At 42.9% G+C, this 144,179-nt stretch overlaps 10 protein-coding genes across 11 annotated transcripts; 2 read left to right on the top strand and 8 right to left on the bottom strand.

Annotated features, from left to right (window-relative positions):
* Positions 1 to 16,820: 16,820 nt before the first annotated feature.
* Positions 16,821 to 20,485, bottom strand: LOC308285472 (uncharacterized protein; the record flags this gene model as incomplete). The annotated part of the gene is made up of 2 exons (XM_080726241.1): positions 20,042 to 20,485; positions 16,821 to 17,800 (listed from the first exon to the last, which is right to left on the bottom strand). The coding sequence occupies exons 1-2, from the start codon at positions 20,388 to 20,390 to the stop codon at positions 16,821 to 16,823; spliced, it is 1,329 nt and encodes a 442-aa protein (XP_080582367.1). The 5' UTR covers positions 20,391 to 20,485.
* A 10,690-nt stretch (positions 20,486 to 31,175) lies between these two features.
* LOC308284942 (uncharacterized protein) lies at positions 31,176 to 41,120 on the bottom strand (the record flags this gene model as incomplete). The annotated part of the gene is made up of 12 exons (XM_080725666.1): positions 41,016 to 41,120; positions 40,806 to 40,908; positions 39,486 to 39,630; positions 38,094 to 38,176; positions 37,207 to 37,314; positions 35,675 to 35,793; positions 34,971 to 35,154; positions 34,452 to 34,549; positions 33,547 to 33,621; positions 32,312 to 33,142; positions 31,957 to 32,168; positions 31,176 to 31,823 (listed from the first exon to the last, which is right to left on the bottom strand). Exons 1-12 carry the CDS (start codon positions 41,101 to 41,103, stop codon positions 31,176 to 31,178), a joined length of 2,694 nt encoding a protein of 897 aa, XP_080581792.1. The 5' UTR covers positions 41,104 to 41,120.
* Positions 41,121 to 43,773: 2,653 nt separating this feature from the next.
* LOC308285473 (uncharacterized protein) lies at positions 43,774 to 46,775 on the top strand (the record flags this gene model as incomplete). The annotated part of the gene is made up of 4 exons (XM_080726242.1): positions 43,774 to 43,987; positions 44,130 to 44,266; positions 45,284 to 45,383; positions 45,743 to 46,775. 4 exons carry the CDS (start codon positions 43,774 to 43,776, stop codon positions 46,723 to 46,725), a joined length of 1,434 nt encoding a protein of 477 aa, XP_080582368.1. The 3' UTR covers positions 46,726 to 46,775.
* A 1,850-nt stretch (positions 46,776 to 48,625) lies between these two features.
* Positions 48,626 to 51,039, top strand: LOC308284941 (uncharacterized protein; the record flags this gene model as incomplete). Its single annotated transcript, XM_080725665.1, has 2 exons — positions 48,626 to 49,003; positions 49,892 to 51,039. The coding sequence occupies exons 1-2, from the start codon at positions 48,691 to 48,693 to the stop codon at positions 51,037 to 51,039; spliced, it is 1,461 nt and encodes a 486-aa protein (XP_080581791.1). The 5' UTR covers positions 48,626 to 48,690.
* Positions 51,040 to 52,139: 1,100 nt separating this feature from the next.
* nectin4b (nectin cell adhesion molecule 4b) lies at positions 52,140 to 71,499 on the bottom strand. Of its 2 annotated transcripts, XM_080726742.1 has the most exons (12): positions 70,916 to 71,499; positions 68,703 to 68,918; positions 67,074 to 67,241; positions 65,131 to 65,409; positions 62,423 to 62,540; positions 60,652 to 60,803; positions 60,481 to 60,522; positions 59,129 to 59,294; positions 58,040 to 58,115; positions 57,223 to 57,282; positions 54,725 to 54,931; positions 52,140 to 53,555 (listed from the first exon to the last, which is right to left on the bottom strand). In XM_080726742.1, the coding sequence occupies exons 1-12, from the start codon at positions 70,977 to 70,979 to the stop codon at positions 53,259 to 53,261; spliced, it is 1,845 nt and encodes a 614-aa protein (XP_080582868.1). In that variant the 5' UTR covers positions 70,980 to 71,499; the 3' UTR covers positions 52,140 to 53,258. The 2 variants fall into 2 exon arrangements, with proteins under 2 accessions (XP_080582868.1, XP_080582869.1); XM_080726743.1 differs by lacking the exon at positions 60,481 to 60,522.
* Positions 71,500 to 73,351: 1,852 nt separating this feature from the next.
* On the bottom strand, positions 73,352 to 75,839 carry fcer1gl (Fc receptor, IgE, high affinity I, gamma polypeptide like). The gene is made up of 5 exons (XM_080726316.1): positions 75,703 to 75,839; positions 75,251 to 75,360; positions 74,924 to 74,965; positions 74,101 to 74,130; positions 73,352 to 73,717 (listed from the first exon to the last, which is right to left on the bottom strand). The coding sequence occupies exons 1-5, from the start codon at positions 75,755 to 75,757 to the stop codon at positions 73,664 to 73,666; spliced, it is 291 nt and encodes a 96-aa protein (XP_080582442.1). The 5' UTR covers positions 75,758 to 75,839; the 3' UTR covers positions 73,352 to 73,663.
* Positions 75,840 to 78,112: 2,273 nt separating this feature from the next.
* LOC308285813 (vang-like protein 2) lies at positions 78,113 to 86,313 on the bottom strand (the record flags this gene model as incomplete). Its single annotated transcript, XM_080726695.1, has 7 exons — positions 78,113 to 78,485; positions 79,270 to 79,513; positions 79,968 to 80,103; positions 80,697 to 80,830; positions 83,075 to 83,682; positions 84,913 to 85,036; positions 86,228 to 86,313. The coding sequence occupies 7 exons, from the start codon at positions 86,311 to 86,313 to the stop codon at positions 78,225 to 78,227; spliced, it is 1,593 nt and encodes a 530-aa protein (XP_080582821.1). The 3' UTR covers positions 78,113 to 78,224.
* An 8,558-nt stretch (positions 86,314 to 94,871) lies between these two features.
* On the bottom strand, positions 94,872 to 112,248 carry ncstn (nicastrin). The gene is made up of 17 exons (XM_080725453.1): positions 112,172 to 112,248; positions 109,451 to 109,552; positions 108,499 to 108,622; positions 108,022 to 108,143; positions 107,461 to 107,606; positions 105,223 to 105,373; positions 104,192 to 104,304; positions 103,447 to 103,599; positions 102,462 to 102,566; positions 101,961 to 102,038; positions 100,078 to 100,253; positions 99,843 to 99,945; positions 99,434 to 99,532; positions 98,855 to 98,942; positions 97,760 to 97,917; positions 97,010 to 97,225; positions 94,872 to 96,141 (listed from the first exon to the last, which is right to left on the bottom strand). The coding sequence occupies exons 1-17, from the start codon at positions 112,227 to 112,229 to the stop codon at positions 96,019 to 96,021; spliced, it is 2,115 nt and encodes a 704-aa protein (XP_080581579.1). The 5' UTR covers positions 112,230 to 112,248; the 3' UTR covers positions 94,872 to 96,018.
* Positions 112,249 to 112,895: 647 nt separating this feature from the next.
* copa (COPI coat complex subunit alpha) lies at positions 112,896 to 133,954 on the bottom strand. The gene is made up of 30 exons (XM_080725369.1): positions 133,762 to 133,954; positions 133,095 to 133,208; positions 132,890 to 132,963; positions 131,427 to 131,507; positions 131,261 to 131,337; positions 130,449 to 130,558; positions 128,279 to 128,388; positions 127,754 to 127,853; positions 126,542 to 126,760; positions 126,006 to 126,156; positions 125,747 to 125,813; positions 125,553 to 125,628; positions 125,175 to 125,257; positions 124,629 to 124,854; positions 124,121 to 124,259; positions 123,838 to 124,000; positions 123,373 to 123,519; positions 120,538 to 120,727; positions 120,338 to 120,433; positions 119,990 to 120,078; positions 119,502 to 119,625; positions 119,236 to 119,325; positions 118,959 to 119,062; positions 118,363 to 118,509; positions 118,099 to 118,239; positions 117,229 to 117,411; positions 115,590 to 115,700; positions 115,004 to 115,165; positions 114,084 to 114,278; positions 112,896 to 113,259 (listed from the first exon to the last, which is right to left on the bottom strand). Exons 1-30 carry the CDS (start codon positions 133,799 to 133,801, stop codon positions 113,200 to 113,202), a joined length of 3,669 nt encoding a protein of 1,222 aa, XP_080581495.1. The 5' UTR covers positions 133,802 to 133,954; the 3' UTR covers positions 112,896 to 113,199.
* A 683-nt stretch (positions 133,955 to 134,637) lies between these two features.
* On the bottom strand, positions 134,638 to 142,901 carry pex19 (peroxisomal biogenesis factor 19). Its single transcript, XM_080726101.1, has 8 exons — positions 142,828 to 142,901; positions 141,604 to 141,692; positions 140,264 to 140,426; positions 140,022 to 140,107; positions 139,754 to 139,927; positions 139,472 to 139,639; positions 139,097 to 139,141; positions 134,638 to 138,841 (listed from the first exon to the last, which is right to left on the bottom strand). Exons 1-8 carry the CDS (start codon positions 142,889 to 142,891, stop codon positions 138,755 to 138,757), a joined length of 876 nt encoding a protein of 291 aa, XP_080582227.1. The 5' UTR covers positions 142,892 to 142,901; the 3' UTR covers positions 134,638 to 138,754.
* Between the last annotated feature and the right edge of the window lie 1,278 nt (positions 142,902 to 144,179).

Raw genomic sequence — 144,179 nt, 5'->3', positions numbered from 1 at the left:
TACATAATAATCGTCTAATCGTCTAATTAAAAAGTAGTGGGAATAGCAGATTGGCTATTCCAACTAATGTTATTTATTTTGATGTATAAAGTTATTAAATATGCCAGTAAGTATATTTAGGTTATTTTGCCATATTTACCATGTGTAACTCAAAGCCAAAATAATAATAATAATAATAATAATAATTTGTATATGTTCCAGACAGTGCTTGATGACAAAAACTCAATTAAGTCATTAATCAACAACAAACAATCGTCAAGTACAATGTCATAATTGTGACAGCCTTATTAATACATTTTCAATTGTATTGCACTAGAGTTCCGATGCCAGTATCAGAAAATCTGCCGATACTGCCTGTAATACTGGTCTCGGTATCGACTAGTTTCGACCGTCAGGTCGCAAGTTACTATGAAAAGCTCCACCGGCTGTCTGTCCGTCTGTCTGTCTGTCCATCTGTCTGTCCATCACGTCCCACTTTTGCCCTACTCTTATCTCCGCCACCGTTGGCCCTATTGATGCCAAACTTTGCACACACTCCTTGGATGGCAAATCACAACCTCCGCCCCTGATTTCTCACATGGCTCTCCTCTAGCGCCAGCATCAGGCCGATTTTAGCAAAACACATTTTTGGACACTGCTCCTAGAGATGTTGGCCTAAAATCACGCGAAGTTGTACACAATATCTCTAAAGTCATGTCATCAACATGGATCTGTCCCATTTCCCATATTCTCTCCTGACTGGCTATGATTGCCATCTAAAGTTTGTGTATGCGACGTGACGGTTGCTTATCTCCCGATTAGGGAGTCTTACTGGTTTATTTCATCAGTTTATTTACAGTAATCAATTATTTTGTTATTTGAATGGTGTTTTATATTACTCTTACTGTACCATTTACATTATTATTTTACTAACTTGTAGCTGCACTAACCTAACCTTTTAATTTCAAGGACCTCCATAACTCTTGAGTGTACAAATCTGTACACTCGCAGAGTTACAGACCTGTAAGGGTCCATGTGGAACCCCCTCAAGGAAGAGTCCCTGGACCCCACTTTGAGAACCACTGTCTTAGGCTTTATTTACACATTGGCATCGGATAGGTACTCGGCAATTGGACCAATACTCAGGTTATGGTATCGGAATCGGTGTAGCAGAGTGACTCACAGTCTCGGCCTGATGACCTAAAAGTCTGACATCTCTCCCGGATTAAATGGATATCGGGTTCGAATCCCGGGCATTGCACTGGTGCCGTGACCCGGATCAGGTTTCCCCGTGCGGGAGGAGGTCAAAAGGGGGGTGAGTGTGGTAGAGTGGCTCACAGCCTCAGCCTGATGATGACCTAACAGTCTAATAACTCTCCAGGATTATAGGGATATCCCTTTAGTCTGGTGGTTACGATGTTGGCTTTACACACAGGAGACCCGCGTTAGAATCCTGGGCGTTACATTGGGTAGGAAGACATGGTATCGGAACGTCTCTCTATTTAGCACCAATCATCTCCTCATCCTTCAGCCTCAACACCTCGTGGATGATCTCAAAAGTCTCTCAGGGTCAACAATACCCTCACCTACTCACCTACTGGTTCTACAGGACTACTGGTCCAAAGTGCCTCATCGGGACTCTCCTCCTTGATTGTGAATGACGCGGTGGGATCTTCAATGTCACTTAACTACACAGACAAAGGAACGAGTTCAAGGTTATAACAGCATTTCTATGCTCCATGATCATGGAAAATGTAAGGGGTCCACCCTATGTTCCCCAGGTTCTATGTTCCCCACTTACCCACCAAAAAGGTTCTATGTTCCCCAGGTTCTATGTTCCCCACTTACCCACCAAAAAGGTTCTATGTTCCCCACCCACCCTCCCCACAAAAAGGTTCTGTATTCCCCTCTCAACCAAAAACAGGATCTACTGTATGTTCCCCACAAAAAAAATGTATGTTCCCCACTCAAATGCAGTTAATGGTGGGACATCTTGCCCAGGTGCCCAGATGTCTCCACCCCTATTAAAGTGCCCACTCGTCCAAATGCCCACATGTCCCTATTGCCCAGATGTCCAGGTGCCCACTCATCCTGATGCCCAGACATAACAAAAGTATGATGTCCAGATGTCCCTAGTGCCCCCTGTCCCACTAGTATTCGTAATCTCTCCCCATTATTGGGTGTTTCGAGTTGTTATTAATAATTAGAAAGGAATGTTTCCTGCATTTTTGGATAAGTGGGGAACTTATTGTAAGTTGAGTGGGGAACATAGAACCTTTTTTGTGGGGGTAAGTGGGGAACATAGAACCTGGGGAACATAGGACCTTGTTTGGATAAGCGGGGAACACAGAACCTTTTTGGGGGGATAATTGGGGAACATAGAACCTGGGGAACATAGGTACGGTCCCAAATTTGAAGTGCCCCTTTCAGAAATAAATACCTTTAAGTCTCCAACAGGCTCTTGACAACTGCTCCCCACATCAGCATCTCTGTCTATGTAGTCCTCTGGGAGGAAAACAAAGTATTGATTCAAAGGATATTCAGGAGTCAAACTAAACTATAAGTTTGTGTGTGTGTGTGTGTGTGTGTGTGTGTGTGTGTGTGTGTGTGTGTGTGTGTGTGTGTGTGTGTGTGTGTGTGTTATATGTATTATGCAAGTTAGTTAATTGCAGGCTAGTTACATGGCAAACAACCCAAATAATCTACCAATTCTCACATCAATAAACATCATCATGCACACCTCGTGTTTTTATCATGTCATTTTTTTGTATGTAAATGATTGGTATATAATTCAAAAATACCATTTACACCCAAATGTAAGGGCTGTATTAGCAAAACAATCCTGGGTTGGTGGTGTCACTGAAGCACTGTCCACTTACCCAATCCACGATGGATCTGTGCGTTTGCCTTCTGCACCATCAATAGTTTCTTTCTCAGCATCTCGTTCTCGTTCTGTTTTCGGGATATTTCCAGATGTAAATATGCGCATTTGTCATCGACTAGTTTGGATATTTCAGCCACAGCTGTTTTGACCATAACCTCCATAATGGAGCTTAATTGCGTCTGAAAGGGAATGCACGTGGCCATTTCTTTTACTGTGAGATTTCCTATTCTGGGGGGAGAACTAAGCTATTTTAGTCATAATTTCGCACAGTGCTGTAATAAATTGCAGGGAGCATAAAAACGACAACAATAATGCATCCGTGTTTGTTTCATAGGGTTTGTTTCCTGCCGGAACCTTTCTTCCGCGTGGCGGAGTGATCTACCGTAATTACTACAATATAGACCCCAGGTCGATCCATATTGGCAGCTTTTCAAATGGAATGGATGGATGCAAGAAGTGAACTCACCATTACTGTTACTAGGTCGTCTTCTCTTCCAAAAAAAAGGCGACAGCAGAGAAGAAGTATATTTAGCAAATTGTGTCAGTGTTTCTCAAAACCGTTTCATTAAGCACCCCCAAATTGACACTTATTAGTCCGTGGAAGTGGAACCCCATTTGAAAAGATGCCAGGGACCCCCACTCATAGAGTTATCTTCTCTGGGCCCCCAGAGAAGATTTCTCAACCATTTTAATTTCAAGGACCCCCAGGTTGACGTGCATTTAGGCTAAAGACCCCCATTTAATGGCATTTCTATCTCTGGAGACTGGGATACCAATTTATATTGTAAAATCAATGTTAATTTAACTTTGAGTGAGTACAAATGGTTTCATTTGTACACTCTCTGAGTTACATATACCCATAAAGGTCCATTTGGTTCCTAACTATCAATAATTTAACTGGGATCCCTATGGTTTTTTTGTCATTAATTATTAGAGCTTCAACTTTGCTCTGATAACATTTGTTATCTCTGAGCTAACATATATTACCTTGTAAATGCCAACACCTATAAATAGTTGGCTAGTATACAACCTGTTCACAATAAATGTATGTTTTTCTGTAAAACTCGTACCAGAAAACATAATGAGCATCGTTCTTATTAATGTACCTATACTGCCACCTTCTGGCTGGACCTTAAACTGGCTTTACTACAGTATGTTTACCCATGCAGGAGGAGTCAGGAGGAGAGGATGGTGATGAAGTGATGTGGAGTTGACTCGTTTACAATCAGCATTTAGCAGAATGCCACTCAGAAGAAGCCACCTTTAATATCTTTGGCAGGTACGTGTAGGCCTATAGCAAGACATCTTTGAACAGTCCAAGTTTTGTATACTATGTTTGACATAGTAAGCTACTATGTAATGACAGCATTTTTTGTCTTTTACTCCAAGACAACATTCTCTACTTCATGAATCATGATCAACAAGACATTAATAATGCACTTATCTTTTCCTAGAGAAAGGAGCTCATCTGGTGAAAGCACAGAGATGTACAGAAAGGATGTGGATATTACGGGAGGTTTCACATCACTGTCCTCCACTTTTAAATTGTAATAGGCCTGCACTTAAAACTGTATGATTTTAGGGAATATCAAACAAACATTTGATGCAGACCCTGTGTACAAGATCAAGTCATTAAATCAAATTAAATGTAATTAATCACATGTTGTTCTTTAAGATTATTGATGAAAAATGCAACCTGGCTGGTTATCGTTTTCTATCAAGCAAGAGTTGTGGCATAACATGGCTTGATGAGCCCAATTACACAATTACAACAAATTCTACACAAGAGGGAGGCATTGGTGTGAAATGACACGAATACATCATATTTTAATTCCCAGCATATTGGTTCAAGCTACTAAATCATAACCATAATCTCTGTAAATATGCAATATAAGCCTAGTTCCTTTTAGACTCCAAGTCTACAAATCTTATTTCATTGGTTGGCCTAACCTTGACCAGATCAATATGGTTACTTCCCTGAATTAAAAAAAAAAAGAAAAAGAAAACAAGTGGAAGTTCCACTCATATTTGAGGCTGAAAGAGCATACAGCCTACTTTATGCACTCTGAAAAACATTTTAAAGAGTGATGGGAAATAATGTGTAATTATTCTGTAATGAATCTGTAATTATTCACAACATATTAATTGAAAATATCATTATATAATTAGTTTAGTTCAGCATCTAATGCAGCAAAGTAAAAAAGAAAGTTGGCGAAAGTGTGCATTAAGAAAGTAATCGGGAGGAGAGTTTAAATCCGTGGTTGTTAAAGTGGGGCCAGGGATCCTCAGGGTTCCTCAAGGGGGTTCCAAATGGACCCTTACAGGTCTGTATGGTCGATATGGTCGTTCTTAAAATTAAAACGTTTGAGAAACACAGGAATGATGTTCACTCAGAATGTGTCAGTTAATTCAGATGACGGTGGTCACTCACATGATGAGACATCTTTATCCTAATTAGGCCATTATTCACATTTACATTAAAATAATGATTAAAGGGCAAGGCCACATGTAAACACTGTTAAAAAGATGTCTGCCATAGTCTGTTCAGTTTGTAGGGAGTTTTTACACAATAGTAATAACTGTAGTCCCAGGTTTCCAGAGGGTGGCATACCCATTTCCTGCTCACTTTCCCATATATTTGTTCTTTTGGCTCAGCAGCAGAATGAGCGCTATCACACATCTCGCGGTGTTTGGATTGGAATAACGCCGATAGTAGCTGCATTTCCTGCCATTCATTTGAACTTTGAGCAGCTGATGGGAGTGTCAAAGTGCCAGTCTTCCGGGCATTTCGGTCTGTCCCAATGGTTGGTGCCTATCATTGCCGGGTGACAAGAGTAGTGCTGAACCACGTGTTGAATTCAATGCTTGTGCAAGCGCATCAGCTACGGCCCACTGATGCGTCGGTAGAGCCTTTGCTGTTTTTTCCGTTAACATGGGAGTGGATGGGAGTTCTGTTGCTTGACGCTCACTGTCTGCCCGTGCCCATTTGAACTGGAAACACATGACACACTTCATGTGTGTTTCTGGTTCATGGCAGCACTGTGATGCCAAGAACTGTCAAACATCTTGGACTTTGATTATACTGTACACAAAGAGAGTTGATTGCCACCTTCTGGAAACCTGGGACTACTACACTTATTCACAGAGCCTTTTCCCACATTGGTAGGGGCTGTGTAATAGCACAGTGGGACATTTAAAAAAAAAAACGTATGTACTTTTATTGTTGGATAGTTGATTTGAAAGAGTTTCTGATTCTTTCAAACAAACTATTCAACAGAATCCCCAGAGACTGGATTAGTAACCACACTGAGACTCTTTACATTAAGAAATGTATTATTTGGATCACAATGCACCATATGTTAACATGAACATATTTCCAATTTCAGAATGAGAAAATAAAAAGAAGAATTAGAAGGGGAAAAAAAGGAAAACTTTCCTAATTCTTCATGTACCTCTGTAAAGATTAAATTCTGGATCCCCGAATGATTTACACAGTATTACATCTTGTCTCAGCAGAAATACTACCAGATGGTTGGTTTCAAAGAACAAAGTAGCAATTGGATGTAATGGCATCAATTCCATCTTCATGTTTCATGAAATATTGTATTACAGGGTTAGAGACCAAAGTGATAATGTTTCAATCCTTGTTGGTCTTTCCTCAATGCTAAAATGAGACATGGCTGTATGATCGTCTACAGGTGCACACAGTCAATGACCTCTAGAGCTTCTTTGAACACCAATGAAGCCAACTGCCAGTAGATCAGCACATTAAACACACATTAGAATAATACAGCATTATATTAACACATTCGCATACTGCATGTATATACTTTATGTCAGTATGTATGTGAATTTGTTATGTGGTATGGAATTATATTATTCTAATGTCTAGATCTGCTAGCAATTGGTAGTAACTGAGTAACTCATCATACATGTCTCACTTTGCACTGAAGAAAGTCTCACATGGTCTGAATGCTCTGTAAAAGGTCTCAAATGGAAACATTTAAAATCCAGAATCTAGTTTACTCATTTTTGTTCCCTGTACGAGTCCTCCTCTGCTGCATGTAACCATTTCCATCTTGCCATTTTGGTTTGTGGGCGGGAACATGTTATTTGTGAACTTACGAGCTGCACCAAAATTACAGAATCAGGAGGTCAGTCATCATCCCAAATCTCACTTAACAGTTTTATACGCAAAAAGGATAACAGTCAGGAGTACTACAGTTTGTTTCCTGTAGGAACATAATGCTGATCTAGATTGAGGTCAAAGATGGGCTAACATCCATGATGAGTGTTGTTGGGACGAGGAACTAAATATGACTGCTCAGTGACCTACATATTTTTAGAAAATAACACATGACGAAACCTAATTGCTATACAAAGCACCTTAATTAGTGTACCGTCAAAGTAATGCTGTGATGACGCACTGTCTTTAAAAGGTATAAATAGCCACACAAAGATATACATTTCATCTGTATAATACAATTGAATACATTATTGTAGTCTCTTATAAAGATCCACTGTCATGAAATTTGGTAATGTTTCTTACAGGGGAAAAAAAGAAGAAAAGAAAAGCTCTTGACATTTACTACCTATTTACAAATATCTTTCTTCATCATCGGGTAAAGAATACAGTTGGCATTCCTTCACTGTATGGTGTATGCATACATACATACACTGTATATAGTCAGGCATGTTGTCTTTACTGCACCGACAGTGATGAGAGACAGTAAAATGAGGGCACAGGAGGAGGAATGACATGTACTGTAGGTCCTGAGCTGGGAATTAAAGTTCATTCTCAGGATGCCATGCCATGTGACTGGCATGAATACAGTAGTAGTAGCAGGTGGCCACTGGCCACTTAGTTCTCATTCAAAGGTGACGTCACTTTGAAATAGACTTAAAGTAGCAGTATGCCATACCATCACTGTATCGATCTGTCTATCACTGTCCATCCTCCAACACCCATGTGAAGAACCCACATCTGCCTAGCCGGTGTGCAGTTTCAGGTGCAGTTTCAGGATGCTCAACTGGGGGAAAGTCTTACCGCATATCTCACAGGTGAAGGAGGTGTCACCAGCATGTGTGCACTGGTGTCTCTCAAAATAGCTGAAATTCTCAAAGCTCTTCCCACAAGTTGAGCATATGAAACTATTCTGTTTAGTGTTTTCTATCGTGCTGCCTTCCACAAGCGTTCCTTGGAATTCAAATACACTACCCTCTTGAGTACTGTTAGTGAGGGCACCATAGTCATTCACCGACATCTCCTCTGAAATTGGCTGGTTTTGTAGGTCCAGCGACATTGTCAAATCCACATGTCTAGGCTGCATGCTCATGGCCGCATACTGACCATTATGAATCATCTCGAGCTTCTCTTTATCATCTACAAAGGACATTTCCTTATTAGGTGACCCATATCCCCGATGGTTGTTCAATGTCCCATCGACGGGAGAACCGAGATGATATTTCATGTCGCGTGAAAGCGCACTGGCAGATTGTGCGGTGGAATTAGAACAGCCAGGAAGCGGAGAAGGAGTATCGCTGCGCTTCTCTAGCCTAGAGCTCCACATCTGGCCTTGGGTGGCTATTTCCATTGCATGTTGTTCATTCCCTGTGTGGTTAAGAATCTGAAATGCCTCTTCTGACTCAACCTTGATGATTAAATCTTGCTCACCGCCCCCGTCGTCATACTTGGCGGTGGACTGCTGCTCCTCCCCAGGTGACAGCCCGGTCTTCAGTTCTGCTGGGTTGTCAGGCAGCTGGATGCCAAGTGTGTTCCTGTACACCAGGTGATTTGCTTCTAGCACATCTAGGCTTTCCCCTTCAAACAAATAAAATAAATAGCATTTTTAAATAGCAATGGCCATGAGTAATTATTAGGTTAAAAGAATCTTTGTCAAATAATAATATCAAAATCTTATTTTCTTTTAAAAAGGACCGTACCAGCGTCATTGTCTATTCAGACAGAGCTTCAGTCATACAGTATTATCTTACATAAAAATAAACAGTTTTCCCACGAATGGATTATTTTTAGATTTCACGTTTTACATTTTCTCCATAGCCACTAAAATGTTACCGAATTTACATGAATAAAGTCAGTAAATGTTGGCTAAATATCACTCTATGATTAGGGAGCTAGGCCAATATAATAAAAGGGGTAGCCGGGAACAGCATGATCCTTTTCAATAGAGGGTATGCACGTGACTGTGACATCGTCATCATACCCTAAAGTTATGCGGGAACACCTACTAACTGAGTGGCAAAAAACTACTTTCTGGCCTTGACAGCCCTTACATCCAAACAGAAAAGTCCTATCTGATTGCATTAAACGACGTGACGACGTTAAACTCACTTGCCACTCGATTTACCATTCACTTTATGCATACCCTCTGTTAGGAGATGAGTTGGCCAGTGTCATGATGAGCTGACTGGCAAAAATATAATCTTCCTCGAACACACACCGGACACAGAGGCGACGCAGAAGCGGCGCGTAAGAAAATACGGCCCCATTATTTTCAATGAACTAACCCACACTGGCGGCGTCAGACGCGCGCAGCCGCTGGTCTGCCGCCTCGCCTGCCACCTCGCCTGCCGCGCCGATACTTCGCTGTTCTATTTTTCCAGCGTTGCCGCGCGGTGGACATGTTCTCCCATGGTTCTCCCCACCGGGAGAAATGGATGTGCTGTGTGGCAGCGCGCCACATCCAGTTGGGGTTACCGCGGGGCACTTCACGTGCGTCGATACCGCAACGCGACGCTGCACAGCCGCCCGCGTCCAGTGTGTGCTCCCCTTTAGTCTTAGGCCATTAGTTTAAGAAGGTGACGTTGTGATAGTTTAATGCAGGGGTGCTTAAAAAGACCAGCTCAAAGAGATCTACACACCAAAACAAATTATGATCCCGGCCATTGCTGAAAATACAAAAAGAATTACCTGAGGGGGCTTTGGAATAGCGGAGCTGGCGTTGCTTGCAAATAAGACAAACACACTTGGAATGGGAAAGGGTGGTGAGAAAAAAATAATCTTCCACCCATTCTGTATGGAAGTGGTAGGTTTTCGGAATCTTTGCCTTGCACATTTTTATGACTATATAATGCTACTGACGTTTGCATGCAACACTTGAAAACAAAGCATTGCAGTGTGGGTTTGCCTGCTGTGAAGGGCCGTGAAGGGAGCCAACAGGCCCTTCTTGATGTCAATCAATCATGTCACATTAATTCAAGTGAAAGATGCCAAAAAGAGGAGGAGTTTTGTGATTGTTTTTATATTTTAATTGTTATTTTTAGGGGCATGTCATGTGGTCTAACAGTAGAGCCTTTGTGATCAACCGGTAAATCGCAATCTACCTTTTGGGCACCCCTGGTTTAATGGGTGTTGATGTCACTTTGTGAAAGTTTAATGGGTGTTGATGTCACACTATCTCCCAAAAAGGTGTTTTGTCACTATCTCCTAAACCAGGGGTATTTAACATTTTCAGAGAGGATGAAGAAGGGACCCCCGCAACCTTTTCATAGATTCCATATAGTTTCATTGTTTTTTTATTTAACCACTTGAACCGTCAATACCTAATAAACTTCACTATGTACTTAGTGTGCTCTTTTTCCCCTCGAAACCTCTTTGCCAAAAATAGCCGATCTACAAGCTCACAAGCTTGAAGCTCTGCTATTTTTGGCTACAGTTATAAGAATATGGACACTAAGGTTAAAGTTGTTAATATAAAAAGGATTGGAACATTTGGAGGACCTTCCTATAGTAACTCTGAGGACCCCCGGCCTAGGGATCCCGGACCCCCTGTTGAAGACCCCCGTCCTAAACAAAATAGCATCTAAACCACAACATTCCTTACCATTTCTGTGCGTCTTCATGTGGCCCTTGAGGCTGCTTTTCTGATTGAAACACCTGCCGCAGATCTGACAGCCGTACGGTTTCTCCCCGGTGTGAATGCGTAGGTGCCTCTCGAGGTGGCCGACGCGCTCGAAGATCTTGCCGCAGTACGTGCAGGGGAAGCACTTCTTTGGCTTGACCACCTGAAACGACCGGATCCTCCGCTCGTGGTGGTTGTTCAGCGAGGAGGGGCCAGCAGCCATGCCGTGCAGGCTGGAGTGCACCGTGCCATCGCTGGATATCATGACCGTGTTGGACGACCCGTACTGTGGCGAGAGGATGTCTTCTTGGAGGTCCCCGTATGGCTTCCCCGCGAAGGAAAACGCGGGTCTACCGCACGAAGGCTCAACCGGCGCAGGGGGAAGTAAGGGAGCCATTCCCGGGAAGGCCGGTGGGTTCTGAGGCCCCGAGGCACTGTGGTATTCCGTGGCGCTCATGTCTTGCCTGTTTGGAACGTGCAGCCTGGACATCCATTGGTGATTGTTTCTCTCGTATCCTGTGAAGTCCTCGCTCGCCTGATTTGCTAGCGCATCGGCAGCTTGCTCGTTTCCTCCGTGGTAGGGCGTCGTTGGGGCCTCGTCCACTTCATCTGGCTCAACCTTCACCTGAACAGGCGTCTGCGGTACTTTCTCCTCCTGTGGTGGGCCGTCATCGGCTTCTTTCTCATCTTCTTCAGTGTTGTGTTGTTGGCTATCGGCACAATTTGTCTCTTCGGTAACTTGTTCTGCAGCAACTTGCATGACAATAGGAGCTGCCTGAATACCTGTGAATGTAATAAACAGGTACCATTATGTTACCAAACACATCAGAAACACACACACACACACATATTATTGGGGGGGGCATTAAGGCCCTGCTTACAAACTGCTCTGAAGACGCCAGCTGTCGATGGTGCTCTTACAAGATCTAACACCCCATCCCCCACTCCCAAGCCAAGTTTCACACAAACCACAGTCTTTCCCTGCTTCCCACTGCAACCTCAAGGAATGTCACAGTCAGACGTTTTCAACTGTGAAATTAAGCAAAACCCCAAAGTAGCACAACTAGGTCCCATGGGCGTTTGAGTGGAGTGGGTGTCTAAGGTTATTGGAGATCATTTACTGGTTCAATTTATGTTGATAAATGGTTGATATGTAGTCACAAAACAAAAAGCCCCTCGAAAGCATGTATATTACTTACATTTTGTGTATGAGGTGCATTCATGCTTTTCTGTGCCTAGCCCTGGGCTAAACATAATGAGGATAGACCAGGGCTGGCTTAGCCCATTCTCACATATTGTGTTGGCCCAAGAGCTTATTTCCAGACGGTTCAGCTTAAGCCCCCATTCACACTAGCCATCTAGTAGTACTAGCCCTATAACGCCAGGGGTTAAATATTTTGAATTTTAATCTTTGAAATAACCTACAGTGGCGCATGTGGTTACGGAGATGAAATACAATCATCACTTGGTGTATGGTTCAAATTATACATATCGTAGTTAGGTCCCATGGATCAATAGAATAGCATCATGGTGAAGTGTCCTTGAGAAATTCACAGGATCCCTACTGTCTCCGGGGGAGGGGGGGCATTTGGTAGGTGACCTTTTAGTTTAGGTGACCTCTGAGGGAGGAGGGGCAGGCAAAACATGAATAACTCCCTAAGGACTCAATGGGACAGAAACAAGTATATCGTGGAGGCCTCCATGCGGCCGATTTATATTTTGGGTTGGGCATCGTGTCGTGCATCGAAAACAACTTGATCTTCAAACTCACGTCACAGCGTGAAGCGCCAAGCTCGGTGCGTGACGCGGACACGCAACAAAGTATAAATCAGACTGAGACATCAATGATGCAAGGGACAGATTCTCTGCAAGTTCATAGAATGTATCCGACACAAAAAACATGTAATAAGGTGGGGGCTTAGTGTCTGCCTCGTGGATACATACATACATGGAAGAGACAGGTTTGCAGTGATGAACAGGATTCAAACCTGTGACTTTTGATATTGTGTGCTTACTGCTAAGCCCTGGCGCCCTGGCCTAATTTCAAGCACCCCCATAAGAGAAATACAACCAAATGGACACATAAGGCCCCCTTTGGTTCCATTTGTACACTCTCTAGAGTTACAGGCCTGTTCAGGGTCCATTTGGAACCCCCTCAAGGAACCAAGAGGGTCCCTGGACCCCACTTTGAGAACCAATATTCTAAGCCTGTGTGTTTAGTTTGCGGGGAGCACATCTTGCGGGGAGCACTGCCTTTTGGCCTGGCCCTCCACAATATTTTCTGTTGTTCAAGTGGCCCCATGGAAAAATGTATTGCCCACCCCTGATTTAGATCAATGTTAAGTGTTTACTTGTCATGTAGAAAGATGATAGGTACGTGTGTTATTACATTGGATGCCAGGTATGTTATTTGTGAGGGGATTTCACATGACACAAACATAACTGTTACAGAGATCTCTGTCTAAGCCACTTACATTTCCTGTGAGTCTTCATGTGCTCTTTGAGGCTGCATTTCTGGTTGAAGCGCCTGCCACATATCTCACAGCGATATGGCTTCTCGCCCGTATGAATTAATTTGTGTCTTTCAAGGTGGCCGGCACGCTCGAAACACTTTCCACAATAGGGGCAGACGATGCTCTTCTTCAAGATCAATCTATTCGCATTTCTCCTGCGCACCATGTTGTACGCGCTACGAAATGGACTGTAACTGAATTGACTTCGATTGAATTGGATTTGCCGGAGTGCAGTGGAGCTGCTGCCAGGCGAAGCGAGGCTGGAACTTAGTGCAGACTCTGGCAGGCATGACAGGGAGCTCTGTCCCAAGCTTTTGAAATACTCTGGATCGCTAGGTCCCGGCTCACTGTGCGTTCTGGATCTCCACTGCTCAGTGTCCCTCTCGTACATGGTCAGCCCATCTCCCAGGCGGTCAGACTCCCCTCCTGGGGGTTCACTCGCCTTCTCACTTCCTTCCACCCCTGGTTCAGACTTCACCTGTACCTCAGGAGTAGGCAGGCTGTGTTGATCCACATCTATGGGGGTTTTATCAAGCAAGGAGGACCTCTCCTGACAGACGCCACCCTGATCATCTGCAGAGAATAGCACATTTTTACAATTAACCTCCAACACATTCATATAATGCCATTCTACATCTTTAATAGCTTTTTTTTAGCCATCGGTCATCATGGCATGCAGAATTTGATGAGCAAACAAAATGGCTCCAGCTCAACGCTATAACTTATAATTAAGGCAATGCCTTGGATGGATCAAGAGTCATAGATGTATTTGTATTTCTCTGACTTTTGCTTTTATAACTAAGCAAAAGTCAGCCTGTCACTCTATACAATAGACTTGATACAAGGCTAGGTATAAATGCTATGTGTGAGGACGATAGACTATCACATAACCTTTATAGCAATACAGTAGATCTACAAATTATGGTTTCTGTTGGCAATCAATGAATATACGTCGTCCACCCACCGTCTCTGCCGTTGCTGTGGTTTTCAGAGCGCATGGACCCCCGGTCCTGAGCCCCCTGGGCTGCCCGCAACTCATTGTGAAGTACCTCGATGTTGCTCTTCAGGTTTTTGATCTCGTTTTCCCGTTGGCACATTTCCAGTCGCAGCACCACCATGCCATCGTCAACAACTTTGCCGATTTCGGCCGCGGCGGCTTTGGAGAGCGCATCGATGATGGAGGCAATCTGAGCCCGAACAGCAACGCTACTCAACATGATGCTGGGAACCCTCATGGAAACCCTGGAACTTCAAACATGCGAGGAAAAACCTCTCCCACGCGCGTCTGAAAAGAAAAACTTTGTTGACCTATCAATCTAGTCCACCGATTCAAAAGTGTTTTAGTTCGATCACGCACAGCGCTACAGTTAGTGCCATTTGTCTGGCCGTGGGGCTGCCTGCCTGCCGCTTACAAAGAATAATAAACAGCCGTTCTCGTTTTACGGACGTGATGACATAAATACCGTAACTACACGCAGAGCGCGCAGTCGGATCCTACTGCAGTTCATTTTTGTTCCGCTAGCATTCAGAGTAGAGGGGGTGGGCAATCTTTCAGCTCGATTTGACATGATTGATTGATTGATTGACATTGTATTAGAATACAACTTACAAGCCCAATAAATCAATAATTAAATAATAAAACCCAACAAATAATGGGTAAATAATTTAATATGAATGATAAAGATAATATAAATTCTGACTATCTGTGGGGAAAAGCTTTCTGCTCAATCATATCAAACAATAATGGTTATTAATATGGTTGTATTTTCCCAATCTGATAACCTTGTACCGGTAGATCAGGAGGTGGTGCACTGGCACTGCCCCCTGCAAGGCAACACATTGCCACCTAAAATAAGTTACATTAAAGGAATAGATCACACACAATTTTTTTCTTATTTTTTCTATCGATTACTCACCCCATGGAGACTTTAATTCATGGGTATTTTCAAGTTTTTGTCACATTCCTCAGCCAATAATTAATTGACCAGCAGTGGACTGCTTTGTTCCCTATGGAGACACAAAGAGTCCCCTCATGGGGTGAGGAATCGATAGGGGGGTGAACTATCCCTTTAATACACACTGCAGTGTATGTCCAGTCCAGAAGTGGTTACTAGTGCCAGTGGTTTTGATATTGAAGGACTGGGTTTTCCAGTGGAAATTGACAATCACCTGCAGTAAAAAAAAAAAAAGGCTAAAGTCCCCCTTCTTCCAGGCCAGTTACTTTAAAATTCATAGAAGGATAAAAAAAAAAAAAAAAAAAATTTTAGTAAAAAAAAAAAGTAAATTATTTGGAAAGTGAGTATTGTGCCAATTTGTGTGTAACCTACTGTATACGATAATACTGAAATGAAACTTAAGGAGGTAGGTTTTTGTTTTGTTTTTGCATACCCGGCCTAATAGTTAAAGGACAACTCCTCCCTAAATAACATCTAGGCTCATTTTCCTACTTATATTGATCCAAAATGACTGTCCATGGGGTCTATTAGGCAGAAATGTCCAGTTTATTCCCCAGCAGCTTAAGAGTGTAGTGGAGCCTAATAAGCCTATCGCTTTTACACAGTCAGAAGTGATTTATTTTTTCATGAATTTGTTACTAATTGTCATTACAGGGTTAGAGTTAACACATCCATGCCTTGGTAGACACACACAAGCAACCAGTCAACCACAATCTCATAAATCATGTTTTGAGGTGAGCATTCGGCACAACTGCCAATCAAAGTGACTATACTGGCCAATCACAGCGTGTCTTGGCGGCTTGTGTGGGACACCCAAGGCATGGATGTGTTGGTAATGACAACTAGTAAGACATTCATGAAAGAAAAATCACTTTTTTGACCGCAACAAATAGTGTAAAAGCGATAGGCTTATAGGCTCCAGCTCTAGGCTATGAAAGCTGCTGGGGAGACTGGACAACAGGGGAATTTGTGCCTAATAAACCCAATGGACAGTAATTTTGGATCAGTATAAGGAGGAAAATTAGCCTAGATGTTATTTAGGGCGGGGTTGTCCTTTAAGGTTACATTAATTCCACAGGACATCTTGTGTTGTGTTATAAGCAAACTAAAGACAGTCGTTTCCCCAACGTCGGGCAACCTGAAAGCAAACTCCACCTACCCGAACGTTTTATTTACTTGCCACAGGCAGTTTGGCAACCGTTAGTGTCAAGCCCTGCCATTTTGATTGATGATTTTCAGCTTTTTTTGTACACCACAGAGTGTTTGTTCAGTAACAGGGATTCCCGGTCTCTCCAGCAGCTGAAACACTATAAACTTAGAGCTGATGAATGGGTTTTTATCAGTATATAGAGATTTAACTTAATAACCTATTTGTTAACCAAATATCATTTACAGCACCTTTAAGCGCAAGATATGAATAAAAGACGGATCATTGTTTTTCTGATCTCAATACTGCAGTGCAGCCATTGCTTTATTTGAGACAGAAGTGTCATCTAAAAAGGTTTCATTTCATTAAACAACACACAATGCAACAGAAGGCAATACAAAAGTACTGACTTGTACAGTAAAAAATAACTCTCACAGTATATATATATCAAAAACCATTGTATAATTCAACAACACAGTGCTATCTTCCTCTCCGGTGGATTTCTTGATGGATTTTGAGGTTCCCTAAAACTGTGAAGCTTTTCCCGCACTGTCCACAACTGTACGGTCTAAGTCCACTGTGGAAGCGCTCGTGTCTCAAGCAGTTGTCCTGTCTGGAGAACATCTTCCCGCAGATCTGGCAACTAAATGGCCTCTCTCCCGTGTGAACGCTCTGGTGCGTCTTCAGGCGAGTCTTCTGCGTGAAAGACTTCCCGCACTCCAGGCACCGAAAGGGCTTGACGGTTCCGTGGGTGAACTGGTGCGCCTCGAGCTGACACAGGCGGGGGAACCCCCTTCCGCACACAGAGCAGGTGAACAGCCTTGAGAGGAGACTCGTCCCCGCTCTCCAGACGTGCACCGGACGCTTTGCTTTCAACGCGCTTCTGTTGAAATGATGATCTTCTGTTCCGTGCGAGGGCCCCGCCTGTTGCGGTCCAGACTGTAGACGGCGCCCCTCCCCGTTGACTGGTTGATGTTGTGACACATGTCTGCTCATGTACGGCTCCGTTTGGATGGAGTCTACCATTGCGGGCATGTTATCTCCCAAACTCACCGGTTGCACCTCTGTCTCTTCCTTTACCAACGCACTTAAGTTATCAACCGTGTTGTTGACCTTCCCTGCCACAGCTAATATAGAGTTACAGGAGTTCTGGTTATTACTCTGAGTGGAATATTGATCTGTGTGAGCCTCAAAGAGTTGCGGTTCGATCGAGTCTCCCTCACATAGGTCATGCAAGGAAGGCCATTGTGGTCCACACTGGTCCTCGGTGACAAACTCATCATTGTTAGTCATCTCTGCATTTTCTATCGTTTCTTGATCGTCCATTTTGTCGTCGGGTTCAAATTTGACCTGTAACGCCAAGCCCCCGCTCTCTTCGGGTTGATGGCCAGTTTCAAAGAGTGAATTCACACCCTTCGATTCCGAATACGTGGCATCCGTTTCCAGATCCGCTTGACAGGCTGTGACAAAAAGAAAGATGAGGTCAGCTCTGTGTGCCCTGAATGAGTACGTGTCTTCTGATTATGAGCCCTATTTTTTAGCTTTTATTTATTCATTCTACAAAATATTTAATGAAAACATGTTCATGAAGAATGGTCCCTTCATTCATAAATAGGCCTACACTCCAAAAGAAATACAGTGAAAAACTAAATATTATATTATGAAAGTCATAATGAATAACAAAAATGTTATGTTCTATTAAGATTTACCAGTAAGATGCCTAAGGGCGATCACAGGGATCACATGGTCGAGGTCGATCACAGGGATCTCCATATATGGCAATAAAAGGGATTTGGTTCCCCTGACATCACAGTGATTATATAATGGCATTCACACACATGGGATTAATATTGATGACATCAGGGATCTCCATATATGGGCATAAGAAGGATTTGGTTCCCCTGGCATCACAGGGATCTCCATATATGGCAATAAAAGGGATTTGGTCCCCATGACCACAGTGATGTCAGAGCGTGAGTGTCAATCAACAAAAAAGACAAGTGTACCGTCCGGATATATACGGTCTGATAGTAAACAACAACAAAAACACCCCCACATAATGTTTTTGGACCTTAACTACTTAACTATTTAATGTTGGCATAACTGGACATAACCTTTGCCAGTGAGATAAGAATCTAAGTGGTTGTTAGGGTATTGCTTGATGGTTCCTAGGTTATTACCGTATTGCAATATGGTTGATTGGTGCAGTTAGTGGCTGCTATGCATGTGCTTACAAGGTCTTTGAAAGTTATTCTTATAGGATATACTAACTAGATAGTAGATGACAAGTGTATAGGGGTCGGTCGTGTGCATTGATTGATTGAAGAGTTTATTAGCAGTTTGCAATAGAAAGACTAAACGTAGTTTCATGACAACACAAATCACTGATCAGTGATCACATGACATGATATCAGACTAATCACTGCTTCATCATCATGCATGACTATTGCCTAGGGTGACCATATTTTCAGCCACTCAAACCGGGACGCAAAACACTGTTGCCTAAAACTGGGACCCTAAAAGCAATGTGCACGTTACCGCGCACGCGCGTGCCCATTCTCTAACGTTCGTGCACGCGCACACACGCACCGCAGGGTTGCAAACAGGCAGTGAGTGATTGACAAACAGCCTCAGTGTTGAATTCAGACACGCAATGAATTTGTTCTAGCCATAAATTATAACTACCAGGAGAGGATGCTAATATGCGGAGGTTATGTCTCTCCTGGAGTTATAAGCCAGAGTCATATGGCTCTCGCTGGTTGAGCCCCAACGTCCATACTACGCTCAAAACATGTACATATCAATAAGTTGCTCACCGATCCGTCGAAACAGCTTTATATCTACCGGACGGCACACTCGTTGGCATGTGTTAGTCCATATGTTTCTAATAAATTAATGTTTACTAAAACTTCTGAGACTCACGTTTCCTCGTCGCCTTCAGAACGCTTCAGAACTACAGAACGTTGGAATACTTCCGCATACAAAAACGTCATGTCCTAGTTTGAGCGAATCGCAACGCGATCAACGTCACGTGATATGTTCGGCCATTTTTACCCAAGCAGTTCAAAAACAAGGAAAGCGATGAGACTCGGTGAAGTTTTAGTAAACATTAATTTATTAGCAACATATGGACTAACACATGCCAACGAGTGTGCCGTCCGGTAGATATAAAGCTGTTTCGACGGATCGGTGAGCAACTTATTGGTACATGTTTTGAGCGTAGTATGGACGTTGGGGCTCAACCAGCGAGAGCCATATGACTCTGGCTTATAACTCCAGGAGAGACATAACCTCCGCATATTAGCATCCTCTCCTGGTAGTTATAATTTATGGCTAAATTTGTTCCTATTTTCTGATTGGTTAGGTGAGCATGTTTTTCAAGAAAAGAACATGATAAATGTCTATGCAAACACTGAAAACAGCTACTATTATTTTAATTCTGCCGAAAACCGGGACAATTTTGCAGTGAATGTTGAAAACCGGGACATATTAGTGTTTTAGAGATATTTGTCGGGACACCGGTTATGGGACACGCAGCTTGAAAACGGGACTGTCCCGGGTAAAACGGGACGTCTGGTCACCCTACTATTGCCTTAACCTAGCCTATACATCGAACGGTAACCTATCTCTGGCCTTGTGGACCAGAGCTATCTCTGGCCCATAGCGTTTATAGCTAACAGAAACCTCTCTCTCTCACACACCTTCTTCCAGGGAGACCTGGCTCCCAAGAAGCACACAGCGTTGTTGTTTCTGGTGGTCGTCTGCGATCCTCGTCGCTGCTGCCTCGGCTTCCCTCGCCTTGCACAGCTCTCTCTCCATCAGCTGCAGGCTCCTCTTCAACTCCTCGATCTCACCGTCTTTCCTGCACATCAGCTGCAGGCTCCTCTTCAGCTCCTCTATCTCGCTGTCCTTCCTGCACATCTCCAGACGCAGCACCACCGTCCCGTCGTCCACCAGCTTGCTGATCTCCGCCACGGCCGCCTTGGCCAGCACGTCCATGATGGCTGCGATCTGACTCTGAGAGCCGAAGGAGGAGGGGAACGAAGACATCTTCTCGCGCCTACGACCCGGGGTGGGCTGCGGATTTTAAGCACTGCAGGTGAGGTGAGTTGTGTTTATCACTGCCTCGTTAATGTTGAAGGCTGCTCCAGATCAAGGAGACACGGACCACCACTTCCAGCCAGGTTCTTGTTTTAACTTGTTTGTCCGGGAAAATGGAGTGGAGGAAGTGACGCAGTGGAGAGAACCGTAATTCTTCTAATAAACGTGAACGCAGTAGACAGACCTACTTTTTTACCCTCTTGAATCCAGACAGCATCCTTGGGGAAAAGATAAGCCGCTACTATCTATAATTATATTATATTATATTATATCATATTATATTATATTATATTTTATATTAGGCCTATATTATATTATATTATATTATATTATATTATATTTTGTGTAGAGGGGTGGGAGCGGAGGAGGGGGGAGCCTGTCTCAAAAAGGGGTCAACAAACTATATAGGGCTTAAATTAAGTAAGTGATTATTATTTTTACATTTTTGTTAAAATGTTAAAGCACTATATTCTGATAGTAGCCTACCCTAATCCATAATCCAGTCTACAGTTCTCAAAGTGGGGTCCGGGGACCCCCAGGGGTCCTTGGGAGTCCCCAGCTAAATGAACCAAATTGATACAATATCTATCTATAAATGCGAGAAGTCTCTGCGTGTGTGTTTGTAATCTGCGTATCTCGAGAACCGTTCGTCCCACCGGCTTCAGATTCGGCACGCGCGTTCCCCGCCGCGGCATGGAGTGCAGTGCCGGGCCTCGACCCGACCCGACGCGCGGTTTTCCCTAACCGGCGCGAAACGTTCGGAATCTCCTTATGCGGAAATCGGCGCAAAATCGGCGCAAGCGCTGACTCATTGTGACATCACTGCAGTGCCGGGCGCAAGCACTGAGTCATTGTGACATCACTGCAGGCAGATACAGGGGCCTAGCCTCGACCCGACAGACTGAGATCTCCATATATGGGCATATGGGCAGATACAGAGATCTCCATATATGGGCAATACAGGGGCCTTGCCTCGACCCGACAGATATCTCCGTATATGGGCATAAAAGGGACACAGACAGATATATCTCCGTATATGGGCATAAAAGGGACACAGACAGATATATGGGCATAAAAGGGACACAGACTGAGATCTCCATGACAGATATCTCCGTATATGGGCATAAAAGGGACACAGACTGATACAGAGAATGGGCATATGGGCAGATACAGAGATCTCCATATATGGGCATATGGGCATAAAATGGACGCAGATATATGGGCATAAAAGGGACACAGACTGAGATCTCCATATATGGGCATATGGGCAGATACAGAGATCTCCATATATGGGCATATGGGCATAAAATATGGACACAGATAGAGTATATGGGCATAAAAGGGACACAGACAGATACAGAGATCTCCATATAATGGGGTTTGCATTAAAGGGTGGGGCATTCATTCCCTATTTACATCGTTCCCGAGTTGGCCAGGTCGCAAACTCCATATATGGGCATAAATGGGCACAGGCAAACAGATGGTCAAACCAGGTCCTACAGAGATCTCCATATATGTCAGAAAATGGACGTAGACAGACATATCTCTCCATATATGGGCATAAATGGACACACGCAAACAGATGGTCAAAACGGATCCTATGACAACAGGTATAATGGGGTTTGCATTAAAGGGCGGGGCATTCATTCCCTATTTACATTGTTCCCGAGTTGGCCAGGTCGCCGACTAGACGCTCGGCCGCCCGAAGGGCGGCCGAGCTTCTAGTATATATAAATTGGGGTAAATAGTGTATTTATATAGCACCTTTATCCAAGGTAGTTTACAGAGATTGTGCATTCCATTCACCCTTTCACACACACATTGATGGCGGAGGCACCAACCTGCTCACCGGAAGCAACTAGGGGCTCAGAGTCTTGCTCAAGGACTCAACGCTAACTCTGGGGGAGTCCGGGATCAAACTAGGAACCCTCCGTGTTTTAAGACAGCAACTCTACCCCTGAGCCATGCCACCCCTCAGGGTACTACCAGAGCTAGAAATGCCACTGAATGGGGGCCCGTAGCCTAATGCATGTCAAACTGGGGGTCCTTGACATTAAAATGGTTGAGAATCATTGCCAGAGCTGTAAAAAATGTTTCTTCTGGGGGTTCCTGGCTTATCTTTTCAAATGGGGGTCCACTGGCTAATAAGTTTCCATTTGGTTGTCCTTGACATGAAAAAGTTTGAGAACCATTGGCCTAATCCTAGCTTGTTTGTTAACACGGGTCTCTCCAGCTCTTTGATGAACAGAAAATAGTATACACTTTCAGGTAAGTGACAACAGGAGAGAGTATCCTACCCATTTATCAATGTAATTTTGACATTGTTCCACTTCCAATTTGTTTGATCATTTCTTTCTGTCATCACTTCCAATTCCACTTGTTTAATCTGTATCCTGTCTGAGTTCTCTATCCTGATTGGATAAAATTGGTGCAATATATATTTTTCGTTTAATAGAATATGGTCCCGCGCCTTCGGGACGTTTTTTGTCGCGTACATTTGCACATACGTGAGATTTATCTCTGCATTTTACCCATCCTATAACGACTAGGAGCAGTGAGCAGCCATATTCGGCGCTCGGGGAGCAATTTTGGGTTAAGGTCTTGCTCAGGGACACATTGACACATTGCTGCCTGACCGGGAATCGAACCAGGGACAACCAGGGGACAACCAGGGGAACTGGTTCCCCAGGCAGGCTCCCTAACCACTCAGCTATGGTCACCCTAATAAAGAGCTGGAGAAACACTGTTACTGAACAAACACTCTATAGCAATGAGTACTATCAAAATATGAGCTATTTGTTCATTTAAACCAAAGAGAATCACTTACTTTACCGTTAAGTGTTTAAGTTCAAATTCAACACATTCACATGACACACATTCTAATTAGCATTTATTGTTTTATTACAAATTAACAAGTAAAACGCCATAATGTCGAGTGGCGACCGTTAACAAAGGCAGAGTGCAGTAACTACGTTTTGGGACACACCGACTTATTTGTGTCGCCCAACGGTCAAATTAGCCTTCTTGATATTGGGGGATGAACAATTACATCAAGAACAGATGTACAATCAGTGTAATATCACTTTTATATCTTTATCTCATTTGGCTGATAAGCTGTAACACTTTTGTTTTAAACCCATTTTTTGGTGAAATTCGAAAACGTAGTTACTGCACTATGCCTTTGTAGGGCAGCGTAGGGGCACGATGAAAAGTAATCAAATAATGTTTTTCTTTAATAAAGTGATATGAGGTCAATGAGGAGGCATTTATAAACAAAATTATTCAATTCAATTTATTTGAGTACATAACTGTGCTGTGTGACTGTCTACAGCTCTTGCATCTGTTGCCTCAAAATTGTATGGATCCCCAATAAAATGTTTTTGAGCGTCGTGACTACTTGTAAGCTTGTAGATCGGCACACAGAGAGACACACAGACACACACTGACAGTCAGAGACAGACACACAGGTCGGTTAAAATGCGTGGCCTACAGCACTTCGGGGTGTTTTTTCACCGAGACGCAATTTGGCAGCGCACACAGACTCACACAGAGTGAGTGTTATCCAACTGCGAGAGGAGACACACACACACACACACACACACACACACACACACACACACACACACACACACACACACACACACACACACACACACACACACACACACACACACACACACACACACACACACACACACACAGGGTTTGTTAGAATGAGGGGTAAAAAAGTGTGTTCACCAGCAAGTGGGGGTGTTTTTTGTTTTTTCACAGACTGCAAGAATATCGGCAGAGCTGACTATGCTTCGGTGCGTTAAACAGCGTACACAATTCCCCCAAAATAATAAGAGGCGTTGGTGACAGGAGAGAAACAGCTGGTAGTGATGTGTCGGTCATGAACGAACGGCCGGCTGTAATGAACCTTTTATTTATTTTTTAACGAAACGAACAAGGAAGTAGCATTCATTTTCTGAACGAAGTGAACGACTTGTGAACGTAAATGTAGTGGCTGTCTCTCACTCCTTGACTGTGACACTCTCTACAGAAAATACAGTACTTAACAGGTGACACAATGAAGCATAGATATGCACCCAGACAGCATGATTAATATGTTACATTTCGCTGCTTCACAGTAACACAGTGCTATCTTCCTCTCCGGTGGATTTCTTGATGGATTTTGAGGTTCCCTAAAACTGTGAAGCTTTTCCCGCACTGTCCACAACTGTACGGTCTAAGTCCACTGTGGAAGCGCTCGTGTCTCAAGCAGTTGTCCTGTCTGGAGAACATCTTCCCGCAGATCGTGCAACTAAATGGCCTCTCTCCCGTGTGAACGCTTCTCTGGTGCGTTTTCAGGTGAGAGTTCTGTGTGAAAGACTTCCCGCACTCCAGGCACCGGAAGGGCTTAACAGTTCCGTGGGTGAACTGGTGCGCCTCGAGCTGACACAGGCGGGGGAATCCCCTTCCGCACACGGAGCAGGTGAACAGTCTCGGAAGGAGACTCGTCCCCGCTCTCCAGACGTGCACCGGACGCTTTGCTTTCAACGCGCTTCTGTTGAAATGATGATCTTCTGTTCCGTGCGAGGGTCCCGCCTGTTGCGGTCCAGACTGTAGACGGCGCGCCTCCCCGTTGACTGGTTGATGTTGTGACACATGTCTGCTCAAGTACGGCTCCGTTTGGATGGAGTCTACCATTGCGGGCATGTTATCTCCCAAACTCACCGGTTGCACCTCTGTCTCTTCCTTTATCAACGCACTTAAGTTATCAACCGTGTTGTTGACCTTCCCTGCCACAGCTAATATAGAGTTACAGGAGTTCTGGTTATTACTCTGAGTGGAATATTGATCTGTGTGAGCCTCAAAGAGTTGCGGTTCGATCGAGTCTCCCTCACATAGGTCATGCAAGGAAGGCCATTGTGGTCCACACTGGTCCTCGGTGACAAACGCATCATTGTTAGTCATCTCTGCATTTTCTATCGTTTCTTGATCGTCCATTTTGTCGTCAGGTTCAAATTTGACCTGTAACCCTAAGCCCCCGCTCTCTTCGGGTTGATGGCCGGTTTCAAAGAGTGAATTCACACCCTTCGATTCCGAATACGTGGCATCCGTTTCCAGATCCGCTCGACAGGCTGTGACAAAAAGAAAGAAGAGGTCGTCAGCTCTGTGTTCCCTGAAAGAGTACATGCCTTCTGATTTATTATCTATTTATTCATTCTACAAAATATTTAATTTAAAAATGTTCATGAAGAATGGTCCATTCATTCATAAATAGTTCTACACTCCAAAAGAAATACAGTTAAAAACAAATATATTATTTTATTACATACTAACTAGATAGAAGTGTATAGGGGTCGGCGGTGTGCATGATGTCAGACTATGCTTCATCATCATGCATGACTATTGCCATAACCTATATATCGAACGGTAACCTATCTCTAGTCCATTAGCATTAGCTAACGGTAACCTCTCTCTCTGGGACCGTACCTATGTTCCCCAGGTTCTATGTTGCCCGAACCCCCACTTAGCCAAAAAAGGTCCTATGTCCCCAGGTTCTGTGTTCCCCACTTACCCTCACAAAAAAGGTTCTATGTTCCCCGCTCATCCAAAAATGCAGGAAACATTCATTTCTAATTATTAACGGAACATAATGGGGAGAAATTACAAATACTAGTGGGACAGGGGGGCACTAGGGACATCTGGGCACCATATTTTTGTTATGACTGGGCATCTGGACGAGAGGGCACCGCACCTGGACATCTGGGCACTAGTGACATGTGGGCATTTGGGCGATTAGGCACTAAGTTAGGGATGGAGACATCTGGGCACTAGGGACATGTAGACAACTGGACGAGTGGGCACTTAAATTAGGATTTCCCACATGTTGCACAGATGTCCCACCATTTTCTGCATTTGAGTTGGGAACTTATATCTTTTTTTGGGAACATAGATCTTGTTTCGGTTGAGCGGGGAACATAGAACCTTTTTTGGGGGGGGGTACAATAACATGGGGAGGACCCCCTCTCTCTCTCTCACCTTCTTCCAGGGAGACCTGGCTCCCAAGAAGCACACAGCGTTGTTGTTTCTGGTGGTCGTCTGCGATCCTCGTCGCTGCTGCCTCGGCTTCCCTCGCCTTGCACAGCTCTCTCTCCATCAGCTGCAGGCTCCTCTTCAGCTCCTCGATCTCGCTGTCTTTCCTGCACATCAGCTGCAGGCTCCTCTTCAGCTCCTCTATCTCGCTGTCCTTCCTGCACATCTCCAGACGCAGCACCACCGTCCCGTCGTCCACCAGCTTGCTGATCTCCGCCACGGCCGCCTTGGCCAGCACGTCCATGATGGCTGCGATCTGACTCTGAGAGCCGAAGGAGGGGAACGAAGACATCTTCTCGCGCCTACGACCCGGGGTGGGCTGCGGATTTTAAGCACTGCAGGTGAGGTGAGTTGTGTTTATCACTGCCTCGTTAATGTTGAAGGCTGCTCCAGATCAAGGAGACACGGACCACCACTTACAGCTAGGTTCTTTTTTAACTTGTTTATCCGGGAAAATGGAGTGGTGGAAGTGACGCAGTGGAGAGAACCGTAATTCTTCTAATAAACGTGAACGCAGTGGGGGTTTTAACCTCTTGAATCGAGACAGCGTCCTTGGGGGAGACGCGGGGAGAACTATTTATATTGGTGTGTAGAGGGGGTGGGGGGAGAGGGAGAGCCTGTCTCAAAAAAGGGCCAACAAACTATAGCCGGGGCACAGGGTCGAACTGGGAACCCTTCAGGAACCCTCCGTGTTCTAAGACAGCAACTCTACCCCTGAGCCATGCCACCCCTCGGGGTACCACCAGAGATAGAAATGCCATTAAATGGGGGCCGTAGCCTAATGCGTGTCAAACTGGGGGTCCTTGACATTAAAATGGTTGAGAATCACTGCCAGAGCTGTACAAATCTTCTCTTCTGGGGGCCCCTGGCATATCTTTTCAAATGTGGTTCCGCAGGCTAATAAGTTTCAATTTGGGTGTCCTTGAAGTGAAAAAGTTTGAGAACCACTGGTCTAATCCTAGCTTGTTTGTTAACTGTGGTTTCTGTCTCTCCAGCTCTTTGATGAGCAGAAAATACACTTTCAAGTAGGTGACAGCCAATCAGGAGAGTATCCTACACATTGATCAACTTAATTTTATTATTGTTCCAGTTCCAATTCAAATTGTCTTCTCATTCTTTGTGTCATCACAATTCCACTTGTTTAATCTGTTTCCTGTCTGAGTTCTCTATCCTAATTGGATAAAATTGGTGTCCTGAAAATTGAGAGACATGCACCTCCTGTTACTGAGCAAACAGAAATGAGTAGCTACTATCAGAATATAGAGCTGTTCATTTAAACCAAAGAGAATTACCTACTTTACCAAATTCAACACATTCACATGACACACATTCTATTTAGCATTTATTTTGTATTACAAATTCATTATTCATTCATTCATTCATTTGCACACATTTCCATATTTCATGTTTTGTAACGGTTTGATATTCCACATCCAGTTCCTGAGTTTTTTGTTGTTGTTGTTTGTTTGTTTGTTAAGGCTCTTGCATTTTTAGATGAGCTGGCAGCAGGTGTAGCTAGACTACACAATGCTAGTTACCTGAACTGTTATTGAAGTTGTCATTCAAGCGTAGGCTACAAAACAGAACATAGTTATACAAAAATAATTATGTAAAAAAAAAAAAAAAAAAAGACCCCCCCCCCAGAAAAGTAACTCATACTAAAAATATATTTTTTGAGTTTGTACAGCGGCTCTCTCCAGCTGTTTAGAACACATTCTTAATTATACTCTTAAAATCACACCATGGTATTAAACACAACACGCAATCTCCTTGTATGGGCCATTCTGTCCATGACATCAGCTGTGGTGAAGTTGGTCTCTTGAGGTTTTTTTTTTTAAGATTATTATTATTTATTTTTTTGTGGCTTTTATGCCTTTATTGATAGGACAGTAGACTGACAGGAAATGGGGGGAAAGATGGGAAGTGACACGCGGCAAAGGTCGTCCGGATCGGGAATCGAACCGGGGACGCCGCCAGGCATCCATACCTATGTGGCAATGCCTAAGTAGTACGCGCCTGGACCAGTAGGACAGCATGCGCCCCCTGAGTACTTTCTATGAGGTTAGTCTCGTGTGAGCTGTTGGTACCGCATACATAGGGACATACCGTATATATAGGGACATATAGGGACATAGGGACCTACACAGTACACACAAAGTCAAAATAGGAGCAGTTAGCAGTAGCACCGCTCAAAAAATGAAGCATTGCTCTCAATTAATCGTTGATATAAGACATATGACTGGAAAAGGCATTTTCTTTCCCCTGTCTTCATTGAACTTCGTGTCCACTGTATCTCTTCCTCTCTCTCTCTCGCCTCATGGTGGCCATGGCAACGGCTTCGTCAAAACACATGCTGGGGCCGTGTCTGGGCGTCGGCCCATCATCCCCATCCCTCCTCTTTTCACTCTCCTTCCCTCCTGCCTTAAGAGCCGGCCTCTCCTTTCTCCCTCTCATGCTCTCCTCGTGCCCCTCTCCGTACACTCCTTGTTCTCCCGTGCACACTTTGTCTTGTCCGCCTGTTCCCGCCTCGTCTGCGTCCCTCGCCTTGTGCTCCGCCACTGCAGCTCTCGACGAGGACTCCCTCTCTCTGTTTGCGTCCCACCTGTCCTGCTGCTGTCGAAGGCTCAGCGCCGTCAGCCTGCAGTGCTGTGGCTTGGGCGGCACGACGGGGACCGTTCTCGAATGGTAAACTTTACACGTTTGTTTGGAGATCATCAGTGTTCCGCCGACCCCTGCCTCAGAACGTGGCCTGCTCTCCATCTCTTCATCCTCGCTTTTACCCTCCCCCGGGACACCAGTGCCCTCGGTGTTGACCTCGCTCTGTGTTTTCTCTTTTTCACCCACGACCATCAGTGCTTGAGGTTGCTCCTCGTTCGTCGCCTTCTGTTCACTCTGTATTTCTTGTTCGCTTGAATTCCCGTCATCCTCGTCTTGCTCGTGCTTCTGCGGCATTTCCTCTTCCTGTGTGGCGTACGTCTCTGGTGGCAAGTCAATCCCTCTCTCTACCAGTGGTGAGTCGATCTCTTTACTCTGTACATCTGGCACCGTCTCTTGGTCCTCCGAGGGCAGCCCTTCCACCAAAGACAGATCCGTACCTTCCTCCATGACCATGTCTGTGGTGACTTCGGCTTTGAAGGGTTCTACGTCATCCTTTTCTTTCCTCTCTTCTTCTGAAACTGTTGTCCCTTTGCCGGCCTCCTGGACCACCTCTTCATGTTCTTGTCCTGTCTGCTCATCTCCCTCTTTGACATTGCACACGTCTTCTCCTGTATCCTTTTCCTCACCATGCTTACTTTTGTCATATTCTTCACATATAATGTCCTCACTCTCGCTCCAGATGTCATGATTTCCAAGAGCATCATCTCCCTCCAGCTTCTCCTCATCACTTTCTGTTATTTTCAAATCTGAACTTTGGCTGCCTTTTCTTAAAACCAAACTAATCTCCTGTTCTTCTTGTGCCTGATTTTGTACCATATTCATCCCTTCTACTGTATTGATCCCCTCTTCTACCGTATTCCCCTCTCGCTCCCTCACTTCTTCCCTGTCTGTAGTAACATCAATTTTGTGAAGCTCTGGCACGCTTTCAGAGGAATCTTCCAAAATCTCTGCGGACAAATCTACAGTTTCCTCCTGCATAGAATAAGAAACCGTCTCAGAGATTGGATGTGAGTTCAGTGCCATGTTTTGGGCCTCATCTATAATTTGCATGCATGCCAAATTGTTTGTTTCATCATTGTCCTCAGTCCTTGGTGTGGGAAACCCCTCATGGCAGGCAGCTAAAGACTCTGAAGTGAAGGGTTTGTCACATGGAGCTCCAGACTCTTCTGTGACGCCTGTGTCAACTAAATGATGGATTTCTTCTGTTGCAGTACTGTAGGTGAAAGATAGAAAATGACAGTTCATATGTCTGTCTGTATTATACTCATCATTAGAGTTTAAAGTATATTATGAATGAAGTACATTAGAGTCTAATGTACTTCATTCATATAACATTTTGTGTTTTAGTTTGGTTTTCAAATAGACTTTTATATTTAAACCAAAATGATACTTTGTTTAGGACTATATTGCTTACCGAAAGTAATACATTTGAAAGCATTTTACGTTTGAAAGGAAAAATAAAAATCTGATCCAAAACAAAACTATATGATATTTCTTAATCATTTCACCCAAAACGTTTTATGACTATTAACACTGTCTGTTAGCTATGTAACATAAGAGGATTAAATAGGATTAAACCTGATGTAGACAACAAAAAAGTCAGTAAGTAACATAGGCCAAGACATGCTCTATTTCGATCTAAATCACAGGCCATTATACTAAAAGGGGTGGGAACAGCATGGTCCTTTTCAATTAGGAGATATAAGAGGATATTTTACCAGAGGTGGCCAGTGTCATGAGGAGCTGACTTAGGCAAAAATAAATTATCCTAAAAGAATTACTTAGGCCATAAGTTTAAAGAAGGTGGCAAAATGAGTTATACTCAAGTATGAATTAGACCGGTACATGCCATTTACCGAAACATGTGGATTGGCTGATTCCTTTGTTCTCATAAACAATCTCTTGAATTTAAATGCATTGATCTGGTGCTGGTCAAGACTTTTTGTCTTAAGCAGACAAAAACGATATGTGAAAAACGATTAACTTATATAGTTCTTACTTTTGTATCAGCATTTCTGATTCTGGATCTTCCTCCTCCTCCTCCAAATCATCACCCCCCTTCAGTTGGCTCCTCTGCTCTGGTTCCTCCTGGTCGTTTAGCTCCCCCTGCTCCATCCTCTCAACGTTCAGTTCATTATGTGTGGCACATTCACTGTCCAGTGGTGTGGGCTCAGAGCTTTGAGACTCACCAACATGAATGGTGTTCACAATAACACTCTGTGGTTCCAGAGCTGTCTGTGGGGGTGAGGAGGGGTCTTCTCCATTGGCACCTGGCGCAGACCATGTCAGATTAGAGAGCAGAGAGTAATTAGCAGGGAGAGATTTATAGAACATGTCATCCTCATCGTCATCGTCATCATCATCCTCCTCTTCCTCATCGTCGTCTTCAGAGGACATTGCGACTGGGAAGAAGGGCGGAGACATGAAAGGCAGGCTGAGGGACTTCGTATGACGGTGGCAGGCGTCGGCGGACAGTGGCCTGTGCGAGCGCACCGGGGTCGGTATCTGTGCCTCTATTTGCGGGGCTGTTTCAGCCCTCGGCCGCTGGGCTGTCTCTGTGGATGGAGGCGGCGGGGGTCTGGGAACCTCCATGAACTCATACTCATTTTCATAAAATGGAGCTTCAACAGAGAACTCATTTATCTGTGTAAAGAGGAGATGGACAGAGACAAGTTTATAGTTTATACTTTTTTTGGTTGCGTGTTCTGTGAAGTTACACGATACAGACTGCAATCTGCAATCTCACACACTCATACACCCACACTCTAACACGTACCTGGTTGGAGACGCTGCAGTCCATATCATCCAGGAAGTTAAAGTTGTCCTGAACGTATCCTGACAGCTCCTGCACATCATCCTCGACCTCAGTAGAGTTGAGGATATGAGACAAATCGGACCCGCTGTCGTCGTCTCCACACACTCCGGCCTCCGAGACAGGGGATTCTGGACTCTCTGGAGCAGTTGCTATATGCTGGCAGGCTTTCATTTCTGAAAATGTTAGCCAGTCTAAGATTAGCAACACTTATATTACATGACATTATACTGCAAGCAAGAAGTGGATCACTGTCGTAGTGATGTAGCATTTATGATAAATGTGTTCATGGTTATGAAGAACGTGATGATCTAATTACCCATGTATTCATCGTCTTCTTCATCTTCAGTGTCTTCATCGTTGTCATCGTCATCATCGCCATTCTCTTCCATGCTGGAGTTGTGGTCCTCAGAACCTTGCTCTTTCTCTCTGCTGTCGGCTCCTTCTTCCTGCGGAGGCTCCGATAAACATTCTTCCCTTTCCACCTCCTCATCTCTCTTCTCTTTCACTCCTACCTCTGTCTCCTCAACACCCTTCACCTCCTCGTCTGCACTGCATTTCTCCTCCCTCCCCCTTTCCGTCTCCGCCTCCTCCTCCTCCTGTCTCACAGTTTGTCCATTCTGCTCGTCCCCTTTCATGTCCTCCACCTTGACATCGGCCCTTCCATCCTCCTTCCCCTGCTCCATTTCTCCCCCTGCGGCTTTCAGCTGTACCTTCACCCCTCCCTCCTTCCCGTCTGCCCTGTCCCCTCCTCTGTCCTTCTCCCTGCCATAGTGGATGACTGTCCCCCCACCCCCTTGCAGCATCATGGCCAGGTTGGAGGTGATGTGGAGCGGCACGGTAACGTACTGAGGTCCTGTGATGTGCATGGCCGCCCGCCGGCCCGTTTTAGACGACATTCCCGGGGACCTGGACTGGTGGGGCTGGCCCTCGGTCGCTCCCGTGGTCCCTGCTCCTTTGGGGTCGAGGAGGTTATACGTGCCCTGGGTACCAGAACCCCCACTCACCACGCCGGTGCCCCGGCGGTATGTCACAGCATACCCGCTGCCACCGAGACCCCCAGGAGTGACCTCCGAGCCCAGCTGGGGAGAGGGCACAGCCAGGGGTGACAGGTGGGTTGAGGGAGGACGCTGGGCAGGGTGTCTGGAACCTGGAATATATGATATGTGGGTTAGAACTGGATACTTCTACTGCTACTGTAACATCATCAACAACAAATAATAATAATAATAAAAGCTGGTTCTGACCATAATGGGAAACTATTTTATATTCTATTAAACCCAACTCATCTGGTAGCCTAATCTAAGTTCAAGTCAAACCTAAGTTAAACGTAGTCTAATTGTTAGAGACAAATCAAAAACCCATTTATATTGTTAAGTGGGTAGTTTGATACTTAATTCATATTCTAAAATGTAACTATCGGGAACAAAAACAGATTTAATTCCATAACAGTCAGCTACTATATTGTAACATTACTAATAGAATACATATACTCTAAAAGCCAAGTCAATTCTAAAGCTCTTTAGAGATAGTTTATTGAACAACCACCAGTACCGTCATCATTGGTACAGGACGGGGAGATCAGGCAGTCCATGCTCCTGGCTGGTCTCAAAGAAGTACTGCTTTTCTCTGAAATTAAGCCATAATATCCTATTAAAATCCTCAAGTAATTGTGGGCTCGCCTGAAAGGCGAGAACACTATGCTATCCTTATTATTTATATAGTGAGCATATTTCCGCCGCAGACAGTACAAAGGCAGGGCCCTTAGCCAATGAGGCGCAGTTGGTGGAAAGAATCTGGGAGTGGTGTTAGCTGGAGTATTGGTTGAGCTTCACATGACAGTTAGCACGCTACAGAATATAGTCACAAGCGAGCCCACACTGTTTCGTAGGAACAGTATTTCTAGTTATATCATATTTTTCCTCACTTTACTTTGTCATACTACAGTGTCACACAAAAGTAACAAATGTGCTCTACAAGCTCACAGTGTGTTGCATTGGCAATTTCTTCTATTTTCTCATTATTATGTGAAATTGAATAAGTGTATCTGTGGGTTTCATAAATATTGAACCAATACAATAATTACTTTGGAACACAGGTTATTTTGTCCATTTCCCGAAAAGCAGCGCTTTTGGACATAGACATATAAAGGTACATGCCTCCTCAGCTCTGGGGCGTTGGTAAAAGAGGACTGGCAAGAAGTGCGGAACTGTGGAACTGTGAAAGGCACTCTGCCCCCTGCAGTTGGAAAGAGGGAGTCCCGCATGGCCTACCGAGCATCCGTCCTTCAGAATTCCGGAAGCTTGCCAGTCCTCTTTTACCAGTCGCGCCAATGAACTGCAGCGGCGGAGGAGGTATCTAGCTTTTTATATCTGTGCTTTTGGATGGCAACGATTGATGCTTTATGGGCAGGTACAATTCCATTAGAACCACTAATTGATTAAGTTGAGGAGATGTACCTTTGGTTGAGTGCTTGTTCCTCCGTCGTTGGTCATGGAACCGTCCTCCGATGTTGAAGATGGACATCCACTTCCTCCCTTTGAGGGACCCTTTCCTCCTGGAGAACATAATACACGTCATGCAATGCATTGACGTCATGCAATGCATTCATGTACCTAAACAGTATAGTGTCTCGCTTCCTGGTGCTATTAAACCGTTAAGACCTGACGCCGATTCTACAAATGTCTTCTAACTCAGTAATTCTCAAATGGAGCAGCCAAATTAAAATATATTTGGCCGCGGGCCCCCATCTGAAAATGTTTTGTGCCAGGGTACTACCAGAAGAGAAGATTTGTGTTAGAAAATGCAATATATTCAAAAAAGGTTTCAAACACTTTTAAGTGACGCACAGTGAGCTTGTAGATCTGCTATGTTCTAAAATCTAAATTCTTAGAGTTCTCTGAAAAAACATATGTTGCTATGAATCTAAAATAAACCAGGATGAGTACTGGCTTGTAAATCTCACTCCCATCACTTACTTCTCAGTGTTTTCAATGATAGAATGGTAGGATCTCATAGCCAGGGGACCGTCACCAGGGCTGATGTTACCATAACTGTTGGTACACTGAACGGAAGCATGATGCCGGAGTAACGGCTCCTCCAGACTGGACACCGCTGTAGGGGATGGAGGGAGGGACTTCCGCCTTGCAGCTTGCACACCTGCTGCGCGAGGCAGGAGGAAGTTAGTTAGCTGCCTGTGTGTGTGTGTGTGTGTGTGTGTGCGTGCGTGCGTGCGTGCGTGCGTGCGTGCGTGTGCGCGCGTGTGTGTGCAGGGCTGTCACGATATGACATTTTACATGACGATTAATTGTCATTCAAATAATTGGCGATTAACGATTTAATTGTGTTTTTGTCCTTGATAATTACATTTCTGTTTGGCTTTTAGGCTTTGAAGTTGCATATGGTAGATATGATACATAACCTAAATACACAAATACATTACTGACATATTTGACAACTTACTACTTAAAAAGTAACATTGATAGTGGAAATAGCCGCTATTTCCACTATTTCTGAAATGTTTCAACATTCACGATTATGACGATTATAACAAAATAATTGCGATAATGTCAAATAATCACGATTAGACTATTATGTAATAATTGTGACAGCCCTATGTGTGTGTGTGTGTGTGTGTGTGTGTGTGCGGGTGTGTGTGACCGAGAATGTGGGGATTAATTACCTTGTTCAGGGAACAGCTGTGGCCCGTGGGTGAGGATAAACTCGACCACAATAGACTGGACCCTCACCTCCATGAAGGCTGCTGTACCGTTGAACCCCGAGGTCTCAATGTCCTTGGACCTTCATGTATGGGAAGGAAGGGGGGAAGGAAGGAACGGGGGAAGGAGGGAAGGAGGGAGGGAAGAATGGAAAGGAGGGAGGGGTAAAAAATTGGGTTTATGTCTGTTTATTTCATACATACATGATGACTAGGGCTGTCACGATATGCCATTTTACATGATGATTAATTGTCACTCAAATAATTGGCGATTAACGATTTAATTGTGTTTTTGTCGTTGATAATTACATTTCTGTTTGGCTTTTAGGCTTTGAAGTTGTACATGGTAGATAAGACACATAACCTAAATATACAAAGAAATTACTGACATATTTGACAACATACTACTTAAAAAATAACTTTGATATAGCCGATCTACAAGCTCACAACGTGTCGCGATGCGACGCGTTGTGAGCTTGTAGATCTGCTATTTCCACTATTTCGGACATTTTTCAACATTCACGATTATGACGATTATGACAAAATAATTGCGATAATGTCAAATAATCACGATTAGACGATTATGTAATAATTGTGACAGCCCTATACATGACTTTAACACAGCATCAGTATCATCTTGTATACAGGTAGCTTAGTCGGTAGAGCACTCTTCTTCCGACCTCAAGGTCATGCGTTCGATCCCGGGCGCTTCAACTCAGCCTATGCATGGGTAGCAAGGCTTGGGTGCAGCAAGTCAATGTTTGGTAAGTACTGGGAGCTGATGGTTTGGTAGGTGTTGCGCACCACCTCAGCGATCCATCTCCCACTGGTATAGTGCATTGCGAAACCGGGATAGACTCCCTCACTTTGGCTGATACCGACAATAAGCCTCTCCGATCTACTATTTAAGGCAGGTTCTCATCAGCATCCTTGCTATGCCTCAAACCTATAGGTTTCTCTAATTAAACGTAATTTAAGTTGGAATGTAGACATGAAAATCCAACAGTTATATGACAGAGTACATAGTGTAGCCTACTCATTTCATGGGAGGTGTCAGAGTGAAGAGAACAAGCCATTTTCATCATCTTGCTCAAGGATGCTTCAAGGTACACTGCAAGATTCTGACTGTCTATTTAAATTATACTTCATAAACTGTCCTGACAAAGAGAAGTAATTGCAATGATCTCCAGCCTACAATAAAGATGGCTGTCCATTTAGTGTCCAATCTGCCATCTGCTTCAAATAACCTTATCGACATATTGTCAATGGCCTGTGTTCTACCCATATCCCCCAGGATTGAAAGTGGAAGAGTAGCGAGACCACATCCAACCACTGCTATTTATATGAACAAACTACTATACAGATTGGTTAAAATAATGTTTAATTCAATCCCGCAATTTAAGCACTCCGAGTTAAATGAACTCTCTGGGTTTTACTTTAAGTAGGCATAAAACACGTGCCCCACCTATCCATGTATTTAACAGACATGAACCCACCTGAGTAGATTGGGGGCCCAGACAATGGCTAGGTTCCTGGCATGCATGTTGGTCTCTGAGGAATAGGAAGCCATCTTGACGAGGTGACACATCAGAAACTCCAGTGTCCTGAAAGAAACCAGGTATAGTGTTGCTTTAAAAATAAGAAATACAAATGCAAAGAGTTCAAATGACTGACCTAATATACCGGTAGTTGCTCAGAGGAGGGCAGGGAAACCAAACAAATAGGCCTCAGAACAAATACTGTGAAAATGTAGTCAGTTTCATCCAGGTGCACCCGTATGACTTAACAACGTGAAAGTGTCGATATGCTGGGGCAAACATATTGCCAAAATAGCAGATCTACAAGCTCACTCACTACACATTGCTGTCATTGTCATTGTAGCTTGTAGATTGGATATGTTCGATAGATATTAGTGTAGTCCTGGGTGACTCCGGTCAATTACATAGGGTTTAAGAGTGATTAATAAGACATAGCACTATTTAGGGAGTCTGGTGCAACGCACAGGTTCTGGACCTGGTGAGAGCAGGAGAGGACCTGGTGAGACGTAGGAGGAGCCCGGCCAGGAGTCAACCCATAGAGCCTAGTTCTTCCACGCGCCAGAGTGGCCGCTGCCCCCAATCCCGGCAGAGTAGTTCCGGTGCAGCGCATTGAGTGACCCTGGTCTTTCCCTAATAGGACTGATCGTAGATAGCTACTGGGACGTAAGTCGGGACTTGATCAACCCTGGCTGGGTCACCTGGGCGAGGGTGTATGATGTTGCGAGACCCGAAACACCCGTCGACCTTAGGCTACAGGGTTAGGGTTTTTTTTTTTCATTAGGGATTCAATTCTCACCAGTTAAATTGACTCTCAAGATTTGGAAGTGTCGTGTTAGTTGTATTACCTGTAATGGGGTAGTGGGAGCTCTTTAAGCACATCTTTGATTTTTACTAGACGTTCTTCCTCCAGCTGAATGGCCACAGCCTCCTGTAGTAACAAAACCATGCATGTGGGGTTTAGGTAAACAAGGCTAAAGGCCTGTAGTAACAACATGCATGTGGGGTTTAGGTAAACAAGGCTAAAGGCCTGTAGTAACAACATGCATGTGGGGTTTAGGTAAACAAGGCTAAAGGCCTGTAGTAACAACATGCATGTGGACAGCCTAAAAGGCCCTTGCCCCTTGCACACAGAGTCTGGTGGTGTGATTCTTTATTGGTCAATGAGTTTTTCTTACGAAAAGTTATTTGGGCAAGTTGCTTGTAAAAGCCCTGCCCCTAGGCCCTAGAGGCTTTAATTAGGAAAGGCCACTGGGTCACCAAATCCGCATTGTTCATCCTGCAATCTGCCTTTTAGATTATGAGATATCTTAATATTATGAGTGTGCAAAGTTGACATTTTGGCCTGAGGGTGGTACAAGAAGAAAGGTCATGCACATAGTCAAGAGCTGTTCCTCCAGGGGGCATGAATGTACTTTGCAAGTTCATCTACCCATTATAATTTGAGATGTCTTGGGGCCACCAAAATCTGTAGGGCAGGGGTGGGCAACTTTGATGATGGCGAGGGCCACTATATTTCCACCTTCACTCTAGAGGGCCACATTGCATATTGCTGTGTCCTACGTCATTCTAGAATCTCATACAAAAGAAGCAAAAATAGCCGATCTACAAGCTCAAAACGCATTTGAATTGGATCCTGATTTGTTTTTGTTCTTTTTTAATTGGAATCCTGAAATGTAACATTTATTTGATTTTCAATTTTGATTTCAAACGCATTTAGTTATATACTCATGTTAACTTTATGAACTTAAATACAAATACATTGGACATAAAAAATAATAATAATAATACTAGTCATTAAGCTGACAGGTCATGTTTGGAATTGTAACAGCTGAAATCAGTAATATATCAGTATTCCGGTATTAATCTACGGGCCGCATTAAGTGAAGGTGAGGGCCGCATGTGGCCCCCGGGCCGCCAGTTGCCCATGTGTGCTGTAGGGTCATTGTTGGGCACATTATGTTTCATGGAAATCTGCCCATATTGCGCCTGCGCGTGTTAAATATATTCGTTTTTGCAATGCAGAGCAGATTGTTAAAACTGTTATGATAAAACAACAAATAGCTAAATACACTATCTACAAGCTCACAACACAAGTTGTGATGCGACTGTGAGCTTTTGCTGTTTTTGAACATCTTGAAAGTAGCCTATTATCTTCCCCTAATGAAATGTCCATAATAGGGGTGCCATGTTGGTGTGACTTTGATTACATATTAGAAAAGATTGAAAGAGTTACTCACAGCAAACTTGTCATAGAGCTGATATGTAAGCAAAGGGTTGGGCAGCTCTCTGAAGTAGGCCTTGCACAGAGAACTAACACAGTGGATGTCCTGCAGGTACAAGTCCTTGTGGAGATCTGGGCTTGAGTCACTGTCAAACTCACTCCTAGATAGGCAGACAAGCTCATGGTTAAAAACACACGCACACGCACACCCACACAATGCATGCAAGACTAGAATTTCTTTTTTTAAATAGAGGATACCCAAAAAATATCCGTCTGTGAACCAGGCTCAACAGATTCCAAGGAACGATTTGCTAACAAAACATAAAAAAGGTGTGAAGCCTCCATGTGTTTTGTGTCACATTTCAAATCAAACAAATAATACTAAAACATTGACCTATGTTACAGATGGAAACTGTGCTCCATAACATAACGACTGAGAGACAAATTGGTTCACTCAACATTTAGTCCTGACTGTTTCACCTGGCTGTCCCTCAAGGGCAGCTATAGATTTGGACGTTGTGCACGATGCCACAATAGCACCAATTACAAATTGTTCTCCTGTCATTTGACAGGATCCGTTATCCTACATCGGCCAAACAAAAACATGCCTAAAATTGAGGATCTCTGAACAAAAACATTGGAAACATTGAATATGAATATGCCATGGCTAAACACTACTTTGAGGCAAATTATGGTTCACCCCCATCTCTGCGCTTTGTTTTGTAGGGGTCGAACAAGTTACTATACGCCTAGAGGGGGTAACCTCACCAAATTGTTATCTCAGAGAGAAATGTTTTAGATCTATCAACTCCATGCAACCACAGAGCTTGAATGATGACTTTTCCTACAAACCTTTCTTATAAACAAGGAATTTGCACTGTTAATCCTACTGGAGTTTCTGAGGTCTACTTTTAGTTGTTTCAGCTGTGTTTTGAGTCCCTGATGTGGTCATTCTGTGCCATTTAGATTTCAACCATGATTGTATAATGTGATTATAAGAAAGACAATTAATGTATGGGATTTCTTCATGATCTGTGAATTGTTGCAAGAACCTCCACCCCCACACAGTTGGGGGTGATTACATGTAGGTTTAAAAGAGGGCCCTACACCCCCATTATCACTTTTTAATCTGCTCTGAGGAAAGGTTGAGTGCCGAAACAAGTTCTCTTCAATGAGAAATTGCATCTGAGCCAATCTTGCATCATTTGTTTTGGAGTGCCGCCTTTTCCACTCGGTAGTATCTTATTTAAATAAATATTTGTAATGTAGTGGAATAGAACAATATAAAACAATGTAATAATAAATAGCATACTACTGTTGCATACACACATCATACCTTAATTTCTGTATGTTGGATGACACCCCAGACAACCTATATATTCCATCCACAACTCCATGCTCTTCAATAAACTCACTACAGCTCCGCAGAACCGGTGGAACTGAGGAAGAAGCAAAATGTATTTAGTCAGGGACAGACTGGACCAGGTGAGACCAGCATCAGAAAATAATGTACAGCATCATTATGGAATGCAAGCCCTTGACTTACTCTCTTGACTGCAAGCAGTCAGATGCTCCAGCAGATCACAACCAAACACCTTCTCCTTGTTCGCCCCTTTCTTACGGCCTCTCCGCATCTTGTTCCCTTCGACAGAGCACAGCTCACATCCAGACTGGGCCTGTTCTGTTCAGAAGTGGTGCTAGTATGTTTGTTGGCCGTATTGTGGTAGTGCAGTGTCAGGGCATACTGCCACTGGTGTCTTGCAGACAACCCTGCGAAAGAAAGCAGTTAAGTTCACGTGTACACCAACTTCACAACAGTCTCAGCAGTTAATCCAAAATGAAGTGCTGTGCTCAGAATCCACTGCATACTGTATGTGTCACTCTACACTTCCCCCCATGCCCTCGTTTTATTTTCAATAATCAGGCCACACCCTTACCCTTGTAGTTCTCCTATTTTACTGGTGTAATTATTGAATCTTATCAACTCAGTCATTGCCGTGTTTGCTTCTGAACTGGTGGTACCTTACACCTCAGCTCAGGCCTTGTGCCTGTAGTGTAGACCCTATAAGCTACTGTTGCTCACCTCTCTTGCTTGCCTGCCTGTCACGGCCATTGTAGGTTTTCTCACAGTTTAGCGGAAGTCAAGTATTCTCTCTACGCCTGTGACTCCAAGCCTTGAAGATACATAGTCTCATCTGTGGAGGTACAGCCTACCCCACCTATCCATTTCTTTGACACCTGCATCTACATCCTTCAGTCAGCCATCCCTCATTCTCTACCTCGTGGTAGTGATGGTTCGACATGGAAATATAAGAACAATTAGCTTTTAAAAAAAGAGAATGCGAATGTTCCTACCTTCACTCTGTGCACCGGGACACAAGCAGCAGCAGAAAATGGTGACGCAAGAAACCACTAAACTTCCCCTGTTGACTTCCTGAGTGTCTCTCTTGCTGTGTTTTCTCTTTTTCTGTGTGGCTCATATTGCTGCATATATTGAACTGCAGAATCAGTTATATTAATCCATGTCTGCCTGTGTGAGACTGGGTATATATATATATATATATATATATATATATATATATATATATATATATATATATATATATATATATATATATATATAGGCTATCTTTTTAAGGTTTTCTGGATTGTTCATAAACTTAAAGGTTATTTTAAGTGAGCCTATTTCCCATTCATCTTTCAGGTGCTATATAAATGAGTTATTATTACTTAGCTATAGGTTGGGGTCCTGTGGGTTGAAGTGGGGTAGCCTGATGCTGTGTAAATAATTATGAACAAATATGTGCTGTGTGTGCGTGCGTTCGTATTAACATGTGTATTAACAGTTTACTATGGGGTGTGTTTCCATTGTGGTCCTGTGTATTCAATTCATCAAGACATTTAAAGTCATACGATAATATACAAGACATATACAGGACAAGGTTCCGTTCACCTCCACCACCTGTTCTCTCCCCTCCAGATAGGATTTCATTCAGTTCACATGTGCTTTTGAACAGTTTGACAGGGAAAGGAGACGGTGCATATTCAGTGTTTGCAGATGTAGTAGGCCTAGTAGTAGTGAAACTCAATGCTGGGAAGCCAGGATATCAAGAGAGGGGCCACTGACCCCAATAATATCTGAGCATGTGCCTATAGTATATAGACCCTCAATGGGGGATAATGTCTTCTTGGTCCAGTGAGGGGCAGCAACGCACCACTGTAGCGCCTAGCCAGAAATACACATTGGTTCTCAAAGTGGGGTCCGGGGACCCACAGGGGTCCTTGAGGGAGTTCCAGGGGGTCCTCAGCTAAATGATAGTTAGGAACCAAATTGATACACTCTCCGAGTTAAATTAACATTGATTGTAATAGATTCCCAGAGATAGAAATGCCATTAAATAGGGGCTTATAATAATGTAATAATTGAAATGAATGGTTGGGAATCACTGCTAGAGCCGTAAACATATTTTTTCAAATAGAGCGTCAATCTCGGGATCCTTGACATGAAAAAGTGTTTTTAGTGTTTAATAATATGTATATATTTATATATTCGTTCACTCTCTTGTTGTACCTTGCTCTTAACTGTACTAGCTCTGTTCTTGTTTCTTTTATTTTTTTCTTCTTACTTCTCTGTAACTTTGTAAATACTGCTGTGCTGCCTCTGGGCAACTGATTTCCCCCCTTGGGATAATAAAGGTAGACCTATCTATCTATCTATCTAGCCCCCCCCCCCCTTTTATTATTCTTTTTTCTGCCTTTGTATTTGATGTTATGCTTTTGAAACTGATATTATCCTAGATAAAGTACTATGTTCTATCCGTCTGTCTTTCAATGTTATATGAGATACTTAAAGTGTGGTTCCTGTGGAAATAAGCCTCGGCTTTCTAGGATCTCCTTTTAGTTGACCTTGTACCAGTGATTTGTACTGTCATGAAACTGTACTTTTTTCTATTGCAAACTTCTAATAAATTCTTCAATCAATCAATCAAGAATACGAAGTAGCTCTGGACTTTGGTCATCGTGATCGTTTTGTGCTGCGGGTATTGTCCAACATTTACGGCATGCAACGTCACGTGTGCGTCGGAACTCGGAAGGAGAATTTCGTAGCGCCATACAAATTCAGTGGAAAAAACATCAGAGGCACTCACTCATCAACAACAGCTAATACGAAGCGCTATCTCCATCTTGACATAAGATATTTTTATTTCTGAGAGTTTGTTGTTGCGGTTATTATTATTATTATTATTATTAATCCAGCGAGTTTGAACAGACGCAACGATCAGATCACTGTATCAACTGTCAAGATGGAGAACGGCGGCTTCCAGACGCAGTTGGTGTCCATCATGGAGAGCCTGGCCAAGGCAGCCCTGGCGGAGATCAACAGACGCGTCGACGACAGTTGTGCCGTTCTGCGTCTGGAGATCACCGCGTCTCAACGAGACATCGATCTGCTAAAGAACAAGTGCGCGTCAATGGAGGGAGAGCTGAAGAGAACACGGATGAGGGCCAGGAGAAAGTGTAAGTTGAGCTATGAGCATGTTATTACTATTAGCATCCAGATGTTATGCATAACACCAGGAACGTTAGTTGTGTGTGTGTCGTGGTGGTATTAAGCTATGCAGTCACTTGGAACATTTTGTAATGTTGTTTTTTCCTGCAGGTTTTTATCCCCCAACAACAGTGGTACGATGTCCTCCGCTGGTCAAGGTAATGTTGAACCAGGAAGAGAGAGACCCCACGCCCCCGGCCTGGGACAGACCAATGGTGACTGCAGTAGAGATTATGCAACCCCCTCAGGTAATGCACGACCACCACCCTCCCCACAGCTAAAATATACATGACCTGTCACCTGAGTGACCATCTCCCACAGGTTCACAGATAGTCAAATTCTTAGTCTGTGGAGTGTAATTTGATTTCATTTGTACAGTGAAGTTTTTAGATTTAGATTAACACTGGGTATTTTGTGAAAATGTTTATTGCTATAAATTGGACTACCACCAACTTAAGCAACAGATTTATCATTTCAGCATAAATCGTAACCCTGTCGTTAACCTGCGGCTTGATGTACACCCCTGGACATGACACTAGTGTGTCGCAGGAACTGCCCCCCCAATCCAACCCTTGATGCTGAGTGCCAAGCAGGGAGGCCCTGTGTCTCATTTTTGAGCGGTACTAACAGCTCCTATACGTGGTTGTGCGTGTGTCTGTAGCCTTTTTCCTCAGCGTTTTGCCATAGTAAAATGTGTGTACGTAGCATCATGTTTGTCTAGTGATGTCATATGTTGTATGTCTGTAGCCTTTTTCCTCAGCGTTTTGCCATAGCAAAACGTGTGTGTAGCAGACGTTATGCAAGCACGACCACCGCTCACTTCACATTGGGTGTGATTTTTTATAGTCTTTGGTATGACCGGGCTGAGGGATTGAACCAGTGGTGTGTTCTACCGTGTTACTGTTACGCTATATATTCATAGTATAGCATGCAGAATGTTTTTGAAAAAAAGCACAGCCCTCTACTAACCATTTCATCCGTTGAAAACGTGCTTTCCATGACCACTCACATGTCGTGCAGGGAATGATTATCGTATCGCTCAGAAAAAACCTAGAACGCACCACCACCAGATTGAACCCCGACCTCTCAGTCTCAGGGCAGAGGACACTCTACCACAAGGCCACTGAGCTGGTTAACATACACACAAATAATGCAAATAAACACATTTTGACAAGCATAATGGCAAAAGGTGGGGTTACTTGTTCAATACCTTTTTTATAGTCTGCACTTGAGCGTATGGTTTAATACATGGTCCCCTGCTGCAGTGTGTAGACCTGGAACATGCTGGTGGAACTGGACCCATCGTAATCAAAGAGGAAACCGCAGAGGAGGATGTATGGAAGATCGACTCACACGACAACATAGGTGGGTGACAAAGCACGCGCTTCCATGAAGGGTCAATAAACATGATTTGTTCAAATCAAATGATTTAAATTCAGAAATAGAAATGTAATTTCAATAACATAAGGCCTATAAACACCACTGTTATGTGTAACTAAAAAGGCATGAAGAAAGTAATGCAATATGACTATCATTTTCCAGTATAAAGGAAGTTAAGGAACTACACATGCCAATATGTACAAACTTCTATTTGACACAAACACACACACACACACTCTATAATATCTACTGTACTTGCCTATGAACGCACCAACCAATTTTAGACATAGCTATGAATGTATGATTGAATGTTTTCTCATTTCTGTTTCTCTTTGTTTCTGAAGCTGGTGCGCCGCCGTGCTTTGAAGACACACATCCTGCCGGGGCCGACGTTTTTGCAGAGCACTACCCCTCAGCCGAAGAGCCTCCCAGCGCTGGACCGCAACTCTCCTCGGCAGAATGCCTCGACCCTTACCCAGAGCAGCGACTCGGTGCACTCCAGGACGATGGAGTGGAACTCATTGTGAAGCACGAGAAAGTGGAGGCGGAGCCAGACAAGGTCGACTCTGACCACACGTTTGTCGTGGAGGAAGCCGACAGGCAGCTGTGGTCCGCCGATCCTGGCAGAGATGCGGGTGAAGCAAACTTCCTGTACAGTACCGAACACTACCAACAAAGTTCCTCGCTCTTTGCTTGTCAAAGTGGCCTGCCTATGACTCACTCTATACCCGAAGATATAGGGCCGCCTCTTCATTCAGTGGGGAAATCGCTTTCACCCGCGGTCAATGCAGTACGGATGAAGAGGCGCGCCAGAACATTCGGTTATAAGAGACCACAGACAATACACGTACCTCAGGAGGGTCAAGGCACATTAACGCAGGTTAACTCTAGCACCAGTGCCAGTAGCTTGATCCCACAGTCAGTGCAACATCAGTACACAAACTCGGGCCCGGACATGAGAAATCAGAATGAGGGTTTGATGGTGCCAAACCTCTCGGCCTCACCGTACTCTGGCTATACTCGTGCTTTCAGCCTGGGCAGGCGGATGAGGACGCCGTGGAGATCGGGGCTGGGGGAGAAGAGATTCAGTTGTACGTACTGCACAAAGAGCTTCATGAGGTTCAGCCAGCTCAAGGAGCACCTGAGAAGCCACACAGGGGAGAAGCCCTTTAGCTGTTTGCAGTGTGGCAGGAGTTTCACCAAGCAGTGCAACCTCATAAGACACGCGGTGGTCCACAGCGGGGAAAAGCCCTATGAGTGCGCGCTGTGCGGCAAATGCTTCACCCAGCGATCCAGCCTGAAATCCCACCAGAAAACAGCACACTGAGCTAGTGAGCGTTCCGCAGCGTTAACCGTACGGTCACCGCGTAGCCAGACAATCACAGGTCTACTACTGACACATCTGATGACATCGAAATTCAATGTATCGGCTAAAACGATTTTAAAATGTGTATTTATTCATGAAATTCTTTTGAAAAATCATTGAATCTATTTTTAATTCAGGATTTCTTTTTTTTTACGTTTTGAAATAAATTATTACAAAACTAAATGTAGAAAACAAAAAATAAAGGGATATTTTACTTGTGACCCATATAAATGTGTCTGTTTGGGAAACGGTGCTCTACAATATGTGACACCTCCGAATGCAGAATGTGTGTAAAGGTGCAAGACATGTTACCTTTCGTCATTTCATTTCATGTTATCAGATGGACTGTACTGGGTTTCATACAGATTAATCATATTAATGTGAAGCTTAATTTATTTGTATTTATTTTTTAAATTCAAGAATAAAAGTAGTACAACATGCCTGGCCCAACTTTGCAGGGTAGGGTTACTATAAGAGTTAATGTTACACATTTTTTTTATGTTGATGCTGAAACAATATATTGTGCAGAAGTAGATAAAATGGGTGGAAACAATTCGGAAATGTAAAATAACTCCAAAAATGCAAAGTCTATTGGGCTGTTTCAAAGCACTGGGTGTTCTATCCTCTACATTGGGATTTAGATTTTCTCTGTCCAGACTTATGAACAAAAAGATTTCTGATCATCTGGCTATGCAAGATACACTGTTACGGTCAATGGGAGAAAACGGCAAATGTGTACATGGACTGGTGAGTGTTTGCATCAACCAAACGTGTGGCGTGTAATCTGTGTATGTCAACACGCACCCAGTCAGCAGTGTATGCATTGCTTCTTGTGCCACTTTGACCACATATACACATGTGCTACTCTTGTTAAAGGGATATTTCACTTTAAAAAAAAAAAGAAAAAAAAAAAAAAAAACATTTGGTCATTTTATCGTCTAATCAGGCTTTTATGAAAATCCTGAATATTTAGATATTTGATGTAAATGCCACCCATACACACCTTTTTACATTAATATTTGTAATAATTCTTTGGGAAAATGGAAACAATTAAATACAATAAAGAATTATTAAAAATAAATGAAAAAAGTTATCAAAAAACACGGACTGCTAACGTATTAGGAGGGTATTATGAGTCACCAGAAAAAAATAATGGGTGTTTTTAATTAATCTATCATGGTTAAAATGGAGTTTGAAGTTACAATCGCTGTGTTGGCCTGTCCTGATAACATTTACATCAAATATCTAAATATTGAATCAAGCAAATTAAAAACTGTTCAGGGTGTTCATAAAAGCCTGATTAGACAATAAAATGACCAAAAGTGTTCTTGAAAGTGAAATACACAACACAATCATAGAAGTTTAACTAATTGAATACAAACAACCATTATTATTTTTAATCGTGTTTTAAGTTTTTAATTTATTTTTTTGTTGTGGTATGGACTTGGTTACTGTGTACACAGTCTTCGGTAATATTTTATGGCCATGAATGAGGTTGTTGCTAACAATTACTCCTGTAGATGGTGCTGTTGTGACCTGACAGCCGTACAACGTTTGTATAAGATGAATCATCATTATAAGAATTATAAATGTGCCATGTGAGAAGAGTAAAGTGTCTATTTATTCTTACGGCGATGGAACCATGCCTAATTACTGTAATCAATAAATTAAACCGAATTGAAAACAACGTGCATTGTCATCAATAACACGAGTTGAGTAACAATTTTGTCCCTCGACGAGCGCCGTAGTCTGCATCACCTGACTCCGTACAGTTTCCTGTTTGTGTTGTTTACACGGAAACCTTAGCAGGAATGTCTTAAATAATGCATCAGTAAAACGCTCTCAGGTTCATCTTCGTAGAGTAGAATGTGGGTTTAAACCCGTGTCGGCTTGGGGAAACTTTCTTTTTCACAGAGACGGTGGAAGATGCTCGTCAAGGAGAACATGGCGGACTGTGTGGCTTTCCAGAGCAAGTTAACGTCCATCATGGACGTGGTGGTGAAGGCGGCGGTGGTGGAGATCACCAAGCTGTGGGACCAGGAGGTTACCGTCGTCACGCTGGAGGTGAAACGGAAAGAAAGCGAGATCGAAGCGTTGAAACGTAAACTGAAGTCCATGGAACACGAGCGGCAGCAGAGCGCCGCCGCCGCCGTGTCCAAAGAACAACCAAGTCTCTCCTCGTCCACATTTTCAACAAGACCACCAGATCAACCAAATAAGCTACTGCCCCCCACACCTGGTACGGTTTACTATGCTCCTTTAAACCAAGGGTCTTCAACAGGGGGTCCGCGACTCCTCAGTTACTACAGGGGGTCCTCCAAATCTTTGTGTGATAGAAAGAAAAAAAGAAAATCTCCCTTTTATTCTTAACCAAAGAACTTTAGCCAAAAATAGCAGATCTACGAGCTCACAACGCCTCTTGTGAGCTTGTAGATCGGATATTTTCGGCAAAGAGGTTTGTTGTAGAGGGGAAAAGTATTGACAGTTCATGTGGTTTAATATCTGAAAACACATGAATCCAAAATACCCTAATGATTGTGCTGGCAAACAATGAAACGATATGGAATCTTCGACAATGTTGTGGGGGTCCCTGCTTCATCTCTCTCTCAACTAAGGGGTCCTTGGCCTGAAAACGTTGAAGACCCCTGCTCTAAACTAAAGGAAACTGTAATAGTTTGCAAACTAGTATTCTAATGCGATCTAATAGCTCTCTATGAAAAAATACCCCAATGTAAACACGCCATGGTGCTTTCTTGGGTTTAAATCCTATGAGTAGACCATGTATCTGAACTGTACTGCCATGTGCTTTTCTTATGTGAACTGCTAATAAAGTATTCAATCAAGCATATTCATTTCATACTTATATACTTAGTTAATAATTAACAGCATTATTATGATCACGTTCACAAAACTCTTAACCCTCTTTTCCCATCGAGTTCTACGCAAATATGGCATATGCATAGTTATGTATGTACTGTATATTTATGTATGTATGTTCTCCGTGTTCCATGTTCCCCACTTACCTTAGATAAGCGGGGAACATAGAACCTGGGGAACCTGAGATGCGCTCCTGTTTTGCTTGCATCATACTGTGTTGAGTGTTGACATGAACCTGCTGTCTTCACAGGGTCTTTAATGGAATGTGTCCAAACCAAATCATCCGAGCAGAGTGCCAGAGAGAAGGCCGCTCCAGTGGATGGAAGTCCTTCCCTGCTTACAGCACAGAAGTGTGCAGTGCACAAGCAGTTCAGACGTGAACACAGTGAGGAGGACAGCGATGCTCATGAGTTCATAGTAAAACTGAAAGAAGAGGAGAAGGAAGAGGATGACGTCCAGATTGTCGAACAGCTGGAAGAACCCCAACCACACAACACTGAGGACGGACCGGACCAACGGGTGGCAGAGTTGAACCGACAGTCCTCCAGCGGCGCAGGGGAACGAGACAACCGCCACTGGACGTCGGTTTCCGTGGGAGACAGCGACGAGAGCGAGGACTCCGATTGCTTCTATGGACCCGAGCCGCCGTATTCACAAAACCTGGACAAGGAAATCCAGTTCATTCAAAATGCACTGGACCATTTTGAAGGCAATCCATCACAAATGGAGTATATCGACACACTGATGGGGGACGACGGGGCTGCACAAAACGCTGAGTGTGAACGGAGGGTGACTTCGGGACAGGCACAGCCGGGGCAAGGGCAGCCCATGGAGCAGATGGCTCACTCGCAAACCAGAGTAACTATCAGGTACCCGTCAGAGAGACGCATCCCAGGCGACGGCATATCGCCGCTACACGCCAACAGTACCCCCTTCCCCTTTCACATAAACAGGGACAACATGACACTGAAAACGCTGAAGGGCTCTCCCCGTGTCAGGGAGAGATGGTACATTTGCCCGTTCTGCGGCAAGAGCTTTGATCGCGTGAGCCACCTGGAGATCCACCAGCGCAGCCATACCGGAGAGAAGCCTTACTTGTGCAACACTTGCGGGAAGTGCTTTTCTCAGAGGAGCAACCTGCGCACACACCAGCGAACTCACAAAGACACTAACCCTATCTCTAACCCTTACCCTAAACCTAACCCCTATGGAAGTGTCGCCACTCCGACAATAAGAAGTCAATTTCGGAGTGGCGACATGTCGGAATGGAGAGCGACTCCCCACAAGGAGGCCGCGCCTCAACCTTTCACTTTAAATCAGGGGTCAACGTTTTCAGGCCAAGGACCCCTTATTCGAGAGAGAGATGAAGCAGTGACCCCTGCTTTAACTCTCAAATAACTGGAACGCACCTGAGTCGCGTTAGATTTGAACCACCATTATTTTATGCTTTAACTATTGAAAAATAGCAGATATACAAGCTCACAGCGCGGCACCGAGCTTGTAGATCTGCTATTTTTGAAAAATCATGAAATGTGTGCAAGTCTTTGACCCGACTTCTAAATCCTTCCTCTAAATCAGCTGTTCTCAAACTTTTTCATGTCAAGGACCCCCAAAATTACATTTATTCGGCCGCAGACCCCCATCTCAAAATATGTTGTTCCAGGGACCTCCCAGAAGCAGAGATTTGAGTTACAAAAGTCTGCTTTGAAAAATATATATAGAAAAATGTGCACACATTTTCACGATTTTTCAAAAATAGCAGATCTACAAGCTCGCAGCGTGGCACTCGGCCGCGCTGTGAGCTTGTATATCTGCTATTTTTCAATAGTTAAGCATTCAATAATTGTAGGCCTAAATGGGTTAAATGTTGAGATGTGCTGTATTTCCAAGTGGAATGAACTTGTGCATGTGCTGGCACACTGACGTGTGTAGGGCTTCATTTTGGAAAGTCTTTCATACCTTATGTTATACTGTATGTTGAAAATCTGGGGTTTTCTGTAAGGACCTTGACTGGTGTCATTATTAGAAATACAGACTTGCCTCTGGCTATTCTGCCAATCCCAGGATCGTTGACGGACCTGTATATTGAAAAAAGAACCGTCGGGAGATCTAACCAATATCAATAACCTCAGTCTGATATACCATATACTGTTAATCTGTTTTGATACTATGTGAACTTGAACTAGGCGTGAGACAAAGTAGCCTTTATTTACAACTCTTAACTGCACTGACCTCTATTGCTGTTGTTCATCAGTAGCCTGTGAATTGTCGCTATCATTTTCTGTCCATGGGGCTGGACTGGTACTTTTTTTTCTCAACTCGCAAGTCCCATTAACAACTAAGAAGTTAACTAGTTACACTAAAAGGTTGCTGGGTCAACTGATATTCGTCATTAACATTGATTTACGTTACCATCTTCTGTCAAAAGGTGATACTTAAATGTTATAAAGAAAAAAACTAAACAATGACTGGTACTTTTGTCAATGTATATTGTATATAACTATATATATGTTTACAAACAAAACATATTACCAAACATGTTTGTCGTTTCAATGCAGTAGAAAAACCTTGAAAATAACAATTTACAATTAAGACAATGGTGGCAAAAATGGCATGGAAACCACAGTAGACAGTGGTTTAACCATACAGTTTGTTTTCTGAGGTGCCTCGTCCAATGTCTTCTTAGCTGAGGAACAGTGTTGGTCATAACAGAACATTCATAAAACGACTGCAGAAAGAAACATGTAACATTGGTCACAGAAACAAGTTCATATACGATCCATCAAATCAACAATTGATGGTTCAACCACGTGCAAGTGCAGGGGCGGCCATAGCCGGAAGGGAAGCGAAGTTCCCCACTTCGCGCCCCGGTCCGTGTGTCGGAAGTGTCCCTGAGCAAGGCACTTAACCCTCACTGCTGCAGATACGATGGGTTAAACGCAGCGGACACATTTCACCATTATGTGCAAATAAACAGCGACAAATGGGGAACAAATTATTTAGATCCTCCACCAATGAAAAAGATCCTTTGAACGTTCGGCAGTAGGAAAACAGTTGGGGAATATTAATCTCCTCTCTTTCGGGCTCACATCCACATCCTGCTATCCAAAGATGTATTCAAGCAGTCAGGTGTGTGCAGGGTTTCAACAATCACAAGTTACACCAGGCTTTGTTTGTGGGCCTTGTGATGTTTTGTGGATATTTGAGGTAAATGAGACTTTGGTGGCAAGGACAGAAGTCATCATTAGGGCATTCACTTAAATGTATAACCTGGTCTGTGTATGAACAGGATGGGTGCCATTAACTCACCACTAATAGAAAAAACAAAGGCAACTGCCAAAAGGGCTCATAGAAAAATATACAAACCACAAACAAATGTAGTGGCTGGTAAACTGAAAATAATGTGTCAATTGATCCAAGTCAGTATGTAAAAAAAAGTATTCATTTCCCACTTCACAGGCCAAATATAATAATTCCATACAGAACAAGAATCGCAAATTTCCATAACTACAGTTACTGAAGTGAACTGTCCTTGCTTCACCCAAGGAGTTAAGTACCAGCTCTCTGCCTTGTTATAACAAGAATTGATGGGTCACAGTAAGAGGCTAGTAGCGCCTCTAGATCACCTGTCCCCTGGGGTGCAGCAGAATGGCGTTGGGGTGTGGTTTGGGCCTGAGGACACCATTGCTGTAGTAGAAATGATTGGTCAAAGCCTCAGAGATCTGGTAGGTGCTACTGTGGTCGTCTCCGTCGTCGTCGTCTTCATCCCGCTCTATGACCGTTTGACCACGACCCCACTCCAGGTCCCCTGGCGTCCCTCCATCACTGAGGACGGTTAGTTCCTGATCTCTGGGGCCGAGGCCATCCTCCTGCTGGATTTTAGGAGGAATCAAGGATGAAGGCAGACCGGAATCCTGGAGGATGGAGAGGAAAATAAATGTGATTCTTTGACTTACTACAAAAGCCTTTGGAACTGGGGTGAAAAATATTGGAAATCGGCAGAATGACAAAAGAAATAGGGAGAAAAACTGGGGGGTGGGGGGTATATATATGGAAAAGCTGGGGGTGGGGGGTACAGTACTGTGTGTGTGTGTGTGTGTGTGTGTGTATATATAGAAGGTATAAACCTTTTAGCTCATGACCCAAAAGAGACGTTTGTCCGGGACCCCAAACTATAGTGAAAACAGCAGATCTACAAGCTCACAACACGTCGCTTCGCGCCTATTTTCACTACTTCTTTTCAAATGTATGGAATTTCTTAGATTTTTCATTTATTTATTCATGAAATGAATGTAGCTTTTTGGAATGTTTTTTGAAGGAAACAAAAACATGAAGGGACCCATAGAAATGTGTCCGTAAACCACAAATGGGTCCCGACCCACTGTTTGGGAACCAGTGCTTTAGACAGCACCCTCCCACCCAGTTTGGCAGGTGGCCGAAATGGGTGGGTGGATGGATTCATTTGGAGCAAGTAGTTGCCTTAGTCATTTAAATGAATAATACCTCCAGAATATACTGTATATATAGTATTATTTCATTTATAAATCTATGTACTTTTGAGATAAGTCACATGTCCTATTTCAGTGGCACAGGACGCCATTTAGAGATCCAATGATGATGATTGATGAGTCAAGAACATGGCGGTATAGGATGCGACTGAACTAGTTGAAAAGTAGGGCTGTCACGATTATGACATTTTACATGACGATTATTTGTCACTCAAATAATTGGCGATTAACGATTTAATTGTGTTTTTGTTGTTGACAATTACATTTCTGTTTGGCTTTAAGCTTTTGAGTTGCACATGGTAGATATGACACATAACCTAAATAGACAAAGAAATTACTTACATATTTGACAACTTTATACATAAAAAAGAACATTGATAGTGGAAATAGCCGATCTACAAGCGTAGATCTGCTATTTCCACTATTTTTGACTTATTTTTTTAAATATATGAAAATTTTTCAACATGGAAACGATTATGACAATTATGAAAAATAATCACGGTTATGTCAAAAAATCACGATTAGACGATTATGTAATAATTGTGACAGCCCTATTGAAAAGTTGACCAAAATACCAGTGACATGTTGCTGCTCTGCAGGTATGACTCCACCCTCCTCCTGCGCTCCTCCCGCTCTCCGTCCATCTCCCTCTCTCCTCTGACGCTCTCCCTGCCGCTGTCGTGCCAGACCACCGGTCGGCCCAGCTCGTCCACTTCCACTCCGCCCGGACCCCCCCACTTCCCGCACAGGGTGGACTGGCTGTCCTTGTAGATGGGACGATCCTGGAGGCAGGGCACAGTGTGGTTGCAAGTAGTGTTGTCAAAAATATCGATTTATCGAAAAGTATCGATTTTGAATATAGTATCGATTTTCAATATGACTTTTCCATAGTATCGATAATATCGATACTCTGTTTTTACCTCTCTCGTTTTACCTCCTACTTTGGCTTATTCCTAGTTATTTTAAAGGCCTATTTGTATTTAGAATGTGAAAACATCAAAGGCAGGCCTTTAAAACGTGCACTACCATCTACCCCAAGAAGTTCTGTATTTTTCTTTAAATAAAAATAATATTTTTTGCACTAAAATCGCCATGGTTGCGTGGTATCGAAAATGGTATCGAGTATCGAAATTTTTCAAAATAGTTAGAAATCCAGTATCGTGACAAGCCTAGTTGCAAGTCAAGTTTATTTATAAAGCACATTAAAAAAAACAGCCAGGGTTGACCAAAGTGCTTTACATCATGATAGAACAGCACAATAATGTAATTGACAATAATCAATTAACAGAAAATTAAAGAAACATTAGAAAACACCACAAACAAAGACAGTAGGTAAAAATGTGGGGCATGAGTGCGATGGCTGTGTGGTGAAAAGGTGGGAGAGGGATGTTCTGAAAACATTAACAGAGCAGCAATCACTCCACAGTTTATGATAATAAAACGCTAAATGACTTATCTCAAGCGTGCACTTGCAGTCACCCACACATAGGAGCCAACCAGCGACTGAGCACCTGCCCGATTGCTTTTATAGGAGAAAGAGCCCTTTTCTAAATGTCTATGCCTACATGATTCATCTCCCTCTTGCTGAACCACAGTTGCTCTAATTATATACAAAAAGACAGTTTTGTTTTCCCCTCCTGAGAAGTCTGGTTTGAGCAAGTGACAAAAGGGAACTGGTGTGCTCAACTCAAGTCTTCAGAGTATGATGGGTGCGCAACCTCAAAGGCAAAAAAAAAGAAAAAGCGAATGAAGTTGTCAGCATTTGCAATTTAGTGTGCAACACTTTTAATAACGCACAGCAGCAGAAGGAGAACAGTATAGGCCTTCCTCAGCCTTTTGAGACGTGGGTGTGAAGAGGTTTTAGGACATGGCTAGCACATGTCTCTCATGAACATCACGCCTGTAATAGTGTGACAGGTTAATCTGACACAATTCTTAGGACTGATTTATTCATCATTACCAACACTTTTGTTTGACCGGGATTGTTTCTAAATGTCCTACCGTCTTCTTCCAGTAAGGAATATCTCGAAAACACCAATGTCCCGGTTTACACTGCATTCACTTCCAAATTGTCCCAGTTTTATCCAGAATTACAACACTAATAGTTGTTTTTAGTGTTTGCATACGTTTATCATGTTCTTTTCATGTTAACATGCTCACCTAACCAATCAGAAAACATGAACAAATGCATTGCATGTCTGAATTCAAGCTAGTGTGATGTTTGTCAATCAGTCGTTCGTTGCCTGTATGCAACACCTACATGTGCGTGTGCATGAATGGCCGCGAGTGTGTGCACGAACCTACTTTTACCCATCTGTAAAAAGATGCCTTCTTCCCATCAAAGGATTGCAGCTTTTACTATGGTGAAAAAATGCAAATGCCCCTTTCCATGCCGTACCAAGTGCAGCATTCAAGAGCAGCATTCAAGCCTCCCCCCCCCCCCCCCAACTCTCCTGAACTTGAACACAGCATTTTATGTTGAAAGAATTGCCCCGTGTAGAAATCCATGCCGTACCCCGCAGCTGCAGTATTGGCTTGACTATACTTAGTTGAGAGCAGTGTCCCGCACAGAAAATAGCCCCCAATTGCGACACAGAGCAGAGCTTGGAGATCGGTTATTATAGCCATTTCACCAAAAGTGCCCTTTTAGAAATGTCTTAACATTCTCTGAATGTCATGCCTCTTAACATTCTCTGTACGTCCCTGCACAGCCATGCCATCAAGTATAACAATTAAAACTATTGAAGAACTGGAATGTTGTCTTTCTTGATCATTTGCTTTTCAAACGCAGAGCAATCAAGCCGTAATAGTTACTTAGTTACTGGTGGAGTATGCAAGCTATAGGGAAATTACCCCCCCCACCCCCACCCCCACCCCCACACACACACACACACACACACACACACACACACACACACACACACACACACACACACACACACACACATACGACATACCTAACACACACCGGCCTGACCCCACCCATAGTAAATATTCATTGATTATAATTATAGTTGTCATCATGGTGGCATTTATAAAGTATTTCCAGATGAGGATTGGTGACAGCTCTTACCAGAGATAGATGGCTGTTCTTCATTCTGCTGTCGACCCTGAGCAGGGCATAGTCTTCTCCCTGAGAAGGAACCACAATGTCAATACAATTTAAACATTAAGAGTAAACACAGCTTTCATACACACTCATGTGTTCACTCTGCGGTGGGCATGTTTGAAGATTCACAAGCCGCTAATCACTACTGCCCCCTCCACCTCTCACAAAGTACGATTAGACCCAGTGGTGGTAGAAGTATTCTGGATTTCTTTTGGATTTCGCTAAATATAAAAGTACCCTGTTATGTTAAGTAAAAGGCCTGTATTCATTTGGCATCAAAATATACTTAAGTACAAACAGTTTTCAACTTTTTAGAAAATAGTTGATCTTCAAGCTCACAATACATTGCATCGCGAGCTTGTAGATCAGCCATTTTCCAAATTACTTTAGTATAAAATGGGGCTTAAGAGGTTACGTATTAATGTATTGTATTAATGTACAAAGTAACCAGTAACTTAAGTTATAATCAAACACGTAAAATAATAGTAAAAAGTACAGGCAGTATAAAAGAGTATACAGTAAAGTATAGTATAAGTATAAATGATCGGGAAATAAATAGTAAAGTTAATAGTAAAAGTACCTCACAATTGTTCTAAAGTGCAGCACTTGAGTAAATGTAATGAGTTACTTTCCACCCCTGCCTCCCTCCACCCACACACCCCTCACAAAGTAGCCCCATGGCCCTGGCTCCACTGTGACTAGGGCGGGTCTGTCAGATGGGCTTCTCTAGTCTACATAACACACAGTACGCAGTGCACAGCCATGCTCTCTCTGCCTGTACCTGCACTCTGGGGTCTGTGCTAACAGAGTTGAGTCTCCTGGAGGATGCTTGTCTGGAGAGGGTGTTAATTTCCTCCCTGGCAGAAAAGAAAATGAGAAGACAACACATTTTGAGGATTTACGAAAGCAAATAGTGCTGTGTCTGCCAATTCATTTCAGAGAGAAGAGCCACATTTAGACCCAAAAACGGTTTGAAATAGCTGTTTACAGAGATGTAATCACACTTGAGCTCATCAACAATGCTACAGTGTCTAACTGACAATGGCAGCAGATTGTGTAATTATGTTAATTGGGGGGAGGGGGTGGGTTATACATTTTAAACCCTTTAACCCTGGCGTACCTATTTTGGGCTCGTCAAAATGCTGCTGCCGTCATCAGCAGCAGTACCACAATATCCAGTTGACAGAAAAAGAGGAGGTGTGTTTCAAAAATCAAGAGTTCAAATCATGGCATTTTCTGTAGGCAAAATGTCTGGCCTGTATCAACTCTGGAAGTAAGTAAGTAGGTCGGAGTGGCTTATTGTCTCTATCCCCTTTCCAATGAACTAGACCCCTGGGAGTTGGATTGCTGAGGTGGAGCCAAACCCCTACTGCACCATCAGCTCCCAGGAGTACTGCATGACTTTAGTTACCCAGGCCATGCTACTCATACGCTGAGTTGGCGGTGCCCAGGATCGAACCTAGAATGTAACCCAGGCATGCCACATCTTTATCTAATATCTTGTAATAATATAGTAAATGTGTCCCCTTTAGTTGTTGATGGGGTATTTTCCAAGTACATTTTACACACACACACTAGGAATTCATCCTCTATTTAACCATCTTAGCTATTAGGAGCAACAATTGAACCACACCCGGGGAGCAGTTGCAGTTTAGTGTCAGTACAATATGTCACAGGACGACTCCAAAAATAGGACTTTGTGTTTTTTTCCTCTGAGCATCTTAAGAACCAGAGCTCAGCCCATAATGTGAATAATTCCTTTGATCTTAATCACTGTTCGTTGTTTGGCCTGCCCGCGTCATCAATTCACAACTGAAAACAAAAGTAAACAAAACCCAGCCCTTTCACTTTGTGGCATTTTTGAACTCACGTTCTCTCACTGAGCTCCATCTCTAGTTTCTTGTTCCTGCTTCTATGGTAGCGATTGACCAATAGGATGACGAGTATCATGACCAAGACCAAGGCTCCGGCAGATGAACCAATGACGATCAGCAGCAAGTTGTCAAAGCGCGTCTCCTCTTCACTGCGAGATCGCTCTGTGGATGTGGCACAAGAGGAGGGCTGTCACAATTATTACATAATCGTCTAATCATGATTATTTGACATTATCGCAATTATTTTGTCATAATCGTCATAATCGTGAATGTTGAAAAATGTCAGAAATAGTGGAAATAGCAGATCTACAAGCTCACAATGTGTCGCATCGCGACGCGTTGTAAGCTTGTAGATCGGCTATTTCCACTATCAATGTTATTTTTTAAGTAGTAAGTTGTCAAATATGTCAGTTATGTATTTGTATATTTAGGTTATGTGTCATATCTACCATATGCAACTTCAAAGCCTAAAAGCCAAACAGAAATGTAATTATCAGGGACAAATACACAATTAAATCGTTAATCACCAATTATTTGAGTGACAATTAATCGTCATGTAAAATGTCATATCGTGACAGCCCTACACAAGAGGAGAAATGAGAGGATAAACCAGTGCACCAATGCACATCAATCCACAGATTGCACACCAATGATTCGTAACGCAACGAGTTGCAACTTGAAACCAGCTGCAGCCGCCTGAATTGACCTGTTGCAGGTCGGTGCAGTTTAGAGATTCCGTTGAAAGGGCACACATTAGCCTCGTTACGACTGGAATGACGCTGCCTATAGCGGCATTTCCTGTCGTACCTTTGAACTTTGACCCTTGAGCGGCTAATGGGAGTGTCAACAAAGTGCTGTTCTTCCGGCGTTTAGGTCTGTCCCATTGTTTAGTGAATTTCACTACCGGGTGAAAGTTGAGCAGTGCTGAACCTGTATTCAAACACGCAGCGGCTCAATGCCGCTTCGATCATCGCCATAACGCCTTTTTCCCTTATCATAGGAATGGATGGGGGTTATGACTCTATCCGCTGACTGTCTGGCCGTATCTTAAGTGGTTGCAATTGTAACTTGTTGTGTTGCGAATCATCAAAGTATAACTCAGGCTTTACACATGCACTCACCCCACACACACAACAATAAAAGTCTCTCAAACTCATGTCACGTTCAAACACATACAGTACATGCATGCATGTGACAACTGACAAGTTGCCAACTACACCCATGCAGGCCTTTTGATGATTAGGATAACACCCATGTGCACCACCACAAGGGGGCAGCAGAAATCACACAGCTAACCCAAATTACAGTAGAATTAACCAGCATGCTTTTTGTCATTTGGAAACTCAACTCTCTCCTTGAGTCCATGAACCCTCTCTCTCTTCGCTTCTTTCTAAAATAAGAACAAAACATGGCAGGAATGCATCCAGGTTTTCATCCAGTAAACATCTGGACACCAGCAGCATTAAAAAGGCATTCAAGAGCCAACATCCTGCTAATAATTAGCTCCTTGCCCTCTTACCTGCTACCGTGAGGATGTATTCTGCTGATCCCGCTCCCACATTGTTGACGGCTACACATCGATAGACCCCAGTGTCATTCACGTGGAGGGCCCGCCCAAAAACAAGCTTTCCTCCAATCACAGTCACACCCTCTGGTAGAGCGCCTCCCTTCCTGTGGATTATCAAAAGCATCATTAATGAGGATGGGGATGTGTCATAATAACGATACTGAAACCGCCCACACCCTGCCTCTACAAATAGCCATTAGCTATGACTAATAACATTATTTGATGTGTTGCTCATGAGCGATTTTGACACTTTGAAACCAGTTCCAGTTTAAATAATTCTAGGGTAAAATAATTTGTATCCGGTACTCCACCAAAGGAATTATGCAGCGTGCGGGGATGTGAACTTGTGTACGAAACAAACGACCAGCATATTAAAAACCCAAACAACTGGTTTGCATCGCGGAAATGAATTGGCTAAATTAATGCTACATGGCTCAGGTTCACCGCAGAGGGGAAACCAGTAATTTGAATGCACCCGAACCCGGCGCCCATTGATCTGAACAGACAAAATACTAGGATTGTGGGGATTTAAGCAGCTCCGGCCTCTCCAGTCTACATTGTGTGCAGCTGAAGACATCACAGGCCTTTTTAATAGGTAGAGCCGGTTTCTGACCAAATCCACTGAGAGGGTTCTTTGGTTTCGCTGTGCCCGGGCAGCCATCTTTGTGCTGCTTACTGCTTACACCCCCCCCCCCCCCCCTCCCCTCCCCTCCCCAAACCGAGGGCCTCTCGAGTTTCTATTCTCGACCCCACCTAGCTTTTCTAGCGACCCGGCCTTTATAATGGAGCCAACAGGAGAGATTGTATCGGATAGTGAATAGAGACAGATAAGGTGAACCATTCATTGAAAAAAAAATGCTAAACATTCACATTCTGTTTCTGTAACTCCAAAACGCCACCGAATTAAACGTTTATGAATGACACACAAATCAAACATTTGCAGTTAATGACGCTCCTATCGAGAGCAACTTCCAGCAAGTTCAATCAGAAAATATGATCATAGTCACAGAATTGCATCCTCTGTGGTAATGTATCCATTTGTAACATAAGAGGGTAGAAACGTAACCAAATGAACACTTACGCGTCCATTTGGTTACGTTCGTATCCTCTCAGAATTAAATGAATACGGAGGGTTTTACTGCGTACATGTGGTCCCATTGCCTAGATATTTCTCACTTGGCCCTCCAGAATGCTTCATTGTGCGTTCAGTCCTGACTGTAATGGCAGGTACAGTATCTCTAATTAAAGCACAGACCCTGTGTTTTACTGGGCATTAGACTGATATTTAACGCGAGTCACTGTGATTAAGTGCTTAGCATGTGTCTCCTGCTCTTCCCTGTCCCTCCCTCGTGTGAAAAATGGTTCCCCTGGCTCGTCTTAAAAAGAAAAGAAAAAAAAGTAAAACGTAAAAGAAATTGCGCAATGTGACACCGTGGGCTTTTATCCCATGTTCAATTGAGCCACGCATAGAGAGGCGCCCTCCTTTTGCGCCCTGCGCTCGCTTCCTTTTTGTTGTCCACGGGCGTGCAATCTGTGTGTCAGTGCGAGTGGCAGCGAATGGCAGCTTACGCGTGTTTTGAGAAGCATTCCAGCATCTTGTAAAGAGCCATTTAGAAGCGCAGCTAGTATTACAGCGCACTGAATTAACGTGTAATTGCCTGAGAGACAGGCGGTTAGACAGACGGTGAATTAAAACGGTGAGCAGACAGGGCGATGGCAGTACCATGTCCATGTGATGTTCTGAGCTTTGGGGTGTCCTCCTCCATCGCAGGTCAGCTCTGCGTTCTCCAGGCCCACGTACCAGTCTGATTTACCCGTTCTCACAGTGGCATCTGGAGGGTCTGAAATAAACACATGCAGAGATCAATACACAATATTATTGTTGACACGTTGTGAGCTTAGAAATTGAACTTTTGGAAGAAGTATAATATTAACCAATAAACTAAATCATAATTAATTGGTTAAATAATAACTACAATGGATCCATCCATTGGAATACAGGTATTTTTTTTCCTCATTGCCTGAAGAATAACGGTTTTAAACATTGGGTTTACGACCAACAGTGATGACATACTGTATGTTGTACAGTAGGAAAACCCAGCTACCAAAACATACGACTCTGACATCATCAGTGTTTCTTTATGGCAGGTGCTTTCTTGAAGGCACTCCAACAGTTAATTGTTGGGGGAGGGGAGAAAGAATAATTACATTTACCAGCCCTCATTTTCCCGGCCTAGCGAGGATTAAATCAGGTAAAAGTTTAGGGGTTGCCTGGGGGCTCTGCCAGTTTGTGTAGAGACAATGAACTCCTTGTGAGCCGCGAAGACCAGAGGTTTGAATCCGATTCCCAGTCTGGTCTCACATGTCTCTTCTCCCTCTCTGCCCTTGGTTTGCTGTCCATTAAAATAAACCATAAACATTTTCAATAAAAAGAAATCTATAGACGGCTAGACTCCTGCAGAGTCATGCTGTAAAAACTAGTAAATGTCACACGGGTGCCCTATTGTGTGTGTGTGTGTGTGTGTGTGTGTGTGTGTGTGTGTGTGTGTGTGTGTGTGTGTGTGTGTGTGTGCAGCTAACACAGTACATTTATTTGGATCAATTTTTACACTCTCAAGGTTAACAACCAAGTTGTTAACTATATACTGTACTTAGTCAACCAGGTTCCCCCAGGGCTCTATATTTGCCCCCCTCCTTTTTCCCTCTCTACTCCATATCTCTTTGCCAAAAATAGCCAATCCACAAGCTCACTGCATGTCACAATGCAATAAAATTAAAAAAACAGCAAATGTAGCTCTAAGCGTAAATTCAATAAGGAAGATCTAAACCAGGGGTGTCGAACTCATTTTGGGGTGAGGGCCGCATTGGATGAAAGGCGACTTGATGAGGGCCGAACCAGTCGCGGATCGGATGGCATGCACACTCGCGCACATGTTCGCTCTGTTTTTCTTCCTGTCGTCTCAGCCACTGCTGTAGCTAGCAGTATAGCAGTATATCATTTTACAAATTGTGTTCATTATTAAGTAAAATAGCTACTTTCATTATTGGTATTACAGTTGCAGTTAGGTACGAGAGATGCTATTTGTTTAATGGAGTAGTTCATCCCCAAAATGACTTTTTTTTCTCTTTGATTAGTCACGCCATGGAGAATTGAGTTCAATAATATATTTTTATTTTATTTGTCGCATTACTAAGACAAAAATGTGATAATAGTAAATAGTGCACTTCCCCCCATTGATTCCGGATGGGGACCCAAATGCATTTGGGTCCCCATCTGGAATCAATAGGCATGCATTTATTGTAATCAAATTTCTGTTTTAGGAATGAGTCTACATTGGCTCCATGGCATTTTGGGGGTGAACTACGCCTTTAAGAAGTGCCAATAAGAATAAACCATTTGATAATAGAATAATTCATTTCCTGATAGTCTCCAGTACGCTATAATTTGTAAATGGCTAAAAAAAATATTATTGATGCAGGACAATAATTATTTTTATTGTATTTTATAATAAAAAAAATAAAAGTAATGAACAATAATGGCATATTCAGAAAATATCGGAATAATAAAACTTTTACATTTTTATTATTATTATATTTTTTAAATAAGTTATTTTTTTAACAACATTAATTTCCATGTCTAATATGTGTAATCTTTGAGTACAGTTCGAATATTGTAGGTATGTTCAGGTATTATTCATAGCCAGACCAACCACCCTATTCCTAGCAATGCTGTCATCTTCAAAGAGAGAGAGAGAGCTGGTCACTTAACATTCCAATCAATCAACTCAATCACTGCCAGGTGGGAGAAACCTAGCCTGCAGTGTACAGACATTAGTTAGGTTAATTCTTAAAACAATCATACGGCCCGCGGGCCGTATGTTTGACATCCCTGATCTAAACGTTTCATTTTGTGTAAGCGGCACTCTGCTTTTTTATATTCTTAGTCCCTTCCGTTTTCCCATGCAGTCGAAATCCTTTCATTCACAAATATAAACGTGAGCACTACTAACCAATCAAATTCTACAACCAAATCTGCAGCCAGACAATCAGCGATTGGGCTCCTTTCTATCAAACATCCCTGCCTTCAACCTGTCATGCTCCTCAGCAACCCACCTCCATATCCAGCTCCACCTCAGCATTGGAACTGAAGAGAAGGTGTTTTTTTTTTTTTTTGAATATTTTGTTTTTGAAGAGAAGGTGGTTCATCTGCTCTGCCACCACAGCGTCCAGACTCCATGGGGGTTCTCTCTCCAATGGGGGTTCTCTCTCCAATCCACAATCCATGCTCATTAAATGCTAATGGAGTCTAATCTGCACCTTTTCTAAATAAACATTTTGCTTGTATCAAACTGGTGCGATCTCTCCTTAATTATTACAATAAAATAAGTACATCAGAAAAAGGTTTTTGAATGAGTTGCACTGGTCACTCACACTGAACCACCAGCAGGTTGCTCAGCCTGTGGGGGTGCGCCAGGCCCGGGTGCCACACCAGGCAGTCCAGACGCTTGCCGTTCATGCTGCGCAGCGGGTGGAGGGAGTAGTGGCTGGACACGGCACCGCCCTCCGTGCTGCGGTTCTGGAACTGGCCCGGCAGCTCCGTGTCCCAGGAGAGACGGGGAGCGGGGCGGCCCACGGCACGACACGAGGCGGCCAAACCGAAGGGCTGTCCCTCCGTCAGCACCACGGGTTCCAGAGAGGAGATGGGTAAGGCTGGTTTGGGAGGAACAAAAAAATAAAGGGGGTTTAGTTGCCATGATGATGACATTTTTACAGGCTTTCAGATGATGCTCTAACTCAGGTTGACTTAACCTCGAGGCCCTTAAGTTCTATATACTGTACTTCGTTGTACGACGAATGGCAAAAAAATCTGATCTACGTTGTTTTATGCGAAAGGTGCTTTGGGGAAAACAATTTGATAGTGGTTAAAACAGCGACCGGGAGAGTGCAGTGCCTTGCTCAAGGACACTTTGGAAAGTGCACTTCTGGCCCGGGCGGCTGGTGCATAGACATAGAAAGGTAGACGCCTCCTTCGGCTATGGGGCATATACATCAGGATGCCCGGACTACAACTGTTGCATGTCGCTCCAATGAACTCAGAGGCGAATGAGGCATTTAGCTTTTCATATCTGTGAGCTGGGGTACCCCCAGCTCTCTCCCCTCATTTCCTGTTAGACTACTGTATACTATCCAATAAGGCAGGAAAAAGGCACAAAAAAACGTAACGTAAAGCGTCTTGTCTTGTGTCTCACTGTTGCACTGCTCTCCACACAGGAACTGGTTCACTGGGTCAAAGAGATAACAAGCGTTTCACAATATACAGTACGCTGAGACACAAGGTCCAAATGAGGACAACAAAGCCCTCACATACAACAAAATAGCAGTAGACGACATATTATGTTACAGAATGTAACTTCAACATTCTACGGTTGAGAGTAATGGAATTCAGTGCTTTGAAGTGCAGCTGACTGACTTTTGTCTTTTTCTGTTGGGTTGTTTTTTGCATCTTGAGCATGCTGTAACAAGTCTAGTTGTCTGTAAACATTGAATGAATTAGTAGTCATTTATTCAAAAAGGGATTTTCCACTCACTCATAGAATCACGTGAACTCTTCCACTCTAAATGTTGTTAGCTAATCAATATGATCAAAATCTCTGTACTTCACTGTTGGTATTCAGAGAGGAGTGACATTATTGACTGCCCAACTGATTGTTGGAGTCAGCATTTAGTTTGGGGACCATTACATGGTTCAGTATGAGAATGTGTTCTATTATATGCATATTTATTCCACCTTTTCAATCACTAAATATTCAAATGACTGTATTTGTGGCATCAGGCTTTCAACCCAAAATACTGTACGCACAATAAAAAATAAAAGAAATAAAGGTGAGGGTGCTCCCCTGACGAACACATTTTGCTAACATGGAGTCTACAGTACACTTTTGCATGATGAAGTGGATTGTGCTTTTGATCCCGAGTGTTATTCTACAAGCTCACAGCGTGTCACGTGATGAATCGCAAGCTTCTAGATCGGCTAGTTTGGACAAAGATATTAATGAATGTAGAGCAAAAACAGATGAAGGCCTAGTATAGAGCCCTGGGGGACTCCGATCAACTAAGTATATAGTGCTATAAGTGGTTAAGAAGTAAATCCTCCTATCCATTTTTTACATTTTGTGGGGTTCTGAGACCTTGAAATCAACCGAGGCCTACATGCTGCATCTCAAAAACACTACACTTGAACAACAAAAAAAGAGTAGTTTTAGCTTAAGTCTACTCATTACACATTACACATTAATTATGTCAGCTCTGACGGGATCTCATCTAGTGACTGTGGGAGGAACAGAGGAAGGCAGGTGAGGAAGATCGGCTCTTACTCCAGACGGTGAGGACGATGCGTCTCTCGAAGTTCCCTGAAGGGAAGGTGGAGATGTGACAGGTGTAGGTCCCATGGTCTGACTCTTCTGTACTGGGGATGAGCAGGGCCGAGTTCACTGTGGGGCTGGTGCTCTCGAACCGCACCCGCCTGGAGTAACGGCCAAACTCTGGACATGCATAACAGAAAGCACGCACAGGTGCACACACACACACACACACACTCTTAATAAAGATGTAAACAGAGAAGAAAAAATAATAATCACTGCAATACATCACGGTACAGTCAGTGATGAACGTTTAAATTATAACAACCTGACACTATTCACTATTTGCCCAAATATGGAGTTCCACATGGCTCCAGGCAAGCCTTCAAATACTGTCATGCCCAAATACAGTATGGAGTTCCTGAGCCTATAAGTCTCCAGACTGACCTCCACTTGAAACTTGAAATAAACTTGAAACTTGAACTGCTAACCTGCTACACACAGTTGCACAGACCCTTGTTGAAATATGTTTGTCTAGACATTTCAAATCTGCACTTTAAAATGCAATCAATGTGACTACCACTTATGTCCAATTTATGCTCCGTCTTGAGACAAAGTAGAAATCACGCTTTAGATCACATACAAAGAGCGGTGATGATCAGAGAGTCATATTCCACATGCCCAGAAACATTAATCTGGTGATTCTAATCTAGAGCAAATAAGACAGTACGCCAAATCGCACCAGCCTGAGAAGACTGTCCCCCTTTAGACACCTGGTCTATTGTTGTTGGAAGGCGATCCTATGTATGCTGCGACCACAGAAGTCTTTGAGTGATAATTACACCATATGCCTGCCATTGTGAGGAAGATTAAAGTCGGGTGAACCACATCTGTAGGAGCTGTTGGCTGCATGAACAACTGGCCCCGGTGTTTATTTCCTGCTCCTTCCATTTGTCTTGAGGCCTACCGTGCTTGGCTTCATAATTGATTCAGACTTAACCCAAATCGCCGCCCATGAAAACTCCTCCTCACATTCACAGTAGCCAGGAGGAAAGAGTTCTCTTTTAAAACATTATACGGTCGATTTCAGAAAATCATTAGCTTAGTTTTATTGGTCAATATCTCTACAAAATAGAGGACTGTGAAGGAGGCCCTTCCTACGTCCTGCGTATGGATACAGGTCAATCGGGCACCTAAACAATAAATGAATAAATAATTACTTGGAAAATGGTCGGAAATAATGTAAAGTATACATGATTTGAAGATGCATGGTACATCATTATCAGACCTAAATTGACTCTCAAACTTCTTGTTTGTGCGGAAAATGACTGGCTATCCATAGCAATGTGTAGCAACTGTAGAAATATTAGGCCTTAAATGTCATAAAAAATATTATAAGCATTTCAATTTGGCCCACCATTTAAAATGTACCTAAATACGCCCCGGACAACTAGAGTAGCGGTATTATAGGCACCTTGACTCCAGATCCCGTCAACCGTTGCTGCGTGTCATTCCCTCTTTTCTTCCTGTCAGACTACTGTAATCTATCAATATATCAATAATATATCTATCTATATATATTTATTTTTCTTTTCTTTTTTTCTCTCTCTGGTGCCCATGCACTCTTCTGGTTACCCTGCATACCTGTGTGTCCATCTCTGAAATGGGCAGTGATGATCTGCTCCTTGGTGCCATCTGGCAGCTCTTTGTACCAGCTGACTTGCACCACTGTCTCCACCACCTGCTCGTGGCTGTCTGGCCGGTAGCGGCAGGGAAACCTTGTCTCGCTCTCCGTTACGGTGCGCAGAGACGTGACAGGCTCTGGGGGCTCAACAAACTCAGCCTGCACCACACACACCACTGCAGGAAAAAGAGAGATACAAGATACAAACCTCATTTATGGTTGCCTTTTCTCTACGGGACAGGAGGAAGATACGATTCAATGTTGCGTGGGAACAAGAGAGACAGAGCGCTAATGGACAAAGGCAGAGATTAAAGATTTCTGATCCAGGAAGACAGTTTGAGATAGGACTGTGCAGTATATACTTAAGAGTGACATGGGAAATGCACTTTGCATTGTGTGTCAACAGAGACGTCCCTCAACACTGTGTGTGAGAACCTGTTGCGTGACAATACCGTACTGCATGTACTGATTGTGCTCACACACATGTCAATGTGTCTTGACTGTCTTCACACACCAAAGTCACAAAGACAAATTCCTGTGTACAGTTCTTATGGTGGCTGTGATTAAGTGTGAGAGATAAAGGGGGATGACGTCATTGAGTTGAGCCGGCAGGCTGTGAGAACTCCTAAACAACAGTGGACAGCAAACATGTGCCCATTGAATTCTGGTTTAAAACACACATCCCTTAAGTTACTGATTCATTACTTCATTAATGTTTACACTATAACAGAGATGGGGTCACCATCCGTGAATGGTGAATGCATTCTCCCACATGCTCACCCTAAACACACAGTGGGCAAGGACGCGACTACTAAATAGCCTAAACAACCATTTTTTTTGTCAACACTGAACAGCAATCTTTGTGAGTTGTGACCTATTTTGAGAGGTGGCCGAGAGAGAGAAAGAGAAAGACTGAACCAAACACTAAAATTCTACCAGTGGTGTAAAGTAACTAAGTACATTTACTCAAGTCATTTTGAGGAGGTATTTTTTACTTTACTGGAGTATTTCCAAATTTCAATATTTTTACTTCTACTCCACTACATCCCAGAGGCAAATATTGTACTTTTACTCCACTTCTATCACTTGAAAGCTTAAATTCAAGTCAATAGTTACTTTGTAGATTTATATTATTAATCCAAACCTACATTATAATCACTTCACACCCATATAAGGCCATTTGAAAAAAGTCGATCTACAAGTCGATCTACAAGTCGATCTACAAGCTCACGGTGAGCTTGTAGATGCTCACCACAACGTGTCGCATCATGTCTTGTAGATCTGCCATTTAAGATTTTTATACATTTGACAATGTGTGAAATGGGAAATTCTGCATAATGAGTACTTTTACTTTTGGGGACTTTAAGTATATTTTGATGAAACTACCTTTGAACTTTTACTCTAGTAAACTTTGAATACAGGACTTGGTAACAGAGTATTTCTACTTTGTGGTATAGATACTTTTACATATTATTCTACTTACTCACTGAACTCTAGAGTCTACACAAACAGATCACTTGAGTCACATGCAAGGTTGCTCTACTAGCTTTTCCTGTTCATTGAAGACAGCTACTTTTAGACCAGTACAGTAGCTTAATGTCAATGAATTAATTTAAATTCCAGACACTCTGCACCGGGTCATTAATAGGCTATAAATGGTTGTGACGTGGATGAAGGATTAAAAAGAAACAAGCACACAGGAATTAAATGTCAAAAGAAAACAGGAACTGAATCTTGTGCAATACACATAGGGGCCAAATGATTCATGTTCTTCTTAGAACTTCTTGCTAAAAGTAAGAATGCCACTGGGCCACATTCTAGGATGGTGTGTGTTCACCACACGCGCACGCACGCACAACACACACACACACACACACACACACACACACACACACACACACACACACACACAGAGTAGCTGATGAATGATGACAGGCTAGATCAAGTCATTTGATTGATTGATTTGCATGCGTCAAACTGAAGACAAATTAACGTGTTTGTAATATGTTTAAGAAATGCTAAAGCATTTACATTTGAGATATGAATCCTCAGTAACTCAGTGAACAAATTAATTTACATTAAATGGCCACAGACAATATCCAAAACGTCTAGTTAGTAGTTTTACTGTAGGCCTAATGTTCATACAGTTCAGTTGTAAAAATAAAAATCTTACCAACTGCCAAGATTCGGACCAAACAAAGTGCACAGTGGATGGCGTCCCAGGCTGCTGATTTCATTTTCAGTCCTCAGTCAACAAAGGTGGTTTAAATCAACCCCTTTCTCACTGATCTGATGCCGTTTTCATCAAAGATGTGATTGTGATGGATGGTGAAAGTTCAGCTTCCAGTAATTATCTGACACCACGTTAAAAAAAGAAAAAAAAAGTTACAGGTAGAGAAAAAGGTGTCCGTGTTGCAACAGCCCGATAATGTCTTCAAGTTCCTCTTGGATGAAAAAGTTTCTCCTGATAGTGATATATGTACAAAATTGTCGGATTTTGCAGCATTGTATTATCCTCTTTTCAGGAAAGAATCACGGTGCAATCCAAAGTCCTCGGCACTGCGGTGAACTTCGTTCATTGTGCTCAGCTGGAGGGAAATTAATGTAGTAGCCTAGGCCTACTGTTGCTGAGCGACAACTTAGGCCTAAACATAAAATACATGGAATGATAATACAAGGAAAAAATATATAATATATGGCCTATATACAAGCACATAAACTACAAACACATGCTGTGTGGTTGTGTGATCGTGCCACGGCAGAGGTTACTACAATACACCTGTCTGGTTTTGTAGCTCCGCCCCATTTTCTTGTTGGACACACACGACACGCCCACCACTTTGACACAATAGATCACTTTATGACAGGTGGCTGCTCCTATATTGTTCCACTTTTATTATTATAGATGAGCACATTTCCATCAGTCTTTTAGCTACAGTACACACCAGCAAACAAAGGCTCTGAAGTTGTATTTAAATATGTATGTCCTTAAAAGTAAAACATTTTAGGCAGATGCAAACATAGGTACTAAGTATGATAATATTAAGGCTATGAAGAGCAAACTATAGGCCTAAAGATCATGCATGTTTAAAAAAAAAATGTATAGCCTATAGTTGTGATCTGACTGTCCTGTTTGTCATGTTTTTCACAAGAAGTTTATGGCCTACCAGTAAGATGCTTTTCAACCAGATGGGGTTTCTGAAAAGTGAAATGATGTTTCAGTGCAGTTATAGTTCATTGTGTTGGTGTGGAATGCCTCAGGCAGAACAACAAAAAGAAGGGGGAAAAAAACTAAACTGGGCTAGGTTGTTTTGAATGTGTTTTGAATACAGTTGTGTGAGCAGCTATGTGTCTGTATAAATACAACAAGGTGAGACACAGGGTCATGTGCATTTAGGCATGCATGCGTGAGCCGCCTCGGGGTAAGTGTTGTAATATAGACGAAAGTATGACCTGTAGGCCAATATAGACAATATTAATAATATATACAGATTAATTTTAGTAGCTGCATAAGCATGTAGTAGATAGTATGCATGTGTCATACTGTTAACCTTTTAAGATTCCAGCCTAAACACACATACAGGATCTACAAACTATTGGAATAAAACTCATCTGCTTATTAGAAATGCACATAGATAACATACTGTACAGAATAGATAGATAGATACCTTTCCCTTTTTTGTGACTGTATGTATGTATGACAAGGTCATAGTCTCTGTACCTGTCCTGGTCTAGCTCTACCAGTCACAACTTAATATCTTCCAGCCTCTGTAAATGTGCTTAACAAACTTTATAACTTGCCAAAGTTGCCATGTGATACTGCCTGGTGTCATCTTATTCTCACAGTATGCCTACAGAGAAGTCATTCAACTGAACTGAAGGACCACTCACCACCCTAACAGAGATGGGTCTACTTAAATCACAACAGTAAGCCTACAGTGAAATGTACTAGTCTCACTCAGTGAATCTGATGTGGGTATGGATGCCCTCTAGTGTTTTTGCTGTGAGGTTGCCCTGCTTAAAACCACTTTCAGTGACATCCCTATTTTGGATATGTCATTATAGGCGAAACCTCTCAAAAACCTTAACAACATTTCTAACATAGCATCAGCTATTAATAATGTGATACATTTTAAGTGTTTTTGTATAAGTTGTTTAACACACTGAACTTCTATAGTATATCAATGTTATATTATAGTTCTGTTATATTATAAGTGGATACGAGCATTAACTAAATCCTTCAAATGTAAATGCATCTTTTCATACAAATATGCATGCGATTAGTGTGATGATGACACATTGGTGACACATTGGTTGATTGACACCTGAATTCTCCACACATGATAAATAAAAGGTATATCTACTGTATATCTATATAGGTAGATTAGAAAACCTACAGTATACACCACAAATACAGCTGACATCAAGTATGTTTTCGAAATGCTACAGTGTCACTAATGTTTAAGTTTAGGCACAACTCAACTTTTCGTATTCATAATATATATGTTGAAGCTTTCATTCTGTTGCTTATGAGACAATAATGATTTCCACTCTGAAATACTATAGAAACTATGTGCTGTAACACCAGACACACTGTTAAATTGTGCAATTTATTTTGTTTTGTTTTTAAAATGTACAGCAAATACATAATTGTTATTTTTAAATTGTGCTATTAATTTCGTTTTCTTTTTAAAATTTACAGCAAATACATGAATGTACATTAATATAAGACAATTGTTGTTTACAAAAGGAGATAAATGCAGGCCGTCACCACATATATACAGCACAAAAAAAGCAAATCAGGACAGCACAGATATGAATGCAAGAAGGTTGGACAGTGCCAGATACCTAGACCACAGATCAGTTAGACCGTTGTGGTTTTGTCATTTTTAGCAAATAAATGGGCACATATTGCCTTTCATCACTTGTCAACTTTAATGGTCTCGTAGGTGTCCACGCGATGAGGAGCCAGATCCTACCAGAAAGAGAGACAGAAAAGAGAAAGGAGGACATTATCAAAAATGTATTTGCCTTTCCTATGCACGAAGTTCCCATTTGTGTAATTGAACTACATTTTCACTGGTGTTTATTATGAAGATTATTTGTATGTATTTTGCCTCATTAATATGTGTATAGAAAAATATCATAAAGAAAACATAGGAAATAGCTGATCTACAAGCTTGTAGATCATATATTTTCACTATTTGGTATATGACAAAGTATAGGCCTAATAGGCCTATTAGTCTATTAGGCCTATAGGTTTTAACCTCATACTATCAACTGTCCATCCACCATGTACCACCATTCATTTACTGTACACTACAGTACTCTAATAAGTGTTAGAATGGGGAGTCTCACCTGGTAATCACCTGTTGCAAGGTCTGGCTTCTGTGGAATGATAACAACAGAAGCATCAAGTCACTACATCACATGAACTGATGCATCATTATTTGTTGTTTCGATTTTCTGCTCAACCAAAAAGACTAAGAATGTTATTTAGATAACTCGTTGTTTAGACATACGTGTTTGATGATGTACTTGTTGTTCAGACAGATTATGTGTTTGATGTTTATCTGGTATCCTTGCTCTAGATAGCTAAAGAGCTAAATGCCTGAAATGTAAAATTGTAATTTGCTATAGCCTATATCTGATACAGTACATTAACATTACATACGTAGCTGCTGTAGGATACTGCGTCATTTTATTTCTATCTCTGATGTATGCTCAAGCTTTGAGGGTTCATATGGACGTACTAGTAGATCATTTTATTCCTTTATTCCTTCTATGCATGGGATAAATTCAATGTTGTTTTCGTTGGCTTAATCTAAATAAGTGGATAAATAGTGGATAGTAGACTTTAACAAAGTTATACAGAGCAGAAGTTGGTGGAAAGTGTGACTGTCTACGGCGCCTATATAAATAACATTTTCAGTTCAAACGGGAAATGATCACGCAGTCTGAATTGCGTTGCCTGTAAAGCAGAAGTAGGTTCTAGTTTTTTAAAAGAGAGAAGAAACCAAATACATTAGAAGCCTAATGTAAAATAATACATCCGTAATGCCACCACAGTGAAGCCAAAAGCTCTGTGTGTGGAGGGTAAAGCTTCAAGTGTAATTCTGCTGTGTTTTATAACGTTTCTTTTCACGCAAGCACTGAAAAACACAATCACATAAAAGTTTACCTTTTTATCTTTGCCTGTGATGATGACAACATCTTGATGCATCTGTCAAACATAAGGACCACAATGTCAGAACGATTGAAGTATTGCCAATGTGTCTGACTTAATTTGATATCAACGCTTGGATATTCACAAAAACACATATACACAAATGATTACGTAATGCAAAGAAAAAAAAAGGCAAGAAAAATAATTTGTATGCGATTAGGTTTTGCTCTACATGATCCAATTATGTTTTATGTTGCATACTAGAGTACCAATGTTGCAATTCTGTGGGACGTATATTGCTCATAATTATGTTGTCTCTTCAGCGGCTGAAGTTCTGCTTACCCTTAGTCTGCAGTACAACACGGTGAGGAGAATGCCATATAAAATGAGAACCCCATCCAGGATATAACACAACCTCAGATTAGGCTTCAGCACAAGGTCATCAGCTGCCTCTTTATACACAAAAAGGGAGACGCATTGTCAAAGAGTCGTCATTATCCCCCTACCCAATTTGCTCCACAAACAATTATACAATGGGGGTTACAAATATTGTATTAGTTGCAATGGTGCTATGTTGCAGTGTCCAGTATTACATATTCAATACTAATCTTGTAACTCATTTCCCATAATACTGTATATTACAGTACTAGATTTTATTTTCTAATTTATGAGCATCCGTCTCAACTACCTATCAGTTCGGTTTCTACTCAAGAGCTCCAATGCTACTGAAAATATAAAATAAACAGAAATATAAAACGGCATAACATTCGGAATATGACCAACTTTTAACTCACGGGCACAGCTGATGCTTATCATCAGAAAGAAAGTCACAAGACTTTCACGCAACATCTTGTCAGGTCCAACAACAGTGGAGAAGATGGAGGATCTTTTGTTGTGGAGAAGACGCAAAAGAAGATGGGTCTTATTGTCGTCTTGTCTGGGCTGTCGACGACAGTAGATTTCTACCACCCCCTGAATTGAAAGCTCAGAGCTAGCGCTGCAGGAAATGATGGGCTCTCTGTCCATCTGAAGCTGTGAAACCACAGGCCTATCCGCCCCCCTTCACACGACAAGTTCCTCTTGCTTTTACAACTGTAGTAAGCTGAAAAATAGGTAGTCTTCATGCAGGCTTTTTGATCGCATTTGATTCAATAAAAGGTCAAGAAGCTTCAGCTGCGAATTTAAACCGATGCTTCTTAATAATTAGTGACAAAACAGATCATGTGTATAAGCAATAAAATTGTTTAATAGTGGGGGAGAAGATGGCTAACACTATACAAGCTACAGTTACCAAAAGGATCATGATACAAGACAAATCTACAAACTTTGTTTTTCTTTACAAGCCACTTTTTTTTCTTTTCTCTTTTTTTTCAAAAGTAAAAACATTCTGTAAATTGCATCATCATAACTTAGGCATTTTTTTTTTAAAGATAGAAAAAAGTCTGTATAAAAAAAAAAGAAAATCATTTGAACCGCAAAGAATTCTAGCATGCATGAGAAAGGAAAAGCAGCTTGATCGCTCTGTTGTAGAAAAAAAAATCCACCTCAGTTGTGGTCACTGTTCATTGGTACTAGTGTCATTGTTACAAGAAATGCATTTGAAAAACCTTCAAAGAAACCAACAGTCAGTCTGTCATAGTGTGGCTCAAACAGAGTACAGTTTGTGCCAGTTCATGTTGCAATAAGCCCATTTTATTCTCCGTCATTATGTCGTGTCGCTTGTAAAAAAATAGCAGATCTTCAAGCTCAGCCGTGAGCTTATAGATCAGTTATTCTTTTCGGCAAGGGACACCGGCGCACGATGGCGTGTAAACAAACATCAACCTTGCACAATTTTTTTTTAGCGTACATTATGGTGGAGAGTGGTTAAAGACAGAGGCTCCCTGACAGTCTTTACTTGCAGAGATACTTTTCACATGTCGTCTGTAAGGCTGTGGGGATGGAGGAGGCAGCATTTTTACTGTGCTTTTTGTCAACTTGTGGGTTTGTGGCACAACGCGGTGATATGCTACTACTGCAGATGACGCGCAGCGAGGAATACAATCACACGTCCAGTCTGGGGTAGTGGTGAGGGGGTTTAAAAAATGCTTTAAAAAAATTGAACCGTTAGAAGTCAGCTCATAGTCAAACTATAAACACTTGGTCTTCTAGACTCCTTTCTTATGATATACATTAGGTAAAAAACTGGAAGATCAGGATGAAACACCCGTTAAAAAGAACAATGATATTATCTTAGAGTAATATCATTTTAAGTCTGTATGGGCTTTTTTTTGCCAAGAGGCCAGCATAGAATGAAATGAAAGACACGATACAATATTGCCTCAGTCGAGAGACAACTTAGGAATGCACTTCCTTTTTTCTTTTAAACAGATGCAGGAAGACATGCCAAGACAATTATAAGTCAATGCACATAATGCTACATTCTGTTATAATAATAATATAAAATGTCACACGCGCACGCGCACACACACACACACACACACACACACACACCTTCCATAAAAATAAAAAAGTCCAACTCTTAACCAACAGAGGTGGTACACCAGCACTGAAGTCAGAGTTGTGATTGGTCCATGTAAGACATCAGGAAAAGGAGTGTGACACAATCCCCCTCTAGTGGTTAAAAGTGATGAGTCATCACAGTCCTGGAGTCCAGTGGTTACAGCACAATGCAACATTTGTTTTTAAAAAGACACTCAAGTCCCTCCTTAGAACCAAAAGAAAAGGAAAAAGGGGAAGTGTTTTACAGCGCAACATAACGGCAAAAGACTTTAGAACACATGGTCTGGTCAAGGCAACAATGATATTCTTCTTTGAGGGGGAGGAAGGGAGTGAATCGTGTAGCTTATGACGGTCTCTTGATGACAAAAGAAAAATCCATAATGATTCAATGGGAAGATGGTTACTGATGTAGTGATATATCCGTGTTCCGTCTCAGTGCTGGTCCTGGACTGATATGCATATTGTATTGTCCTCACGTTCCTGCCAGCTCAGCAACCGAGCAGGAAGAGAACACGAGGCATCGGACGATGATGCTTTTAAAGCAATGGTTCTCAAAGTGGCACCCAGGGGTCCGTCCTTGAGGGGGATCCAGGGGGTCCCCAGCTTTATTATTGATAGTTGGGAACCAAATGGACCCTACTACATCTGTAACTAAGAGAGAGTAAACATATGTGCACTCTCAGAGTTATGAGGGTCCGTGGCCTAATGCAAACCAAACTGCGGGTCTTTGAAATTAAAACGTTTTGAGTTTGAAGGATGCACCTTGAAAGACCTGACAGGGATGCCCTTCCCTTCCCCTCACCGCCAAACCCGTCTAGACAGAGGTCTCCGACTGCAGCCTCATGACAAACTTGTGACTCTTGGGGTCGATAAACTCCTCCCCCAGGCGCAGGAAGGGGAGCGGCGTCACCGTGACGACCAGCGAGAAGTCGAGGCGTCGCAGCGAGAAGACCAGGCCCTGGCGCAGAGCCGTTGTCACAGGCTCCTCGCTGACGAGGGTCCACTGGCGCCCCCTGCCGTTCTCCCGCTGGTACTGCATGGTGGGGCCAGGGGTGAGGTAGCGCTCAAGGAAGGCCTGGAACAGACAGTAAAGACGTTGATCATCATCATTCATCATCATCATGATGTGTTGTTGTAATGGCACGGCAGTTGTCCCTAGAACATCGCTTTTCTGTATTTCTCCCAACACTTTACCCAAACATGGAGTTTTTGCCCAAATACACTGGCCTACAAAGACAAGTGCAGTAACTACGAAAGAAAAAGAAATCCCTGATAAATGGGTTTAAAAGTGTTTCAACTGAGATATTACACTAATTGCATATCTGTTCTTGAGGTAATTGTTTATCCTCCACAATCACAAAGGCTAATTTGACCTTTGGGATACACAAATAAGTTGGTGTGTCCAAAAATATAGTTACTACAGCTGGCATAGATGACTGATGTGATATTGATGTACAGTAGGGACACAATTTTGAAACATGAAACCAATTACTGACTGTACAGGGTAGCCATGCCATTATGCTGGATGCCTGGCAAGTCTTTTCAAATACATGCTTTATCGTTTTAAGGCCAAAACCTTCAGGCCAACTTCAATAATACCAAAAACTGCTAAGATATGTGCATAAATCACACAAATAATAAAATAATATCCACAAGTTTCCGCGGGAGTTTACTGGAGACCATCGGGACCAAACTTCCGGGTTTAACAGCAGACATACAAGCTCACGTCGCGTCGCAGATGCAACCCGTTGTGAGCTTGTAAATCGGCGCCGGAAGCTCGGTACAGACGTCTGCGCAATGCACTATGGGGCGTTGGAAACTCGTGGATAGAATAAAGCTCCACTTAGAAGGCGGCTCACCTTTGGCGTCATGTTGTGAGTGATGCAGAACTGCAGGTGGGTGAGGATGCTCTCCATGCTGTGGAAGGGCTGCTGCCTGGTGGTCCTCAGGTACTTCTGCATGGCCCGCGCCATGGGGGCGAAGATGGCCTGCGCCGCCTCCCGCGGGTCCATCACCTCCCTGGGGTGTTTGGGAGAGGAGGCCACCTCGTCCTCGTGGAGCCGCTTGATGTGAGTGAAGGCCTCTTCCACGGCTACCACCAACCTGGAGTCAGGGCACGGACATAACAGGGGGTGTCAGTATGGTTGTCTGGATAGCGTGTGGCTGTATTGCACGTCTGAAGTCACAGCTGTGCCAATACCACAGTTCACATGGTTTATTTACCTCCAGAGGAACAACGGACGCGTTTTGACCTGTTGGTCTTCCTCAACACTGAGGAAGACCAACAGGTTGAAACGCGTCCGTTGTTCCTCTGACCAGAGAGGTACAAAAACCATGTGAAAGGGATATTCCTTGTGTGCTGGCTTCTCCTTCATTGTTTCATGATGTTATTGAGCCGTGCACCACAAAGACTGCTGAGTGCTGCGGGCTTTCTGCTTTGTTGCAATTACCTCTCTCTAATACCACAGTTCCCTACACACTAAATAGTGTCTCAGTGGTCCCCAGCATTAGGCAGTTACCAAACAGCACCACATTTACAAGTGTTCTGGGGTCTGACCTGGCCTTGCGCTTGCGGACTCGGCGGTCCGCCTCTGCTTCTTCGTAATAGAACTCGTTGTGGGAGTTATCTCTTCTTCTGGCAGCGGCTGCTATCATGGCCCGAGACTGGCCTGTGGAGTTATTGGTGGTGTTCTCTAAAAAAAGAAAAAGGACAGAACATCTAGTATGAGACAGACATGTCGCTGTGAGCCCGAGCATTCGGTTGATCCTTCAGAGCAATCAATACCAGAGTAGAGCACGCTTTATTTCCTTGATGATAGCATTGAAAACAGCCAATAGTAAGGAGTGAATGTACCGAGTGGCTTGAGGAATGGATGAAATTACTGAGTGGTAAAACTCTTATCAGATTGTATAATATAATATATGTTATCATATTGGCTTTTTTAGGACGTTTTTGTCTTGTATGTCATAATATGGTTCACTGAAAATAAGTGCCTTCGTCCATGTGTGCTACCATGTGTACATGTTACTACACATACAGTTCAAATCTGCTGTTGAACCAATCCAGTGGAGCTGTGGGAAACTTAACCAGAACATGAAACCACTACGCCACCTTCTGGAAAGCCCAGACTACAGTATTGCACTTGCACAGAGACTACTGGTCCTTACTGTATGTTATCCATATGCATCAATAACCAGCAAGCCAACCTGCTGACCTCGCATTCAAAGAGCAACCACTGATCTGATTGTAAAGAGATGACGTGAGAGGCGTGGCGCTCTAGTTTACCATCAAGGGAGTAGACTTTGAAGCCGGTCATCTTCTTGGAGAGGATGGACTTGGGAAGGTTGACCAGGGCGGGGTTGTAGACGGTGAAATCGCTGTAATAACGGTCCAGCACCCAGACAGCTGCCCGCTGGATACTGAAAATACAAGGAATACAGGCCCAATATTAACAGCAGCCTCAGTTAAGTATAATTAAAGGTAACAAAATTTGGCAGAATTGATTGTGCAAGGCTCAAGATCACTTTCTCCTCACTCCATGCAAGGCTCAAGATCACTTTCTACTCCACTGCGGTGCTTAAGAAAACAGATTTGTAAAGACGTACGGGTCAGATGTTAACCTTTCACTGAGCCAACACAATGGCTTTATTATTAACTCTGTCTTCTTAAAGATTTGTTTTTTGGGGCTTTTATGCCTTTATTGATAGGACAGTAGACTGACAGGAAATGGGGAGAGAGTGACACGTGGAATAGGTTGTCCGGATCGGGAATCAAACCGGCGCCACCGCCAGGCATCCATGCCTATGTGGCAATAGATAGATAGATAGATACCTTTATTATCCCAAGTAGGGATGGCCAACGGCTAACCGTTACCGTTAAACCGATAAGAAATTGGTTACCGGTAAGCACTAACGGTCAATTTTGACCGATAAAAAGAAAAGAAAAAGGAAATCAACCCATGTGTCACACCAAAAGCCCCGTTCACCAATAACTACGCAACATCAAGTCATCAACCAATGACAACCATGCATCCCAAGTGGGAAAATCAGTTGACCAGAGGCAGCACAGCAGTATAAGGTTATTTAGTTACAGAGAAGTATGAAAAAGATAAAAAGAAAAAAGAAGAACAGAGTACAGAGTACAGTAAGAGCAAGGTACAACAAGAAAGGGAACGAATAATATATACATAAAGTGTCCTAAAGCACAACTATCAATATAATACAGTGCCCAAATCAAAGTGACCATAACAGTCAGTTATGCTAGTTAGTGCAATGCCTAAGTGGTATGCGCCTGGACCAGTAGGCCAGCGGGCGCCCCTTATTAACTGTCTTAACCACTTAAACCTTATGCTTAGTTCACCGGATTCCAAAGGGCTCGTAGATGTGCCATTTTCGCAGAATGGGGATGCTAGGGTACAAGTGACAATAACTGATTTTCAACCGATTTGAAAATTGTAGTATATAACTAAGTCCTTCTGAAAATCAATGGCTGTCATGTCATCATGTCAGACCTGGGTCCAATTGTATTTGTTAATAGTTCTTAGCATAGGTTAGTTTGTGGCAACCTCAATGAAGGCTGTTCACTGCATACAGACAATTAGACAATGATAGAACGGTTGTCAAAAGTTGTCCCTTTGTGAATTCTGACAAGGCTGTTATCTAGCAAGGTCACCAGAGGGCGATTTTTGAAGATTTTACCACGGCTTGATTAGTACAGAAATTCATGTCTACGTTGACAGGCAGATCAAAATGTGTTGAGTAACAGCTCTAAGAGAGACAGCATAGTTGCACTGCCTGTACATGCTACCCACAAAAATGAATGAATACATGAGAAAAGATAGACTTCAGGACCCACCCACACAAAACACTCACATGCCAAAACACTTGAGACACTTGTACATAGTTTGTCTAAAAAATACAAATATACAGTATGATGCCAATATACACATAGACACATCTCGTCTATCAGCGTTATGGCAGCAGAATAATTCAACCCCCCGCCAATTTCCACAACCGGGCACACAAAGGCTAACTGTTGACTTTAATGACTGTAATTTGTAGTGGTAAGCAATCCTTTTTTGATTTTGTGAAAAATGCAGTTTCGGTGTGGGGAAAGTGTGTGTCTGATCCAAGACAAACTCCTATGACATAGGGCTTTGTCTTGGATTACACATGCACTTTACCGCTCGTTTGATTTTTTCCCAATAACTACATAGCCTGTCAGCACCTATGAAGTAGAGCCAGACCAACACATCGGGCCATTATTTGAATTATGACATCGGTACCGATGTGTCCGAATTGCTAACCATTTTCAACCTGGCGTTCCTATCTTGGGTATTTCATTATAGATTATCATTGCGTTTTCAAAAATGTTCTAAATTGAAGAGGGCATTTTTACTTATGCCCTGTCCAATTCATAAAGTTCAGTTTATGCATTAATCTTTTTATCAACCAAAAGGTTATGCGTGTTTATTTTCAATTAACTCCCGTTCTCAAATGAGAAGTTCTTTCAAATCATGTTCTGTCATCAGTAATGGGTGGTCTAGGTAGGAGCAGGACTCTCCAAAAACACTGGCATCGTTCGAGCTCTGCACGTGCATATTATTCTGTATATTCAAATCTATTTTTGTATAGAAACATCATGCAGTGTTAAGACCAACCAACCTGAGGTGGCCAATGTTGTAGAACTTGCTGGCTCCGTCCGTGGTCCTGACCACCTTAAGGCAGAATGCGGGCTGCAGGTGCCTGACCTCCAGCAGCACCAGCGCCAGGTACTGGATGAACAGCAGCGCGTCCACCAGCGACGCGGCATACTCCACGATGCCGCGGTAGTCCCTCTCCCTGGGCTCCAGCACACGCACGCCGTAGAACAGCCAGTAGGACGCCACGAACAGGAACACCAGCACCATGAGGAGGCAGCGGAAGACGTAGAAGCGCGGCAGGGTGGCGCGCGGCGGCCGGAAGAACAGCGCCCACGACGAGATGAGGAGGACGAGCAGCTTGAAGGCCAGCGACACGTAGAGGCCCTCGCACGGCGTGCCGCACGGGTCCAGGGCGTCGCGCCACAGGACCTGCGGCAGCACCAGGAAGGCTAAAGGGGTGACCAGGGCGAAGAGGCTGAGGCAGCAGCCCAGCGCGGGGCCCAGGAAGCGCTTGCATTCCAGCGGCGTCGACTCCTCCAGCTCCTTGGAGACGCGGGTCAGGTCCTCGTTGGAGACGCTGTGCTCCGAGGTGCCCGTGACCACCGTGGTGGTCTCCCCCCAGTTGTCATCCTGCAGGACGACAGGACAGAGAGAAGGATATGAGCAGGCCTGGAATTTTGTCATTTTAGGGGAAAGGCCACTTGGCCTTTGGTGTTGTACATTCTTTGAGGGCAGAAAGGCGAAATGCCAGGGCAAGAAGGCCATCAAATAAAACAAGATTTTAGTCCATTGAAAGAATTGGTTGAATCTAAGGGTTAGGGATGATAACCTATAATCTGCAGTGAAATAGATAAATGATGGTATTAACAATCTGATCCATGCTCAGCCCTGCACCAATCAAAGTCACTTGATTGGTTTAAAGATGGGGACTTGGGTGAGTTAAGATTTCATAATCTTAACAAAAGACACTGGTGTCTAGATGACAAGAAAGAGACACTGGTGTCTACTGTCTACATATTGACAGTCAGTTGGGGCATTAAGGCCACTGTGGCCTCATGTCATGCCATTGGTTTGAGGGGCACAAGGCCAAACTGAGGGGCAACGACAGCCATGGCCTTCATGGCCTCCATGAAATTCCTGCCCTGGATATGAGCATGATGTGTGAGTAAAATAACCACTACACGTGGTCTTATGTGAGAGTCCTGCTAACTAGTATGACTGAGAACAAGATGGGTTCTAGAAACGGGCCTGACCTCCATGTGGATCTAGGACTTCACATGGCCAGTCTACGACATCAGTGATCTTCTGCGACGTCACTACTGTGACAGTGTTTATCAGCCCCATATTTGTTAGGGGAAGGTTTCGAATTAAAGGTTTATTATACTGTAACAATATTCGCAACATATGTGGAAATGTCAGGGCCAAACATCCTTGGACTACTGGCAATGTGTACAAGAATGCTGGTGCTAATTGGTCCAGTGGTTTGTTATATTAGCTCCGGAATCTCTCTCACACGAGACACACAAACACTCTCCTAGACGGCTAGACCACTAGCAGCCATGGCGTGATAAATTGCAAATTCATCTCACTGTTTTCTTTTCATGAGCCACAGGTTGTGTTAACTCAAACCATATCAGCTACTTCCATTAGCTTACCAGCAAACTAATTAGATTTAAAGAATACAATAAGATGACCAATCATGTTTACCTGCTAAAGACAAGTGGCAGGTAAACAAAAACACTCCTACCGCAGCCAAAATGTAACAGCATTTATTTTAATTGATGGTCATTCCTGACCATGGTGCTGCTCTAGTCACTGATGACCTCATTTTAACAGAGTTAACACGCTCAAGTGACTGACCCTGTCATCTCCCCGCGTCGACTCTGCGTCCAGTAGTGGCTCCCCAGGAGCCTGGATGGTGACGGACTTGTCCCCGCGGCTGCTGCCGTCTCGACTCTTGGAGCGATGTCTGTCCCTCCGGTCCCTACTAGATGCACACAGATTCACAGAACGGAGAAAACATGAGTCTTTTTTTTATAACTTGAACTGATACGCAAGTACTTATCTGCAGGTTCTGTTGTGCCTGGTGATTTGACACTGTGTCGCTACACTTTTATCTGGTGTTAATTCTACCACAGCACAGCCAAAAGCTAATTTCCACATGTGCTGACGATAAAGTTTCTATTCTGACTTACTTTTATATTAGCTACAACATTACAATGTATTTGCATGCTTTGCTGACATGCCTGCAGGCAAAGGAACCTAACAAGTGTGTAGCAGTCTGATCCAAGGACAGGTACAAACTAGCCAGCATCAGCTTAATACTCGAATACAGTGCAGTGGACATTTTGCTTATCTAGGCATGTACGTAATGTACATACGGTACTTATGGACGTTAGCTTAGGGTGGTATATAAAAACTGGGCTCTTACACAGGGACTTTACAAGATCTTAACAGTATAGCCCTCAAATGATGACACCTAAAGGATTTGATGGTGGGAGTGAAAATCTTAAAATGTTACTATGTATTACTCCCCAGACACTGGAATTAACTACAATCTACACATTTTATGTTCTCTCTCAACGGAGTGAGGTAATTGAAACTTTAAACACCTAGAATTATGACCCGGGTGTCTTGTGTGGGAAATAAAAGCATGATACAGTATACTGCTCATCAAGAGGGAATCCATGCTTGTCCAAGGTTGAGATAGTGGGCTTATGAGGTTCAGGAAGGGCTACTAGAGATACCCACAACCCAAAACTATGTATGCCGGTCGATACAGAGTACCGATCAGTTACCAGTGTGTCATTTACAAAGAATCCAGGGCAGTGGTTCCCATAGTGTGTGGGTGCTGTGTGTTCTTGAGGGGGTTCCAAACAGACCCTTCCAGGCCTGTAACTCTGAGTGTACAAATGGAACCAAATGGACCCTTACAGGGTATGTAAGTTATAGTGGTCCTTGAAATTAAATAGTTTGATAATAATTTTCCAACAAGCTCATAGCACAGCTTGTATATCTTACTTTTTTGAATATCCGTGTACAGGTATATAGCTAAGATCTAAAATGACACAGATGCTTTCCTGGTTTTAAGGGGTTAACAGAGAGAGACACAAAGAGAGTGACAGTGAAACAGATGTCTGGAAGGTTGCGTGCGTGCGTGCGTGTGCATGCATACCTGTGCTTGCCGGAGCGCCGTGAGTGCGAGGACTTGTAGGAGTAGCCGGAGTACTGTGACTCATTGTCCATGTCGCGAGACGGCATGGAGCGGGCTCCACGGATCCTGCCCCCGCCTCCGGGCCCGCGCTGCTGCTCGCCCACGCCGCCTCCTCCTCCTCCCAGCTGGTTCTTGCGCTCAGTGATGGACTTGGCAGAGAGCGCCAGCGGCAGCTTGAGCAAGTCAACCTTACTCCTGAGGGAATCTATCTTGGAGGCCGACGGGGGACGGGGAAGAGGGGGAGGGGTGGGGGGCTAGGAGAGGGGGGGTCAGGAGAGAGAGAGAGAGGGGTGAGAGTTGAGGTGGGAGAGCGCCGAGGTATAGCCAGGGTCTGGAAGATAAACGAAACACAACGGAAAGTGTCAAGCGACAAAACACGGAAGAATAGCGAAAATAGGCGATCTACAAGCTATTGGAGCTGCTTGTTTTTTCTTATGCACGTTTTGAACGGTTTCGCCCATGATATGCTCAAAATGCGGACGCCAGGTTGAAAAGTCGTTAAGTCTCACATAATACAGTTTATCTGTTTGAATCTATTAGACCTTATCACAAACACACACGGCCATGGTCACTGCTGCATCACATCACTGCAGTTGACAGATAAGACCTGACCGAATTAGCAGCCAATTCTTGCAGCTTTGAAAGCCTAACACAATTTCTCAAGTGACAAACTAGGTTAGCGACTTGCTACACAAGGCTAGTTCCCGAAAACCCCCTGTTCACATCCAGAATCCCCCCATACCATTTGTATTCATCAGAGATATTCCCAGTAGCTGTTGCACGCCTGTAATGTAAGTCATGAACCATATGGAACTAATCGTGTCTGACCCAGCCTTCTTGGTTTCAGTCACACACGAACATGGACCCCATTTGGAGGAGGGAGTGCAGTGACCAACATGCCTTACAATGCTATGTGTTGTCTCATTGAAAACATATGACATTTCTTGTTCATGAACATTGCTTTCCGTGTAAAGAATAAAAGCAGTTAAACACTGCATTTTAGACACAAATGCTTGATTACAAAATACTACATGAATGCATTTTAACTCGCCACTTTTATGATGATAAAACAGATACAGTCAGTCAGTCAAGAACTTAAAACGTGTTTAGTTGTAACAATGGTGAGGCATGCATGCATGCGCCATTTACAGCAACCATCAAGTGCATCTCCATGGAATTACTGTTGATAAATAAGGGCTCATCGGAACTCTAATGTTGTATATAAGTCTTGTTCATGACACCCTTATCAAATTATCTAGTGGATGACTAATGGCTAAGATCATAATTTGAGGCACAATTATATTCATCATTTTTAATTGGGGGAAGTCTGATGGTAATCTTTAGTGGTTGGTTGACAATTTTACAGGGAAACAAATGCGCATATCATTTATGAAACAATATTGAAGTGAGGCCCAATGTCTACGTCCAGCTTTGGACAGAGCTGTCCCTAGGGCAGGGGTCTTCAACAGGGGGTCCGGGACCCCTGGTCCTCAGAACTACCGCAGGGGGTCCTCCAAATCTTTGTGTGATAGAAACGCTGCGAGGCGTTGTGAGCTTGTAGATTGTGTATTTTCGGCAAAGAGGTTTGGTGTTGGAAAAAGAGCAGACAGTACAGTGTGAAAGGTCAAGTTTATTAAGTATTGACGGTTCAAGTGGTTAAATATCTCACAACACAAATTGACATGAATCCAAAATACACTGATGATTGTGTTGTCAAACAATGAAACTATATATATGCAATCTATGAAAAGGTTGTGGGGGTCCCTTGCTTCATCTCTCTCTCAACTACGGGATCCTTGGCATGAAAACATTGAAGACCCCATGCCCGGCGGCCTAGGGTAAACAAAACCCCTAACCCTAACCCTGTGACCTCATGTTTCATCCATTGCTCCGCGCAAACGGAACACACGCCGTCCCACCATGTCGACGTTTCCACAGCGTCATCAGAGCGTGCCGGAATCGACGTCTTCCAGGTCAATCGTCACACCGACAAAAAAACGTAGCGAGCTCAGTCGTCCGGCAAACTGCCTAGTCCGGACACAATGACAGCCATATTGGATTACTGTGTTTTCACCATACTTGTTTGCCCCCCATCTCACATTCCCTCCCACGCTACCCGCGTCTCCCGGGTGACGGAGGGGCCTCTCCGCTGCTATGGGGATGAAAGAAGGTGTTCGGCTGGAGGCAGATTGGTGGTTGACAGTTGCCATGGGGATCTGACCTTATGACGCCCTCCACAACTTAAGGGATGCCACCCCCTCCAAACAAAGTGTTTGCTTGATGGATGTTGGGCTGTCATATGCTGGTTAATTGATAAAAAAGGTGGGTGTGGTTGTTTGACTTTGATTGGGAAATGGAGGTAGAGTCACTCATGTCTGATGGTGATGTGCATGGTATATACCAGACGGGAGCGTATAGAGGGTGTGCACGTGACATCATCATCGTACGCCTACTGAGTGGCAAAAAGCAGAGTCATGAGGAGTCAGCAGAAGTCATGAGGAATCAGTAAGAGTGAGGAGGAGCACTTCCAAACTCCAATACTTAGTGCTGCTTTATGTTTTGCCACTCGGTGGCATATGATGCATACCCTCTATACATGTTCCCTGGGTTCTATGTTCCCCGCTTACCTAAGTGGGGAACATAGAACCTGGGGAACATAGGGAAGACCCCCCACCAGACTGCGTGCCATGCTACTCAAACAAACAAGAGTCTACTTCCGCCTCCGGTCAAGCTGCTCATTATGTAGTTGGAAGTCCCAGGTGGGATTTGCTCATGGAACCGTTGTTTTTTTATTTTTTTATGTACATTGACTTGTAGCCAGTTTATGATATGGTATCATGCACCAAAAATAGCCGATCTACAAGCTCACAGCGTTTCACAGATGCAAGGCGGCGTGAGCTTGTAGATTGTCTATCTTCGGCATACAACACTGGTCGTACGACCGACAAAGTAAAGTAAATCATGCTTCAGCCTGTGTGTCAACAGACAGTACCACATACAGTCTACACACTAGACAGCCAACCAAACCAACAGCTCCCGTCTAATGCTAATAAGAACTCATTCCAGACCACAAAGCTTGAATGGACAGAAAGACCACTTGCCATCCGGCCATACAACCCATCTCTGGCATAGCCAAGATGGCTTCCAGCATAATTTAATTTAACTTAATTGACCACATGATGTCTTTGTCGTTCCAGTGAATCAGCTTTTTCAGTCTATTACTCATGCCTATTACCATGACAGCAATATAGAAGATTCAATGGCAGCCATTTAACTGTTCCAGGCAGTGGATTGTGAATAGTTCTTTGTACAATCTTCTCAGTGTTGAAACATTCAGGCTAGATGTATCCACTCCTTTTGGATAAGATGCATATAGATTAAAGATCTTTTGTAAATATGTTGCTGCCAAAATGCTGTATGTGTGTAAAATCACTAGTTTATTTGACTAGTCATTCACTAAAAGTCTAAAGGTGAACTTGGATAATGATCAAAGCACAGGCGGCAACAAGAGAGACTGGAGATAGCTAGAAAGTTAGCTCTGCCAGTTAAGTAGTCAGTAAGCAGCTGGGAAGATGAAAGCTACAATACACAACGGTGGATGCTTTTATCCAAAGCAGCATACATTATTAATAATATCATGAGTGAATACAGTACACAACCCCCTTGGTGCCATGGTGCTCTACCCGTTTTACATTACAGAACAACACGATATCAACTGAAGAGTGCACAACACCGCTTGCTCAGAATATGTCCATCTGTCAGTTGGGTTTTGTTTTGTTGGTGGTGAGGAGGATATAGCAGAACACTTGATCTGGCAAGGTGTGGTCTCGTGGAAGGATGGATAGTGTTTCCTTCCTATTCATCCTAGCGTCCTATGGCCTACTTTATGAACTATACTGGGACTCAGTTCATCAACTTTACCGTCAGTGTTCATGTACATAATCTTTGCTGTCGGACAGAAACCTGCCATCTCCTTATTTCCTAAATTAATGCCCTAATTTATTCTTTGTTATGACAATGTTGTGCACTTATGCAATGCTGTGAAGAAGAAAAAGTTGCAATGCGACCCGTTGTTAGCTTGTAGATTTATAACATTCTTTGGAAGAGATTTTAATTTTCTTGCCTATAATGACATGCCCAAAATATGGAAGCCATTGACACCAGGCGTCTGTCAGTAGGTTTTATAAATATTTCACTAACACAAAATTAAGAAGAGTCCATTTCCTGAAAAAAGTAACAGTATTGTACATAGATAGATAGAAACAAACCCTTCTGCATGACAGTGATGACGATATGTTATTATAGACAAATTACATGATTACATCTAGCACTCAGGTGTTCATTAGTTCTATATATAAATTGTGCAGAGTCCAGACCTTTAGTTGTCTGTCCCAATGTCTGTGTGACATTTTTTCTGCAATAAAATAGTAATTTGTGTTCTGTAACAGCCAGTTATGTACTATAATTGAGTCTTTTGTTGTTAGTCCTGCATTAATTGTAGGGTTGTCATCGCACCATGAGCCGAGATTTAAACACGCTCCTCCCTCCCAGCATGGTAAACCTGTTCCAGGCCAATCATCTTTAAACAAAATAAACAATGATGTCACCGCCACGGTCCTCTCAGCACGTCAGCTTTCATCCTAACAGGAGATTAGCCTTAAATTGTCCCTTCATTTGTGTTCCTGATCAAAATAAATCCCTGTTAAAAGCATTCCGACAGCAAAAGCCAGACTTACATGAATCACCCTTTTTTTGAATAACCAATCGCAGACAGATAAATCCAACCGTATTCAACTATACAACAGATCAAGCGACCTGAGCCTGTGTGTGTGGTCTAAGATTAGACACATGATGTCTGCCTTGATGCCAGCCAACTAGTGCCATGGCTGTAGGCAACACTTGGCTGAGTGAGCGTAAACCATTAAGCACACCTCATTACCCGATGGAGAGATGATAAATGTATTCTAATCTGTAGACGCAGTGACTGGAAAAGTCCAAGCCATATCCTGCCACTTCTAAAAGGGGACGTGTCTCACAATGGTGTGTTTTAGAGCACGCTGCAAACAAATGCTATAAATACAGTACAAATCATCATCCGCAACCATTCTACTGTGCCAAAAAACGATGTAGTCTTTAAATTTACCAGCCCCATATTTTCTGAAAAGCTGCTGGAAGTGAGCCAGCAGCTGCCACAGCGGAAAAGCAATGTGGGCCATCTCTGAAATGACATGCTCCATCCTATAGCCATTTGAGGGCCTGAAATACCAACTGTGAAAATAAGCATGCTCTCGGCAGCTCCAGCGGGGAAAGGGGCAGATCACTGTACAAAGGCCACACACACACACACACACACACACACACACACAACTGACCACCACCCACTGTTCTCTGCTCAGTGAAGCCGGTGAAAACAAGTCTCAAAAAGACAACTGCTACTGTCAACCTTTGCGCCCACATGGCCAGCAAAATGGAGCAGGTGTGTGTGTGTGTTTGTGTGTGTGGAGTGTACTGATCTATTAGGGTGTGGTTGAAACAACAATGCTGTCCTCTGCTGAGTCTTGTGATTTGGAGGGGGCATAGCTACGCAGCCCGTAAAGCACTCTGTCAACGCATCTGAAAACAAAAGTATTCCAGTGACACGAGATGGGCAGTAGTATCAGATATTACGGGCCAGAAGCCAGGCCACTACTGCGCCTGCTTGTTTAGAAAGCCACAGGCAATATTGTCTTGGCCAATAGCCCAGAGGAACTACTGTACAACAAGCTATCAAGTAATCTCAAGTCTGCAGGAGTGAATCTGAGGAATGCATTTGAAGGGACTACATTTTATGCCAAATGTGTCTAAATGAATGAATAAACAAATACAGGCTCAAGTCAACTTGACAAAATAGTGAGATCTTAATAATGAGCCCCCATGGTCTACTCTACATGGTCTCTCTTAAACAGCTAAGGCTTTATACACCATTTAAACGTCCAAGTCTTGCCAAGCCATAACTGGTGTTGTGATGTAGGTCTGTGAATATTGTATTGAAGTTACAGTTTCCTTAGCTTTAACTATGCCACCTCTGTGACAATGCAACAGTGTAGCAGCACATTAGGATACAATGGGATACAATGTAGCAGCACACATTAGGATACAATCATGTAGCAGCACACATTAGGATACAATGTAAAAGCCTATTATGATACAGCGCAATATACTGTATCCTAATGCGACTACATAATGTACTGCTACGTTGAATTCAGCAGTACATTGTGATAAAATCATTGTAGCAGCAGCACATTAGGATAGATACAATTTGAAACCAGGCAGCATTGATCAATAATTTAACAACTGCCAAGGCCACAAAGGACTACAGAAGACTACGGCAGATAAGTAAATGAATAAGTAGTAGAAAACGAAGATGTTGGCGACATCTCTAAAAACTCTTCATATGGAGGATTTGGGGGAGACAATGGGCGTCAGGCCCCTGGGTGTCGCGTACCACCAAAACCAACGATCCCACCGACAGATTGTTTCGCTTTCTCCCCCTTTCTTTCCTCCTCCGAATCATGGATCGCTCTCTGCTGAAACTAATGAATGGATGTATGCACGGACATCCGCACCAACCTCAGTGAAAGGAGGAAAATCGCAACGCTTAGGCCTCCATTAGGTATCCCAATGGCTTCGCTGATCCACAGCTTGGTCGCATCTTTTCCTCTGGTCACGTTAAAACATGTATATGGTGTCCCCCTCGTACAGAAGAATGTGTCCAGGGAGCTACGTGGCCTCGGCGGCGGAGAACAACAATAGGGCCTGTTTTTTAGAGGGTCCGAAACTTCCCTGCGACCACAGCAGCGTCTCTCGCCAACGACTATTGTTTGGGAAAGAAACCGCGAGACCCCCACACTCCCTCCGCCCAAAACTTCCCGTTTACTTCGCGTCTAAAACTCGGTATAGAATACTGTCCAGACTAACAGGTACATACAGCACTACGGTACAGTTTTACACAGCGAAATACTACTTACTTATTATTCCACAAGGTCCATTCAGACTCAGAGGTGTTCTTCTCACTTTCCACTTCTTTCACTCAACCGTACCATCGGTGGCCACGCCCCCGGCTCGTTTAGGCCCCTCCCTCCGGCCTCCCTCGAGGTTTTTCTTCAAAGGTAGTCTAAATCCCATAGCTTGGAGGGACGCTCGCGCTGTTATTCGTTATTTCGTAGTCATGGAGACATTTTAGAATAATATAGCGAATGTACACAGGTAGCCCATTTTGACACTGAAGACAAGTAAAGACATATATTATTATATTTGTAAACGTAATAAGATATATCTATTAATTCAGATGTTAATTTTGCTTAAATAACTATTCTTAGCAAATGACTTTACACCACAGCCACCAAAACATTGCCGAATGTTTTCTTGAAAATGTCACGACAGGATGCTCTGTCCTGGCGTCAACAGTTGCTTTAGAAACCAACTAGCCAATCACAGCCATAGACTGTATGATCACAGCCCAACTGTTCTTCCGGGCTATGGGCTTTAGTTAGAAGCGGTTTCTTCAAAAGCAGACCATAGGGACCATACAGCTATATATGGCACAGACCCGTACAATGGAAAGCATTTCCTTAAATAATTTACAATCAAAACGGTATCATAAAGCATGTAGCCTTCTACAATCAGATTCTACATTTATACAAAAGTATTTCTAATTAATCACTAAAACTCCAGTATTTTATAAATGTATCAACATGCTGCTTTCAAAATGATTGTTATCAACCAAGTGAGTTGGGAGTAGAAACAAAATGTGGTTTGTGGACAAAGAACATTATAAATATCAAAATGTGAAAGTAACACCATGAATATTGGGACAAGCAGTTGTGTTTTCAGTATACAGTTCATTTTTTTAATTTAATTGTGCGCCTACAAAAGAACTGGAGAAGCCATGTTTATTTTGTTATCAAGGCAATGAATCATCAAAACTATTCCCCGGTTGGTCAGACATAACCTGCCATGAATGAAACAAACATACATCCATCAACACATAAAAACGTCAGGTATGATCTCAAAAACTCTCAAAAAAGAAATCTACCATATTAAAACAGAACACTGTGAAATTTGTTTTTAAACTAACACAAAATCATACAGTACAACTGTATTTTCATTCTAATCCGAGTGTATAGTGGTCATTCATGAAATCAACACAAACACCCTTAATGCCAGATTTATAGCCTACTTGGATGTTCGGTAGATCGTGCACCGCAAAATAGCTGGTCACGTCGTGAGCTTGTGGATCCGTTTCTTTTGGTCACGCGACACTGGCACACAAGTTAAGTATAAATCAGCCATATAAGTCCATTTCTCTGGAAAGGAAAAATGGTTCCTTCCTTTGCATTAGGTCTGCCCGAGAAGGTAACTACAGACCGAGAAGACAACTATAGTATTGCACATACCATCGTAATCTTTCACACATTTGTACACCCACAAAAATCACATACACCCCTCCCCACCACACAGTCACACACACACACACACACACACACACACACACACACACACACACACACACACACACACACACACACACACACACACACACACACACACACACACACACACACACACACACACACACACACACACACACACACACACACACACACACACACACACACACACACACACACTTTGTACAACTAAAATCACTCATTTATTTCAGTGGTTCACTCATTCACTCTTCTCTCTCTCAAGCTCTCACGCACACAAACACACAACCACACACACACAAATTCTAAGTTCCAATGATGCTTAGTGCCTATAATCCCGTTACAGTAAACAAAACATTCTTTGCAAATAGAAGAGGGGAAAAAAAAGAGAAAAGAATATGAACATCTTTTTACACTTGAGTTGGAGCACTGACAGACCCCGATCCCGAGCCCAGTGCACAGGGGTGTCGCACCAAATTCTGGGCCCTGGGTACAAGGATTCACTGCGGGCACCCCATGAGTGTTCTTCATAGCGGGAGGGGGTTTAACCCGTTTAGACTGGGAACGCATTATTTTGTGCTTTAACTATTGAAAAATAGCAGATATACAAGCTCACAGCGCGGCACCGAGTGCCGCACTGCGAGCTTGTAGATCTGCTATTTTTGAAGAATCGTGAAAATGCGTGCAAATCCTTCTAAGGATTTTTGAAAAAACGATGTTTCTATGTCAGTGGTGCTCAAACCTTTTCACGTGAAGGACCCCCAAAATGACATGTATTTGGCCACGGACCCCCATCTCAAATTATTTAGTTCCAGGGACGCCCCCAGAAGCATAATTTGAGTTACAAATGTTTGCTTAAAAAATACATATATTCAAAGATTTGCACACATTTTCACGACTTTTCAAAAATAGCGGATCTACAAGCTTGCAGCTGTGAGCTTGTATATCTGCTATTTTTCCATAGCTAAAGTATAAAATAATTAAGGCCCCTCCACCTTGGGCCCTAGTAACTCAGTCCCTGCCAGTGCACTTTGATCCTGCTGAGAGTCCAACTACATTTCCTACCTCACCTGAGTGTGAGTCTGTTGTCCATTTAAAACATAAAAAAACAACCCTGCTCAATTGTATCTAAACTGCCTGTGTACCTATTGTTGAATGGTGAGTTTTAAAAACCAGTCATGTCCATGTTTGTTTGGGAGTAGTTGTTGATGTAGTAGTAGTTGTTGTTGTTGTAGTGGTTTTGGGTCTGAAGCCCACCCACTAGGGTGTCGTTGCGTTTTTGACTCAGTAGGTGGCGTTGGTGGGTTCCCTGGCCGTGCTAAAGAGCATCTCCGCCTTGGAGCTGATGACATAAGTCAGGACTAGCGACGTTAACAGGATACCAACACCCACACCCAGGGTCAGCATCTGGAGGCACGAGGAAGGGGATAAGAGAGGCGAGAGAGAGGAGAAGAAAGAGAAAAGAGGGAGATACGGAATGGAATGATAACCAGAGAAAGACCGGGGGAAGACAGGAGGAGTGGTGGAGAGATTGGGGAGAGATGGATAGAGGGAGAGAGGAAGAGTCATTCTTCTGTTATTCTGTAGTTTCGCGTAGACAGACAATCGTTGGTTTAACCCTGCCTAACCCTGACATTCAAATTCAATGTAGTGGCTAGAAGAGCTTTGGTTTTGGAAGTCAGTCATCACTGTACTGGGTCCGAAATGAAGGACTGCCCAAGAGTCTTTGTATAATGGTTCTGCAATGCAGTAATGCAGTTTTTTTAATCTAAATTGTTTCCATACAGTTTTATCTCCTACACAAGACAAGCTATTCTGGTGTAGAAGTTGGGGAATAACCTTGTTTTCCATGGACAGACAGGAAATCATAGCCTGGCATTAGCCAGACTGATAATGTGGATTCACTCACTCACACGTTCCTCCACAGTATCAGTTTCACTGTTCAGTTGAAATGCAGTCACTGATTGGCCCGGTCATTTTCTGATTTCTCATACTTGCTCTCTATGGGTCGAAGTCCAGACTGATACCGTGGAAGAATGTGTGAGTGAATCCACATTATCAGTCTGGCTAATGCCAGGCTAAGGAAATCAGATAGCAAGCCTCGTCTGAAGCAAAAAACAACTGGAGCTGAGAAAAATAACCAGAGTTGCAGACTTTTAATCCTTTTCAGTGGGATTCGACCCACATCCTGACTCCTGCAGCAACATGCCAGAGTATAAGTATATAAGTTCTGGAAGAGGCACAGGGGATAGACCTCGTTAAAAGCAATACTTGCCTCCAGATCGTTGCTGGCAACGAGGAATACGCGCGCTCGGATGAACTTCCACCGCGACTCCGTCCACGTGGAGTAATCTTTGGAGCTGTACTCGCTCAAGATGTCGAAGGCCGGCGACACAGCCTTGGAGAGGCGCACCGAGGAGCGCACGCAGTAGCCCTCTGGCTCGGTGCTATTGGGAGGAGCCACGCCCCGTACCCACATGTAGGAGTACATCTGGCAAGAAGGGACAACACAATTACAAAAAAAATACTAAACAACTGAAACCAACCGTAGCATTAGAGACCAGTTTTAATTTAGACAGCAAATCTTGATTTAGTTCTTAGTCATCGTCTTTTGAGTAAAATGTCATCTAGTTTTAGTTTAGTCATCTGAAATGTTTTAGATTTAGTCTAGTTTTAGTTGACTAAGATTTTACTAGACGAAAAATGTACAAAGAAATTTTTTGTTGCGTCGTTCGTAATGCGAGATGTTCACTTGGTTGCATGCTTGAAAAAAGCTCCTCTACAAGCTCACAACAGATATTGCTATTTTCAGAGCACAGCACCCGAGTGCAACCAAACATAAAATGACTAAAATGTCTTATGGTTCTACTGGATCACTTCTCCACTAATCCCTCCCGAACATTTTAGTCTAGTTTTAATTTGTTGAAGAAATTGTCCTTATATTCAGTCTTCTTAGCTTAGTTTTTATTTGTTTTTTGTCAGTTAAAAAAACATAACATGATAACATGATGTTGACAGGACTTACGGCCGTGTCGTTCTCCTTCTGACCCTGGCAGTTTTCCTGGGTGATGTTAACCACGGAGCCGGTCAGGTTGGCCAGTAAATACTGGACCAGAACAGTGGGGGTGGAGGTGTGGGACGGGCTGTTCCACACACCCACATAGTACTCTGGTGGCTCGTCCTCTGATAAATAAAAGAGACAATAAGCTTGTCAGAAAGAGACAAACAGCACCAAAACATTTCTCCTAAATCCATGGGACACAGGACAGGACAGACCTTTACTGAACCCTCGAGGGATCGCTAGTAATAATAATGCTAATAAGAAAAAGAAAAAAGAAAAGAAAATTAAGAAAACGCTTTGTTAGAAAGGTATCCATTTTTAAAAGCATCAGTGGACTGAGTGGGTAATAAGGGTTGGAAAATAGTTAGCCAGGTAAAAAAAGAAAGAAAAAAAGACATAACAAAAAGTCACATTCATTCATTAACCGAGGGGGTGCAATTGCTGCAGCCCTCCCGGTACATGGCACCGGAAGAATGAAATGGCGATGAAACCCTAGGCTGATTTCATAGTTTTGTTTTCCAGTTCAGGTTAAAACAGAAGAAAATACATTTGGCAGGCTGCAGGTGACCTTATAATACTCCAAGATGAAAGCAACACAGCTTACTGTCAATGCAAATTGGCACACCCATGGCTCTGGGCACACCCGAATCAACACATAATTTGATTTGCTCCAGCTCTTTGTTGCTTACTAGCCTTCCATGTTTTTAATCAGCAGTAGAATTTAATCCACTAAGGCCTATTCTACACAGGCCTCCTAAATTCTAACAGTTTTTGAACAAAAGCCTTACTTGATCATGCTACAGCGTCACACAAAAGCACCAAAAGTAGCAGATCCACAAGCTCGAAACAAGATGTGAAGGGACGCATTTTGAGCTTGTGGATCTGCTACTTTTGAATTGGAATCTTGAAACGTTTTGGACATATGAGGTTTCCCCCCGACAGAGACGATATATAGCTAAAATCAAAAATTACACAGATGCTTTCTTGGTTTCAATAGGTTAACCTGAACTGGAAAACAAACGACGTTGTCATCCTAGGGTTTCATGCCCCTTAACTCACTGAGGAGTCTCTGAAGTTCTGGGTGTAACAACGCCTGGAAAAAGGAGTTGTTTGATCGAACTAGGAAACCATACAGCAACTGGGTGACCTGGGGGGGACAGAGAAAGGAGATGGTCATTAGTTCAGCTTAAGTTCAGGTTATATTGAATAGAAGCTATTCAGCACATTTCTACAAAAGGAAATCTTAAGTTTATTTTAAAATTACCGTTGACAATTCTCTAAAGCATACAATATTTAATTAGGATTAGAATCCATTACTTTCAGTACAATATATGAAGATCAAATTGGGGAGAATTGAACCTCGCTTGAGATAGATAGATAATTCAACACGTTATTCTTTTGTATTGATTAGAAAAAAGTGGCTGAAAGTCAATAGCTTTCATTGCAGATGGGTGACAAGAAAATGTCTTGGTACCTAAAATCAGCAAGTCCAAGGCAAAGTTTGTATATGAATCAAGTCAAGTTTTTTTTCCTGTATTAAGAAATAACTCTTTCTTTGGAATTAGAACAAATTATTATAACACTATAATGACCATATCTTGACACGTGGCCTCAGTTTGATCAAGCACAGAATCTTACTATTTCAGGGTCGGCATTGATGTTGGCCAATTGGTCTTCTGCTCCACCGGCCTGCAGGTAGAGAGAACGGGCAACCGTGGACGCCACCTCCGCCAGTGCCTGGTAAGTAAGCAGAGAAAAGAGATTAGGAAAAGGTTGAGAATTCTTTACACTGTGGTACTGTGCAAAGGAAATGTTCAGTATCATTTGAATTGAATGCAGAAAATATGGACGAAATTGACCTGCACATTTCAACAACCTTATACACTATATACGTCATCATACAGCGTGCAAAAATAGCCCATCTACCAGCATGCGACACGTAGTGAGCTTGTAGATTGGCTACTTTTTAAAAATGTTTTTGTAATTTGGGGAAAAGTCTTGAAATGTCCAAAATACTAGGGACACCTGAGTTCATGTGAAGTGGTACCTTGGCCGTGTCCGTGACAAACACAAGCTGTTCCTCTGGCTTCAGGTCCTGTGGATACGTCAAATTCAGGTTGGCTGCATTATCATACATGCTCTCATAGTACCTGTGGACACAGGAGAAAAGCGGTAATGTAACAACTAAGAAAATATCGTAATCTGTAAAAGTCTTTAATATGAGCCTCGAATTGGATGGTTTGAAAATTATAAAAATGAGAGCTAAAGAAAGCCACAGTCACCTGTTGTGGAACGAGGACTGGTGGCCAGCGATGACAACGCCAGGGATGGGCCGAGCTCGCAGAAAACGCTGGAAGGACGAGGGTGGGAGAGGCTGAGAGACCACTGGGGGATTCACTGTGACTGTGGTGTTCTGTGACTCTGCAGCTTTCTGGAGGTTCCCCAACAGGTTCAGTACCTGTTACGGAAGGATGTGGAAAAGAATCACTCACACTCACAACATTATATTATTATTATTACACAATGCCTGCTGTAAAAATGTAGTTAATAATCATAAATTATTTTCATTGTAGATGCCTCTGTGATCGAGTACACCTGGTACAATTTACAATTTAGGCATTTAGCAGACGCTCTTAGATTTAGAATAAGCAAGTAAAGGTAATAAACATCAATACATCAAATGCATAGAAATAGTAATCTAAAAAAACATAGGTAGAACAAGCATCTATTCAGTAAAAACTTACAAACAACAGTGTATAAAAAGGCTATCTAAATTACATGTATGGTCATTGAGGGTGAGTCTTCAGACCACGGCGGAAGCTAGGCAGTGAGTCTGCAGTTCTGGCAGTACCTTTGTCCCAAATTTAACCCCGTGTCATTTTAGATTTTTGCTATTTTTTTCTGTGTGAGAACTACTGATTTAGACGGCATTTGTAGAATCTGCCTCAGGTCTTAATGGGTTAAAAAGTGTATCATAATGCTGCTTTCTCAGTTTCATTTTGATCACAATGGGCAACCCAGTAAAACACAAATCTGCCGAATTTAAAGCATTTCAAACACCACTTCGGTCTACTGAGGCATTTTGTCCATGCTCCTACGTGATTCCCCCAATATGTTATGTTATTGTCGTTATTATTTTAGATTTTTGCGTTGGCTATTCAAAATGATGTACTGCAAGCTTGTACATCTATTTTTGAACATTTTAGAAAATCTTGAAAGAACTACTAATTTAGAAGGCCTTTGTAGAATCTAAATGGGTTAAAACATATTAACCACTTAAGCCTGATTTAAACGGGAGCGACTCAAGGTGAGCGTGGTTCATTCAGTCAAAAAATCCGCCTCACTTGTGAAAGTTGCATTTCAAATCGTATCCGTTGACTGGCTGGTTATAGCCTATAACGTAACCGACACAAAGTATTTAGCTATAAACTGACTTGTGTGGATGACAGAGAGTCAGAGCTCAGAGACATTTAAGTGAAATCCTGATCAGCGACACGCGCTGAATTGTTTGTGCATCTTCTCTGCTGTGCTCATGTTGTCAAATGTTGGCAAGATGTGGTTCGCGGCCCCAATTGGGACGGTCCTCGCACCAAGGAGCGGAGGAGAAACCTTGCTCCTCTCTGGCGCATTTTAAAACTCGCTCGCTCGTGCTCGTATTCAAACGTTGTATTGTTATTCTTATAGGCCTACTCTTATTAAGAATAAAAGGCAAATAAGAACAGGTGATTATTCTTATTTATTTTTTGCACGTGAGAGTGGTGATAACCCACCCGCCCGCCGCCCGCCTGAAAAGGTCTGAAACCTTGACCCACCCACCCGCTGGCGGGCGGGTTGGCGGGCGGGTGGGGGCACCGGGTCGGCCCGCGCACCACTATCCGACACAATTTTTAAGTTTCAGTTATGGTTCTAGTACAGTTGGCAACGCCAACATAATTACATGAGACACTCGTTTGCATTTCCGTGATGAAACAGTGTGATTCTCGACACCAGTGGGTCTCAAAGCTGGGTTCAGTGACCCTCAGGGTTCCTTGAAGGGGGTTCCAAATGGAACCTTACAGGTCTGTAACTCTCAAAGTTATGGAGTTCCTTGAAAGTAAAAGGTTTGAGAACCACTGCTCAACGTGGGAAAACGTTCATACACAGTAACACACGCACGGCTACAAACCTCAGCATTAACACTGTCGTTCCTCCTGGACACGGGGTCGGCGTGGAGATACAGGTTGGTACCGTTACGAAGCCCCACCTTCAAGCAGAAAGAAACCAATGTGAAATATGGTTCATACAGAGATCGGGTTACATTTGCATAATAGACACTTACATAAAAGAGCAGTGAGTTAAATAAAGAACAAAAGATGTGTGTAAGGTGATGTTGAAACCCAATCAGCCTTATTGTGGGTACTCGTCTTACAATAAAGACGTTGAGCGCTAAGGATGGGATTTAGTGGATATCCATATCGGCAGTGACTTATGAATTAGGTACTTGGGATAATGCACGTGGAAAATACACATACTGTATGGATATTTTCTGTGACCAAGATGTCTGCGATAGAATACTATGACTATACTCAATAATCAAGGAGGTGATAACCACTCCTCCAGCATGGCTGTGGTCGATTACGATGCGTTTCCTCAAGATTGCGTCATCGTGATGTATACATTTACATACCTGTCCCATCTCGAGAACTGAGTGAACATTGTCCAGGTCAATGGGAAACATCTTGTTCTCCATCTCATACACCATCCGTGAGCTACCGATGTAGTCAAAGGCTTCCTGGGGTCGGAGGGGAAATGGCTGATTAATGCCACATCTATAATCAAATTCAATAACGCAATGGGAATATTGTGAAGGTATGCTGGGGTGTCAGAGAGGCGTTATGCCATAATATCTCAAGCCCCATGACCTATCATGTGTCCTGCTGCTCATTCACTGTGTGGTACTCTGGATAACAACACCTCAAAATGGATATGTAACATGAAACTAAGTACATGAAATGCTGTCCTAAATACAGGGCTTTAGCTGGCTGGCACACCTTGGGAAGAGGCTATGAAAAAGTGAACATGATTCAGGTCGACAGCCTGTTTAAGAGCAGTCTGGTAACACGTCTGTGAGTCGGTGTAGGGAAGATAAGACGATCCAGATGAGTATAAGCACTATCTGCAGGTAGAGTGGGTTAGATTTACAGCTGCAGATCTGACCTTTGCTCCGACTGTCAAAACTGTCGGAAAGGCACGTAAATGTCATCTCACAGACCTTGAGAGCTCAGTAAAGAACCCACCTGTTCTCTTTATGGAGGTCTGTTCTTCTAGCTCTACTTAGCTCTCTTCCTCCTTGGCAGTTTTGACTCTTAACCTTCTTGGTTTAATTCCTTTTCTTTTAACTCCAATCTCTTGATTTAAATCTTCTCAGTTCTCTTCTTCTTAGCTCTTTTAACTGTCTTCTTTTTCCTAACTCCTCTCAACTCTCTAGCTAGCAGTCTCTTTCATGCCCATACCCCTTTTCTAAACCTCTTGGATCACAGTAAATGATTTGTAGCACTATGGCCTTCCCCCATGTCAAGCTTACTATTATCGTTTGCTTTCAATGTTGGCAATCTAGGAGCAAGAGCGTATTCTACAGCTACAGGTCAGAGTAACTCAGAGGAAGTACCGACCCCCTGAAAGAAAGCATAGAGAATGGTGCGTGGCAGGTCGGCCTCCTCTGTGGCGTCCCGCAGGGCGTGGGCAGCAGCCAGCAGAGTGATGAAGCCCGAGACACCGGACTCTGCTCCGGGGCCAACCTCCGAGAAGAATGACCTGCTGTCCAGCTAGGAGAGGAAAGCAGCAGAAAGAGGTTGGGAGGAGAGGAGAGGGCAGTTAAGAAGGGAGGAGGATAGGAACAAAGAGGAGGGGGAAAAGGGAAGATGGGAGAAGAGGAAAGGAGAGAAGAGACATCAGGAAAGAGAGAATAAAGTAGTATGGAGGTGAAGGCAATGGGGGGGTAAGGAACGGAGGGGAGATGGAAAAGCTGATGAGTGAAGATCATATCTGGGTAAGTACTTCAGCTTAACTTGTCGTGGCCTATTTTATGGTTTTATGGTTCCATCAATCAAAAGGTGCCCGTAAATTATGCAGGAATGTAGACTCTGTCTGGTCTCTGGGCCTACTCGTACAGCACTAGAGGGCTTTTTGCGCCGGTTTCATATCTACAAAGTAATACCTTGCATGGGTAAAACATTCACTTTAACATGTCCTTAATTAATTCATAACAGCTCAAACTTCAACTTTCACCACTCGGATAAATTCTTGGTCACTGCAAAAAGACCCATCCTGCCAAAATACTGCTAAATATGGAAATATTCCATTAAAAATAATAATTCACTGTTGATAAGACACACATAGGCTGTTTGAGTTACTCACCCTGGCTGCTGCTATGACCACTGTCTCGTTCTCCTTGTGGCCCTTAGCGGTGTCATTTATGGCCTTGGTAGAAGTCCACACATTATAGTCACCCAAAGGATCACACACCATCTCTAAATAGAGAGAGTAACATGGGTTTATAGTCGGGCGGGCATCACAAAATATCATACGCATATATATGAATATCGTTTACTCAGACTGCTTTTGAACACACCAGGAAAACCTCTATAGCTGTATATATGGACTTTCTTTTGTCGCAACATCACCATAAACCAAAAATCAGCAACTCTAAACCAAAGACTGGAAGAACTCAGCCAGACATAACGCAACACTTATTATGCTGCCAGTAAACCTGCGAGAAGACAACGACAGGGGACCTTTTTTCTTTTGTCCTGAGGCAACTCAAGGTGCACCTCCTCTAAAGCTGGTGGGATTGGCAGACCCTAACCCTGTGACTATCTCTAAGCTCAATATTTGCCTGCTTGTTGGACGCCGTACACAGGCTGGGGTGGGATGAGTGCTGTCTGAGGATAAATTCAGAACAAGAAAGTCCCTTAACCGAGAGGGCTGGTCATGAAATTTTGGAAATCTTTGAATACATGTATTTTTTAACTCAAATTTTGCTTCTGGGGGTCCCTGTAACTAAATATTTTGCGATGGGGGTCCGTGGCCAAATACAAATCATTTTGGGGATCCTTGAGCACCACTGACATGAAAACAGGTGTTTCAGAAACCTGTTAGGATTTAGGAGACATTCATAGAATCGGGTCAATATATTCAAACTAAAGATTTGCTCAAATTGTCACAATTGAAAAAAGAAAAATAGCAGTTCTACAGGCTTGCGGTGCGGCACTCGGTGCCGCGCTGTGAGCTTGAATATCTGCTATTTTTCAACAGTTAAAAGCATAAAATAATGGTTAAAGTGGTTAAACTCTAGAGTTACACAATCGCGTTCCAGGTTTTAACTACTATGTGGCGTTATCGATTCACCAGCGAGCGCAATTTGTTGAGAATGTCACTGTGCCGCATACCTGGGTTAATGCTGAAGTTGACGTTGATGTCGTTGCGTCTCATGCAGGTGGCCGTGTCGGTCACAGCGTGCATGTGGGAGAAGAGCTGCATGGCACACAGCGGGTACTCGGGGGTGCCATTGTTCATGATCTGGTTATGCTTTTGGTAGCACTGTGGAACGGAGACAAACAGTACAGGTGTTTCAGTGAGGAAGGCCATTAAACCCCAGCCTAAAACAATCCACTGCCTTAAACCGCTTAAGACCTATATACTTCATCAATCATCATACAACAAATAGCCGATGTACAAGCTCACAACGCATTCTGTCACATCATGTGTGAGTATGGAGATCTGCAGTAACACATATTTTTGCCTATAATGTTCTTCATTCCTATACAAATAGGAGCCAAAGTCCCAGCAACCTGGAGGATTAAACCATTAAAGCTGTTATCTAGACCAAAATGTATGTTGTATAAAATATTCTCAAGCTAGGCTCAAACTGTAGGATAATCGTGGAGATTCTGTGTTGGAAACGCCCATACCGACAATCGCAGGTTAGAGGAACCGATTCTCTGCCCAGATGATCCTGTAGAGTGTGAGCAGTGAGGGGTCCACAGATCCAATCTTATACCTCCCGATCTGCTCAGACGCTTTGGGGCCACCGCAATAATTATCAAACATGCTTGATGTTTATCTGGGACGGTCGCACGCAACCACAACAGCCAAGAGAGACAAGTCTAAAAGAGTGGATCGGAGAACCCCTCCTGCCTTCATTGTTCTGGAGGGCACAATGCTATATAGCTTTATCCAAGACGCTTTACATAGACTGTGCACCCATTAACACACACATTCATACACCGATGGCAGAGGAAACCATGCAAGGCACCAACCTGCTCATCGGGAGCAATTAGGTCTTGCTCAAGCCAAGGACACTTCGACATCAACTCTGGGGGAGCCTGGGATCGAAATGGGAACCACGGTTCCCAAGCGGCCGATCTACCTCCTGATCACTGCCACCCCAGTGTGTGATCTTTGAAGAGGTGTTTGAGATTGTAGAAAAGTGCAACCCGAGTTCCAAATCGGATCGAAGTTGAAAACTCTTGTAGTTTGAGCCCAGCTTTACACAATAACCACAATCCTGCTGAATAGCAATAAATACACCATGGTTTTAAGTCCATCTTTTGCATTTTATTTCTATGCTTCAAAATGCTATTCATCTCTTCAAATCCTTTTATTCCTTTTTTTCTTTCTCATGCCAACCAGGCACCTTGAATTGCCTTTGTGTAAGAAATGTGCTACACAAATAAACTTGCCTTGCCTTGCCTTTAAGCCAACAACTGAAACCAAGTGTTGAGGTGAGAGGAAGTTAAAGTAGGTCATGTGAGCTCAGCAGCCTGGTGGTGACAGCTGTAATCAGTATGCAGATAAAGCTGCCTGCCTGTGGTCTGCAGTCTGCACACACACACACCTACTGTAGGATCTGGCTTGCAGAGCCGTGATATGACATGACATGTGATTTTAAACATTAACGCCTGGCTCTGTGTCAACTTTAATTAATAAGTCCTAGATACTTAGTTGACCGGGGTCCCCTACGGCTATATACTAGATCCTCTAGAATTTCCCTCAACAACAACAAATCTCTTTTTAGGAAAATAGCCGATCCAGAAGCTCGTGCAGCAACATGTTGCGAACTTGCAGATGGGCTATTTCCGCCCAACGTTCACCCCAGAGGTAGGTTAGTGTAAAGATGCAAGTGGTTAATATGATGGCAGTGTACTAGCTCATCAACAGTCAAAAGTAACCAAGCAGTACTTATATCCCGTATATTTTTTTTAATATCGGGTGGAATATCTGTCGGGCAGAGACCTTGTCCAAATTCATCAATCATCATTTGTTTAACACATTAACTGCCATGTATTAATTAATTAATTCATCCGTTCACTGCCAGTGTTTTTACCTTATTTTGCAGACCCAAGGAACCAACGATGTAAACAAAGGATGGGTAATCAATGGCAGTCAGTGTAAAGAAATTGCCGGAAAATAGCCGACGTGAGGGGTTGTGAGCTTATAGATCAGCTATTTCCACTACTTTTGTGCAACACTCTTGTATGATGAAGTCGGGCATTCATTTACAAAAAAAAAAAAGAAAACATAAAAGTTTTCTACCCGACAGCAACGATATACAAGGTTTTTCATTCGACAGCAACGGTATATTGGTGTATATTTTATGTGTCAGACTGACAGATATACAGGCTTACCTGTCGTATGAATTCTGTCTCGTTGTCGTTTTTCAGGGAGAAGACGGGGAAGCCAAACTCCTCGTAGGAGAGCCCGTTTCCCGTGGGGTTCCATACCGTGGTGTTACAGTGGGCCAGGCTAGGGTCGTAGCTCTCTGAATAGACGCCTACATTGACACGAGAGGACCGATCAGCAATATAAAGTGTACAGTGTCAATGGTGATGCTTCCATTCAGTCAGTTCCCATTACTGTGAATAATGTTTATATAATATTTTTGTATTTCCCCATTGGTTTTGAACAGTTCAACTTTGCTGAATCAATGAAGTAAATGAACCACTTAATCCATATTCAGAAATTGTCAAAAAGTAACTATTCTACACGGTCACACTCCGACATGATGTGCCTTGTAGAACAGCAATTTTTGACATTTATTTTTGCCTATAATGACAACCCCAAACAAAATAGGGGCACAACAGTTATATTGGTTGTTGTTGCGGTTGCTGACAAGGTTGTTGCAAAAATAATGTTCACTGAAAGGCATTTTTGTCCATTGCAACAGTGTTTGGTATGATGTGACTCACCTGTGTTCTCATTGGGACAGGTGGTGTGAGGAGAGAAGCCCTCTGTGGGGTTTGTGCTGGGTGCGATCACCGCTACCCCAGCCACCCTGCTGGGGGCGCTCTTCAGCCTCAACATAGTGGACCTGAGGAGCATGAACCAATGGATCCATTTTAGCAACTTAATTTATTTATTATTATAAATCATGTGGGGCAACAACGGATTAGCTCCAAATGAGGATCTCAGACTTCATTTGGCCAGCCTATGATGTCAGCCATCGACCACATTTCTATAATGTATGACTGTATGATCTGAGCTCCCTTGACTTCTGTTATAAAATTGAAGTTTAATATTGCAAAAGTTTGAAAAATATAGGAAAAAAATTAGGAGGTACTAATTTAGTCTACTGTCCATGTAGAAGAACATCATCGTGTAGTACTTTAACGGTAGTATGATTTGTGTGTGTGTGTGTGTGTGTGTGTGTGTGTGTGTGTGTGTACCTGTTAAAGAACTGGGACTCCATTATAAGCATATAAGGAGGAGTGGGCCCAGTAGTCAGGACCCACTCCAAGTCGTCCTCCGATTCTAACACATGGATCACGCCTACATCACCTGATATAGAGGCTGAGAGAAAAAAAAGAAAACAAATACAACGTTTTTACAAAGTTCAGTACAGAAGCATCTAATACATAAAAACATTCCAACGAGTGCAATGCTTTTCAGGTACACATAGACCCCATTTACACTGGCAGCCAAATCCAGCCTGAATCAGATCTGTGCCACATCCAGATTGGAATCCGATTGGTTTAAAATGGTTCACATGGAACAAATCAGATTCCAATCTGGATGTGTGACAGATCTGATTCAGGCTGGATTTGGCTGCCAGTGTGAATGGGAAAAAGTCACCAAGTACAATGTATTTCCAATAGCCAGCTGCTAAAATAACATAAGTTCCTAGTGGACACAAACCTTAGGCTACATTTGTAAAGTGCACAGTATGGTATAAACTGAAGCATTCCTTTCAAATGTGTTATAAGTTAACAGTATTTGTATTATGGCTCATGCAACCTTGATTGCATACAAATGAGTAGAGAATCGATTCCAGAGATAAATAAAACATAAATCAGAAACACGGGAGAGAAGATTATGCAGAACTGAGCAACTGTCTTTGGTTAATAGATCGTCACAGTCATTTTAACATACCATTTATCCATATTTGGTATGTTGGCTATTCGAAAATAGTAGATATACAAGCTCAGCGCTGCAAGCTTGTACATATGCTATTTTGGAACATTTTTTAAATCTTTAATTTCTTAAGACAAATCATCTTTTCTGGGGGTGTCCCTGCCTGGCACAAAACATTTTCAGATTGGGCGTTCGCAACCAAATAAATATAAATTTGGGGGTCCTTTGCACGAAAACATTTGAGAACTATTGCGCTATAGCACTCACACTGGCATCCTATCTGATGTGTTGCATTGAGCAGTCTGACACATGGAACTGTGTGATTGAGTTCTATGTAGATCTTCTTGTCCACTGAGTTACAGGTGACACCTGCAGGGAAAACACAACATCAGGGTTTGATTCAGACCAAATAAAGGGGGACCCGGCATTCAACCTACCCCAAATCAGTTCGGTGTTCGCCCAGACAGACACTGGGTGAGGTCGTGGTCATATAGCAAACAAAGACTCAAAAATGGGACGCAATGCCTCCCAGTTTGGCACTCAGCATCAAGGGTTTGATTGGGAGTAAGTCCCTGCAACATACTAGCGTCATGTTCAGGAGGGCGTACTTGTACATCAAGCTGCCTCACGCTACAGAAACCAGGGAAAACTTGCTCTTTCGACGAGTCATTCTTTCGACTATGAGCGTCGGCAGGTTTAGCTACTCACTCGCGTCACGGTTACTGAGGATAGGGTTAGGTTTAGGCATAGAGTAGAGGTTAACATTCACCCACGTCGGCAGGTTAGCTACTCGCCCGTCGGCATGTTAGCATTTCACCAGGTTAACATTCACCCGTGTCAAAAGAATGAACCGTCGAACAGATACTATGTCGCAATATCGACACGCTCCCACAGAAACCCAATGGGCCTCATCATTAGGCTTACTTACTTACCAACCATCCACGTTATTCTGAAGGAGTGTGACCCCTCCTTCACTCACTTAATAGCTAGCTAACACAAGAAGCTCAAACCTTCCCTAAAACACCCTGGCCAACGCTCGTCCTTATAACTTGACTTTTCTCCCTCCTGGCCTCCCAAGGTGTGGAATAAACTCCCTCTTGCAACCATTTCAGAATAAATTGCAAACTCACCATCTATTTTCTGTCATAGTCAACTCTTTAGCCACCACTTCACCACCCTTGTAAGCCCCTTTTCGACTGCAGCTTTAGCACCACACCACACCACACCACATAAAAATATCTACATTTTCCATTACACAAAAGTACCCCTATCGGTAAGAAACAAATTGACCCTTTTAACTGTGATTATAATACAATATACATTTGTATTACAACTATCCTAAATGATAATACACTATAATGGATTATAACTGTGATTATAATACACTATAATAGATTATGATAGTGGTTATAAGTAACACAATCTATTATAACTATATCCTGCTGGTCTAAATGAAAAGTCAGTGAGGGATCAGTCATTATGAAGTGCTTGGCCCTGTTTGGCCTAGCTCAGACCTACTCTAGATTGGATACTTTTTAGTACCACGTTTAGTACCACTTTCACACCACTGTACCCAGGTCTTTGTAGAGGAAAACCTAGCACAAGGGGCGGTGTGGTGTGGAGTTGGGCAAGTGGAAAAGGGGCTAAAGACTCCTCTCTCCTTGTATCCCTTTGTGTCCCCTTTATGATAGATGCTAGTTAGAGGCTACAGTTATGCAGATGCTTGCTACTTTTTCCATGTGTTGTCAGTATTTGTATTGCTCGACCACAATTTAATAGTGTTAAGCAAGAAGAATGGGAAGAGTGAGCTGGTCAATGTAAAATGTACAATTTTGTCCACCATGTAAAAAAAAAAGCAAAAAAATAAAAAATAAAAAAAACTGGATGTGAACATGGACGGTACAGTACATCATTCATCAGACTTAAATCTACCCTTCAGTTCAACTTCTTGTTTATGTCCAAAAAAAATGATAGGATATATACTAGAGGTTATGTAGCAATTTGAAGCAATTGTAGAAATAGCCAATTTTGTTGTTTGTCTGTTTAGACAGTTTTGATGTTAACAATTTTGAGGAACAATTTGCCCTGATCCTTTGATTTACTATTCATAACTGACCTTTATGGAGTTATGGATGGAGTTTACTTACAGTAAGTAATCGAAGACCGTGACTCAATCTGTAAATCATTTGGCTTTTATCTGTGAAATACAGCACTGACTGAGCCCTCCAAATGTTTTCTTGCTAGTGACAACATTGTTGTGTCAAAGTACTGGGATGGAGCCCAACAAAGAAAATACATTACAAAAGACACACGGATTAGTTTCATGTCTGCCCTTACCATACCTAGCTTAAATTATCTTGATTAATGGAAGAAGAAAAAATCCTATACAGAAAGGACAAAGAGAATATAACAAAAACAACCGAGCCTTGAGTGCCAAAACATTATAAATCTGTGTGAACACAAAGCGAAACCAAACAGCACAGTGATTAACCGCTACTTTCACGCCTTTTTGTTAGAGATATTCATCTCACCAACTGGTCCTTAGTTATAATAACTTCTATGTTCATGTTTTGATGCTATGCACGACACGGTTCAGTTCAATAATCCACTGTGTGTGGGGTATTAATCACGAGTGGTCACGCTGATATCCACTGGTGCTGGAGGGGAAGAAGTCATCCAATAGTCACATAGCAGCCTACCGCATAAAGCACATGAGCTCATGGTTCACTATGACTGTTGAATGTGTCTCGATATTAGTAAAAAATATGCGACATGTAACTTAAAGAAAAGGAATACCTGACTGGAACATATCTTTGTTACTAGTTAGCAGAGTCACAGTCAGCTAGCATAGCATTCAGCCTCCCAGTCATGATGAATAAAAATATAAAAAATAAAATAAAGAATAACCTCACCAAAACTGGCACCTAGTCATAGAAATGAACAAACACGTAGTTACGCCAATTCAAACACAGACAGAACACAACTTACCGTCGAAAAGCCAATATATTAGGAATACAAGAACCCATTTGGGCGATAGCTGATCCATCTTCCTGGTTGAGAAACAAAAAAACTCACAGGAAGTGTCACATGAGAGAATCCTCCGGGCTCCGTTTCTTTGGAAATTGGTTCCGCCACTAAAAAAACAATGATTTTTTTTTTTTCTTCATTTAAAAAAAAAATCTTTAACAGCACAATCAGATTTGTTTGAGCTCAATCATTTTCCTTTATAATTGAAAAGGTAAAATAAAATAAACACGATTTAAACATCCTTCTGGCTTTCATACGCATATTTTTTCTTCACCTGAATTGGCTGGTCAACGCAGCTCTTTCTAGGAGGCCTCTGCTATCGATGTATTTGTAGGCAACATCTCTGGAGAGCTAGTGACTCAACTCAATACACCAGTTGTAGTTTCGTATACTTTTATGGCACCACTCTTAAGCCTTTATCATAGTCGGTACCACCGCGGTGTAGTGCGGTGTAGTCTTTTTGAGTCATAAAACTACAACGTTAACGCTCAAAAAGACTACACCGCGGTGGATAGCTTACCACCGCGGTACCGACTCTGATAAAGGCTTTAGGTTAGCCTGCCACAATCCCTTTTGATCATACCACATCATTTGGAATGCCACTAACCACATATAGCACAATATGAGAATTTGCCTACACAGAGCACACACACACACAAAATGCATATTCGTTTATAAACAGGCGTTTTATTATTTTAATTTTCTCACAAGTACAAGCTTGGTTAGCATTTGCTTAAAGTGAAGGTTACAGTTTAACAGTTGGAGCATACGTGACAGTGTCGCAAGAAAGGATGTTCAGGAAAGCTCGAGTCGGCAGCCAGACAACAGAATGGAAACATCAAGGTAAAACATTCATCTCTCACAGCCCGATTATAGATAAGGTTCCTTTTTTCCATGGAATATTCTCTTCCATTTATAATAGTGTGTCCTCTATATAGAATAAAGTGTGGATGTGTTTTTCAGGAGAGAATAGCGGTCTTCATCCCTTCTTAACGGAACTGAAGGGGGCTCACACGGAGGCCAATCACATCTTTGCCAATCTCTGTCACCTAGGAAATGAGAAGAAGTTAAAGGTAAGAGAATGTTTTTAAATCAGGGTTTACATTTTTCCAGTGGAAGTCTCCATACAAAAGGCAATGCATGATTTATTCATTTGCCCTGATCTCAAGGTTTGCAAAAGGACAATAAAGGCTCTGTTGGGGAAACCCAATCCATCATTTCGACTAAGGGAGTCGGCAGGTTAGCTACTCACCCGCGTCGGCAGGTTAGCATTTCACCAGGTTAACATTCACCCGTGTCGAAAGAATGAACCGTCGAACAGATGCTATGTCGCAATATCGACACGCTCTTGCATTTACCATCTTATATTTGTTTAACCTGACTGCGCCCGATGATGGCAGCAGTGCGTATGCCTGGCTGCATATCGCTCTGCTTACCTTCATCTGGGATCGCTCAGGCAGACCCGATGTAAGGGGCGGGCCATTTTTTCAAATTCTTTAGCAGGTGATTGGATGTGGCCGTCTCTCTATCACAGTCTGGGAGTGCCAACTCCAACCACTCATATTGGCCTGTCTGCATCCACGTGGTCTGCAATCAGACTCTATTGGCTCAGAGCCGCTCAGAGCCCGCCCGTAGCTGCCGCTGATTCGTCCGGCCCGGGACTTTACGAGCGTTATCAACTCCCCCTGAGAGATCTCAGATGGTAAAGTAGGGCGGTAGCCTACACACTACTGCCACCATCTGGCTCAGTCAGGTTAATATTTGTTGGACTTCATTTCAAATACTTTGTTTACTCTTATAGTGTTTATTGATTTGCGTTTCACTTTCGTGACTGAAGTGTTTAGTAAACATTTTGAACATGTGTGTGGTGTACCTGTGTGACCCTGCAGACCTGACCCTTGTATGTGGGACAGTAGCAGGCCCCCGACAGGGGACACTTCTCCACTGGGCGCCCACGGTACAGGGGGACATATGAGGCCGCGCACAGGTCAAATGGATTGTGGGGGTCGTAGTTCAGCTGGTGGGTATCCGTCAGGGTTTTCTCGCAGGCTGCCAAAATCTTACGTGTCTAAATGGAAGGGATAAGAAGTTCGGCCAGTTAGTTGACAGTTATCTTCTCGATTTATTGCAGGGCTGTCAAACCAACCTGAAAACCATCAACCACTTTCCACACCCTTTACCATATGAAAACCCCACGACTAATCTTAACCACCTCGAGGTGTGCCATGACGAACATGAATACTTTGCTATTTTCTTTATTACGGTATCCTTTTCCCCCATCCCTACCTTCCTTAATTATTTATTATTACTCTCGCTGCTATAATATTGAGGAACCATAACCAAAGAACATCACTCATATGTATTTATTTCAACAATAAAATCTTGAATCAAACTCATTCAAACAATGTTAACTTTATATCTAAAGGTAGGTGGGATCCATAGAAAGTGTTTAAAGATGCACAGGAGCAGTCCTCTCCCAAGTGCCAAGCATTGTATTTAAGGGCTCTCAGCATCCAGTATTTATTTTGGCAGAGCGCTCGGGCACCTCAAGCTGAAAATAGTAGAACATATGGGAGAGGAGCCTCGATCATCAATGTCGCTTTCCTACGTAGAGGATTGGAGAGGCCTTCCTTACATGTGTAGCGCTCAGGACATGATATCCAAATAGTGCTCTGCTGCTCAAAAATAGTTTTCTGTAGACACGGCCCCCCCAATTGTGCCTCACACAGTAAAGTCATCTGCTGCCTGACTGTCTATCAATCACTGCCGAGCACACTGGAACAGTCGGCGTACCTGCACTGCAACGTCTGGTTTGGGTCCGAGCTCAAGCAGGCGTCTGGCAAAGCCGGCCGCAGTCTTGAAGTTTCTGAGTTTGAAGAAGAGATTGAGAGCAGTACGCAACACTAAGACCATATGGACTGGCTGGAGACTGCAGTGGGTGAAGTAGGCCGCCATCTGAGGACATAACACACACACACACACACACACACACACACACACACACACACACACACACACACACACACACACACACACACACACACACACACACACACACACACACACACACACACACACACACACACACACACACACACACACACACAATGTAGACATCTGCATAACAGTATAAATGAGACAAGAGAGAGAAAGTGTGGGGAGGGGGGGGGGGGGTCTCAAGACGAGCTGTTTCGATAAGGTTAGGCCTTTGTTTCTTGTTGTGAAAGTGAAACAAAAAAAGACTACTGCGAGCAATTATTTCAACAATAAAGACAACAAAAACAATATGTAACCCAGAAACAGAACCAGGCTTCAAGACCTTTCTGCAGATACTAATTGGACCTGACGGCATTAGGCAAACAGGAATGTCTATCTTTACCTCACACAGCCTCTTCTGCTGGTCCAGTGTGTCTTTGGGCAGCTTCTTCCTCTCCGTCTCCATGGTCAGACCCACTATGTACTCTCGACAGATTGTGATCAGCTGCTGCGCCTGCAAGACACAGAGAGACCACCCACATCAGAGAAGCCATCACTATAATTTAGGGTTAAAGTTATACTATGTAACTTTTTTAATAAAATAAATCTTAAAATTGTCCTAATTATTAAATCGCTAAAGTTTTAGAACACCCACTCTGTTCATTTCAGCTCCCAAAGCCTTTTCTTTATATGTGTTCTACTGAGCCCTGGTGGCCGTGACCGGGGCTGTTTTTCCCCGGCAAAATTATGTCATGCATCATTCTGTACACGTGTCTCCCTACCGGCCAATCACAGCCCAGATCATACACTGCCGAGCCCTTCAGGAAGTACACTGCAGTGTTTACACTGGTCTAGGAGTCTAGCATGTAGCTCCCCAACCGCTGCTCGTAGAGGGACACGGAAGACCTCGAAAAACGGCCGAAAAAAGCAGACGCGACTGCGGTTTGCTCTACCGCTACTGACCACTAATTGAGCAACTTACACAGTATAGCTTTAATGAGATCTATAATGCAACCTGGGATAATAAGTACAGAAACAGAAACAGATATACCAGTCAGAGGTGAATAGTTAATAAACACAAAATAATCTGTGGCACTGTTTAGTTCTCGTCTTTATTTCATTTTTTGCACATTTATCAGCTACTTTGTCCTGATCAATATTTTCAGTTAGCCAACTTCTCTTTCCATAAGAGCAAAGCAAAGCTGTGAGACATGTTCCGCTCTCAGTGGGGGGAACCAGCAGGTACATTTTAAGTGGATCATCGTGCAGTGTTTGCAGAAATGGAGGCCAGATTGTAATTTCGGCATAGAATAGTCATTTCAGGGATAACAAGGTGTTTTCAAATGGTAAATGTGTGGTTAGAGGAAAGAGTTGTGACCTCAAATCTTCACTGTGGTCAGAGAGTCAAGCCTGCGCGCTCTGCTGGTCACAGTACTTATTGTATACCTACCTGTATAACATAACAATATACCGTAAGCACCTTGGTTGATAGGTCTCAGCCACAAACCTAACACATAGGGTGCCCAGGATTATTCAACATTTAAGCGGCAGGTGCCCATGGCAACCTGCCATTTTAGCGTCTTTTGAAGGGCTGGCAAAAAAGTAATCGTGTATGTCCTGTTTATTTTCACGATAGTATTTTCTTTCAGTCAGGACAGTTTTCTAACAATTGCGGGCCTCAGTGCTTTTGTAACGGCCGGTAGAGAAGGCCACATTTTAAACATGAAGGTGATTTAAAAGTTAGATTAGGAGAAAAAAAATCACATTTGTGCAGCAGCGTTACACTGATGTGGATGAGGGAGACAGGACTTCCCGGTCACGTGATCTCGTGCTGCATTTCGGGAAATGGAGAGTTTTTCGTCACCGCGTCAGCTTTGTACAGTAGCTACAGATTAACACTCTTTACTGTACAATGCGTCAATGGGCAACAGGAGACTTCAAAGAGATTGACGTGTTGGCACTTTGTGGACCTCCTATGAGTTAAGTTATACTTGCAGACATTAGTTGAACTTGTCTATTACAGTGACAGGCCTCGTCCTCACCTCAGCAATCTCTTGCTTGTTGTCCACCACCAGTAGCGGCACAGAGAGCAGGATGGCTCTGAAACGCTCAACGGCTTCCTCGAAGCGCCCCGCCGTGGTCATCTGGTAGCACTGCTGCAGGCGGGCAATGAGGTCCGAGAGACGCAGACCCACGGCAGGCAGGCCCTGCTTGGCTCCACAGTCCTGTAACAAAAAACACAGGGTTCATATTCAGAACTCAGTGTACAAAAGTATTGTATGGTCCAGGTATGTCATCACAGGCACAAAGAAGCAGAACAACAAGGAAAAAAGAGGAATTTAAATGAATCACACGACTAATGTGATTCAAATGCACGGCATAGGGGAAAGAAAAGTGTTTACATCTGTATACCAAACTAACAATAAGAAATATAATAAAAAGGTATGTACAGTACAATACAGCAGTGGTTCTCAACCTTTTCAGGCCACGACCCCCGAAATAATCATATTTTAACTGGGGACCCCCCCCCCCCCCCACGAACACTAAGAGTTGAGGCATTACATTTTGTATTACACAGTCCTATTGTGAAAATAGCAGATCTACATGCTCACAACGCCTCGCAACAGATCTGATATTTTCACAATTTCTGCCTCTAATATTTGACAATGTAACCAATGTATAATTTTAGATGTATGAAAAAGTCCTTGTGTTGTCACTTTAGAAATATGCAGATACCCTCTATACACATAAACTTTATGTTTGTTTGTTTGTTTACTGTTGAGAGAGAAAACAATGTTTCACATTAAGTTAATCATCCCCAAAATAATTCTGGGACCCCCTGGGGGTCCCGACCCACAGGTTGAGAACCACTGCTATACAGTACAGTACAGTACATGCACACACATCTCTACCTTCCAGTTTCTTTGCGGGTTTCCTCGCAGACAGGGCACGGAAGGCAGACCCAGGTAACAGGTACGACCTCGGGACAGCGTCTGCATGAAGAGGGACTTGTACGGGCCAAAGTTCACCACTCCAACCTGGTCATGGAGCAACTGAGATGGAGCAGGGGAGGGGGGGGGGATATTAACATTAAAGAGACAGTGTTCAAATGAGTGGAGCAGAATAGAATATAATATCTCAGGCAGTACCAGGGAGCCAAGTTAACGTAAACCTACTCTCATGGCGGTCTCAAAGGAGCCAGCCAAGATGTGGTCCACTGGCAGCTGGGAGTTGTTGCACCACATCTGGGTGGGGCTCATGCCCTTGGTGGGCGGCACAAAGAAGCCATCCTCTGCCCCGCCGCCGGCACTGGCTGGCATGTCCTATTGGTGGAGGAGGAGAGACAGTCAGGCTGACCGCTAAGACAACTTCCCGACTCATTTGACCCTTAACTGGCCATAGTAGTATTTCAGTGTAATGCGCATAAGCATACGCATGTGTGACTTTGGAACATGAAGGACTAGGGCTGTCACGGTTACAAATTTATGTTGACGATGAATTTTCACTCAAATAATTGCGATTAACGATTTAATTGTTAATGTTTGGCGTTGAACATTGGCATCACGAAGTAACACGTTGTAAGCGTGTAGATCTGCTATTTCAAATATTTTTTATGAAAATGTGTGAACATTTTTCAACCTGGAAAGGATTATGATGATTATGCAAAAATAGACTATTATGTAATAATTGTGACAGGCCTATGAAGGACTTGACGTCAGTCAGAGAAAGAGGTAAGATACCTGTCCAGACAGAGACAGTCAGTTTGTCTTACCAGCTCTGGAGGCAGGTCCAGATCCTCCTCCACCTCCCAGCCTCCTCCCTCGTCCTTCGCCACTCCTCCCTCCTCTAGGCCATCCTGGGCATCCATGAAGCCATCTGAGGGAAACAGACACAAAAGTGCATAAAGTATATGAAATCATAACAATAGGAGACTATTCAAAAAGAGAGAGCTACACTCTCCCAGAATGTTTTGGTCGTCAAGATCGTCGCTTGTTTATTAAGATGTTGTTTTAATATTTGAATGCTTTTAATTTTTTAATTAAAATGACCTTCATCCAGTTGCAGTTCAGCGTCCTCTCCCCAGCCTTCTCCTCCTGGAGCCTCCATGTCCTCCGCGGCTGCCATTTGTCCTGCCTTGCCTGAACACACCATTACAAACAAATCAACATCATTCACCGCTATTCCTTCCAACAAGATGACTTATCACAACTTCAATCGTACAAACATGTCTCATTACTGACTCAAAGGCAATAATAAAAATATAAAATGAATGTGTGTCTGTGTAAGTACTTTTAGGAGGTACAACTGGACTCACCCTTGGCTGCGATGGCTCCCTCAAAGAAGCCCTTGGAGACGGTGAGCAGAGGCCAGTTGGTGTCCAGAGGGTTGATGGGAGGAGGGGGCTGCAGCAGCTGAGCATTAGGATCCACCTCTGGAACCTACACAACACACGGGACGCGTCACATTAGTGAGTCCAATCGTACAAGCAAAACAACTACAACAACACCACCAGAAATGAATGTGTGATTTGTGTGGGAGGGAAAATAAACTGTAGATACATTATGACATTTCTAGGGCAACGTAGCTTTCTGTCTCTACATCAACAGAAAGACAAAATGAAACCCTTCTGATTAGCCAGTGCAATATGACAAGGAGTCTCTATCAAAACAATTCAAGAGTTCTCAGATATACAATTAAGAGTACTCGGATATATAGAGAATTTGATGGCTAACGTTTTTATTTTATTTCTTAGTTATAAATTAGTACCGTGCCGTGGAGGACAGAGGGGTTTTCTCTACTTACCGTTTCCTTCTCTGGGTCAAAGGTCTCCTTCAGGGCCTCAGCCTCTTCATCCATTCCATGAGTGGCTGCAGTCAGGTAGGCCAGAGACTCTGGAAGCACAACAAATATAATAACATCACGTAGGAGCATGGACAAAATGCCTCAGTAGACCGAAGTGGTGTTTGAAACACTTTAAATTAGGCAGATGTGTGTTTTACTGGGTTGCCCATTGCGATCAAAATGTCTTACAATGAAAACTGAGAAAGCAGCATTATGATAGCCATGCACCTTTTAAACAAGGATAAACACAGCTATTGCATACAGTACAAGCAAGAAAAACAATTGAAATGACTCTATAGAAGAACTCACTCTGTCCACAGTTCTTGAGGATGCGGACTCTCTCACTGACGTCTCCCAGGTACAGAGCTCCTTGGTAGTGACCACTCATATCCTTCCTGATCTCAGCTACAAGAGACAATAAACATAGGATGTCACAACACTGATCTCTGATTCATACCCAGCACACACACACACACACACACAGTCCTCTGTCAATCAGTCTCCCTTACCAATCTTCATCATCTTGCGCAGCTTGGCCAGGTTGCCAGTGATGAGGTAGAGGAAGGTGAGCTTGTCGAAGTTCTTGGTCCTCTGGTAGCACATCTCCACCACCTGGTGGTGTCCCTGGAGCAGGGCAGCCTCGCCCAGACGCTCCCAGCAGCCACGCTCATCCAGGGCCTTGGCTGCCTCCAGTGCCACCTGCAGGCATGGAGGAGAGGAGCGTTAGGAAACACGTTATTCAATGATTTCAAGTCCAGGTCTTACAGCGTTCATCACTTTCTAGTCCTGCGGTCAAATAATCACTATTAGTGAAATCAAAATTATGTACAGTCTACTGCGAGTTACAGAGCATTGTCCCGGTGCCTAAGAAGACCCGTCCCTCGGTCCTCAACGATTACAGACCAGTCGCCCTGACATCACAGGTCATGAAGGTCTTCGAACGGCTGGTTCTGAACCTACTGAGACCGGCGGTCAGTGATCACCTGGACCCCCTTCAGTTTGCCTACCAGGCTGATATTGGGGTTGATGACGCCATCACCTACATGCTCCATAAGGCTCTCACCCATCTGGAAGATCTGGGCAGCACAGTCAGAATTATGTTTTATGTTTTTCTTCTCCAGTGCTTTCAACACTATCCAACCGTCTCTGCTTGCGGCGAAGCTTACGCTGATGGGGGTGGACAAGGGCTTTGTGGCATGGATCACAGACTACCTTTCAGAAAGACCACAGACTGTGAGACTGCAGAGCTGTCGGTCTGATGTGCTGGTGAGCAACACGGGGGCCCCTCAAGGAACTGTGCTCTCACCCTTCCTGTTCACTCTCTATACATCGGACTTCCGCTTCAATTCCAAGACCTGTCATCTGCAGAAGTTCTCAGATGATACCGTGGTGGTCAGCAAGATCTCGGGTGACAACACGGCTGAGCACGATGGTGTGGTTAGGGACTTTGTGCAGTGGAGCGAGGCTAACCATCTCAGGCTCAACGCAAGCAAGACCAAGGAGATGGTGGTGGACTTCCGCACCTCCAAGAGAGTCCCCCCGGTGCCAAGCACCATTAACGGTGAGGTGGTTGAGCTCGTGGATAACTACAAATTCCTCGGAGTACACCTGAATAGTTCACTGGACTGGTCGGACAACGCGCAGGCGATTCACAGCAAGGGGAAAAGCAGGCTGTTCCTCCTGAGAAGACTGAGATCGTTTGGGGTGTGCAATAGGATGCTACAGATGTTCTATCAGTCTGTCATGGCAAGTGTCCTCTTTTTGGTATAACATGCTGGGGTGGCAACAACAGAGCAGGTGACACGTTTAACCTAAACAGAATGGTGAAGAAAGCAGGCTCTGTCGTTGGGTCCTCTCTGCAGGGGGTGGAGGAAGTAACCAGGGTGTGCACAGTGAGGAAGCAAGATTTCATCTTGGAGAACTCCTCCCACCCCCTCCATCTAGAGATCACCAGTTACTGGAGTAAGAGAGGAAACGACCGCTTTACCTACCCAGGACGGAGATGTGAGAGATTAGGAAAATCTTTTGTACCGGCTGCCCTTAAGCTGTACAACGAGACACATAACGGACGCTTGAAAAGGTCTCCCTTCCTAACTTAGACTGACGGAACCATTGCTGTATTGACTTTGACCTCTAAGGAACTATTGCTGTATTGACTTTGACCTCTAAGGACCGTCCAGGAAGAGTGCTCATGTGCGTCTTGCGGTGACATGCTTCCTAGTTTCTTCTTTTATCGCACTGATTTTTGACATTGCACTATTAGGTTGTGTTGGTAGTTTCTGAGTATTTTTGCTTTATTTAACAATGACAGTGAGATACTTGTTTGCACTAACTAGCATTGACTGCTATGGTCTCTTTTGCAAGACACTTTATGTATATATACTTATATATTATTCGCCCCCTCTATTGATGCACCTTCTCTTTATTGGTACTGTACTGCTCTTGTCTTTGTTTTTTTTAGTTTTTTTCCCTCTTATCTATCTTTTCTTACGTCTCTGTAACTTTGTAAATAACTGTATACTGCTGTGCTTCTACTGGACAACTGAATTTCCCCCTTGGGATAATAAAGGTATCTATCAATCTATCTATCTATCCATCTATCTAGCATGTGCTGAGTAGGGTTTGGAAAGACCGCATTGACAGGTTCTTCCTTGCACCTATAATACTATGGGGACTATAACCTCGCCTTACCAGGCTTTCTCGGGGTGAAAGCCTGGTGATTGTTTACAACCGGCGGTTTGATCTGGTCTAGGCGGAAACCACATGCAGGAGAAGTGGCGTCACTTTGTTTTGTTTACCCCCATTTGTTTCCGAAATCCCTATTAAAATGCTCAAGTAGCCTAGAGTAGTCTTGCCAGTTGCTATGAGTTGGACTAATAGATGCATATACCAAACAAATTTTCCAAAAGCAAAACTACGCCGCATCAAGGGTTTTATTAGGTAGGCCCTAAATGTATGTCCTTGAGTGTAGGAGAGTTATTTTGGATTCAAACTGAATCCGGTTTGATAGTTCCGGCCAAAGTGTAGTCCGTCTAGGATTACAACATGACGTAGAGTGGTTTCCACTCCCGACCGGATCAAACCCCGAAAAGTGAAGGGACCCTAGGCTATGGGGACTATGGACGAAAATGTGCAACCTGCTAAATCCGGTGTATTTACAATTACATTGCTTCATGTAATGTTCATTAATATGCATTGTCCCTTCTAAATAAACAAATAAATGAAATGAAAATATTAATCAAAATGTGTACAATTGAGAGACTGAACTAGACTCATGACGGAACACATTCAGAAGAGTTGATAAGTACAAAGACATGGGCTTAACTCACTGCTCTTCAACCCACCTCGATGTTGCCACACTCCAGAGCCAGGCTGAAGCGGGTCTTCTCGTCCTTGACAAAGTGCAGTGCCACCTCAGGGTAGCCCTTCTTCTGCAGGTAGGCTATGATGGACTGGCCCACCAGCTTGGCATTACGCACCATGTGGAGCACCTGGAGGGGTGAGTGGTAAAGAGAAAAGGTCAAAAAGTACCCCAGTTGAGAATTCCTTGTCCTGTTACACACATACAATAACAGACATGAAAGACAGACACCCCCACACATAAACAAGAAAAATGTTAACCATTTAAATCTGGAGTCCCTGTTTTGGGCACGTTGGTTATAGGCGAAAATGGTCACATGTGTTTCATAAATAGCTGAAGATCTACAAGTTCATAAATAAAACACGTTGTGAGCTTGTATATTCAGCGTTCCCCCCGCTATTCGTCGAATGAAGTATGTAGAACTTAGGTCAAGTAGTTAAGCACCCACCTCCTCATATTTGCGGTTGACCAGGGCCAGTTTGAAGCGGTACTCTGTGGGATCGATGGTCAGGACGCGTGGACGGCACTCCCGGTCCAGGCAGTACACACTGTTCCCCCTCACGCGGGTCACGTAGATGGGCAGGTCAAGAGTTCTGATGATGCCATGGTCACTGCAGGGTGAGAACAGAGAGAGAATGTTGTGAGTTTGAACGGTCGGATATTTTCACTACTCGCTGTGCAAGGAAGTCTATGTGGCACAAGTGGTTCATGAATGAGTTGTAGTTCCGTACCCAGAGGTGAGTGCGTATTTGATGTGGTTTGAGGTGGTGTAGATGAAGACTCCACTCTCATCCCAGGCTCCACTCTTCACTCTGATGTTCTCATGGATGTTACACAGACTCTCCAGCTTGCGGTTACAGATCATGATTGCTGAAAGATACAACAGCCAGAAGAATCTGGGTTTAAACTCTCCATTGTCGACTCTAGGTCAACTTATGGCACTGAATAGTTTGAACCATCAATTTCATGTGATAACACTAGACTGTAATTAGTCAAGAAAACATGACATGACAAGAGTTTTCAGAGCACATTGAATGAATAAATTCATTAATTAAAGCGTAACCATCACCAGAGACCATGTTTCAATATTCCATTGTCTTTAAAGTGAGTTTAAAGTGAAATCAGTAGTGAAGTATTCAGATCAGTCGAGGAGCACTGGGCCACAACATAAGCCAAGCAAAGTGGGTGATAAGAGGCCCACCTGTGTTTGTGTGCACTATTATTATCTACAGTACGCACCGTGTTTAGCCAACAGGGCCACATGGCTGGTGTCAGCGCTCCACACCACGTACTTGACCTTAGCGATCTTGACGGTGGCCAGCGAGCGTTTCTGTTGCACATCAAACAGTGTGACGCCGTCTGCGTCGCGCAGCAACAGAGATCCTGTGCCGGCGTAGAAGATCTCCTCGCAGCTCGGTACCTGAACCTTCTTCACTATCTCGTTCTTCAGGTTCTTAATCAGCAGCTACAAGATAAGTACAGCAGCATTAATAAGAGATATTTGCATTTCTCTAATAGCCGTTTGAGAACAACTTTCAGCTGGATTTTTGAAGAGAAAATAATGACACACCAACATGGGCTATATAAATTATGTTTATTTGTTGAATTTCAAAACCAGCCATAGGAAATTACATAAATCAAGAAGGGACAAAATAAGTATGGAGAGATATATGGTGATTATAAATATAACTGAATCAAGCTGCTCTAAAATTAGTATTTTTAAACCTTTTATGAGATAAATACAGCTCTTTTATAGGGGGAATGCAGAAAAGAGTGCAGACATACCGAGTGCATGCGGTCCAGGACAGCAAACCTGTTCCTGGCGACCCAAACTGCTGTCAGACCAGAAGACCTCTTCCCTTCAGGGGCTGGAGAGAGACCACCACAAAACACTTCATCCTCCATGTACAATACATTCAGGGGAATTCTTCATGGTGACATTGCTTTTATGACAACTCCACCTAACTCTGTGAAGAGTAACATTTTAACACTAAAACAGCCATGGGACTACAGGACCTCTAGTGGGTGAAACAGCCATGGGACTACAGGACCTCTAGTGGGGGCCAGTACAAGAGACAGTAGACTAAATGTTAATAGAACCAAATTCTGAAAGAAAATGAAAATGAAAGAAAGAAAACTTCCTGACTGAAATAGTTCTCATACCGTCAGGGTTCTGAGAGTCACTCTCTTTGGGAATGGAGTACAGGTCATAGGTACTGTTCTCCAGGTTTGTCGCCCTCTGTAGGACACAATGCATATTACTCAAAACACAGATATACAGTACCAAATAATGCGAGTTGAGTGTTTCTGTAACACTTAAATGTAAAAACAAAGTGTGTGTAAATGTGTGTACTTACTGTGCAGAGCAGGACAGCGTTCTCCGCAGGGTTGTAAGACATGCTAAAGACTGGGAACTTTGACCCACTAGGAAGGAGACAAATTAGGAAAATATAAGATTGAACTATGAATAAATACTCTTAGCACACCGGCAGTGATGACACGATAGAAAGGTTGCACAACAAAACAAATTATGAAAATGCTGAGACACAGAGACATACCCAGACACACAGGCAATCAAAAGACAAACACATACAAACACACAGAAAAGACACCTACCTGCGCAGCTGCATGACAGCGGTGTCCTTGCTGCTGTTGAAGTCCAGCTGGCGGAGGAAGCGGTCCTTGACGTAGTACAGCATGTTACCGTAGACGGCGTAGGCTGGTCGCTCGCGCTCCAGCTTAAACACCAGCATGCCACTGTCATGACCTGGACGCCACATGGGACAGACGAGTTAATGCAGTCACACAACAAATCTGAACTAAACCCCTTTTGGGGTTTTTATCTTTCAATCTGGGGACCCCTTTTGGGGTAGTTGTTGTTATGCACAGTATATACTGTAGCAATATAATGTTCGTGTTTTAATATTTGATGTTTCTCAGACTTTGAAGACATTTTTAGAACGGGCCTTAGTCCATGGAATGTATCTGCAAGTATGTGAACCGCATGGCAAGACAAAACAAATCTGAATGACTAAATCGTACGTACAATATATCGATTCAAAGTCATGTCACCACCATTGTGTGTTATGGAACTGCAATTTTGAGGTTTGCGACTATAAAACGTATCACTTGGTATGTAATGGCCCCTTTACCAGCAGCAAATAGGTTGAGGTTGGGGTGGGCCCCAAGGACCCAGAAGCGGTCGTGGTCCCTGCGGAATGTCTGGACACCCGTCCTCTTGGACATGTCCCACACCCTGATGCTCTTGTCCTCGGAGTTGGACAGGATTAGCTCCTGGCGTGGGTGGAAGACGGCACAGGACACGTTGTTGTAGTGGCCACGGCACGTGTCCAGCTCCCACGCCTTGGACTCTGGACGCAGACAATGAGAGAGATGAATGAACAAAGAGAAGAATGGAGAGATGGGACACTGACATGTCTCGATAAAACATGTTTGTTTAGTACAACATGATGGGACTATTAAATACTTATGAAGGTTTTTGGATCCTGTAACTTCATTGTGGGCATTCTTCCTGCACAATATCAGTATGCAAGCATTTTTCTATATCTCATCTCATCAGTTTTAAAAGAGTGCCAACTATTTTCTACAATATGTGCACTGCATATTTATACCAAGATTAAAGGAGGACTTCACCACTTTTCAACCTATCTTCATATAATTGGTCCTCACTAAAAAATAGCTTTTCTTTTATTTATTTTCTCAGAGGAGGGCTGTGTGCAGGTCAGAAACCCATCGTCTTGTGACCTCATCGATTGGGAATCCAAGCCAATAGAAACTGCAGGCTTTCTATTCCTGAAAAGTTAGCAATGTTAAATTGGAAGCCATTGTTCTCGCGATAATAAAAATCTAAAAAAAATATATATTGATTAATAATTTTTTTTTGGAAAATGATGATGTCACAAGACGATGGATTCTGAACTTCCCACAGCTCTCCTAGGAGACTTGGACCGAGTAGAAAAGAATTGCGCTATTTTATTATGAACATTAATGAGGACCTATTATATGAAGATAGGTTGAAAAGTGGTGAAGTCCTCCTTTAAGTTAAAACGAAAGTAGTATGATATATGATGAAACTACTGTATGTACTGGACCGCCAGAATAACCACATAAGCCAATATACTTGGTCATACAACAAACATTAGAAATCTAATTAATACATTTTAAATCTTCTGAAAATCTTCCCTATATAGGGCCTCCAGGGTTAATGTGTTTAAAGTGCCATATTAAAATCTGATTTGTAACATGTCTAAAAACTTGAACTACTTGAAGAGGCATTTAGTTTTAATGATATTAAGATATATAATAAACACGTCTACTGAAGTCTTCCAAGAAGAGACACGCACCGTTCATCCTCCAGATTTTGACCTGCCTGTCGTCGGCTCCAGACACAATGAGAGGCATGCTGGGATGGAAGGCAGCCCAGTTGACCCCACGGTCATGACCCTGCACGGACAAACACACACTCAATGCCAAGGAGAGAGGAGGCTGTCTGCTGGGGCTATCAGCACTACTGACTAACAACAAGTTTGTACAAGTACAAACACTTGACTTCACTTGGCCAGGAAATCAAAATTCACAAGTCTTGAGTCCTTTAACCACTGAAAACTTCATTTTGCGAAGAAAAGTCAAAACACCTGATCTACAAGCTCAGTGTGTCACGAAACAACCCGTGGGGAGAGTGATTAACTATGAAATGAAAAAGTAAAGAAAAAAGCCTATTGATTTATAACGTTTTGATGTACAGTAACTGAACAAGTCAACAGTCTTTTTAAGCCTGCTGCAGGGCAGGTTCTGCAAACAGTACAGACACACATTATGAAAGTCAGGTGAAATAACGTTTTTGCTCAAATGTGACGATGTCAACCCACCTCAAGAACGTGCTTGACGACAGCATCCGAGGCGCCGAACAAATCGACGCCAGAGATGCCACGCACCTCGGTCTCCACGGCACCGGGAGACAGGTTCTTCTTTCTCAGACCTGGAACCAACATTCAGAGCACCATGCGCAATACAGGAAATGAAGAAGAAGACGGGAACAAGACAAAACGTCAATACAAAATTAAAAACATCAAGGGAGGCTGAGGGATTAGAGGTGACACTTCAAAAAGACATTCAGAAAGGCACTGTTGGACTACTGAACACACACACACAGGGTCAAAGAACACCAACACAAGCTCTGCTCACTCGCTGCCCCACCAACTTGAGACAGGCAATTCACCATCGCAGATTGGATTATGGCAGTGGTTCTCAAAGGTAAAGGTCTGTAACTGTGCACCAAAAGGATGCGTAAAGGTCTATTTTGTTCAATTTGTACACCCCCAGAGTTATGGGGATCCTTGAAATTATAACGTTTGAGAACCACTAGATTAAGGAAATAATCAACACACAGATAAGCAGCACAACCTTGCCGTTTGATCAGAGCTGTGCGATTACATAGGGAGAAAAAGTTTCCTGACTCAAGCTGGACTGGTGCAATTATTTGTGAAACAACAGAAGTTTGTATTAATGACCCGTGCCCTGTATAGAAATGACATGTGGTGGACAGATAGTCCAACAGGAGGATTGTGGAAGGATGGATGGCACTAGGAACCCATGTGCAGATGCGGATGTTTCCAGGGAAGGCATGGGGAAAGGTGGAACACAGGAAGTGGGTGGTGGACTGGGTTGATGGGGTGGGCGGTGGCTGGCGTTTGTAAAGAGGTGCTCTGATGGGGCGTTGGGATGTCAGGAATAAGAACAGGTGGTTTTTAAGTCCCTGAGAGAGGCCATGCTTGTGTTAGGCATCACAAAAGACTACTAGAGAAATACATACTGCCGTTATGTCCGTGTCATGCTGAGAGTTAAGGCATTCTGTTAAGACTTAAGAACGTTTTACTGTTAACTAGCCAAAGTATTTATTGTCCATTAGCCATGGTTTATTATATTATTTAAAACATCAACGATGTTGCTTTAATTAGGTTAACACATTAGAAAGATCCTTGACAGAAGCTCCATGAGATGAGCGTGATCTTGCCAAGGGGAAAGCGGGGACATTTCGTCATGCATGTCCCGAAGGCATTCAGTTGTCAATAAAGTCATTTTATAACGGGCTTTCAATCCAGTTAGTATTGACACTAGTGTTTGTCTCATACACTATACAGACAGACAACAATGCTTCATTGATACGTAGTTTTGTGCTGGTGTCCAAAAAGAGCAGAACTACTAGGTCGGGAGGCGTCATAAGCAATTTTCAGTATACATCAGTATTAAGGAAAGTCGTTGATGGGATGTGTCGGTGTGGTAAACTGGTATTGTTTAATGCTGTAAGACGGCTGCGGAGAACGGTCCATGTTGCTGGACATGTGCCATGCATTCAGCAGGAGTAGTAGGGAACATTCCACATTGTGTGGTGATGTCATGTGATCTGTGAGGCGCATTTGAAACTACATGCAAGTATAATGGGAACATGATCATCAAGCTTTTGCAGGATGTCAAAAACATGTGAAATAACATCCCCTGAAAAGGACAAAATGACAGACATGTTGTGCATGTTCATGCTCACAAAGAGATGTAAAAAACGAGAAAGTTAATTGGTTAATGAGTGAAAAGACAAGTAGATTGGACAGACAGAAGGAAGGACAACAGCATCAACAGACAAGGAGGTATTAAATGCATGCAGAAGCACAAAAACATCTCTCCTATGTCTTGTCTATTTGTAGTCCTAACTATATCTCACCATCTCCCCCCTCCAAACTCTTCCTCCAAATGGGTTTACCACCAAAAAAGGCCACATCAAGAACATAATGTTTACATTTAGGCACAATGTAAACAAAACATTCTATTTACCCTTCTGTCTGACCTAAAAAAAGAGAGATGTTTTTGCGAACAGCCCACAGAGATTGATTCTCTACAAAAGGAAGAGAGGATGGAAACAGGTTCAGGACTTGATATTGTCCTCCCCCCGTTCTACCGCTCCATCTCTCTGTCCGTACCACACTGCCCCGCCCACCCCAGACCCCGCCCACTATCGTCTGAGCCCCGCCTCCTCCAGGCCCTCACCGGAGATATCCCACACGCGCACGGTCTGGTCCAGACTGGCAGACACCACCAGGTCCTCAGAGGGGTGGAATTGGGCACACATCACATAGTGGTTGTGGCCAGTCAGCACGCTGGAGGACAGAGAGAGAGAGGAGAGAAAAGGGAATATTGTTTTCTTTTGTTGACCAAATAATATATTTTAAAAAAATGAAGAAAACGCCACTCACCGGATTAGAGGCTTGGCTGTGGTGCTGGAGCCTAGAAATACTAGCAGTGGTGTCCCAATCAATGGTTTCTAGCCCTGATCCCAATTTAATATTGAACACTGAGTCCTGATCCAATCTTTATATTTTCATAGATAAATCTGCACGATTCTCACACACTACCAAGTAACCCACATTAAAGGAATATTCTGAGGTTAAACCCTGTTTACACCCTGATCAGATAGAATGCTGGGTTCATACATGATCCATCAGCATGTCAAAAGCTCAAAACAGTGGTATGGAAATATGACGGCTAATCTAAATAGAGCACAATGAGGTTCATTATTGGATTTTGATATGCTTAAAAATATTTTTAAATGGATGATTTGGATTGGATCCAATCCTTATCTGGAGCTATGGTCACCAGTGTCTGTGACCCAAAGCTTTCTTCAAAAAATGTGTGCACTCTTGAGTGCATAATGCTTTATTTATATGATTAGGAACAATGAATAAGCACTTTCAATATAAGTTTCAAAGTGCTGTTTAAAAAGGTATTTAATGTTTTCTAGAAAGCACGTAAGGTTCTTCAATTAATTGGCAAAGCTATCCTACGTTTTTCCAGTGTCTTACCAGACGCAGGTTCTGGACTGCCAATTCCAGATACGAATGGTCTGGTCATCTGAGGCGCTCAGAATCCAGGGGTACTCCTGCAGAAAGGGAAACCCAATTGACCTTAGTGAAAAGATCACACTGTGATGTTTTAATTGTATACATGTAATGAGCCAGAGTCATTTACATGGTGGAAGAAGGTGGTTCTGATGTAGTCCAGATGTCCCAGTAGAGTGAAGAGGCAACGCCTCAGCTTGTAGTTCCAAACCTAGAACACAAAACACAAATTCAAGGTGAAATGCACATCAATGCAAAGCAATATCCTGTAATAATAATAACCTTGATACAAAAGTATTGTAATGTGTGTTTTTTTCATCATCACATGTCATTTAATTCCCATTATATGAGATATGTATAATGCACATGACTGAACAGCCCACTGTCAAGCAAGTGCCTTTGCATTGTGGTGAAAGTGTTGTCCTTATATCATTTTGTGTGTGTGTGTGTGTGTGTGTGTGTGTGTGTGTGTGTGTGTGTGTGTGTGTGTGTGTGTGTGTAAATAATATGGAAATTGTTGCCATGTCTCTATACCTCATGTACAATTCCTCAGACCCAAACTTGATAAGGTTTGGGACTGACCATAGCTTTCAACAAAGCTTATAACGATGTTGCTTTAATTAGGTTAACATATTTAAGACATTCATGAGGCATATGAAAAATGAACGTAGATATCCTACATATAATTTTAGAGATGAGGTCAGTCACTCACAAAATGCATTATCTATTCACTCGCTTCAGCGACTGATCTCAAATTTAACATGGCATTGGTCATTAGCATTATACACACGATGACGGAGCCCGAATTTCATTTTCCCCAAATTCTAGCGATTTTTTAGCGTTTCTTCACTCTGAGCTCTACAGCCTGTTGTCAGGGTTACGGCCCGTTCCTCCAGGCCATGGGATCTGTAGCCCCACGCATAATTTGGCCTCTCTCTCTCTCTCTCTCTCTCTCTCTCTCTCAACGGGTGATGTGTCTCATCTTCCAACGGGTATAGAAAACTTATGTGGAGCAAATACATCCTCATACTTCTATATATTCGAACGGGTAAGGTCTAGTATTTAATAATACAGAATAAACACATAGCATTTAGCAGAAATACAGTGTGCATCTTAACACACTGACGTAATCAGTTGGGTTGTCCATCTGAGTTAACCATGTTCAATCAAATAATCATATTTTAACTGGGGACCCCCCTACCCTGACAAGCACAGGAATTGTAAATGTTACATTTAGTTTGATTCTGTTCAACACATAAATAATGTGAAAATATAGACAAACTACAAGCTGAGCTCATAGATTGGCTATGTTTGCCTCTTTCTTACGTAATATTTGACAATTTGGCCACATTTCGAAATAAAAAGTTGTTAAAGTCGTTAAATTGTAACTTGTGCAAATGAACAGATACCCTGTGAACACTTCGTATGTTGGTTTGTTTACTGTTGAGTGAGAAAACAATGTTGAACATTAACAATCATCCAGGGAATCCCCAAAATAATTTGGGAGTCTCCACCCACAGTTTGGGAACCACTGACTGACCTAAACCATTCAAACGGGTGCAAATATGTACTATAGTGGCAAAAGAGGCTCACCTTAATCTTGTAGTCGTCCCCTCCAGACACAAAGAGAGGCTGCTGCTTGTGAAAATCAATTCCTCTGACAGGACCTTTGGAAACAAGACACAGCAGCAAAAAGCATCAATAACCAACCAAGGAGGGCAAGGACCTATAAACAATGAAAGGCAGAATCACCACTCTATGCTTCATCTCATCTCAGTTCAGTTCCATTATTACATACCATCATGCTCATCGAACTTGTCAATCAACGTGCACATCCGGTAGTCCCACAGTTGGATGACACCGTTGTGTAAACTTGCAAGAATCCAAGGCCTCTTGGGGTGGAAACTGAGTCCTATTAATGGAAGGAAGAAGTATGTTAGAGGATTCTGAGGGCAAAGCGACTCGCTGAGTATGTTAGAGAATATTGATTGATTGAATACTTTAACAGATTGTAAAATAGTAGTGGTAAGATTATACAATAGTGCTAAAAGGATAACTCAAAAAAGCCATAAGGCTTGTTTCCATTGTGGTCCTATATCCTATGTATTCAATTCATCAAAATTCAAGACAAAAAGATATACAATAACATACAAGAAACCAACAACACTAGTAATTCTACTTGCACAGTTGACAATCAAGCCCTGTTTTATACTTAGTTCTCAAAGCTTAATGTAGATCATGCATTTAGTAAACTAAAAAACAAGGCACAGTCCACGTCACGTTAGCTTCATGATAACATGAATATGCATAATAAACGCCACACTCACGGATAATGTCAGTAGCATATATGCATCTTACAAAGTGAGAGAAATGAACGAAGTGTAGTAATTGCATAATAGAGTCAATAATGTCAAGTATTACGACTTAATGTTAAATGCTATGCTAAACAGCTAGCATCAGCTTACCTTTGACACGGGCCGACTTCGTTTCAAATTTGGTCAACATCGTGACTGTTCAGTGATACACGTTTGTTATTAATCAATCAGTGTCTGTACTCTGTAGCAAGATACAATTTTACAGTGAAATATAAAGATGTACGTTCCAGCAGAAGCTATTCATCAGCGCCTAGCTTCCACTGTCTGTTTCCTGACACGTAGCCTGTCCTGTCTTGTCTTCCTGCTCTGGACAAATAAAGTTGTAAGACATTCAAGCTGACGCAGAAAGCTCCACGACGATTTGACAGACATACAAAACATAGAATGGAAAAAACATACTATTGTGTTGTTGTTTCTATGTCAATGATCTATGTCAGATATTAAAGGAGTAGTTCACCCCCAAAACGACTTTTTTTCTATTGATTACTCATGCCATGGGCGACTTGAGTTCAATTTTTTTTGTATTTGTCACATTCAAAAGACATTCATTTGATTACAATAAATGTAGCCTACCCCCATTGATCCCGGGTGGGGACCCAAATGCATCCAGAATCAATGGGGGTAAATGTACTATCATTTTTTTAGAAACATTCTAGATAGAAGAGATCCATAGTTACCTGGATCTTAAACGACTATTTTCTGTTTTAAAATAGTCAAGAGAAAATTCAAATACATTTCCAAATACTGTAAATATAGGGCAATTTCTCTCTCTCTCTGTGTGTGTGTGTGTGTGTGTGTGTGTGTGTGTGTGTGTGTGCGCAGTATATATATTCACACACACACACACACACACACACACACACCACTACAGAAGACCGACAGTAATATCTCATTTGACATTAGTTTAATCCATGATATTTACAAAGCACAACAAAAGAAGACAAAATAAGATATGAGTGTGAAACAACGGGTTGAATTTTTGTAATTATTTTTATGGGCAGAGAATTATAAATACACAGGTTCCCTCCCCTATTATAAAACACATGCCATAGCTCTATGGAGCTTTTATGTGGTCTTTCAGTGAATGACGGACTAATCCTTTCACAATAAACCCATGCATGCTCACATCACAGCATGAGATAGGGAGTGACTGTCTGTCCGTCTGTCTACTGTGTGAAATCTAGGTCTAAGTAAGACCTTCTCTACAGTAGGACAGGAATATGATTTGTGTTTATTGGTCTCAATACTAGCAGCCAGTTTTTCAGTTAATCACTTATAAACCCCATATGGTTGAGCGAAGTCCCTCAGAGCTCTATGCTAGGGTATTTTCTGTTTTCCGTTATTGTGGTGAAAGCTTTCACAGAAAATAGCAGATCGACAAGCTCACGATGTGTCCACGATACAGATGCTGGGGTTTATAAGTGGTTAATTTGACCCAAAGCTCGCTTTTTTACACCAAATATGGCCCCACCCCCACCACCAAAACAATGATTGGTACCCAGACAGTGAAGTGGTTGGTAGTGGTACTAGTGGTAGAGCAGCCAAAATGACCAGCCTCCAGGACGTGAGTGTACACAGCAAGTGATATCTTTTGGTTAATACAAAGTTGCTACAGACATTCTTTTTCTCCCAGTAATAGGGGTCTCATAGTCTCTACAGCTCTTTAATAAACAGAGAATGCAAATGCTTATCCTGCATGAGTACTTCTTTCCCGATTGGATGGAATTGGTAACCCGAAAGAGCTGGAGAGTGAGACACCTGTTACTGAACACTTTAGTTTATAGTAATAATCAGAACATTTATTATAGAGCTATTTAACATATATTTTAACAAAGAAATATCACTTACTGCTCCTTTAATTTCTTTCTCCATTTTATTGGAACTGTATAGGGTGCTTTATACTTATTTGTGTGATGTGTCACACACAGAGAATAGAAGAACTACAAGCTCACAATGCATCACAGCGCAACACGTGATGTGAGCATGTAGATCTGCTATTTTTGTAAAGGTCGGCAGGCAACCAAGTATAAATCAGGCTTATCACTGAAAATGATAAGGAATTGATCACTTGGCCACTCAATCACTGCTACTTTTCATACCTGTTGAAGCATGCTGCTATATTAGCTATATTTTATAAGTCCCCTTGGACGCATTCATAATTTGCTTCCATACAGCCATGAGCAACGCAGATTAGTCTTGTTTTATGGGTAATAAAGCAGAACAAATGCATATAATTGCATGTTATAAAACCAAACTCTTGCATCACTCAACCAAATGGTTACAAGGTTCTTTCTAAACATTCTCAATATTCTAACAGAAGTGGAAGATTTGATTGTTCCACATTGAAAACTCCTAAAGTTAATGGATCTAATGTGGAACATGAAGACAGCAAGCATACATTCCAAATAGGACTTCCACATGACATGACCCACAATAAATAGTCAACTCTGAAAAGCAGAGGCAACTCCCCAACGGCAGGTCAACTATGATGTACAATACAGTACATCATAGTTATGCACACAGTTCACACCATCAACGAAATTTAGTTTTCTGCGTACACTGACATGGTTTCCAGAGGGATAAATGCAGCCTGATAAAATATTTATGATAAAAATATATTCCCACATTTTCATGTTAACCCAAGTGATAGTTTATCAAAATATATCATTCTCAAACTACCTAGAGCTTGTGAGCTGGTGTTCCCAAGAATATACAGTAAGCCTATACTCTCCCTCTCGACAATGGGCAACCAAGTAAAACTCTGTCTTATCGCTGTTGGTGTGAACTAGGTGTTACAGGGATGCCATTGCACTGAAATTGTCAACACAGCACAGGGGGGGAGCAGTTAACACAGTACATCATAATTCTACTGGTTACTGTAATCACAGCAAAGGTGCCCTCCAGACTAGGCGCGGTCACCGCCTCCTAGCAATTCATGTTCAATGAGAGGCAGGCGGCTTTTTCGGCCGCGCAGCGAAGTTTTGGGGCGGTGAGGAGAGCGGCGCGGTCCCGTGAAATCCCCGCGAGCGTGCTCGTTTGTGCATGTGTACACGGGCAGTGAGAGATGGATCATGTTCATCTTTGTGAAATACCGCGCAGCGTTTACTCACCGAGCGAGTGTGTTTGTGTCTCACCACGGTGCGGCCACCGCTGATCCTAGCGGCAGTCCCGAGTCCCGACGGCAACCGCGCCTAGTCTGGAGGGCACCAAAGGCCTTCATGAATTTGCACATCACTTCAAATCAATACTCAGACTAAGAAATAAAACATCAGAGAATGAATTACAAGCACCCATATTAATGAGCTGGTATTATTGTGGTATACAGTAACAAGGAGGCTTTCAAGACTTGTTTGTTATCGTTTTTCTTTTCTTTTTTTAAATTATCTGAATAGTACATTATTATTATGTATTCATTCTCTAATGCTACAGTACAGTGGTATTTAGTGATCTTATGTGCCATTTAGGTCTGAGTGCGCTCATATACACTTGGACCTCAATGTCACATAACTGATCTACACTTTTAAAGGGTCATGTAAAACGAATTATCTTACATACAGTATGAGAGCAAGGAAACAAGTCACTATTTCTTGACTCTAAATAGTTATGTAGATATACACTCACTAGGCAGTATAAATATTGTTATATCATTACTTGTAATAAGGGCAGAGTTGTCTGTTAATAATTAAATTAAATTAAACAACAACAGGGTGCTCGGATGGCACAGGGGTAAAGATCCTAACGTGAAGACAAGGGGTTAGTATCCGCCGCAATGCCTCCGGCTTGGCCGGGCGTTCCGAAGAGCACAAATGGCTGCGTTTGCGGGAGGGAGCTCAGTCACTGCAATAGCGACTCCTACATGTTGGTCATTGTCCATCCATGCTCAGCTGGGGGCTGAACTGGGAGGATTAGCATTCCTCTGCTTGTCGTTACATCATCCCAGTTTAACTCCTCACCGTCAGGTGAAAAGAAGTGGCCTTGCCGTCATGTCTATTGGAGGAGACACATGGTTGTCTGTGCTCTCTCTAGGACCAACAGTAGGGGTTAGCAGTGACAGGGAACTAAGAATACACAGAGCAATTGGGCATAACGGCACCATTTTGAGAGAGAGAAGGGAAAAAAAGGGGGGGGGGAAATAATTAAATAACAATTGTGAATGATCACCAATTTTGTAAACCTGTTATTGCATGGTATTCCATCTAAAGATTGTTAGAAATCAGCTGAACTACCCCAAGTCTGTGGTTCTCAAACATGATCATATCAAGGACACCAAATTGATATGTAATAGAACCTGACCCCGCTTTATGCCAGGGACTCCCATAAGAGAAGATTTGTGTAGTCAGATTAGATTTAGAACAGAAATTCTAGTTCAACTGGCTTAATATGTCTATAGTATAGACTGACTGTAAACTAGAGACATAAGCATAACAGTAGAGAGTGAAAACTATGATATGAATAGTAATGCTAAAATTGTCTCTCTGCGCTAACTTCTGAAAATATAGTGAAATTAAAATATTCTTCATTTTGCTGAGGACCAATGGGGGTGCTGGACCGATGGCAGATTCCTTACCCATCATTAAATCCTAAAATAACTATTCAGAACCGTTTTGAGTTTTGCAAAGGCACTGTTTACACCTGTGTAGCAAGTTGAAGTTGTTGAGGCTAAACAGCATTGTAAAAAAGAAAAAAAACGATATCACAATAGACAGTGTTTTGGTACGCAAGGAATGCCATTATATCAAATGATAAATAAGCTGCAAGACCAACTTATAATGTGAGCATGTCAAAACGTCTGCCGAGACTAATGTTACAGACCGTGTCGTTTCTGGTGGTTTGGTGTGTACCTCGCTCTGTTGTGTCAAATATCTGGACACCATCATCTTTGAGGTACAGGGGTGTAGTAAGTCTGGATTTCCCCAGACATTTTCAGAACCAGAATCAGCTTATTCTGGATATTTCTTTCCCTCCAGACATTCTCTTCTTGCTCTTTTTAACTAGCTCTGCGACGTCATATGCTCCGAGACACTCTGACGGACAGACCCTGGCTCCAGTGCATCCGATATGAACCGAGCCTCTCTCTCTCTGCTCACATGATCGAACACTGTTCCCCCGCACCTCCCCCGGTGCCTCCTGGGAGATTGAGTGATTCCATGTCAAAGTTGAGGCCAGCTGGCTGTGGGGTATGAGAAGAAAAGACAGAATATATATCTAACAAACCTTGAGTAATATTCACATTAAATTGAGCATTTTACAACGCTTTACTTATAATTTAGACAATACATCACCTTAAAAATAACAGATCTGAAAAACATATTCAGGGATTTCCAAACTAAACGGAACCAAATGGGTTCCATTTGTACACTTTTTGTGGTTAAATGAACACTGTAAGTCTACTGTGTAGTTCTAACTAAAGCACCAGGACACTTACCGCATCACCTGCTAGCTCTTTAGGAGGCTGACCAAGGTCTTGCAGCTGCAAATAAAAACACCATTGAGTTGAAGTCACAACCTGCTGAAAGTAGGTTGTATCGCTGTTCGTCCAAATGTAATCGGATTACTTCCAGGGACCAGTGCTGTGTTCATAGAGCCTCAAAATTCTGAAAAACCACTGAAAAACCCCAGCAGAAGCTACCGAATTAATTAAATACCTGGCAAACACTGTGTTTGTATGTTGTGATTTGATGATTATACAGTGTATTGAGTTGTATCAGACAGACACACATACTCACACACGTGCGCACACACAGGCTCATAATTGTTTCACAATTGCTTCGCAACTCGACTAATGAAAGCGATGCCTCACCTGTTGCATCAGTTCTAAAATGCTTTCAAATGTGCCGTCTCTGTTTGCCCCTTCTTCTTCTCTCTCAAACTGTTTACAGATATCTCCCATGATCTTTGCTTGCTGTTCATAACGCTGGTACTCATCTGCAGAAAGGCTGGCCTTATTGGTATCCAGCCAGTCGGGGTACTGCAAGGGGACAGGTAACATGCAAGTGATGAGTCACATTGTGAGCTTGTAGATGTCAACGACAATGTTGGCATAAAGCAGGCTTAACATGCCATTACAAAAAGACATATATACTTTAGAGGTGATCTCTTTGAGAGATGGATAAAGCACTTCCTTGGACAGAAGATTCTGCATGATGGACTGCATGATGGGTAGAATATTTCCATCCTCCCCACCCCCTTCTCCGCTCTCATCCAATCCCAGTCCTTCCAGAGCCTTTACCAGATCTTCACCAGCCAGTCCCGAGTTCTGTAGCATCATTAAGAACGTGAATGGTACAGAACGTCTCCTAGTATTTTGAAAACATTCTGGAGACATTTTCAACATTGACCACAGTCATTACCTGTAGGTTATCTGCATTCTTGGCCAAGCCACTGAGGGTGTCTTTTAAACAGGAGGTGAATTCCTGCTGGGAGGCCGTATCAGTACCTATGCAGAATGAAATCAATTGATATTGATGCACAACAAATACAGTGCAGTGTAATACATAATACAGTAATGTAATTGCAAATGTAAATGCAGTGTAATACATAATAAAGTGCACAACATAAATAATAGGAATTGAGGAGAGTGGAATAGACGTACCAACTTTCCCTGCAGCCTCTGACAGTTTGTGGAAGTGTTGCAGTAGCTCTGGTTCCTCCTGGGCCAGCTCACTCATGGCCTTATCCCACTCCTCTCTGGCCTGGGTGGCCATGTCCCCCTCAAACAGAGTCTCAAAGAACTTACTGTCCTCCAGCAGGGGGGGCTAAAGAGACAACAGATTTGTGGTTTAATCTCTTTGGATAAAATCAGCAATTAATGTCAAATCGTACGCCACAGTTTGAGTATGGTTGTCCTTCATGTAAACCTCATTACAGCCATTCATTCAAAAAGCAATGCTTCGGGGTCATAGCACCTGAGGATATTATGTAGAAAAAAATATACCAATGAAAGACCAAAAATAAAATGTTGTTTAATTGAAAAGGTTACACTGATATCTTTTTACGGTTTTTCGTTGCCGCTGTTGCAGAAATTGCTTGTTTAGGGTGAGACAATGTCGGGTCTCTGCTCCACATGTTCAGTGTCTTGAGACAATTTTGTTGCGATTTGACACTTTTAATACATTTTTACAGAATGTAATTACTGCAGCCCTATAATTTGCAGGGTGTTAAAAATATCAGCAGGTAACGTGACACCTTCAACATTATTTATGCCTAATTCAAGCCGTGTCCTTGCTCACACAGCAACACGTTATTCACAACTGGGAGCTACTTTAGTACAACCAGTCTTCTACAGACAGTTAATCCACTGTGTGGTAATTGTTGAGAGTAAGAACAGGATAAGACGCCTCAGGGCGACATGCGACCTCGCCCTTTGGCCATCTGGCCAGTGATGTATATCGGACCAGTTATCCATGGAGACCCCTGGTACCCATATATGGAGATCCATTGTACTGTATATGGTACATCCCTTTTATGCCCATACATGGAGATCCCTGTCTGAACCAGCCACACAGATATGGGCTGTCTTCCTCCATATATAGGCATTCCCATATGAAGTCCTGTTAGATATGGGCTTAATATTGATGACATCAAGGATCTCCATATATGGGCATAAAATGGATTCTGTTAGAGTGGTTCCCATGACATCACAACATACAATCCCTTGTATACCCATACATGGAGATCCCTATATGAATCAGCCACAAAGATATGGGCCATGTCTTGGCCATCTGGCCAGTGATGTGATCGATGACATCAGGGATCTTCATATATGGGCATAAAAGGGGATTCTGGAATACCCATATATGGACTTTAACATAGGTGATGTCACCTGTGATATCACTGGTGATGTCACAGTGATGTGTCAGGGGAACCACAGTGTCAGGCGTTATAGACAGACAGAGATACAGTTAACTGCGACCTACAGTCGCAATAACCAACCTTCTCTGCACCACTGGTGGTTGAAGAGGAAGCTGCTGCAGCCCCAGGGGCTGGAGGGACTGGAGTCTTGTCAAAGTCATCTAATGCACCTGGGGGGGAAAAAACACATTTTCACATGGTTCGTAATTTAAACGTAACAACTGTACTGAAAGAAACAAGTCTGAGAATGACCAAAACAATGGTTAACGTAGTTCATCATAATTTAGATTTTTATCTGATTCTGAGGGCCTAGATTAGAATGATCACAAGACAAACATTAGTGTCTATAAATTATATACAGTAGACTGCACAGAGCTGTGGGCTGTGGCTATCAACATTTTCACACTTGTTGCCATGTCTGCTTATCATAAGCGACTTTTGGCTTGTTTTCTGTAAAGTCTCTTGTAAATATTGGTGGTTCTGGATTGCAGGTTTTTGGGGGGTCTCGTTTCTAAAGTGTAGTTGCTTATTTGGGCTTGTTGTCTAATGCTGTTAAACCAGTGGCTCCCGGTTCATGTCAAGGTCTCCCGTATTAATGTATGTATGTATAGGCCTATTTGTCAGAGGACTCCCCATCTGAAAATATTTTGAGCCAGGGAGTGGGTCGCCCTATTCAAGATTTATGCATTGTGTTGTAAAATGTTCACGAATATGTTCTTTTGGGCTTGTTTTCATACACCTGACCTGGCTGCTTATTTCTCTCGCAACCTCTGGCAACACTGTTGACAACAAAAAAAAACATTCTAAATGGGTCAAAGTTGAGATGCTGTTGTGTTGCAGTGTTTGTCAGTAGATGAATAACCCTGAATCCAAGCTGTTCCCTCCTACTAGACAATCAATTCCACACATCCACAGGCAAGATCTATATAATATTTATGCAGATACCTTACCATCATGTCAATTGAATTGCTTTCAATGACAAGGGCATATAGCATCTCATAACCACTAAGGTCCACAACACAACGATCAGATTTTGGATTCTAAATATTACCACACGCTCAAACGTAAATTAACATTAAGCCAACGTTAATTAGCAATGAAGCTGCTTTGCCAACACGAGCCTTTGGTTTACTTGTTGATTTTGACCAGGAGGAGGACCTGCTGCTGTCACATTCACTGCTCCATACATGCACAATGTTAACAGCACTCATTCTGGTCACTTGTTTACTATCAGTCTGTGCCAGTCGGAAGACACAGACGCGGATACACAGAGTCCCACTGGGAGGACAAAATGACAAGCCTTACTGTCCAATAACTCGTCCAATTCAGCGTCTTGCCCAGTGGACGACTCGGCCGATCCTGACGCCATCTTCTTCTTTTCCAAACACCCACCCACGTCCCCGTAAAATGACGTTACACCGTAAAGTTGTCGCGGAAAGCTACGTAACTCATCAATTTACAATTTGACGTATTTGGCGCCATCTGGTGGCAGATTTATATAATCATGGAACAACATTACATTACAATACAATACAATACAATCAATAATACAATACAATATACAATGGATGGTAAAAACCAATTCCTGTTGTAATATGACCTGCTCTCTATTATTTTGTTGTAGGTCTATGTATCTCAGGTCATAGCCTCGGAAACCCAGGCTTCTTTTGGTGATCTCAGGTCATGCTGTCCTAGCAGTTACATGTCAGGTTGTCTAGAATGTCTACCCTTGTGCGGTTATTATGTCTCTGCCTCATGGCCAAGTAGGCCTATAGTGAGCAATAGCTCTTCTGCCTCATTGTCCTACACATGGGATAAAAACTTGTAGACCTAGGCTACTATACTCTTTTTTTTCTATGTGATAATTATATTTAATGATGTTATATGCCACTGACCTTGTGTCCTACATTCTCAAATATGTAAACTTCTTTGCTACTATATTCAAACTAGTGTTATGCAGCAGAGAGAGAAGGTTTGCTTTTGTATAGAGGGGTGACACATTATGGGGAAAACTTTAATACACCATGGCATAGACTGTAAAAGTTTCTGGAACTCTACTGAAGGGATGGAAAACCCCTTTATCAAAAAGGATTCCCTTATTTGGTGTTGGGATGATGTTGTTGAAGAGTGCTGGACAAAATCTCCTATCTGATGAGTTCAATAATTGGGTTGAGATCTGGTGACTGTGAAGGCCATACACACAGTCCGGGCTAATATATGATTCACATTATTTTCCTACATAAAACCAGTCATTGACCCTTCCCTCATGCCCTGTGGATTGCCATCCTGGACTGGACCACTCCCATCAGAAGAAGTGTTTCATCAGAGGATAAAGGTGATAATTCAGAGTAACTTTCAGTCAGTATTGATTTGCAGTGACCCTTATTCTCTCTAAGCAGACAAGTGGATAGTGGACACAAACCATTTGCCAGGAAAATGCACCACAGGCAGCATAACTGATTGATTGATTGATTGATTGATTGATTGATTGATTGATTGTATACTTTATTAACATCTTGTAAACAGAAAGAGGATATAAACCTAGAAATCACAATGGCTTGTTTCCATTGGGAACCTTGGGCCCTACATTGAGTAGGCCTACATTAATTGTACTCAATTAATCGAAAGAGCCACTGTAATGGAAATACAATTTATAT

This window comes from Nannobrachium achirus (genome assembly GCF_963921795.1).
Source record: "Nannobrachium achirus genome assembly, chromosome: 5".
NCBI classification, from domain to species: domain Eukaryota; kingdom Metazoa; phylum Chordata; class Actinopteri; order Myctophiformes; family Myctophidae; genus Nannobrachium; species Nannobrachium achirus.
Note: the sequence above shows the minus strand (reverse complement) of the source record. Positions and strands in the feature narration are given on the sequence as shown.

Bases quoted from the DNA above. Each gene is read 5' to 3' on its own strand.
- nectin4b (XM_080726742.1), bottom strand. From the start codon at position 70,979: ATGAAATCAGCAGCCTGGGACGCCATCCACTGTGCACTTTGTTTGGTC. The intron at 57,283-58,039 runs GTACAGGCAGAG...GTTCCTTCTCAG, and splicing joins GCACAGACCCCAGAGTGCAG to GGAGAAGACTATGCCCTGCT. The intron at 54,932-57,222 runs GTAAGAGCTGTC...CCCTGCCTCCAG, and splicing joins AGAACAGCCATCTATCTCTG to GATCGTCCCATCTACAAGGA.
- fcer1gl (XM_080726316.1), bottom strand. From the start codon at position 75,757: ATGTTGCGTGAAAGTCTTGTGACTTTCTTTCTGATGATAAGCATCAGC. The intron at 74,966-75,250 runs GTAAGCAGAACT...TATGTTTGACAG, and splicing joins TGTTGTACTGCAGACTAAGG to ATGCATCAAGATGTTGTCAT. The intron at 74,131-74,923 runs GTAAACTTTTAT...ATCATTCCACAG, and splicing joins TCACAGGCAAAGATAAAAAG to AAGCCAGACCTTGCAACAGG.
- ncstn (XM_080725453.1), bottom strand. From the start codon at position 112,229: ATGGATCAGCTATCGCCCAAATGGGTTCTTGTATTCCTAATATATTGG. The intron at 103,600-104,191 runs GTGAGTAACTCA...TTCCTCTCCTAG, and splicing joins TGGTCATAGCAGCAGCCAGG to CTGGACAGCAGGTCATTCTT. The intron at 98,943-99,433 runs GTAAGATTCTGT...TGTCCCCCCCAG, and splicing joins TCAATGCCGACCCTGAAATA to GTCACCCAGTTGCTGTATGG.
- copa (XM_080725369.1), bottom strand. From the start codon at position 133,801: ATGTTGACCAAATTTGAAACGAAGTCGGCCCGTGTCAAAG. The intron at 119,326-119,501 runs GTGAGTCCAGTT...TGGTGTGTTCAG, and splicing joins GGGAGCCATCGCAGCCAAGG to GCAAGGCAGGACAAATGGCA. The intron at 117,412-118,098 runs GTAGAGATGTGT...TTTTTGTTACAG, and splicing joins ACCCGCAAAGAAACTGGAAG to GACTGTGGAGCCAAGCAGGG.
- pex19 (XM_080726101.1), bottom strand. From the start codon at position 142,891: ATGGCGTCAGGATCGGCCGAGTCGTCCACTGGGCAAGACGCTGAATTG. The intron at 139,928-140,021 runs GTAATGACTGTG...ATGATGCTACAG, and splicing joins AGAATGCAGATAACCTACAG to AACTCGGGACTGGCTGGTGA. The intron at 139,142-139,471 runs GTGAGGCATCGC...TTTTATTTGCAG, and splicing joins TTTTAGAACTGATGCAACAG to CTGCAAGACCTTGGTCAGCC.